The sequence below is a fragment of the Salmo salar genome, chromosome ssa15, assembly GCF_905237065.1.
Source record: "Salmo salar chromosome ssa15, Ssal_v3.1, whole genome shotgun sequence".
NCBI lineage: Eukaryota > Metazoa > Chordata > Actinopteri > Salmoniformes > Salmonidae > Salmo > Salmo salar.
In genome coordinates this window covers 6,701,179-6,845,357 of record NC_059456.1, presented here as the reverse complement: position 1 = coordinate 6,845,357, position 144,179 = coordinate 6,701,179, and the positions used below count along the sequence as shown (strand labels likewise).

At 44.8% G+C, this 144,179-nt stretch overlaps 3 protein-coding genes across 6 annotated transcripts; 1 reads left to right on the top strand and 2 right to left on the bottom strand.

Moving 5' to 3' along the window:
* Positions 1-23,057: 23,057 nt before the first annotated feature.
* LOC106570921 (chondroitin sulfate proteoglycan 4) lies at positions 23,058-28,186 on the bottom strand. The gene is made up of 3 exons (XM_014143508.2): positions 28,008-28,186; positions 27,196-27,518; positions 23,058-25,386 (listed from the first exon to the last, which is right to left on the bottom strand). The coding sequence occupies exons 1-3, from the start codon at positions 28,129-28,131 to the stop codon at positions 23,626-23,628; spliced, it is 2,208 nt and encodes a 735-aa protein (XP_013998983.1). The 5' UTR covers positions 28,132-28,186; the 3' UTR covers positions 23,058-23,625.
* Positions 28,187-49,981: 21,795 nt separating this feature from the next.
* cspg4ba (chondroitin sulfate proteoglycan 4ba) lies at positions 49,982-121,218 on the bottom strand. The gene is made up of 13 exons (XM_045695257.1): positions 120,673-121,218; positions 119,655-120,149; positions 114,895-115,633; positions 104,356-104,519; positions 80,443-83,489; positions 80,034-80,203; positions 79,177-79,568; positions 77,608-77,799; positions 60,682-60,780; positions 60,272-60,454; positions 59,651-59,827; positions 52,704-52,902; positions 49,982-50,704 (listed from the first exon to the last, which is right to left on the bottom strand). The coding sequence occupies exons 1-13, from the start codon at positions 121,216-121,218 to the stop codon at positions 50,547-50,549; spliced, it is 6,561 nt and encodes a 2,186-aa protein (XP_045551213.1). The 3' UTR covers positions 49,982-50,546.
* A 5,726-nt stretch (positions 121,219-126,944) lies between these two features.
* si:dkey-193c22.1 (alpha/beta hydrolase) lies at positions 126,945-141,275 on the top strand. Of its 4 annotated transcripts, XM_014143504.2 has the most exons (8): positions 132,809-133,081; positions 133,895-134,044; positions 134,411-134,531; positions 136,251-136,463; positions 136,674-136,757; positions 138,415-138,556; positions 139,226-139,388; positions 139,697-141,275. In XM_014143504.2, the coding sequence occupies exons 1-8, from the start codon at positions 132,939-132,941 to the stop codon at positions 139,938-139,940; spliced, it is 1,260 nt and encodes a 419-aa protein (XP_013998979.2). In that variant the 5' UTR covers positions 132,809-132,938; the 3' UTR covers positions 139,941-141,275. The 4 variants fall into 4 exon arrangements, with proteins under 4 accessions (XP_045551381.1, XP_045551380.1, XP_045551379.1 ...); XM_045695425.1 differs by lacking the exons at positions 139,226-139,388; positions 139,697-141,275 and adding an exon at positions 126,945-127,315 and having other exon boundaries at positions 133,036-133,081; positions 138,415-139,185; XM_045695424.1 differs by lacking the exons at positions 139,226-139,388; positions 139,697-141,275 and having other exon boundaries at positions 132,767-132,948; positions 133,036-133,081; positions 138,415-139,185.
* Positions 141,276-144,179: the final 2,904 nt, after the last annotated feature.

Below are 144,179 nucleotides of genomic sequence, written 5' to 3'. Positions count from 1 at the left end.
TAAAGTGCTCATCTTCTTTCTTTATTAAAGAAAACACTTAAACAAATTAAACTGTCGACGAAAACAGTCCAGTAAGGTGCACAGACTATACTGGAAACAACCACCCACAAAACACAAGTGAAAACAAACCCAACTAAATATGGCCTCCAATTAGAGACAACGACAACCAGCTGCCTCTAATTGGAGGTCATTGCCAAAAACGAAACCCCCTGCCACGCCCTGACCAAACTACAATGTCAAAGAACCCCTTTTACTGGTCAGGATGTGACAGCTCAGGGATTCGATCTGCAATCTTTTGGTTACTAGTCCAACGCTTTAACCACTAGGCTACCTGCCGCCCCATTCTCACATGATGAGAATATACGATATAATACTTTATAATATAATAATATATAATTAATGGGTCTCACATTATATGACTTATTATAATGTCTATAACAGATCTCTCAGGTTCACCTTTGTTTATAGAGGAACACAGAACACTTTCCTAAAGTACTAGCGCTTAGCATTATTATAATATTTGTGTGTATTAACAGTTCTTGACCCTGCAGGAAGTGAGACTTGACCCTGCAGGAAGTGAGACCGGGTCCAGCCCATTAGTAAAACGAGCAGGCGTTTCATCACAAATGGCAACCTATCTAGTGCACTACTGGTAGAATGAACATCGTCTCTGTACCTGGTAGAATGAACAACGTCTGCACTACTTGTAGTGTACTAGATAGGGAATAGGGTGCCATTCAGGATGCATACTGAGGGCTGAACAACGTCTGTACCTGGTAGAATGAAGGATGTCTGTACCTGGTAGAATGAACAACGTCTGCACTACTTGTAGTGTACTAGATAGGGAATAGGGTGCCATTCAGGATGCATACAGAGGGCTGAACAACATCTGTACCTGGTAGAATGAAGGACGTCTGTACCTGGTAGAATGAAGGTTCTGAAACATGGGAGCAGAGCAGTAAGCATTCTTCAGCCTGACTACTGGTTTTTATAGTCCCGGCACAGGAAGCCCACTCAGCTGTCATGAGGCCTCATTCATGTTGCCGGCTGAAAAACGCTGACTGCTTCCCTTCCCCAAACCCCTCCCTCCCACTGGCTGGCTACTCTCCAAGACACACACACACACACAGGCACAAACACACTTGTCTGATATTGTCTTTGTATTCTATAGTGCACTATATAGGGAATAGAGTGCCATTTTGGACACAGCCTAAGTATTGTTTAATGCACTTCTGTCAAAGTGGGAGAGACCCAGCTGTTACCCTCTCTGTGTTGTCTGCAGACCTGGGTTCAAATATTATTAGAAATCATTTCAAATACTTGAGTTTTCTCTAGCCTGCCTGGAGTGCCAACTGGGTGGGGTTTACAGTTTTGGGACTATTATTTTGGTCCATTAAGCCAGATAAGCTCAATCAAGCACAGAGATAGTTTTTGAAAAATTAGAAATGCCACAGAGGGGGATGTCTGCCGTTTTACGGGATCTTAACCAGTTGTGCTATTCTGTATGTTTTTTCGCGTTGTGTAACTTTTTTTTATGACCGAAATAAGCTTCTGTACATCAGAACAGCGATTACTCACCTCGGACTGGACGAAGATTTTTCTTTAATGAATCGGAGGCTAAATATATTATTTTCTACATTGTAGAATAATAGTGAAGACATCAGAACTATGAAATAACACATATGGAATCATGTAGTAACCAAAAAAGTGTTAAACAAATCAAAATATATTTAATATTTGTTAATTGCAATGCATTCCAGGTGACTACCTCATGAAGCTGGTTGAGAGAATGCCAAGAGTGTGCAAAGCTGTCATCAAGGCAAATTTAAAATATTACATATATTTTGATTGTCATGTCAATAACATGGCTGATTCCTCTCAACTCTCTGGCAATTACAATCTCATTTACTGTCTGCAACGCTCTGACGTGGCTGAGAGAGTTGGGTTGCCACTGCCAGCCCCGAACAGAAGAAAAGAGGGCCCCAGAACAGAACAGAAGAGAGATTAGCTTTTTTGAAGATGATAAATGCACTGGGCCATTATGGTGGCAGATTAGGAAGTGGCACTCTCCCCAAATTGGGGACAGTGAGAGAGTCAGTGTTTAAAATGTTTTGGTGAGGAGGCAGTGATAATTGGGGACAGTGAGAGAGTCAGTGTTTAAAATGTTTTGGTGAGGAGGCAGGGTAAATTGGAGACAGTGAGAGAGTCAGTGTTTAAAATGTGTTGGTGAGGAGGCAGGGTAAATTGAGGAGGCAGTGTTTAAAATGTTTTGGTGAGGAGGCAGGGATAATTGAGGACAGTGAGAGAGTCAGTGTTTAAAATGTTTTGGTGAGGAGGCAGGGTAAATTTGGGACAGTGAGAGAGTCAGTGTTTAAATGTGTTGGTGAGGAGGCAGGGATAATTGAGGACAGTGAGAGAGTCAGTGTTTAAATGTTTTGGTGAGGAGGCAGGGATAATTGAGGAGTCAGTGTTTAAAATGTGTTGGTGAGGAGGCAGGGATAATTGAGGACAGTGAGAGAGTCAGTGTTTAAAATGTTTTGGTGAGGAGGCAGGGTAAATTGAGGACAGTGAGAGAGTCAGTGTTTAAAATGTTTTGGTGAGGAGGCAGGGTAAATTGTATTGGATGGTGCATTATCTTTTAGATTTTTAGCCTCTTTGTGAAAGGGTGAGGCTGTAACTATGTTTACAGTTGAAGGTGAAAAACAGAGACCTTGTTTATATTAAAGTACCTTCCTCTGAAACCAGAGAGCATTCTACACTGGATTATAAACACAGTTACGTTACATTCTGTATCCCAATGAGATATTTCACAGCTCAAAACCAACACCCAACCTGAGGAAATAACATGTACATGGTTTACTGACTGATTGTTTTTGATAACACATAATGTTATCATGTTCCGTCCATAAAGCACAGTGAACAGATTGTGATAACAAGTCATTGCTGCGAATGTGAATAACATGAACATTTAATTAGCCATCTGGGTATGTCTGTGTAGAACCTCTCTAGCTAAACCAATCAGCCAGCGACTCTTTGTCTCCCTTTAACTTGTCTCACAGAGTATAATCTAATACCACAGGGCACAGGCTCTCTCCTTTTCTCCCCATCTTTCAACTCGCTCTCTTGCTCTCTCTACTCTCGCTCTACCCTTTCTCTCTCTCTCTTTCTCTCTAACTCTCTCTATACCCTCTCTGTCTCTCTACTGTACCTCTCTCTCTCTCTTCACACAGGCACACAGTCTCTCACACTATAAAAAAGTTGGACAGGATAATATCATGTTAGTCAATATGTAATCTTTGAAAGTAAAAATAATAATTGAGTAAGAAAGACTGTTGGTTGAACTATACTGCAGTGTTGAGCAGTAGGGAGGGGATATATAGCCGAGGAGGAAGGTGGGTGGGAGGAGCTATAGGAGGCTGGTGGGAGGAGTTATAGGAGGCTGGTGGGAGGAGCTATAGGAGGCTGGTGGGAGGGGCTATAGGAGGACGGGCTCATTGGAGCTATAGGATGCTGGTGGGAGGAGCTATAGGAGGACGGGCTCATTGGAGCTATAGGAGGCTGGTGGGAGGAGCTATAGGAGGCTGGTGGGAGGAGTTATAGGAGGCTGGTGGGAGGAGCTATAGGAGGCTGGTGGGAGGAGCTATAGGAGGACGGGCTCATTGGAGCTATAGGATGCTGGTGGGAGGAGCTATAGGAGGACGGCTCATTGGAGCTATAGGATGCTGGTGGGAGGAGCTATAAGAGGACGGGCTCATTGGAGCTATAGGATGCTGGTGGGAGGAGCTATAGGAGGACGGGCTCATTGGAGCTATAGGATGCTGGTGGGAGGAGCTATAGGAGGACGGGCTCATTGGAGCTATAGGATGTTGGTGGGAGGAGCTATAGGAGGACGGGCTCATTGGAGCTATAGGAGGCTGGTGGGAGGAGCTATAGGAGGACGGGCTCATTGGAGCTATAGGATGCTGGTGGGAGGAGCTATAGGAGGCTGGTGGGAGGAGCTATAGGAGGCTGGTGGGAGGAGCTATAGGAGGACGGGCTCATTGGAGCTATAGGATGCTGGTGGGAGGAGCTATAGGAGGACGGGCTCATTGGAGCTATAGGAGGCTGGTGGGAGGAGCTATAGGAGGCTGCTGGGAGGAGCTATAGGAGGACGGGCTCATTGGAGCTATAGGATGCTGGTGGGAGGGGCTATAGGAGGACGGGCTCATTGGAGTGATAGGAGGCTGGTGGGAGGAGCTATAGGAGGACGGGCTCATTGGAGCTATAGGAAGCTGGTGGGAGGAGCTATAGGAGGCTGCTGGGAGGAGCTATAGGAGGACGGGCTCATTGGAGCTATAGGATGCTGGTGGGAGGGGCTATAGGAGGACGGGCTCATTGGAGTGATAGGAGGCTGGTGGGAGGAGCTATAGGAGGACGGGCTCATTGGAATGGTATAAATGGAATACAGTCAAACGTGGTTTCCCTAACCTAACGTGGTTTCCCTAACCTAACGTGGTTTCCCTAACCTAACGTGGTTTCCATAACCTAACGTGGTTTCCATAACCTAACGTCCCTAACCTAACGTGGTTTCCCTAACCTAACGTGGTTTCCCTAACCTAACGTGGTTTCCATAACCTAACGTGGTTTCCATAACCTAACGTCCCTAATCTAACGTGGTTTCCATAACCTAACGTGGTTTCCATAACCTAACGTGGTTTCCATAACCTAACGTCCCTAATCTAACGTGGTTTCCCTAACCTAACGTGGTTTCCATAACCTAACGTGGTTTCCCTAACCTAACGTGGTTTCCCTAACCTAACGTGGTTTCCATAACCTAACGTGGTTTCCCTAACCTAACGTGGTTTCCCTAACCTAACGTGGTTTCCCTAACCTAACGTGGTTTCCATAACCTAACGTGGTTTCCATAACCTAACGTGGTTTCCATAACCTAACGTCCCTAACCTAACGTGGTTTCCATAACCTAACGTGGTTTCCATAACCTAACGTGGTTTCCCTAACCTAACGTGGTTTCCCTAACCTAACATGGTTTCCCTAACCTAACGTGGTTTCCATAACCTAACGTCCCTAACCTAACGTGGTTTCCATAACCTAACGTGGTTTCCATAACCTAACGTGGTTTCCCTAACCTAACGTGGTTTCCCTAACCTAACGTGGTTTCCCTAACCTAACGTGGTTTCCCTAACCTAACGTGGTTTCCATAACCTAACGTCCCTAACCTAACGTGGTTTCCATAACCTAACGTGGTTTCCCTAACCTAACGTGGTTTCCCTAACCTAACGTGGTTTCCCTAACCTAACGTGGTTTCCCTAACCTAACGTGGTTTCCATAACCTAACGTGGTTTCCATAACCTAACGTCCCTAACCTAACGTGGTTTCCCTAACTTAACATGGTTTCCATAACCTAACGTGGTTTCCATAACCTAACGTGGTTTCCATAACCTAACGTGGTTTCCATAACCTAACGTGGTTTCCCTAACCTAACGTGGTTTCCATAACCTAACGTGGTTTCCCTAACCTAATTTGGTTTCCATAACCTAACGTCCATAACCTAACGTGGTTTCCATAACCTAACGTGGTTTCCCTAACCTAACGTGGTTTCCATAACCTAACGTGGTTTCCCTAACCTAACGTGGTTTCCATAACCTAACGTGGTTTCCCTAACCTAACGTGGTTTCCATAACCTAACGTGGTTTCCATAACCTAACGTGGTTTCCCTAACCTAACGTGGTTTCCCTAACCTAACGTGGTTTCCATAACCTAACGTGGTTTCCCTAACCTAACGTGGTTTCCATAACCTAACGTGGTTTCCCTAACCTAACATGGTTTCCATAACCTAACGTGGTTTCCCTAACCTAACGTGGTTTCCATAACCTAACGTCCATAACCTAACGTGGTTTCCATAACCTAACGTGGTTTCCCTAATCTAACGTGGTTTCCATAACCTAACGTGGTTTCCATAACCTAACGTGGTTTCCCTAACCTAACATGGTTTCCCTAACCTAACGTGGTTTCCATAACCTAACATCCATAACCTACCGTGGTTTCCATAACCTAACATGGTTTCCATATGTTTGATGTGTTTGACACTGTTCCATTTATTCCATTCCGATGAGCCCGTCCTCCTATAGCTCCTCCTTCCACCAGCCTCCTCTGATATACAGTATAAAACATCTAAATTGAACTGCAAGCGTGGCTGGCTGGGGCCTCAGGTTGGTATTACACGTATGCTACGTTCCAGACAGATAACGTTATGATGTTAACAGCAGCTTCACTGCTCGCCATGTTTGTGTGTGTGTGTGCGTGCGTGCGTGCGTGCGTGTGTGTGTGTGCGCGCGTGCGTGCGTGTGTGTGCGATGCTTCAACCAGACAGACGCATGTGGAACTGAGAACTCTTTCGAACCAGAAGTCAGCACTTTCTTTGAGTCATACGTGGAGTGTCTGAAAGTGGACATTGCCAAATAAATGAGGGGGGGTCCACATAAGTGGGTGTATGGAAATCTAACAGCTAATTGGGCAGATTGGTTGCCACTCAAGATCGTTTTGTGTGGCTACTTGCTGCTTCCTTAGCACTTTAGCTAAGCCTAACCCTTTTCCTGACCTTAACCTCATTCTCCTAACCTGCTAGGCTAGTTCTCCTAACCTGCCATGTTAATTTGTATGCAGTTACCAATACTTGCTTTTTTCTGGCCTTCAGTTTCCTCTTTCTGTCACCCCTATTAGTTCATATTTGAATATTTCTCAAGGGAATCATCAAATGAAACAGTTACTGAAACTGCTGATGTGAACTTTGACCTGATGGTTTAGAAGACTGACTAATCTGTTGCTGTAACTGCTGATGTGAACTTTGACCTGGTGGTTTAGAAGACTGACTAATCTGTTGCTGAAACTGCTGATGTGAACTTTGACCTGGTGGTTTAGAAGACTGGCTCATCTGTTTCCTCTCTTTGATCACAACACCATGACTCTACTTATCCAGTCACAAGTTCCTGTTGTTGTTGTCTCCTCTTTGTTTTAGAGCAGGCTCCTCCCCTTTTCTCCTAGCGTGTTGTTCAATCTGACATGACACGAAGAAAACAAATCACGAGCTTCTACAGGAATCACTTTGTTAGCCGAATAAATTTGGAAGATGGGCGATTCACTCCACTCTTTGCACATGCTCTTCCCTGTGGCTCAGTTGGTAGAGCATGGTGTTTACAGGGCTGTGGGTTCGATTCCCACGGGGGACCAGTACAAAAAAATAAATTAAAAATTAAAAATTTAAATGCATGAAATGAAATGTATGCATTCACTACTGTAAGTAGCTCTGGATAAGAGTGTCTGCTAAATGACTCAAATGTAATGTAGGTTTTATTTGAGAAGACAGGCCTTTCAGTTCTGTAAAGTTTTAATAAAACAGTGATAGGAGCAAGAGCAGTATTTAGGTTTATCTTCTCTTTGAAGTTCTGTCAAGCCTAACTGAATGTGCACTGTGTACAGGTACAGTGATCGGTAAACTGTCAGAGCAGCTTACCGATCACCGTACCTGTACACAGCCCATCTGTAAATAGCACACCCAACTACCTCATCCCCATATTATTACTTACCCTCTTGCTCTTTTGCATCCCAGTATCTCTACTTGCACATCATCATCTGCACATCTATCACTCCAGTATTAATGCTAAATTGTAATTATTTTTGCCTCTATGGCCAATTTATTGCCTACCTCCCTACTCTTCTACATTTGCACACACTGTACATAGATGTTTCTATTTTTCTTTTATTTTGTGTTATTGACTGTACGTTTGTTTATGTGTAACTCTGTGTTGTTGTTTTTGTCGCACTGCTTTGCTTTATCTTGGCCAGGTCGCAGTTGTAAATGAGAACTTGTTCTCAACTGGCCTACCTTGTTAAATTAACGTGAAATAAAAATGTTCTTTAAAAAAAAATTACATTTCAAATAGAGCTCTTACAAGTTACAAACTCCTTTCAAATAGAGCTCCTACAAGTTACAAACTCCTTTCAAATAGAACTCCTACAAGTTACAAACTCTTTTCAAATAGAGCTCCTACAAGTTACAAACTCCTTTCAAATAGAGCTCCTACAAGCTACAAACTCCTTTTAAATAGAGCTCCTACAAGTTACAAACTCCTTTCAAATAGAACTCCAACAAGTTACAAACTCTTTTCAAATAGAGCTCCCACAAGTTACAAACTCCTTTCAAATAGAGCTCCTACAAGTTACAAACTCCTTTCAAATAGAGCTCCTACAAGTTACAAACTCTTTTCAAATAGAGCTCCTACAAGTTACAAACTCTTTTCAAATAGAGCTCCCACAAGTTACAAACTCTTTTCAAATAGAGCTCCTACAAGTTACAAACTCTTTTCAAATAGAGCTCCCACAAGTTACAAACTCCTTTCAAATAGAGCTCCTACAAGTTACAAACTCCTTTCAAATAGAGCTCCTACAAGTTACAAACTCTTTTCAAATAGAGCTCCTACAAGTTACAAACTCCTTTCAAATAGAGCTCCTACAAGTTACAAACTCCTTTCAAATAGAGCATTGTGAAGATGTGTTCTACAGAACAGGCACTGGGAGAAAGAATGTGTAATTATACCTCTCCTATCGTACCAGTAGATTGGGGGTAATTATGATCTAATTATATACATCATGTTGATGAACTGATGGCTCTAGCTAGCTGTTAAATCAAAGGCAAGATCAATGTTTTTTTTTTTAAGAAAATAGGAAGAGGAAAAAAAAGCTAATGCTAATCTAAGACAAATGGAATGGTCTCCAATGCAAACGGGTCTCTCCGACAAGCTTAAAGAAATTAACGTAATCTTTACAACGTCATGTGCTCACTGCTATCATCACGGGATATGTCATCATCACGTTTCTCCACAAGACTAGTGCTGACATAAGTTCAGTTGAGCAGTGCAGTAAAACCTGTACCAGTGCAGACCAAGGGCTGTGTGGTCTGACACAGATTAGAGGGCAGTGTGGAGTGCAATAGAGATTGCGTCATCTGTGGATCTGATGGGGTCGGTATGCGAATTGGAGTGGGTCTAGGGTGTCTGGGGTGAGTGTGTCGATGTGAGCCGTGACCAGCATTTCAAAGCATTTCATGGCTATAGATGTGAGTGCTACGACGCAATAGTAATTTAGACAGGTTACCTTGGCATTCTTGGGCACAGGGAATAGGGTGGTCTGCTTGAAACATGTAGGTATTTCAGACTGGGTCAGGAAGAAGTTGAAAATCACAGTGAAGCCACTTGCCAACGCATGCTCTGAGAACACATCCTGGTAATCCTTCTGGCCCCGTGGCCTTTCTATTTAACCTTAATTTAACTAGGCAAGTCAGTTAAGAACAAATTCTTTTTTACTATGACGGCCTGTCCCGGCCAAACCCGGACGACGCTAGGCCAATTGTACGCCGCCCTATGGGACTTCCAATCACAGCCGGATGTGATACAGCCTGGATTCAAACCAGGGACTGTAGTGACACCTCTTGCACTGAAATGCAGTGCCTTATCTCGCTGCGCCACTCGGGAGGACTTGTGAATGGTTTAGTGTTGCTTGCCTCGAAGCGAGCAAAGAAGGCATTTAGCTCGTCTGGTAGGCTCGCATCACTGAGCAGTTTAAGACTGGGTTTCCCTTTGTAAAAGTTTGCAAGCCCTGCCACATCCAGCAAGCATCAGAGCCGGCGTAATAGTCTAAGTCCTTGACCCTTTGCCTGTCTGATGGCTCGTCGGAGGTCGTGGTGGGATTTTTTTATAAGCTTCCCGCTTTTATTCGTGTCCCGCTCCGAGAAAGCGGCAGCTCGAGGCTTTAGCTCAGTGCGGATGTTGCCTGTAATCCATGGCTTCTGCTACTGTTGATATGGACATACGCCAAGGGTTGGTCGGAAATGGCACCCTACTCCCTAGCTACAGATTGGCACCCTATTCCCTCACTACAGATTGGCACCCTATTCCCTAGCTACAGATTGGCACCCTATTTCCTAGCTACAGATTGGCACCCTATCCCCTAGCTACAGATTGGCACCCTTTTCCCTCGCTACAGATTGGCACCCTTTTCCCTAGCTACAGATTGCACCCTATTCCCTAGCTACAGATTGGCACCCTATTCCCTAGCTACAGATTGGCACCCTATTCCCTAGCTACAGATTTGCACCCTATTCCCTAGCTACAGATTTGCACCCTATTCCCTAGCTACAGATTGGCACCCTATTTCCTAGCTACAGATTAGCACCCTATTCCCTAGCTACAGATTGGCACCCTTTTCCCTAGCTACAGATTGGCACCCTATTCCCTAGCTACAGATTAGCACCCTATTCCCTAGCTACAGATTGGCACCCTATTCCCTCGCTACAGATTGGCACCCTATTCCCTAGCTACAGATTGGCACCCTATTCCCTAGCTACAGATTGGCACCCTATTCTCTAGCTACAGATTGGCAACCTATTCCCTAGCTACAGATTGGCACCCTATTCCCTATCTACAGATTGGCACCCTATTCTCTAGCTACAGATTGCACCCTATTCCCTAGCTACAGATTGGCACCCTATTCTCTAGCTACAGATTGCCACCCTAGTAGCTTTATAGTGTATTACTTTTGATCGACACTCAAGTGTTATTTATCACTCTGTCTATCAAGCTCTGGCCAAAGAAAGTGGATAAATAAATAAATCCGTCCATCATCGGAATCTATGAACTATGAACCGAGGATATTGTTGAGGATACCGTATTGAGAGGCATCAATATTGTGCTGACTTCCATTTTACAATGGAAAAAGAGTATTCTTACCCCAAAATGTCTACCTTCCAAAACACTTCCCCAAACAGTGGGCTGTTAGGAAATATATTTGTAAATATATATTGATATATATGTTTCACCTTTTGCTTCTCTCATAGGCTACCTTTTTTTTGTCATGTGGACTGACTCATTGTGACGCCCTCTCAGCAGTAGAAGAGATCTCTGTGCGTATTACAATTAGATTACTTGTTTATCTCCTGACTCCTGACATTCACCACGATAAAGCTTTTACTGACAGCTGACTGACCTCATCTTGTTATTCTTTGATTGCATTAGGTTGTTTTGGGAACCTAACAACTAGACTGGTCCCAGATCTGTTTGTGCAGTCCTCATTATCACATCGCAATGGAGTTGGCGAGACAGTACAAACAGATCTGGGACCAGTCTACTGCACAACACCATCTGAAAACATGTTAACCAACCAACCAACCAACACACTACTACTACTACAGATAGCTTATTCCCTAGGATCTGGGACCAGACTACTGCACAACACCATCTGAAAACATGTTAACCAACCAACCAAGCAACCAACCAACATATGCAGATGACTTATTCCCTAGGTGCTGTTTCATATCCATTCAACCTCTCCAACCAAAGTAATTAAGAGACGCCAGAGAGCAGTAGTGATAATGGTAATTAATATGTTGCCTGATGGACCCTTTTAATTGAGCTACACTACAGTGTCTCTTGTTTCAGTGAACCCAGTCACAGTTACCAGATGGTCTGTATTTTATATATATAACATAATACACTGTAGTTTTCCCACTGCATGTATATCGTTAAAAGCAGTTACTGTATTTTTTAATAATTTTGCGCAACACCAACGCCATCATCAGTCACTTCCTGAGGCGGCTGTAAAAATTCAGCATGCCACCCCAGGTCCTCTACAAATACTACCGTTGCATCCTGACTGGTTGCGTTACGGCCTGGAACGGGAATTGCTCCTTCCACGGCCGCAAGGCCCTCCAGCGGGTGGTGAAGACGGACCGTGTTCCCACCCATCCAGGACATCTACCTGAAATGGTGCCTGAGGAAGTCCTGCAGCATCATCAAAGGGCAACAGGTAGACTACTGGTTAGAGCGTTGGGCCAGTAACCACAAAAGGTTGCTTGATCGAATCCCCGAGCTGACAAGGTAAAAATCTGTCGTTCTGCCCCTGAACAAGGCAGTTAACCCACTGTTCCTAGGCTGTCATTGTAAATAATAATTTGTTCTTAACTGATTTGCTTTGTTAAATAATAAAAAAAGACCCTACAAGCTGTTCTCTCCCTTACCATTGGGAAGACAGTAATGGAGCTTGAGGTCTGATACCAACAGGCTCAGAGACAGTTTCTATCTACAAGCTATAAGACTCTTGAACAGGACTGACCACCTGCTCTGATTCTAAACCTAACAGCACTGACCACCTGCACTGATTCTAACCCTAACAGGACTGACCTCCTGCTCTGATTCTAACAGGACTGACCACCTGCTCTTATTCTAACTGGACTGACCACCTGCTTTGATTCTAACTGGACTGACCACCTGCTCTGATTCTAACCCTAACAAGACTGACCACCTGCTCTGATTCTAACCCTAACAGGACTGACCACCTGTTCTGATTCTAACAGGACTGACCACCTGCTCTGATTCTAACCCTAACAGGACTGACCACCTGCTCTGATTCTAACAGGACTGACCTCCTGCTCTGATTCTAACAGGACTGACCTCCTGCTCTGATTCTAACAGGACTGACCACCTGCTCTGATTCTAACAGGCCTGACCACCTGCTTTGATTCTGTCGGCGCGATGCATGGAGAAGCCCGGTGGCTGAATGATTCCAACAACATATCCCGAGAGAGCCATGTTTCCTTGAAACAGAGGATGTTGCAATCTCTGATGTCTCTCTGGAAGGCAACCCTTACTCATATTTCGTCTACCTTGTTGTCAAGAGACATTGGCGAGTAGTATACTCGGGAGCGGTGGGCGATGTGCACGTCTACGGAGCCTGACCAGGAGGCCGCTTCGTCTCTTATATCCAATAGTTCTTCCAATAGTAATAAGACTTAAGATTTCCTGGGGTAACAATGTAAGAAATAATACATAAAAAAACTAAAAAATACTGCAGGTCTCGAAGCGAGGCGACCATCTCTGTTGGCGCCATTTATACACACATCCACACACACACACACAAATATACACACAACAACACACACCCACACAGATATACACACATCCACACAGATATACCCACATCCACACACACACTCACTCATGCATGCACACAAACACACACGCAAACACACACTGAAAACACAAAACACGTGTAAATATTGGACTATAAATTGTGGCTTCTTGTATTACACTGACGCTAAAATGTGTATTCTATTCTAATGAGACATTTACTTTATGTTCCTATTCTTATCTTGTATTAGTTCTTATTGTTGTTGTATTGTCTAGAAGGAACCTGCAAGTAAGCATTTGGTTGGACGGTGTATACCATGTGTCTCCTAATAAAACTGACTAGTTATAACTTATGTCAGTGTGACACACTTTTAAAAATAAAACAGGCTAAATTCGTCAGGACTCTACAAGGTGTCAAAAGTGTTCCACAGGGATGCTGGCCCATGTTGACTTCAATGCTTCCCACAGTTGTCATGTTGGCTGGATGTCCTTTGGATGGTGGACACACAGGAAACTGTTGAGCAGGAAAAACCCAGCAACGTTGCAGTTCTTCACACAAAACGGTCCGCCTGGCACCTACTACCATACTCCATTCAAAGGCACTTAAAATGTTATCTTGCCCATTCGCCCTCTGAATGGCACACATACACAATCCATGTCTCCGTTGTCGCAAGGCTTAAAAATCCTTCTTTAACCTCTCTCCTCTCTGGTTGGAACTTATTACTTAACTACAACTCAGATTCATGTCAGCGTGACAAACACTAAATAAATATACGGCCTGTTCACCCTATCAAGAAGGAGGTCAATACAGGTGCATCAAAGCTGTGACCGAGAGACTGAGAAAACAGCTTCCATCTCCAGGTCATCAGACTGTTTAATAGTCACCACTAGCCGGCCTCCACCCAGTACCCTGCCCTGAACCTTAGTGACTGTTACTAGCCGGCCTCCACCCAGTACCCTGCCCTGAACCTTAGTGACTGTTACTAGCCTGCCTCCACCCAGTACCCTGCCCTGAACCTTAGTGACTGTTACTAGCCGGCCTCCACCCAGTACCCTGCCCTGAACCTTAGTGACTGTTACTAGCCGGCCTCCACCCAGTACCCTGCCCTGAACCTTAGTGACTGTTACTAGCCGGCCTCCACCCAGTACCCTGCCCTGAACCTTAGTGACTGTTACTAGCCTGCCTCCACCCAGTACCCTGCCCTGAACCTTAGTGACTGTTACTAGCCTGCCTCCACCCAGTACCCTGCCCTGAACCTTAGTCACTGTTACTAGCCAGCCTCCACCCAGTACCCTGCCCTGAACCTTAGTGACTGTTACTAGCCTGCCTCCACCCAGTACCCTGCCCTGAACCTTAGTGACTGTTACTAGCCTGCCTCCACCCAGTACCCTGCCCTGAACCTTAGTCACTGTTACTAGCCAGCCTCCACCCAGTACCCTGCCCTGAACCTTAGTGACTGTTACTAGCCAGCCTCCACCCAGTACCCTGCCCTGAACCTTAGTGACTGTTACTAGCCAGCCTCCACCCAGTACCCTGCCCTGAACCTTAGTGACTGTTACTAGCCTGCCTCCACCCAGTACCCTGCCCTGAACCTTAGAGACTGTTACTAGCCAGCCTCCACCCAGTACCCTGCCCTGAACCTTAGTGACTGTTACTAGCCTCCACCCAGTACCCTGCCCTGAACCTTAGTGACTGTTACTAGCCTCCACCCAGTACCCTGCCCTGAACCTTAGTGACTGTTACTAGTGTAACAGTGTAGGTTCCGTCCCTCTCTTCGCCCCAACCTGGGCTCGAACCAGGGACCCTTGCACACATCAACAACTGACACCCCACGAAGCATCGTTACCCATCGCGCCACAAAAGCCGCGGCCCTTGCAACGCAAGGGGAAACCCTACTTCAAGTCTCAGAGCGAGTGACGTCACTGATTGAAATGCTATTAGCGCGCACCACCGCTAACTAACTAGCCATTTCACATCAGTTACACTAACCAGCCTCCACCCACTACCCTGCCCTGAACCTTAGTGACTGTTACTAGCCTGCCTCCACCCAGTACCCTGCCCTGAACCTTAGTGACTGTTACTAGCCGGCCTCCACCCAGTACCCTGCCCTGAACCTTAGTGACTGTTACTAGCCAGCCTCCACCCAGTACCCTGCCCTGAACCTTAGTGACTGTTACTAGCCTGCCTCCACCCAGTACCCTGCCCTGAACCTTAGTGACTGTTACTAGCCAGCTACCACCCAGTACCCTGCCCTGAACCTTAGTCACTGTTACTAGCCAGCCTCCAACCAGTACCCTGCCCTGAACCTTAGTGACTGTTACTAGCCTGCCTCCACTCAGTACCCTGCCCTGAACCTTAGTGACTGTTACTAGCCGGCTACCAACCAGTACCCTGCCCTGAACCTTAGTGACTGTTACTAGCCAGCCTCCACCCGGTACCCTGCCCTGAACCTTAGTGACTGTTACTAGCCGGCTACCACCCGGTACTCTACCCTGCTGCCCTATGTACATAGTCATTAACACTGGTCACTTGAATAATGTTTACATACCATTTTACCCACTTCATATGTATATACTGTATTCTAGTCAAGGCTCATCCTGTATACAGTAACTACAGCTGTACAAACCTTTTCTATTCATATACTGTCCATACACACCATTTATATATACTGAAAAAATATATAAACGCAACATATAAAGTGTTGGTCCCATGTTTCATGAGCTGAAATAAAAGATCCCAGAAATGTTCCATACGCACACAAAAAAGCTTATTTCTATCAAATTTTCTGCATAAATTTGTTTACATCCCTGTTAGTGAGCATTTGTCCTTTGCCAAGATAATCCATCCACCTGACAGGTGTGGCATATCAAGAAGCTGATTAAACAGCATGATCATTACACAGGTGCACCTTGTGCTGGAGACAATAAAAGGCCATGTCACACAACACAACATCACAGAATTGGCATGCTTTTTTTATTTCTATTTTTATTTAACTAGGTAAGTCAGTCAAGAACATATTCTTATTTACAATGACGGCCTACCAAAAGGCCTCCTGCGGGGATGGGGGCTGGGATTAAAAATAAAAATAAATTAAATAAAAATATAGGACAAAACACACATCACTACAAGAGAAACAACACTACATAAAGAGAGACCTAAGATAACAACATAGCAAGGTAGCAACACATGACAACACAGCATGGTAGCAACACAACATGACAACAACACAGCATGGTACAGACATTATTGGGCACAAACAACAACACAAAGGGTAAAAAGGTAGAGACAACAACACATCACGCGAAGCAGCCACAACTGTCAGTAAGAGTGTCCATGAATAAGTCTTTGAATGTAGAGATGGAGATAAAACTGTCCAGTTTGAGTGTTTTTTGCAGCTCGTGCAACAAACTGAAAAGAGGAGCGACCCAGGGATGTGTGTGCTTTGGGGACCTTGAACAGAATGTCACTGGCAGAACGGGTGTTGTATGTGGAGAATGAGTGCTGCAGTAGATATCTCAGATAGAGGGGAGTGAGGCCTAAGAGGGTTTTATAAATAAGCATCAACCAGTGGGTCTTGTGTTGGGTTTACAGAGATGACCAGTTTACAGAAGAGTATAGAGTGCAGTGGTGTCCTATAAGGAGCATTGGAGGCAAATCTGAATGCCGAATGGTAAAGAACATCTAGCCGCTCGAGAGCACCCTTACCTGCTGATCTATAAATTATGTCTCCATAATCTACCATGGGTAGGATGGTCATTCTGAATTAGGGTTCGTTTGGCAGCAGGGGTGAAAGAGGAGCGATTACGATAGAGGAAACCAAGACTAGATTTAACCTTAACCTGCAGCTTGAATATGTGCTGTGAGAAGGACAGTGTAGCCATACCCACAACTATTTGTATGAGGTTAGTACCTCAAGCTCTAAACCCTCAGAGGTAGTAATCACACCGGTGGGGAGAGGGGCATTCTTCTTACCAAACCACATGACCTTTGTTTTGCTGTGGTCCCGTGTGGCTCAGTTGGTAGAGCATGGTGTTTCCAATGCCAGGGTTGTGGGTTTGATTCCCACGGGGGGCCAGTATGAAAAAAAATGTATGAAATGTAAGCATTCACTACTGTAAGTTGCTCTGGATAAGAGTGTCTGCTTAAAATGTAAAAAAAAAAAATAATAATAAAAAAAATGTTTGGAGGTGTTCAGAACAAGGTTAAGGGCAGAGAAAGCTTGTTGGACACTAAGAAAGCTTTGTTGTAGAGCGTTTAACAAAAAATCCAGGGAGAGGCCAGCTGAGTATAAGAATGTATCATCTGTAAATAAATGGATGAGAGAGCTTCCTACTGCCTGAGCTATGTTGTTGATTTTTACATTTTACATCCTGTTTGGCCCTGTCCGGGGGTATCATCGGATGGGGCCACAGTGTCTTCTAATCCCTCCTGTCTCAGCCTCCAGTATTTATGCTGCAGTAGTTTATGTGTCAGGGGGCTAGGGTCAGTCTGTTACATCTGGAGTATTTCTCTTGTCTTATCCGGTGTCCTGTGTGAATTTAAATATGCTCTCTCTAATTCTCTCTTTCTCTCTTTCTGTCTTTCTCTCGGAGGACCTGAGCCCTAGGACCATGCCTCAGGACTACCTGGTATGATGACTCCTTGCTGTCCCCAGTCCACCTGGCCGTGCTGCTGCTCCAGTTTCAACTGTTCTGCCTGCGGCTATGGAACCCTGACCTGTTCACCGGACGTGCTTGTTGCACCCTCGACAACTACTATGATTATTATTATTTGACCATGCTGGTCATTTATGAACATTTTAACATTTTAACATCTTGACCATGTTCTGTTATAATATCCACCCTGCACAGCCAGAAGAGGACTGGCCACCCCTCATAGCCTGGTTCCTCTCTAGGTTTCTTCCTAGGTTTTTGGCCTTTCTAGGGAGTTTTTCCTAGGGAGTTTTTCCTAGACACCGTGCTTCTTTCACATGCTTTGCTTGCTGTTTGGGGTTTTAGGCTGGGTTTCTGTACAGCACTTTGAGATATCAGCTGATGTACGAAGGGCTATATAAAAATAAATTTGATTGATTGATTGATTTGATTTACATTTACGTCATTTAGCAGACGCTCTTATCCAGAGCGACGTAAATTGAGAAGAGCGTGGGGCCTAGGATCGAGCCTTGGGGTACTCCCTTGGTGACAGGCAGTGGCTGAGACAACAGATGTTCTGACTTTATACACTGCGCTCTTTGAGAGAGGTAGTTAGCAAACCAGGCCAAAGACCCTTCAGAGACACCAATACTCCTTAGCCGACCCACGGGAATAGAATGGTCTACCGTATCAAAAGCTTTGGCCAAGTCAATAAAAATAGCAGCACAACATTGCTTAGAATCAAGGGAAATGGTGACATCATTGAGGACCTTTAAGGTTGCTGTGACATCCATAACCTGAGCGGAAACCAGATTGCATACCAGAGAGAATACTATAGACATCAAGAAAGCCAGTCAGTTGATTATTGACTTTAGTTGATTATTAAGTTTTTCCAACACTTTTGATAAACAGGGCAAGATAGAAATTGGCCTACATTTCTATAATATATTTCTATACAATATATTCACTCATATGTCATCACATACTTGCAGACAAATACCACAGCTAGGGGCTGTATCCAGGCACTCCGTGTTGCGACGTGCATAAGAACATCCCTTAGCCGTGGGATATTGGCAAATATAGCACACCCCCTCGAGCCTTATTGCTTAAATAGGAGAGGTCAGCTTCCGTCAGTCCCTTGAAATTAACAACCACATTGGTCATTATTACAAGGACTTCCTCGGCTGTAAACCCATTGACTGCTGCAAGTATGTGATGTCATATTACACAATACCAATAAATGAAAGTCAATGCAATACTCACATCTACCTAAATATTTTACAAGAATTTATCTCTTATGAATACCTGAATAATACATATATATTTTTAAATAGCTGCTAAGGATAATACACAACACATATGAAATATATAAAATATGCACAATCATATAAATTGATGATCCATAATTTTTTTTAAATAGAAAATACATCTATTTCATTGTCAGTCAGTGTATTTAGTAATCTACTTATTTTTATACAACTATGGTTATACCCACTACTATGTTAATCATAATTACCCAATAAGAAGGACTGAATAGAACATACATCAACCAAGTAACCATGCTAGTAGCTACATCATGTAACCATGCTAGCGACATCATGTAACCATGCTAGCGACATCATGTAACCATGCTAGTAACGTCATGTAACCATGCTAGCGACGTCATGTAACCATGCTAGCGACGTCATGTAACCATGCTAGCGACATCATGTAACCATGCTAGCGACGTCATGTAACCATGCTAGCAACATGTAACCATGCTAGCGACATCATGTAACCATACTAGCGACATCATGTAACCATGCTAGCTACATCATGTAACCATGCTAGCGACATCATGTAACCATGCTAGCAATGTCATGTAACCATGCTAGCGACATCATGTAACCATGCTAGCGACATCATGTAACCATGCTAGCGACATCATGTAACCATGCTAGCGACGTCATGTAACCATGCTAGCGACGTCATGTAACCATGCTAGCAACATCATGCAACCATGATTTTTCTTTATGGATTAAAATATATATATATTTATATATTATATGTATTAATTATATGATGAATAGAAACGGAGGAGTTATGTCACATATGCAGCTATCGAAAATATATGGGAATGTCTGCTCAATCCAAACTAACAACCAACTGATTAACCATGCTAGCGACATCATGTTAGCATGGAGGAGGCAAGTGGAATAGGGAGAAGGTAGGGAACTTGTTTGTCTGCCATATATTAAAGATACAAATTGGCTGAAAGGAACTGGCATAAATAGAAAAATATACCAGTTTCATTTGAGGACAAAAGTATTGACAGGTGTGCCATACAGGTTGCAAAATAAATGGGAAGAGATTTTCGATGAACTGATTCCATGGCACATGGTTTATGAACTGATAAAAAAACACTTGATTCAACACTTAGAGATTTTAAAAGTACATTTTTATACAAAATTCTTGCCACCAACAGAACGCTATATATATAGGGCATAAAACAATCTCAGCTCTGTAGATTTTACAGGAAGAGACAGAATCACTTGATCATTTATTCTGGTATTGCCCCAATGTAGCTTGTTTCTGATCACAGGTTCAGGAATGGTAAAACATTTTTTTTTAAATCACAACATTCATTTAAAATTAACCTTACAAATAGCAGTGTTGGGCAATCTGGAAAGCCATAGCCAATCAATAAATAATATATTAATACTCGTAGGAAAGGGTTTTCATCTTCAGCTCACAATCTGTAACAAACAGCTTCAGTTAATTTCAGAGTGGGTGGCAATGTCACGTCCTGACCATAGAAAGCTTTTATTTTCTATGGTAGAGTAGGTCAGGGCGTGACAGGGGGTTTTGTCTAGTTCATTTATGTCTATGTTGGTTCTAGTTTATTTTTTCTATGTTGAGGGTTTTGTCTAGTTTCTGTATTTCTATGTTGTTGTTTTTTTGGGATGATCTCCAATTAGAGGCAGCTGGTGATCGTTGTCTCTAATTGGGGATCATATTTAAGTTGTTGTTTTTCCCACTAGGTTTTGTGGGAGATTATTTTGAGGTTGTGTATGTTTCACCTCTTCGTCACGGTTTGTTGTTTTGTTTATTAGTTTATTGTATGTCTTGCATAGTTTCACAGTTAAATAAAAATGTGGAACGATACACACGCTGCGCCTTGGTCCCATTCTTTAGACAATCGTGACAGAATCTCCCACCACCAAAGGACCAAGCAGCGTGGTAAACAGGAATGGACATGGGAGGAAATATTGGACAGGAAAGGACCGTGGAGGCAGGAAGGGGAGTATCGCCGTCCAAAGGAGGAGTTTGAAGCAGCGAGAGCAGAACGGCGATATTACGAGGCATTATATCATCAAGGCAAGCACGAGAGGCAGCCGCCCCCCAAAAAAATGTTTTGGGGGGGTACATGGGGAATTTTGTGGAGTCAGGTTTGGGACCTGCGCCAACTCCTCGTGCTAACCGTGGAGAGCTGAGGGGTGAACCAGAGCCAGTCAGGGAGACGAGTGAGGATCTCAACCCAAGATTCCGGAGAGCGGTGTTGGCATTGAGAGCGCTGCAGAGCTGGCGTGCTGAGGAGCGTGACACCAATCCGGTGTCATATGCACCAGTTTCACGCATCTGGCCTTCAGTGCGCCTCCCCAGTCTAGTACGTCCTGTGTCTCCTCCACTCGCTTGAGGGAGCGTGTGACCTGTCAGGCACAATGTTTTGCGGTGATACGCACGGTGTCTCCAGTGCGCATTCACAGCCTAGTGCGTCGTGTGCCAGTGCCCCGCACTTGCCGGGCTAAAGTGAGCATCCAGCCAGGACAGATTGTGACAGCCCTACGCTCCAGACCTCCAGTGCGCCTCCACAGCCCAGTATGCCCTGTGCCTGCTCCTCGCACTCGCCCTGAAGTGCGTGTCACGAGTCTGGGGCCACCAGTCTGGGGCCACCTTCAGTGAGTCTCTTCAGTCCGGTGTGTCCTGTTCCTGCTCACCGCACTCGCCCTGAGGTGCGTGTTACCAGTCTGGCGCCACCTGTGCCAGCCCCACGCATCAGGGCTCCAGTGCGCCTGCCCAGTCCGGGGTGTCCTGTTCCTGCTCCCCGCACTCGCCCTGAGGTGCGTGTTACCAGTCTGGTGCATTCCCAGTCCAGAGATTCCGGCGACAGTTCCCAGTCCAGAGCGTTTGTCTAGTTTCTGTATTTCTATGTTGTTGTTTTTTGGGATGATCTCCAATTAGGAGGCAGCTGGTCATCGTTGTCTCTAATTGGGGATCATATTTAAGTTGTTTTTCCCACTAGGTTTTGTGGGAGATTATTTTGAGGTTGTGTATGTTTCACCTCTTCGTCACGTTTTGTTTATTAGTTTAATGTATGTCTTGCATAGTTTCACAGTTAAATAAAAATTTGGAACGATACCCACGCTGCGCCTTGGTCCCATTCTTCAGACAATCGTGACAGGCAATAAGATAGTCCTAAATATTTCAAAAGCATTGTATTTGGGACAAATCATTCACTAAATCTTGTCATAAATAATTTGGAAATTGAGCAAGTTGAGGTGACTAAACTGCTTGGAGTAACCCTGGATCGTAAACTGTCATGGTCAAAATATATTGATACAACAGTAGCTAAGATGGGGAGAAGTCTGTCCATAATAAAGCGCTACTCTGCCTTTTTAACAACACAATCAACAAGGCAGGTCCTACGGGCCCTAGTTATGTCGCACCTGGACTACTGTTTAGTCGTGTGGACAGGTGCCACAAAGAGGGACTTAGGAAAATGACAATTGCCTCAGAACAGGGCAGCACGGCTGGCCCTTGGATGTACACAGAGAGCTAATATTAATAATATGCATGTCAATCTCTCCTGGCTGAAAGTGGAGGAGAGATTGACTTCATCGCTACTTGTATTTGTGAGAGGAATTGACATGTTGAATGCTGTCTGTTTGAACTACTGGCACACAGCTTGGACTCACATGGATACCCCACAAGACATGCCACAAGAGGTCTCTTCACAGTCCCCAAGTGCAGAACAGACTATGGGAGGCGCACAGTACTACATAGAGCCATGACTACATAGAACTCTATTTCACATCAGGTAACTGATGCAGCAGTAAAATTAGATTTAAAAAAGCAGATACAAATATCCCTTATGGAACAGCGGGGACTGTGAAGCAACACAAAGGCACAGACACATGCATGCACACACACTATACACACACAAACACATGGATTTTGTGTTGTACATATGTGGTAGTGGTGGAGTAGGGGCCTGAGGGCACACAGTCTGTTGTGAAATCTGTTGTGAATGTATTATAATGTTTAAAAAAAATGGATAACTGCCTTAATTTTGCTGGACCCCAGGAAGAGTAGCTGCTGCCTTGACAGGAACTAATGGAGATATATGTATATGTAAAATGCATGTACATGTAGCAGACAAGCTGTAAAAACAACACAAAATATATACAGTATGTGTCCTCTGAAGGGGGGGGGGGGGGTAACATCATGTAATCATGCTAGCAAACATCAAATATGAACATGTTAGTTATACAGTATTGTATAAGGCCGTGATCCGCATTGCACCCACATCACATCACACTGCACTTCACTTTCTTAAAGGTAATTTATACCCGAGCTGTGCAGTGCGACGTCAGCACATTGTGGTTTGTTTGAATACTGGCCATTCCCCACACTGGGTCACGGTTTGAGGGATAACTTCTGCAATAGTAGTACAGAACGTGAATGATGTTTCCAGCCAGCCAGAACTGTTTCAGAGGTTGTTGAGGTGAGGTGGACTAGTGGTCACTACCTGCTCAGTCATAGGCTTACAAGTAACTGATTGTGTTTTAAAGTGGCTGTCAGTTCTAATTTCCTGTAGTGATTGTGCTCTACCAGCCTAAGTAGAAAAGGTTTTGATTACGTAAGATACAACTAATAGCCTAGTGTCATGGTTTACAGTTTAACGATGAGTGGGGTTGGTGAGGGTGTTAGGAATGGATATTAGTAGGGTAGACAGTCCACTTCCCCATCCCTCCCCTAGGTGGCAGCAGCTACAGGGTCATACCCAGTACTGGTTCTGCTGTAGAGTGGGGAGTGTGGTCCTAATGAGCTGGTCTGAACTCTCTGGATTTACAGCTTTCAATGAGCAGTTCGGCGGTGATGCAGAGTTGCTAACTGAGCCCTGATTGGCGAAAGGAAGCGGCCTGTCCAAGGCAGGACTTCCAGGGCCGCTTGGGCTCAGCGGAGTCACTGTTACCATGGGAACGGCCGCGCTCCTCTGTGGCTGGTCGTGACAGGCCAGTGGGGTTGAGGGCGAGGGCAGCGGTTTCAGGTTCAGAGGTTTCTGCTTCCTCTTCCTGTTGCGTCTCAGCAGTAGAAACAGCACCACCAGAATGATGAGCAATAGGAGCAGGACCAGGAGAGGTAGGATCACCAATAGGGGGTTGGAAGTCCTCTGTGGGTATGACTCTACTCGGACCGGTGTCATCATAAAGGGGATCCCAGAAAGGTCTTCTCCTCTACCCATGGTGGGTTTGCCCAAAGTTGTACCTGTCGAGTCATTGCGGTTGGTGTTTCCCCAGTGATTACGACCTTTGAACTTCTGGTCGGTCTTGCTGGGTCTCTGTGTGGAGAAGAAGGAGGTGGACAGGGAGGGTAGTGCTGTCCCAACACCAAACACTGTCGTTTGGTTCGTTTGGTTCAGAGACTGAGAGAAAAGACTGCTGGTGGTCAGGATGGGACTCTCTGTTCTTTTGACTAGCGATGGATCGTATGGAACGACAGTGAAGCGGAACTCTCCCTTGGCAGGTGGGACGTTTTCCGCTTTCACGACAAAAACCAACGAGTCGTTCAGCTCCTGCACTTCAGTCATGTTAGCATTGAGCTCGATGGATAACCTCTCCTGCTTCACATCCTGAAAGGAGAAAGACTCCACCGGTTCCGTTTTCATACCAGCTTTGGCTTTTCCTCGGGCCAGCTTGCCGTACTTTGGCTGGGACACGACCTCGAAGATGGGGTCGCTGCCTGTTAGAGAAGCCAGCTCAGTTGCATTGAGAAAACCAGTGTTGAGTTTGACCACAATGCCATTGGGTATTCTCACCCCCTTGCCAAACCTCACCAGGGGCTTAACTGTGATGTTGACAACCTGATTCGTCAGGTTAGCTTCCGACGTAAATACAGTGAACTCAAAGCTGTCCTGACCAGATGTGACGCTCGTCATGTGATAAAACAAGTGACCAGTCCTTAAGTCCTCCTGCTCAAACTGCCTCAAATCCTGGTTGTCCAGCCAAAGGATCTTGCCGTACCGCGGCAGCTTGGTGATTCGGTAGTGAACCGTTGTGGTTTTCCCGTTAGTCTCTGCAGCCAGACTCCCCTGGGTTAACGCTACACAGGTCTGACCCTGCTTCAGAGCCAGCCCTGTGTTATTAACCAGGGAGATGGTGATCTCTGTCAACTCCAGGTTGAATAGCTTGTACACCGGCTCGTGGTGGCCGTCCGAGATACTGAAATAGAAGACCACCGACGCCCGGCTTCCATCATGGACAAAGTACACCTTCCCACTGTTGATCTGAGCCTGAGTGAAAGACACCACAGACTCATTCAGGCTTCCTCCCAGGGCCAAATAGCCGTTGTTTGGCTTGCTGACGACAGTGTACTGGATGTCCTCTGAAGGGTTGTCCAGATCTTCCACATTGAGGTTCTGCAGGCCCAGGGCCACTATGTCCCCCGGTACCACACTCAGGTTGGGGGTTTTGGTCTTCAGGACGGGTGGCTGCTCGTTGATCGGGACCACTGTGATGTTGAACCACTCTTCCAGCAGCTGGATAGAGAAGAAAAAGATGACTTCATTGTCTAATGTACACAGAAACTGCTTTAGCGTTTAGAGCAGAACTTTAATGTCTTCAATGAGGCAATGAAATTAGCAGCATACACAATTACAGTGCATTCGGAAAGTATTCAGACCCCTTGACTTTTTCAACATTTTGTTACGTTACAGCCTTATTTTGAAATGGATGAAATACATGTTTTCCCCTCATCAATCTACACACAATACTGTATAATGACAAAGCAAAAACAGGTTTTTAGACATTTTTGCAAATGTATTAAAATAAAAAAAACAGAAATACCTTATTTACATAAGTATTCAGACCCTTTACTTAGTACTTTGTTGAAGCACCTTTGGCAGTGATTACAGCCTTGAGTATGAGGCTACAAGCTTGACACACCTGTATTTGGGGAGTTTCTCCCATTCTTCTCTGCAGATCCTCTCAAGCTCTGTCAGGTTGGATGGGGAGCATCTCTTCACAGCTATTTTCTGGTCTCTCCAGAGATGTTAGATTGGGCTCAAGTCCGGGCTCTGGCTGGACCACTCAAAGACATTCAGAGACTTGTCCCGAATCCACTCCTGCGCTCTTGGCTGTGTGCTTAGGGTTGTTGTCCTGTTGGAAGTTGAACCTTCGCCCCAGTCTGAGGTCCTGAGCACTCTGGAGCAGGTTTTCATCAAGTATCTCTCTACTTTTCTCTGTTCATCTTTCCTTTGATCCTGACTAGTCTCCCAGTCCCTGCCGCTGAAAAACATCCCTACAGCATGATGCTCCCACCACCATGCTTTACCGTAGGGATGGTGCCAGGTTTCCTCCAGACGTGACGCTTGGCATGGTAGAGTCTGGCCACTCTACCATATAGGCCTGATTGTAGGAGTGCTGCAGAGATGGTTGTCCTCTGGAAGGTTCTCCCATCTCCACAAAGAAACTCAGGAGCTCTGTCAGAGTGACCATCGGGTTCTTGGTCACCTCTCTGACCAAGACCCTTCTCCACCGATTGCTCAGTTTGGCCGGGCGGCCAGCTCTAGGGAGAGTCTTGGTGGTTCCAAACTTCTTCCATTTAAGAATTATGGAGGCCACTGTGTTCTTGGAGACTTTCCATGCTGCAGAAATGTTTTTGTACCGTTCCCCAGATCTGTGCCTCGACACAATCCTGTCTCGGAGCTCTACAGAAATTCCTTCAATCCCATGGCTTGGTTTTTGCTCTGACATGCACTGTCAACTGTGGGACTTTATATAGACGAGTGTGCGCCTTTCCAAATCATGTCAAATAATTTAAATTTAGCACAGGTGGACTCCAATCAGGTTTTAGATACATCTCAAGGATAATCAATGGAAACAGGATGCACCTGAGCTCAATTTCGAGTCTCGTAACAAATGGTCTGAATACTAATGTAAATAAGGTATTTCTGTTTATTTTATACATTTGCTAAAATGTCTAAAAACCTGTTTTTGCTTTGTCATTATGGGGTATTGTGATGTCATTATGGAGTATTGTGATGTCATTATGGGGTATTGTGATGTCATTATGGAGTATTGTGATGTCATTATGGGGTATTGTGATGTCATTATGGGGTATTGTGTGTAGATTGATGAGGAAAAACATGTATTTAATCCATTTTAGAATAAGGCTGTAATGTAACAAAATGTGGGAAACAAATCAAGGGGTCTGAATACTTTCCGAATGCACTGTATGTACATACAGACAAAAACATGATTGAATATGAACAGACATGTACCAGCCCAGCCATAGACAGTAGGCTACATGTGTGGAAAATGCAAGCTAGGTTACATATCATACACACCTGGCTGACGTCTAGAGGGCGCTGGGCCGGCTTTCCCTTGGGGTTCAGCCAGGTGTCGAAGACAAAGCTGTCATGGCGCGTCTCAGAGTCGTCGTGGTGGTATGTGATGCCATACCTGTTGAGGATGTACTGGGAGAAGTTCGGTTTCTCCACACTGAGGTTCCTCTCTCCCACCACGATAACGCCATGCTGGGGTAGAGACTTGACCTGGAACCAAACCTCATGAGAGCTGCGCTGGGGCGTGGGCAGCTTGAACATTAGGTTAGACGCATCCAGCTTGGACTTGTCGATGACAACACTGTCACCCTCTGTCACCACTGCACCTAGAATGCAATGAGAGACGAGCATTCCTCTTTAACTTCACTAACATTTCACCAAACTTGATTTTATTAGCATTAACAGAACACATGAAATGTATTAGAAATGTGTTGCTAACAGTTTGGGGTGGCAGCGGCAGCGTAGCCTAGTGGTTAGAGCGTTGGACTAGTAACCGAAAGGTTGCAAGTTTGAATCCCTAAGCTGACAAGGTACAAATCTGTCGTTCTGCCCCTGAACAAGGCATTTAACCCACTGTTCCTAGGCCGTCGTTGAAAATAAGAATTTGTTCTTAACTGATATGCCTAGTTAAATAAAGGTAAAAAAAATTATACTACTAGAATAAATACCTGAGGCGATCAGAAGGAAGCCTGTTTGATTGCCCCTTAACTGCATAATATTCTTTTAAAAACAACAACAACATTATTTATAACATTGCATATTGGGTTGCACATAATCTTCACCCATTTTACCAATGATTTCCCCCGATGACACACCTGTGTTAGCGAGGAGCAATGATTTGCGGTCGGTTCCAGCATTCTCATAGGAGACGTCCATCTTGAAGGTCTGGGTCTCCAGGGCAGCTGGTGGTGAAAACACTGAGAAAATCATTGAGTCCATGGCAGACCATCCAACCGACTCCACAAAACTTTGGATGTACAAAACCTCCCCCTGGTCCACCTGAGATACACAGAAGAAGAAGAAGAAGAAGAAGAAGAAGAAGAACAAGAACAAGAACAAGGAGGAGAACAAGAAGAAGGAGGAGAAGGAGGAGAAGAAGGAGAAGAAGGAGGAGGAGAAGAAGAAGGAGAAGAAGAAGAAGAAGAAGGAGGAGAAGAAGGAGAAGAAGGAGGAGGAGAAGAAGAAGGAGAAGAAGAAGAAGAAGAAGGAGGAGGAGAAGAAGAAGGAGAAGAAGAAGAAGAAGAAGGAGGAGAAGAAGGAGAAGAAGGAGGAGAAGAAGAAGAAGAAGGAGGAGAAGAAGGAGAAGAAGGAGGAGGAGAAGAAGGAGGAGAAGGAGGAGGAGAAGGAGAAGAAGAAGGAGGAGAAGAAGAAGAAGAAGGAGGAGAAGAAGGAGGAGAAGAAGGAGAAGAAGGAGAAGAAGAAGAAGAAGGAGGAGAAGAAGAAGAAGAAGGAGTTAGATACTCAATTTAGCAAACCTTCATCCCATGGTCCACCTGAGACCACTAATCAGTGAAGGCTGGTGTTACTATAAATCGGACAGGCAAGGCCGCAATATGCTCACTTTTGTACCCCTGTTTCAACGTAGCCGAAACACTAAAGAAAGCATTGAATAAAAACACTGAACATCAACAACTTTGGTATAAAAAAAAAACATCTCTTAAAAAAACCCCCACTAATAATTCAAGACATGAACACTTCTCATGAGTCACTTCCTCCACTGGAGAAGATCTTGAAGTTGATATTCAGAATAGAAACAGATTTATAATGCATGTCTTTGTAGAGATTGGACAGTTTGACCAAAGGCTTTATTCTTGTTTTGTAAACTTTTAGTGGTTTTATTCAATGGATAGGACAGTGGAGATTAGACAGGTAAACGTGAGCCAGAAGGGTCGGTTTTCAAACCCACGCTGACTCTGCTACTGTATGTGTACCGGGATGAGTGAGGAGCGGGTTTACTCATAACCTGCGGTTATATCTGCGGGGCGGGTGGGTGTCACGTCCTGACCAGCAGAGGGAGTAATTGTATTAGTTTTGGTCAGGACGTGGCAGAGGTTTTGTGTTTTGTATGTATTTCTACGTTCTGTCTAGGTTAGTTTTTCTATGATTAGGTTTGGGTGCTGGACTCTCAATTGGAGGCAGGTGTTTTTAGTTGCCTCTGATTGGGAGTCCTATAAGTAGGTGTGTGTTTGGTTTGTCATTTGTGGGTAGTTGCATTTCGCACTGCTGTTGTAAGTATAGCCTGTGAAACGGTCGTGCTTTGTTTTCTTGTTTTTTCTGCGGGGCGGGTGGGTTCAGGGTCATTAAATATTGTTGGATGAAGGTTGGGTGGGTGGCCGGCAGGTTGAATAAAGGGAAAACAATGCAGTAAAAAAAAATCATAAATGTATAATTCTTGGGCAATTCATTTCTATAAGCTATATTGATGTTTTTGTTTCATATTTTTGTTGATCTGGCATTAGTGTGTAAGCCAAATGCACGCCGAATGAAACTTGGCACAGTTCTGTTCTGTTTCTCAACAGTGCTGCCAAAGAAATGAAGACTTATTCAATCAAAAACAATGACCGACCTAGCTTCCTGTTAATGTAACACAACATTCTTCCTGCATGTGTTGGAATTTATATCCTGTTGAGTTTCTTTGTGTTCATTTCTCGCTGTAAATATTATGTTTTCCCAAACAGTACGGGCCCGATTCAGACTTAAGAAATACACGCCTTTCCTACTCACGCCTTTCTTACACACTTCTCAGCAGCGGTTGGAACCAAAATTATTTTCTAAATCGTTTTGTTCTGAACAGAACCATTATTTTTTTCATTCCTTTCCACTGTTCCGACCTTCAAAATAAAGTTCTGAACCGGTTTGAACCCCCAAAAAGTACAGTTTTTAAAAAATCTTTCCTTTCTGTTCCTTTTTAAACCTCTGAAATTGACATTTTTTTTTTACATTTAGCTCTACATTAAATTACATCATCATTCAATTGTTTACATGCGCAATGAACAGACAAGTGGATGGGGAGAGAGCGAGAGAGGGTTGAGGAGGAGGCTTGGCTTGAAGCGCCTGGGTATCTTGTTATGACATGCTTTATCTGAATTATATCTACAGAGGAGGAGCTTCTATGGAGGAACTTTGAATGCCTTTGAACTTCCGAGAGTTGACTTAAAATTGGACCGGAGCTAGCTAACAACTTGTGTGTGCAGATGTAACCGATGTGAAATGGCTAGCTAATTAGCGGTGGTGCGCGCTAATAGCTTTTCAATCGGTGACGTCACTCGCTCTGCGACCTTGAAGTAGTTGTTTCCCTTGCACTGCAAGGGCCGTGGCTTTTGTGGCGCGATGGGTAACGATGCTTCGTGGGTGACTGTTGTTGATGTGTGCAGAGGGTCCCTGGTTCGAGCCCAGGTTGGGGCGAGGAGAGGGGCGGAAGTTATACTGTTACACAGAGCGGCACCAGAATTCAAAATATGTCTTATCTTTTTGTAATTAATAAATCCAATTTCAAACGTGGTAACTATAGTATCCTTAACTAGCATTGAAAAAGTGAATCCATTCTTTTATAATTAAAAATCTCTTCCTAATTTCTGAATCACTCTTGTAACGTCAGTAGGCTACAGCTAAGCTTCGGAGGGGGAGGGGCACGAGGAGGTGGAGGGGCAGGTAGCCTACACACTGGCAAAGATATTCAGATGGCAAGCAGACACTGGAAAAAATTTCTTAATGACAAAGTGAGGGCATTGCATATGCGCTTTGTTGTTGGTTTTGTTTTTTGTGGGCCAAAAAAACATTCCCGGAATGTAAAAGAAAATATATTAGTAACTTAGAAATACAGTGGTTTGATTCATCCAGAAAGTTGACATATTCAGTTGTTCAAATCCATGAAATATTGTAAGGTAATAAAAGTGTACAATAAGAGTTGAACAGTAGTCCTATAAAATCTACCAATCCTCACTAATCATGGAACTGTGATGACAACGGTCCAGTCGTCGTGAACCGTGCTTCAGGATCCAGGTTTAAACCGCTACATATGGTCTTCATTCCGTAATGATTCCAATAGGCTACATGTCCCAAATTATTGCACGACTTGTAATACGTTAGCCTAATATGAAGGAACAACTACACGGACGTGACAGACGAAAGAAACGTCAACTAACGATGTAACTGAATGATGCATAATGTAAGGAAACTAACACTAAAGTGACGGTTAAAATGTATGTTGGTATTTTAATTTTGTATTAGGGATTAGGGGTCCCCATTAGTTCCTGCCAAGGCAGCAGCTACTCTTCCTGGGGTTTATTATGGATCCCCATTAGTTCCTGCCGAGGCAGCAGCTACTCTTCCTGGGGTTTATTATGGATCCCCATTAGTTCCTGCCAAGGCAGCAGCTACTCTTCCTGGGGTTTATTATGGATCCCCATTAGTTCCTGCCGAGGCAGCAGCTACTCTTCCTGGGTTTTATTATGGATCCCCATTAGTCCCTGCCGAGGCAGCAGCTACTCTTCCTGGGGTTTATTATGGATCCCCATTAGTTCCTGCCGAGGCAGCAGCTACTCTTCCTGGGGTTTATTATGGATCCCCATTAGTTCCTGCCAAGGCAGCAGCTACTCTTCCTGGGGTTTATTATGGATCCCCATTAGTTCCTGCCAAGGCAGCAGCTACTCTTCGTGGGGTCCAGCAAAATGAAGGCAGTTATATATTTTAAAAAACAATACAACAAATTCACAACAGATTTCAAAACATATTATGGTATTACTGACGGTGGCTACCGAAAGTGGCTAATACAGTATTTAAAATGATACAAATTGTAAAAAATACAGTGAAGAGTCTGGGCGTATATTTAAAAACATTCTAGAAATAATAAATCATTGGCGCTGTACTGTCATTTGCGTATGGCTACAGAAGCCTATAGCATGGGTCTCCACATTTCAAATCTGCAAGTTAAGGCCAGCATTTATTTGTTATTATTATGTGTTTATTTGGATCCCCACTAGCGATTGCAGAAGCAGCAGCTAATTTTCCTGGGTACCAAAAAAAATATATATATGTGTATATATATATATATGACAAGTAACAAAACACTCATATACTGATAAACAAGGACAGTCATATAAACTTCACAGTGGAAGAGGTGATATGTTGATATGCTTCAGTTTGCTGCCATGTGACAGGTTTCACATTTTGTCTACAGCGGTCATACTGTAAAATATATATATAAAACAATTGTCATTTATATTTACTATCCTCTTATCTAAACGGCTTATTCATTTACCTAGCTTTTCATCAATAGCTCTTCATTAACACGGCTTACCTGTAGAAACACCTCCGCTACACCTTCATTAATACGGCCTACCTGTAGAAACACCTCCGCCACACCTATCATTAATACGGCCTACCTGTAGAAACACCTCCGCCACACCTTCATTAATACGGCCTACCTGTAGAAACACCTCCACCACACCTTCATTAATACGGCCTACCTGTAGAAACACCTCCGCCACACCTATCATTAATACGGCCTACCTGTAGAAACACCTCCGCCACACCTTCATTAATACGGCCTACCTGTAGAAACACCTCCGCCACACCTTCATTAATACGGCCTACCTGTAGAAATACCTCCGCCACACCTATCATTAATACGGCCTACCTGTAGAAACACCTCCGCCACACCTATCATTAATACGGCCTACCTGTAGAAACACCTCCGCCACACCTTCATTAATACGGCCTACCTGTAGAAACACCTCCGCCACACCTATCATTAATACGGCCTACCTGTAGAAACACCTCCGCCACACCTATCATTAATACGGCCTACCTGTAGAAACACCTCCGCCACACCTATCATTAATACGGCATACCTGTAGAAACACCTCCGCCACACCTATCATTAATACGGCCTACCTGTAGAAACACCTCCGCCACACCTTCATTAATACGGCCTACCTGTAGAAACACCTCCGCCACACCTATCATTAATACGGCCTACCTGTAGAAACACCTCCGCCACACCTATCATTAATACGGCCTACCTGTAGAAACACCTCCGCCACACCATTCATTAATACGGCCTACCTGTAGAAACACCTCCGCCACACCTTCATTAATACGGCCTACCTGTAGAAAACCTCCGCCACACCTATCATTAATACGGCCTACCTGTAGTAACACCTCCGCTACACCTTCATTAATACGGCCTACCTGTAGAAACACCTCCGCCACACCTATCATTAATACGGCCTACCTGTAGAAACACCTCCGCCACACCTATCATTAATACGGCCTACCTGTAGAAACACCTCCGCCACACCTATCATTAATACGGCCTACCTGTAGGAACACCTCCGCCACACCTATCATTAATACGGCCTACCTGTAGAAACACCTCCGCCACACCTATTATTAATACGGCCTACCTGTAGAAACACCTCCGCCACACCTATCATTAATACGGCCTACCTGTAGAAACACCTCCGCCACACCTTCATTAATACGGCCTACCTGTAGAAATACCTCCGCCACACCTATCATTAATACGGCCTACCTGTAGAAACACCTCCGCCACACCTATCATTAATACGGCCTACCTGTAGAAACACCTCCGCCACACCTTCATTAATACGGCCTACCTGTAGAACACCTCCGCCACACCTTCATTAATACGGCCTATCTGTAGAAACACCTCCGCCACACCTATCATTAATACGGCCTACCTGTAGAAACACCTCCGCCACACCTATCATTAATACGGCCTATCTGTAGAAACACCTCCGCCACACCTATCATTAATACGGCCTACCTGTAGAAACACCTCCGCCACACCTTCATTAATACGGCCTACCTGTAGAAACACCTCCGCCACACCTATCATTAATACGGCCTACCTGTAGAAACACCTCCGCCACACCTATCATTAATACGGCCTACCTGTAGAACACCTCCGCCACACCATTCATTAATACGGCCTACCTGTAGAACACCTCCGCCACACCTTCATTAATACGGCCTACCTGTAGAACACCTCCGCCACACCTTCATTAATACGGCCTACCTGTAGTAACACCTCCGCTACACCTTCATTAATACGGCCTACCTGTAGAAACACCTCCGCCACACCTATCATTAATACGGCCTATCTGTAGAAACACCTCCGCCACACCTATCATTAATACGGCCTACCTGTAGAAACACCTCCGCCACACCTTCATTAATACGGCCTACCTGTAGAAACACCTCCGCCACACCTATCATTAATACGGCCTACCTGTAGAAACACCTCCGCCACACCTTCATTAATACGGCCTACCTGTAGAAACACCTCCGCCACACCTTCATTAATACGGCCTACCTGTAGAAACACCTCCGCCACACCTATCATTAATACGGCCTACCTGTAGAAACACCTCCGCCACACCTATCATTAATACGGCCTACCTGTAGAAACACCTCCGCCACACCTATCATTAATACGGCCTACCTGTAGAAACACCTCCACCACACCTTCATTAATACGGCCTACCTGTAGAAACACCTCCGCCACACCTATCATTAATACGGCCTACCTGTAGGAACACCTCCGCCACACCTATCATTAATACGGCCTACCTGTAGAAACACCTCCGCCACACCTATTATTAATACGGCCTACCTGTAGAAACACCTCCGCCACACCTATCATTAATACGGCCTACCTGTAGAAACACCTCCGCTACACCTTCATTAATACGGCCTACCTGTAGAAACACCTCCGCCACACCTATCATTAATACGGCCTACCTGTAGAAACACCTCCGCCACACCTATCATTAATACGGCCTACCTGTAGAAACACCTCCGCCACACCTATCATTAATACGGCCTACCTGTAGAAACACCTCCGCCACACCTATCATTAATACGGCCTACCTGTAGAAACACCTCCGCCACACCTATCATTAATACGGCCTACCTGTAGAAACACCTCCGCCACACCTTCATTAATACGGCCTACCTGTAGAAACACCTCCGCCACACCTATCATTAATACGGCCTACCTGTAGAACACCTCCGCCACACCATTCATTAATACGGCCTACCTGTAGAAACACCTCCGCCACACCTATCATTAATACGGCCTACCTGTAGAAACACCTCCGCCACACCTATCATTAATACGGCCTACCTGTAGAAACACCTCCGCCACACCTATCATTAATACGGCCTACCTGTAGAAACACCTCCGCCACACCTATCATTAATACGGCCTACCTGTAGAAACACCTCCGCCACACCTATCATTAATACGGCCTACCTGTAGAAACACCTCCGCCACACCTATCATTAATACGGCCTACCTGTAGAAACACCTCCGCCACACCTTCATTAATACGGCCTACCTGTAGAAACACCTCCGCCACACCTATCATTAATACGGCCTACCTGTAGAACACCTCCGCCACACCTATCATTAATACGGCCTACCTGTAGAAACACCTCCGCCACACCTATCATTAATACGGCCTACCTGTAGAAACACCTCCGCCACACCTTCATTAATATGGCCTACCTGTAGAAACACCTCCGCCACACCTATCATTAATACGGCCTACCTGTAGAAACACCTCCGCTACACCTTCATTAATACGGCCTACCTGTAGAAACACCTCCGCCACACCTATCATTAATACGGCCTACCTGTAGAACACCTCCGCCACACCTATCATTAATACGGCCTACCTGTAGAAACACCTCCGCCACACCTATCATTAATACGGCCTACCTGTAGAAACACCTCCGCCACACCTATCATTAATACGGCCTACCTGTAGAAACACCTCCGCCACACCTATCATTAATACGGCCTACCTGTAGAACACCTCCGCCACACCATTCATTAATACGGCCTACCTGTAGAAACACCTCCGCCACACCTATCATTAATACGGCCTACCTGTAGAAACACCTCCGCCACACCTATCATTAATACGGCCTACCTGTAGAAACACCTCCGCCACACCTATCATTAATACGGCCTACCTGTAGAAACACCTCCGCCACACCTATCATTAATACGGCCTACCTGTAGAAACACCTCCGCCACACCTTCATTAATACGGCCTACCTGTAGAAACACCTCCGCCACACCTATCATTAATACGGCCTACCTGTAGGAACACCTCCGCCACACCTATCATTAATACGGCCTACCTGTAGATACACCTCCGCCACACCTATTATTAATACGGCCTACCTGTAGAAACACCTCCGCCACACCTATCATTAATACGGCCTACCTGTAGAAACACCTCCGCCACACCTTCATTAATACGGCCTACCTGTAGAAACACCTCCGCCACACCTATCATTAATACGGCCTACCTGTAGAAACACCTCCGCCACACCTATCATTAATACGGCCTACCTGTAGAAACACCTCCGCCACACCTTCATTAATACGGCCTACCTGTAGAACACCTCCGCCACACCTTCATTAATACGGCCTACCTGTAGAAACACCTCCGCCACACCTATCATTAATACGGCCTACCTGTAGAAACACCTCCGCCACACCTATCATTAATACGGCCTACCTGTAGAAACACCTCCGCCACACCTATCATTAATACGGCCTACCTGTAGAAACACCTCCGCCACACCTTCATTAATACGGCCTACCTGTAGAAACACCTCCGCCACACCTATCATTAATACGGCCTACCTGTAGAAACACCTCCGCCACACCTATCATTAATACGGCCTACCTGTAGAACACCTCCGCCACACCATTCATTAATACGGCCTACCTGTAGAACACCTCCGCCACACCTTCATTAATACGGCCTACCTGTAGAACACCTCCGCCACACCTTCATTAATACGGCCTACCTGTAGTAACACCTCCGCTACACCTTCATTAATACGGCCTACCTGTAGAAACACCTCCGCCACACCTATCATTAATACGGCCTATCTGTAGAAACACCTCCGCCACACCTATCATTAATACGGCCTACCTGTAGAAACACCTCCGCCACACCTTCATTAATACGGCCTACCTGTAGAAACACCTCCGCCACACCTATCATTAATACGGCCTACCTGTAGAAACACCTCCGCCACACCTTCATTAATACGGCCTACCTGTAGAAACACCTCCGCCACACCTTCATTAATACGGCCTACCTGTAGAAACACCTCCGCCACACCTATCATTAATACGGCCTACCTGTAGAAACACCTTCGCCACACCTATCATTAATACGGCCTACCTGTAGAAACACCTCCGCCACACCTATCATTAATACGGCCTACCTGTAGAAACACCTCCGCCACACCTTCATTAATACGGCCTACCTGTAGAAACACCTCCGCCACACCTATCATTAATACGGCCTACCTGTAGGAACACCTCCGCCACACCTATCATTAATACGGCCTACCTGTAGAAACACCTCCGCCACACCTATCATTAATACGGCCTACCTGTAGAAACACCTCCGCCACACCTATCATTAATACGGCCTACCTGTAGAAACACCTCCGCTACACCTTCATTAATACGGCCTACCTGTAGAAACACCTCCGCCACACCTATCATTAATACGGCCTACCTGTAGAAACACCTCCGCCACACCTATCATTAATACGGCCTACCTGTAGAAACACCTCCGCCACACCTATCATTAATACGGCCTACCTGTAGAAACACCTCCGCCACACCTATCATTAATACGGCCTACCTGTAGAAACACCTCCGCCACACCTATCATTAATACGGCCTACCTGTAGAAACACCTCCGCTACACCTATCATTAATACGGCCTACCTGTAGAAACACCTCCGCCACACCTATCATTAATACGGCCTACCTGTAGAAACACCTCCGCCACACCTATCATTAATACGGCCTACCTGTAGAAACACCTCCGCCACACCTATCATTAATACGGCCTACCTGTAGAAACACCTCCGCCACACCTTCATTAATACGGCCTACCTGTAGAAACACCTCCGCCACACCTATCATTAATACGGCCTACCTGTAGAAACACCTCCGCCACACCTATCATTAATACGGCCTACCTGTAGAAACACCTCCGCCACACCTATCATTAATACGGCCTACCTGTAGAAACACCTCCGCCACACCTATCATTAATACGGCCTACCTGTAGAAACACCTCCGCCACACCTATCATTAATACGGCCTACCTGTAGAAACACCTCCGCCACACCTATCATTAATACGGCCTACCTGTAGAAACACCTCCGCCACACCTATCATTAATACGGCCTACCTGTAGAAACACCTCCGCCACACCTATCATTAATACGGCCTACCTGTAGAAACACCTCCGCCACACCTATCATTAATACGGCCTACCTGTAGAAACACCTCCGCCACACCTATCATTAATACGGCCTACCTGTAGAAACACCTCCGCCACACCTATCATTAATACGGCCTACCTGTAGGAACACCTCCGCCACACCTATCATTAATACGGCCTACCTGTAGATACACCTCCGCCACACCTATCATTAATACGGCCTACCTGTAGAAACACCTCCGCCACACCTATCATTAATAAGGCCTACCTGTAGAAACACCTCCGCCACACCTTCATTAATACGGCCTACCTGTAGAAACACCTCCGCCACACCTATCATTAATACGGCCTACCTGTAGAAACACCTCCGCCACACCTATCATTAATACGGCCTACCTGTAGAAACACCTCCGCCACACCTTCATTAATACGGCCTACCTGTAGAACACCTCCGCCACACCTTCATTAATACGGCCTACCTGTAGAAACACCTCCGCCACACCTATCATTAATACGGCCTACCTGTAGGAACACCTCCGCCACACCTATCATTAATACGGCCTACCTGTAGAACACCTCCGCCACACCATTCATTAATACGGCCTACCTGTAGAAACACCTCCGCCACACCTATCATTAATACGGCCTACCTGTAGAAACACCTCCGCCACACCTATCATTAATACGGCCTACCTGTAGAAACACCTCCGCCACACCTATCATTAATACGGCCTACCTGTAGAAACACCTCCGCCACACCTATCATTAATACGGCCTACCTGTAGAAACACCTCCGCCACACCTTCATTAATACGGCCTACCTGTAGAAACACCTCCGCCACACCTATCATTAATACGGCCTACCTGTAGGAACACCTCCGCCACACCTATCATTAATACGGCCTACCTGTAGATACACCTCCGCCACACCTATTATTAATACGGCCTACCTGTAGAAACACCTCCGCCACACCTATCATTAATAAGGCCTACCTGTAGAAACACCTCCGCCACACCTTCATTAATACGGCCTACCTGTAGAAATACCTCCGCCACACCTATCATTAATACGGCCTACCTGTAGAAACACCTCCGCCACACCTATCATTAATACGGCCTACCTGTAGAAACACCTCCGCCACACCTTCATTAATACGGCCTACCTGTAGAACACCTCCGCCACACCTTCATTAATACGGCCTACCTGTAGAAACACCTCCGCCACACCTATCATTAATACGGCCTACCTGTAGAAACACCTCCGCCACACCTATCATTAATACGGCCTATCTGTAGAAACACCTCCGCCACACCTATCATTAATACGGCCTACCTGTAGAAACACCTCCGCCACACCTATCATTAATACGGCCTACCTGTAGAACACCTCCGCCACACCATTCATTAATACGGCCTACCTGTAGAAACACCTCCGCCACACCTATCATTAATACAGCCTACCTGTAGAAACACCTCCGCCACACCTATCATTAATACGGCCTACCTGTAGAAACACCTCCGCCACACCTATCATTAATACGGCCTACCTGTAGAACACCTCCGCCACACCTATCATTAATACGGCCTACCTGTAGAAACACCTCCGCCACACCTTCATTAATACGGCCTACCTGTAGAAACACCTCCGCCACACCTATCATTAATACGGCCTACCTGTAGAAACACCTCCGCCACACCTATCATTAATACGGCCTACCTGTAGAAACACCTCCGCCACACCTATCATTAATACGGCCTACCTGTAGAAACACCTCCGCCACACCTTCATTAATACGGCCTACCTGTAGAAACACCTCCGCCACACCTATCATTAATACGGCCTACCTGTAGAAACACCTCCGCCACACCTTCATTAATACGGCCTACCTGTAGAAACACCTCCGCCACACCTATCATTAATACGGCCTACCTGTAGAAACACCTCCGCCACACCTATCATTAATACGGCCTACCTGTAGAAACACCTCCGCCACACCTATCATTAATACGGCCTACCTGTAGAAACACCTCCGCCACACCTATCATTAATACGGCCTACCTGTAGAAACACCTCCGCCACACCTATCATTAATACGGCCTACCTGTAGAAACACCTCCGCCACACCTATCATTAATACGGCCTACCTGTAGAAACACCTCCGCCACACCTATCATTAATACGGCCTACCTGTAGAAACACCTCCGCCACACCTATCATTAATACGGCCTACCTGTAGAAACACCTCCGCCACACCTTCATTAATACGGCCTACCTGTAGAAACACCTCCGCCACACCTATCATTAATACGGCCTACCTGTAGGAACACCTCCGCCACACCTATCATTAATACGGCCTACCTGTAGATACACCTCCGCCACACCTATTATTAATACGGCCTACCTGTAGAAACACCTCCGCCACACCTATCATTAATACGGCCTACCTGTAGAAACACCTCCGCCACACCTTCATTAATACGGCCTACCTGTAGAAACACCTCCGCCACACCTATCATTAATACGGCCTACCTGTAGAAACACCTCCGCCACACCTATCATTAATACGGCCTACCTGTAGAAACACCTCCGCCACACCTTCATTAATACGGCCTACCTGTAGAACACCTCCGCCACACCTTCATTAATACGGCCTATCTGTAGAAACACCTCCGCCACACCTATCATTAATACGGCCTACCTGTAGAAACACCTCCGCCACACCTATCATTAATACGGCCTATCTGTAGAAACACCTCCGCCACACCTATCATTAATACGGCCTACCTGTAGAAACACCTCCGCCACACCTTCATTAATACGGCCTACCTGTAGAAACACCTCCGCCACACCTATCATTAATACGGCCTACCTGTAGAAACACCTCCGCCACACCTATCATTAATACGGCCTACCTGTAGAACACCTCCGCCACACCATTCATTAATACGGCCTACCTGTAGAACACCTCCGCCACACCTTCATTAATACGGCCTACCTGTAGAACACCTCCGCCACACCTTCATTAATACGGCCTACCTGTAGTAACACCTCCGCTACACCTTCATTAATACGGCCTACCTGTAGAAACACCTCCGCCACACCTTCATTAATACGGCCTACCTGTAGAAACACCTCCGCCACACCTATCATTAATACGGCCTACCTGTAGAAACACCTCCGCCACACCTTCATTAATACGGCCTACCTGTAGAAACACCTCCGCCACACCTATCATTAATACGGCCTACCTGTAGAAACACCTTCGCCACACCTATCATTAATACGGCCTACCTGTAGAAACACCTCCGCCACACCTATCATTAATACGGCCTACCTGTAGAAACACCTCCGCCACACCTTCATTAATACGGCCTACCTGTAGAAACACCTCCGCCACACCTATCATTAATACGGCCTACCTGTAGGAACACCTCCGCCACACCTATCATTAATACGGCCTACCTGTAGAAACACCTCCGCCACACCTATCATTAATACGGCCTACCTGTAGAAACACCTCCGCCACACCTATCATTAATCGGCCTACCTGTAGAAACACCTCCGCCACACCTATCATTAATACGGCCTACCTGTAGAAACACCTCCGCCACACCTATTATTAATACGGCCTACCTGTAGAAACACCTCCGCCACACCTATCATTAATACGGCCTACCTGTAGAAACACCTCCGCTACACCTTCATTAATACGGCCTACCTGTAGAAACACCTCCGCCACACCTATCATTAATACGGCCTACCTGTAGAAACACCTCCGCCACACCTATCATTAATACGGCCTACCTGTAGAAACACCTCCGCCACACCTATCATTAATACGGCCTACCTGTAGAAACACCTCCGCCACACCTATCATTAATACGGCCTACCTGTAGAAACACCTCCGCCACACCTATCATTAATACGGCCTACCTGTAGAAACACCTCCGCTACACCTTCATTAATACGGCCTACCTGTAGAAACACCTCCGCCACACCTATCATTAATACGGCCTACCTGTAGAACACCTCCGCCACACCTATCATTAATACGGCCTACCTGTAGAAACACCTCCGCCACACCTATCATTAATACGGCCTACCTGTAGAACACCTCCGCCACACCTTCATTAATATGGCCTACCTGTAGAAACACCTCCGCCACACCTATCATTAATACGGCCTACCTGTAGGAACACCTCCGCTACACCTATCATTAATACGGCCTACCTGTAGAAACACCTCCGCCACACCTATCATTAATACGGCCTACCTGTAGAACACCTCCGCCACACCTATCATTAATACGGCCTACCTGTAGAAACACCTCCGCCACACCTATCATTAATACGGCCTACCTGTAGAAACACCTCCGCCACACCTATCATTAATACGGCCTACCTGTAGAAACACCTCCGCCACACCTATCATTAATACGGCCTACCTGTAGAAACACCTCCGCCACACCATTCATTAATACGGCCTACCTGTAGAAACACCTCCGCCACACCTATCATTAATACGGCCTACCTGTAGAAACACCTCCGCCACACCTATCATTAATACGGCCTACCTGTAGAACACCTCCGCCACACCATTCATTAATACGGCCTACCTGTAGAAACACCTCCGCCACACCTATCATTAATACGGCCTACCTGTAGAAACACCTCCGCTACACCTTCATTAATACGGCCTACCTGTAGAAACACCTCCGCCACACCTATCATTAATACGGCCTACCTGTAGAAACACCTCCGCCACACCTATCATTAATACGGCCTACCTGTAGAAACACCTCCGCCACACCTTCATTAATACGGCCTATCTGTAGAAACACCTCCGCCACACCTATCATTAATACGGCCTATCTGTAGAAACACCTCCGCCACACCTATCATTAATACGGAATACCTGTAGAAACACCTCCGCTACACCTTCATTAATACGGCCTACCTGTAGAAACACCTCCGCCACACCTTCATTAATACGGCCTACCTGTAGCAACACCTCCGCTACACCTTCATTAATATGGCCTACCTGTAGAAACACCTCCGCCACACCTTCATTAACACGGCCTACCTGTAGAAACACCTCCGCCACACCTTCATTAATACGGCCTATCTGTAGAAACACCTCCGCCACACCTATCATTAATACGGCCTATCTGTAGAAACACCTCCGCCACACCTATCATTAATACGGAATACCTGTAGAAACACCTCCGCTACACCTTCATTAATACGGCCTACCTGTAGAAACACCTCCGCCACACCTTCATTAATACGGCCTACCTGTAGAAACACCTCCGCTACACCTTCATTAATATGGCCTACCTGTAGAAACACCTCCGCCACACCTTCATTAACACGGCCTACCTGTAGAAACACCGCCGCCACACCTTCATTAATACGGCCTACCTGTAGAAACACCTCCGCCACACCTTCATCTTTTTGATCTCCACCCAAAAAAAACGAATAGCGGTTGAATAGAATTCTATTCTCATGCTCAAGTTCAAGGTCAGAAGTCGTAGAGAGAAAGGTGCATGAAAAAAAGGGAATGACGTTTTATTTACGTACTCTTAAGTCAGGTCGGGAATACCTAGAAACTCCTGGGTTCATTCTCACAGAGCGTCTCTCAGAGTAGGAGTGGTGGTCTAGGATCAAGTCCCCCCCCCCTTTTTTTAATCCATGTACTCATATTCTTTATGATCTTTAAAAAGGCCAAAGTAAACCTAAAATCAGCAGCTCTGCTCTTACCATTGTCTGTGTGAAGGAGGAGACAGCAACAGTAGAGTTATTAGCAAGCACTGTCACCAGTCTTCCGAGTTCGGGTCGACGAATCACGTTGAAGGTAACGGTACGGTTGGATCTCTTGTCATTGGTCACTGCCTGCAAATTGTCCCTGGTGATTGGTGTTGAAGAGCCTGTTGGGGAAAAACTTTTGGGTAAACAAACGCTCCAACATACTGTGTACACAGTCCCAATCATGTAACATAACCTAGGACTTACAGTATAGGCATACATAAAGATAGATAAAGCCTTTTAATGAGCGACTGCCCTTTTAAAAAAAAAAAACGTATTGTTTTGAAAACTGCCTACGTGGCATCGATACGAGTCAGAAACATTTGTTCTAGTGTCAAAATGTACGACAAAGTTGTAAATAGGATAATTTTGGTCATAAAGGAGACAGTAACAGTTTTACATAGGTTGGGTTTATTTCCATCCTGCCCACAACATCAATATTTTGATTTGTTTAACACTTTTTTTGGTTACTATTCTGATTCTACATGTGTTATCTCATAGATTATGTCTTCACTATTATTCTACAATGTAGAAAATAGTACAAATAAAGAAAAAGCCTGGAATGAGTAGGTGTGTCCAAACTTGTACTGTATATCAAGTGGACACTATTGTCTGCTTTACCTCAGAAATAGAGGCAAGACGACAGGCTATTTCTGACCGTGGTTTTATACTGGAACTAAATACAGATCACCTACAATCACCTACAAGGATGGACCTTTGAAAAGCACAATAAAGTGCTTTATTAACAAGGACAAAAAAGCACACTGCACCTACATACTTTTCAATATCGAAACTCCCCAATATAAATGAAATACAATTGCAATCATAGTTATTTATAAGAATATATTACGAGGGGGGAATCAACAGTAGAGTAATCAACTTGTGTGTAAATAGTAAAATATCATAAAGCTAGAAAGACAAGAAGTTCGAAGTGGTATAGGACAAGTTAAGAGAAAGATCTCTTCTTCAGCTGTCGTCTGAAGCGCATTAGAGCAGGCACAGACAGAGGCACAGTTCCTTAACTATCTCCTCTCATCCATCCACTGCCTGGAAAGCCCAGCCCACTGTGCCAGCTGGCGATTAGCTACCACCATCAATCAAACCTGGGTTCAACCACTATTTGAAATATAAAAAATATAAAAAGACTCTTAGCTTTAGCTCTAACCTGCCTGAAGTGCCAGATGGACATGTCTGCAGCTATTATGTTGGTCCCATTGCGCAAAAGAATTTGAGATGATTTCGAATAGTATTTGAACCCAGGTCTGTCATCCATCCTCACCTAACTCACAAACCAGACTCCTCAGCCTCAGCCAGGACAGTCAGAGTTTGGCTAAGGTTGTGTAAGGTCTGTGTACGTGTGTGTGTGTGTGTGTGTGTGTGTGTGTGTGTGTGTGTGTGTGTGTGTGTGTGTGTGTGTGTGTGTGTTTGGCTAAGCTAGCTAGCAAACAAAGCACAGGGCGGGGTCAGTCTATTTATATTTAGCCATGGGTATTAAAAGTAGAGTACAACTCCCCTGTTCCTGAATAAAGTAGAGTACAACTCCCCTGTTCCTGAATAAAGTAGAGTACAACTCCAGTGTTCCTGAATAAAGTAGAGTACAACTCCACTGTTCCTGAATAAAGTAGAGTACAACTCCATTGTTCCTGAATAAAGTAGAGTACAACTCCATTGTTCCTGAATAAAGTAGAGTACAACTCCACTGTTCCTGAATAAAGTAGAGTACAACTCCATTGTTCCTGAATAAAGTAGAGTACAACTCCATTGTTCCTGAATAAAGTAGAGTACAACTCCACTGTTCCTGAATAAAGTAGAGTACAACTCCATTGTTCCTGAATAAAGTAGAGTACAACTCCATTGTTCCTGAATAAAGTAGAGTACAACTCCATTGTTCCTGAATAAAGTAGAGTACAACTCCACTGTTCCTGAATAAAGTAGAGTACAACTCCACTGTTCCTGAATAAAGTAGAGTACAACTCCATTGTTCCTGAATAAAGTAGAGTACAACTCCCCTGTTCCGGAATAAAGTAGAGTACAACTCCATTGTTCCTGAATAAAGTAGAGTACAACTCCATTGTTCCTGAATAAAGTAGAGTACAACTCCACTGTTCCTGAATAAAGTAGAGTACAACTCCATTGATCCTGAATAAAGTAGAGTACAACTCCATTGTTCCTGAATAAAGTAGAGTACAACTCCACTGTTCCTGAATAAAGTAGAGTACAACTCCATTGATCCGGAATAAAGTAGAGTACAACTCCATTGTTCCTGAATAAAGTAGAGTACAACTCCATTGATCCTGAATAAAGTAGAGTACATCTCCACTGTTCCTGAATAAAGTAGAGATGAAGTGATGACTCCATCCCAGTTAAAATCATGATGCGTCTGGTCATGGAGTTTTGGTGAATGAACCAAGACGAGCCGAGCCTGCCAGGGGCAGTTCCCTGAATTATTCAATCAAATGGATTTTGACTCTAAGATTAGTTGGTTTGAATAGGTAACTATGGTAGTCCATTGAACACACAGTAGAAGGCCAGTTCCCATGTTAGCTTTGGGTGGAGGCTCTAAATGTAAAGTATGTTGTTGTGACACAGGAAACGTGAGATTTGGTTCTGGGTGTCGAACCTCTCTCTTAGAGGTTAAGACCCCTATTATGGGGACTTTGAGCAGTTCTGGACCAGTTCTGACCAACATGTTGGTGTACAAAGTACTCTGTGAACGTCACAGGGTCCAGTACCTTATAGTGGCAGAAAGTCCCATCTGTCTCCTCTCTGCTACCACTCTGTCAGTGGAGCTAATTTCAAGTCAGGTTTCACTCTCCACATTTGCATAGTGAGTGACGTGTCACATTTTCTGGCCTATCCAGACAAAGAACTGATTTCTTCTGCCTGTGAGCGACGGAGCCTGGGAGACTGAATATTAAAGTGACTTCAGCAATCATGGTTTCATCTCACTGTGGTATTCTCAGCTAGATTTAGAGCTCTCAACATGAAAAAAAAAAAGAAATAATTTAGTAGAATTGAAACACGACCACCTTCTCTTGATCATAGAGGGACACAATCACTTTGTGCGTAAAGCTGACGTTGTAACTTGCCTGCAGACAATTCGAATGCTCTCTGCATCGCTCGCAGGAGACTTGGTGGGAAAATACTCTGTCGTCAGTTATATGAAATGGGGCCCAAATTTGTACCGATCATATTTATTTTACAGTTATAAAAAAGGTGAAATCTTATAGTAATTCATTTATAATTTCATTGTTACTATAAGTAAGCCTGTAATTTAAGCATTTCACTGTAAGGTCTACACCTGTTGTATTCAGCGCACGTGACAAATAAACTTGGATTTGATTTGATTTGTAAAGCATTTGACATTTCAAGCCCTATACCTCCCCCCCACCACTTTGTTGAATAGGAAAACATTTGATAGGTTGTCTCGCTAGATGCCAAATAAATTTAAAAAAGGCAGAACATCCACACTGTTTGCCTTGTCAGGCCACTGATTTTCATGTAGGCTACAACTTTCTGCTATGTCCATTGTTTCCTGATTTGAAATACAGACCAGACTATTATGGAAATGTCCCTTAATGTATAGCTGAATCCCTTTGTGTGGTGTCACTCTGACCACTTGTTCATCTCTGTGCGATGTAAACATGTAAATACACCTAGTTGTAGTATATATATATATATATATATATATATATATATATATATATATATACACAACCCAGTTGACCTCTGCACTTCAGCACACAAAGAGAAAAGAAAAAAAATGACATTTATGGGGTTAGATTTTTGTAAATATTACAGTCAAGTGTTATGTTCCTTAGTAATCAACCCCAAAAAAAACACTGAACATAAAAAGGGAAATAACAAATGAGTCATTGACAATCAAAACGAAACCAGATGGAGTTTAAAATGGCTTCTGAAAGGCATCCATGGGGACCTAATGACTGGGTGCTGGCCAAGAAAATTCCAGTTCGGTCTTAATCCCCACCATGGACGGCAATTAGATTTGCTTGATACCAGACAAACTAAAAGAAAAGAAAAAACCCCACCAATTTACAGAGCAAAAACAAACAAGGTGATAAAATGATTTGTTTAACAACTTGAAGCATTGGCTCTGTAGCTGTGCCAGCTTCAAGTGAAACGGACTAACGAGGGTGATTCCAATCAGGGCGTGTCCACACCTAAATAGAACCAACATCGAAAGCTAAAACCAAAACCAAAGCATGTAACAATAAAGACCTAAAATTACCATGTTTAATGTAAACAAGACATTTTAAAAATGACTGCAATGCAACCACTAACATTTAGAATGAGAGAGATAGAGAGAGATAGAGAGGGGGGAGAGAGAGAGAGAGAGAGGGGGGGAGAGAGAGAGAGAGAGAGAGGGGGGGGAGGGAGAGGGAGAGAGCGAGAGAAAGAGAGAGAGAGAGAGAGAAAGAGAAAGAGAAAGAGAGAGAGAGAGATAGAAAGAGAGAGGGAGAGAGAGAGATGATGAGTTCAGTTAATATTTTCAGAACAGTTATAGAATGCATTGACACAACTGTGCTTTTGTCACACCCTGACCATAGAGAGCCTTTTATTCTCTATGTTGGTTAGGTCAGGGTGTGACTAGGGTGGGTTATCTAGGTTGTTTTAGGTCTATGTTGGCCTGGTATGGTTCCCAATCAGAGGCAGCTGTTTATCGTTGTCTCTGATTGGGGATCATATTTAGGCAGCCATTTCCCCACTGGTTTTTGTGGGATCTTGTTTTGAGTGAGTGCATGTAGCACCTCTGTCGTCATGGTTTGTTATTTGTTTCTTTTTGTTGTTGGGAAGTTTCAGTAATAAATTATGTGGAACTCAGAACACGCTGCGCCTTGGTCCGTCTCTCCACACAACCGTGACAGAAGATCCCACCACAACAGGACCAAGCAGCGTGTCCAGGAGGAGAAGGTATCCTGGACTTGGGAGGAGATCTTGGAGGGGAAGGGATCCTGGACTTGGGAGGAAATCCTGGCAGGACAGGATCGACTTCCGTGGAAGAAGACACAAGGAGAGAAGGGAGGACAGCGACGACGCCGGGGTTCGCGGCCACACGGGGTGGTCGGCGGAGCCGAGGAATGAGCCAGAGACCGTCTGGGGGTCGAAGAAGGAACTCGATGAAAGATTCCGGAGAGAGGTGATGGCGATGAGAGTGCTGCAGCGCGGACGTGCTGAGGAGTGTGACACCAGTCCGGTGTCATCTGCACCGGTTTCACGCATCTGGCCTCCAGTGCGCCTCCCCAGTCCTGTGTCTCCTCCTCGTACTCGCCCTGAAGTACGGTCCCCAGTCCGGAGGCTCCGGCGATGGTCCCCAGTCCGGAGCCTCCGGCGACGGTCCCCAGTCCGGAGCCTTCCTCTGCGCCGATGTCGAGGCAGGGCGGCCAACTCCGTCTCTCCACACAACCGTGACAGCTTTAGCACTTGGCAGACTGGTACAGGTGCTACCTGCCATCGTTGTATGTAGCCATACATGGTGAGACTGGAAATGCAGCATGTCTATAATAATACATTATGAAACTACTAAAATGTGGTATATTAGTCAATGATAAGTTTCCTCTCTGAAACGTAGCAGGGTCACAGATCATAGAATGAGGAAGATCTATACGTTCCCATTCTAAATAAGAACTGATTCATCTTTTTAGTCCTTTCATATCGCTACTAGTGTATAGATAAAGGGTTGGAGTCAATTTGGGATTGGACAAATGAGGTATTTATCTGAAGGAGGGGTTACTCTAGGTTACCTGGGAACACCTTGAGGGCCCTGATGTTCTTCAGATTCATGATCAGGGAACTGAGGGGAGGAGTTACCTGGGGGGGATTAGCTTGGAGGGGGAGGAGTTAGTTACCTGGGAACACCTGGAGGGGCTGGTTGTTCTCCAGATTCAGGATCATTGGGTTAGGGGGTAGAGGTTACCTGGGAACACCTGGAGGGGCTGGTTGTTCTCCAGATTCAGGATCATTGGGTTAGGGGGTAGAGGTTACCTGGGAACACCTGGAGGGGCTGGTTGTTCTCCAGATTCAGGATCATTGGGTTAGGGGGTAGAGGTTACCTGGGAACACCTGGAGGGGCTGGTTGTTCTCCAGATTCAGGATCATTGGGTTAGGGGGTAGAGGTTACCTGGGAACACCTGGAGGGGCTGGTTGTTCTCCAGATTCAGGATCATTGGGTTAGGGGGTAGAGGTTACCTGGGAACACCTGGAGGGGCTGGTTGTTCTCCAGATTCAGGATCATTGGGTTAGGGGGTAGAGGTTACCTGGGAACACCTGGAGGGGCTGGTTGTTCTCCAGACTGAGGACCAGGGTGCTGGCTGTGATGCTGAAGATCTGGCGGGGGGAAAAGTTCACTCCGTCGTTCACCTGGAAGTTGAACCCTCCCAACATGGCACCTTTAGAAGGAAACAACACAATCACTTCTGGTTACCATGGCACCTTTAGAAGGAAACAACACAATCACTTCTGGTTACCATGGCACCTTTAGAGGGAAACAACACAATCACTTCTGGTTACCATGGCACCGTTAGAGGGGAACAACACAATCACCTCTGGTTACCATGGCACCGTTAGAGGGGAACAACACAATCACCTCTGGTTACCATGGCACCGTTAGAGGGAAACAACACAATCACTTCTGGTTACCATGGCACTTTTAGAAGAAAACAACACAATCACTTCTGGTTACCATGGAACCTTTAGAAGGAAACAACACAATCACTTCTGGTTACCATGGAACCTTTAGAGGGAAACAACACAATCACTTCTGGTTACCATGGCACCTTTAGAGGGAAACAACACAATCACTTCTGGTTACCATGGAACCTTTAGAGGGAAACAACACAATCACTTCTGGTTACCATGACACCTTTAGAGGGAAACAACACAATCACTTCTGGTTACCATGACACCTTTAGAGGGAAACAACACAATCACTTCTGGTTACCATGGCACCTTTAGAGGGAAACAACACAATCACTTCTGGTTACCATGACACCTTTAGAGGGAAATAACACAATCACTTCTGGTTACCATGGAACCTTTAGAGGGAAACAACACAATCACTTCTGGTTACCATGACACCTTTAGAGGGAAACAACACAATCACTTCTGGTTACCATGGCACCGTTAGAGGGGAACAACACAATCACCTCTGTTTACCTTCTGTCCCAAGACAATGTCTTTCAGGGGGTTGTAGTTATCAAGTGTCTTAGAGTAGGAGCGTTAATCTAAGATCTGTTTTGCCTTTCAGTTCATAATGAATAAGATTATATGGACAGGGGGGGGGATCTGATCCTAGATCAGAACTCCTACCCTGAGACGCTCTGTGAATACGGGCCCTGATCAGCTTCCTCCACCTTCTGTCCTCCTGTCCTGAGGGGTATCCTACGAAGCAAGCTAGATCTACTCTGGGTTTTCTAACGCTAGCTTAGCTTCAGTTAGCTTCACATTCCAGCTCAGACTTCATCTGTACTACGACGGTGGATATTGCACGTCCGACCTGCTGCTAACTCCAGCAGCCTTGTAACGGCGTGCGTATGTCGAAACACCAAACTATTCATTGAGACAACGCTGAAACATCTCGATCCATGGGCGAGTCAATGCCACATTTTCATTTTTGCCATGAATTAAGTTATCTTGCAAATTCAGCAGTCTGTGGTGTGAAATAGATGTGTAGAAGTGCTGTCTTTAGGCTATTACGTTGGTATGCTTATCAATGAACAAGCACCTCCCCCCCCCCAGTCCTATGATAAAATAATCGTTAAGTCATACAAAAGTCTTCCTGTGCATGAAGTTTCAAAAGCATTTGTTATTACTAAATGTGTAATGTGATAGATATTTTAACGTGACTCTTTTCTAACACACAAAAACACATTTGATGAATACAATATTTAATCCGTTGTTTTCCTAAAATGGATGATGATGCAATCTTTGTGAGATGGAGGGAATCTGATTGAATTGGTCCTCAACTTGCGGCTCAGACACTTAATTTAGAATAAATGTAGTTAGCCTTAATTTATCCTGTCCCGGAGCCGGTTTGTTCTGAACGATTCGTTGCCATAGAAATGTACCTGATTAAAAAAGGTTGAGCCACATTCGTGGTACCGGTTATCCCGAGTTGAACTCAGAGTTGACCAAAGTTAACTCGCTAACTCCTCAAACCACATACGTAGTATAGTGCTCCGGGAAAATCTATATGAGAAACGTGGTTTAATTCAACTCCACCTGTCACTCCATCCAACACCAGCAGGGGGAGCGAGCGTAACACAAACGGAATGCAGATAGGCCTAGCCATGCAATTATATTATATTAACATAGGTAGATCTACCCTGGCTATTAAATTATATTCAACCTAGTAAATTCTATATTCGCAGTATAGTGCTCAGGTCTTACCACTGTGGACATAAACCAGCTGTCCCAGATGGATGTGTTGTAGGGTACAGTTCAGGAGCGGCCTGGTGGGGGCACTCTTCAGCGCCAGGTGGCCATTGTTGGGCGGAGTCACGATCACCTGCAGCTTCTCAGGGGGCGTGTCCTCATCCTGGGCATCCAAATTCTCAGGGCGGATCTCTGTCACCGACCCCACCCACACCTGAGGAGGGAAAACCAATTAAATCAATCCCACACTTAAGGAGGCAACCAATCAAATCAATCACATTTCAAAGACCTTTCAATATATATATATTTTGTATTGTTTCGATTCCAATATACATCACAATGCCACATTGTTTAAAAGCATTCTTCTGTCACATAGGGCTTTTCTGTAACCAGGGCCAAATACCAAACTGTTATTGTAAGTAAAGCCTGCTTAGTGTGCCTAAGTGGTATTTCAAACAGAACTAATGGCAGTAATAAGCACTGCAGTGAACTCTGGCCTGTGGCTTGTCTTTTCATGTCCTGACTAAGCTTCTCTTTAACACATGCTTGCGTGCACACACTTTTCAATTATCACTTGACTTGAAATGAATAGGCTTTGACACCAAACATCTAGTCACCACAGGAGAGGCCAACATCTAGTCACCACAGGAGAGGCCAACATCTAGTCACCATCTAGTCACCACAGGAGAGGTTAACATCTAGTCACCACAGGAGAGATTAACATCTAGTCACCACAGGAGAGGCCAACATCTAGTCACCATCTAGTCACCACAGGAGAGGTTAACATCTAGTCACCACAGGAGAGATTAACATCTAGTCACCACAGGAGAGGTTAACATCTAGTCACCACAGGAGAGATTAACATCTAGTCACCACAGGAGAGATTAACATCTAGTCACCATCTAGTCACCACAGGAGAGGTTAACATCTAGTCACCACAGGAGAGATTAACATCTAGTCACCACAGGAGAGATTAACATCTAGTCACCATCTAGTCACCACAGGAGAGGTTAACATCTTGTCACCACAGGAGAGGTTAACATCTAGTCACCATCTATTCACCACAGGAGAGAACAACATCTAGTCACCACAGGAGAGGTTAACATCTAGTCACCACAGGAGAGGTTAACATCTAGTCACCACAGGAGAGACCAACATCTAGTCACCACAGGAGAGGTTAACATCTAGTCACCACAGGAGAGACCAACATCTAGTCACCACAGGAGAGGTTAACATCTAGTCACCACAGGAGAGGTTAACATCTAGTCACCACAGGACAGGTTAACATCTAGTCACCACAGGAGAGGGAAACATCTAGTCACCATCTAGTCACCACAGGAGAGGTCAACATCTAGTCACCACAGGAGAGGTTAACATCTAGTCACCACAGGAAAGCTTAACATCTTGTCACCACAGGAGAGGTTAACATCTAGTCACCACAGGAGAGGTTAACATCTAGTCACCATCTAGTCACCACAGGAGAGGTTAACATCTAGTCACCACAGGAAAGGTTAACATCTAGTCACCACAGGAAAGGTTAACATCTTTTCACCACAGGAGAGGTCAACATCTAGTCACCACAGGAAAGTTTAACATCTAGTCACCACAGGAAAGGTTAACATCTAGTCACCACAGGAAAGGTTAACATCTTGTCACCACAGGAGAGGTTAACATCTAGTCACCACAGGAAAGGTTAACATCTAGTCACCACAGGAAAGGTTAACATCTCGTCACCACAGGAGAGGTTAACATCTAGTCACCACAGGAGAGGTTAACATCTAGTCACCACAGGAGAGGTTAACATCTAGTCACCACAGGAGAGGTTAACATCTAGTCACCACAGGAGAGGTTAACATCTAGTCACCACAGGAGAGGCCAACATCTAGTCACCACAGGAAAGGTTAACATCTAGTCACCACAGGAAAGGTTAACATCTAGTCACCACAGGAGAGGTTGACATCTAGTCACCATCTAGTCACCACAGGAGAGGTTAACATCTAGTCACCACAGGAAAGGTTAACATCTAGTCACCACAGGAAAGGTTAACATCTTGTCACCACAGGAGAGGTCAACATCTAGTCACCACAGGAAAGGTTAACATCTAGTCACCACAGGAAAGGTTAACATCTTGTCACCACAGGAGAGGTTAACATCTAGTCACCACAGGAAAGGTTAACATCTAGTCACCACAGGAGAGGTCAACATCTAGTCACCACAGGAGAGGCCAACATCTAGTCACCACAGGAGAGGTTAACATCTAGTCACCACAGGAGAGATTAACATCTAGTCACCACAGGAGAGGTTAACATCTAGTCACCACAGGAGAGATTAACATCTAGTCACCACAGGAGAGATTAACATCTAGTCACCATCTAGTCACCACAGGAGAGGTTAACATCTAGTCACCACAGGAGAGGTCAACATCTAGTCACCACAGGAGAGTTCAGACCTTAAAGGACCTGTGTGTGAGTGTGGGTGCATTAGGTGTGTATGTGTGTTTGTGTGTATGTGTGTGTGTGTGTGTGTGTGTGTACACAGGAAGTGCACTTCCAATGTGAGGCTTCAGAGGAAGTCACAGAGGGAGAGGACAGCAAACAGACAAACAGATATTTTTTAAGCAAACTCATGCGGATGCTGCCTAGTCCTGATTTAAAAAACAGCCTCCTGGAAGTCTACGGCTGAGGACAGGAACAAGTACATAAACAGCCTCGTGGAAGGCTACGGCAGAGGACAGGAACAAGTACATAAACAGCCTCGTGGAAGGCTACGGCCAAGGACAGGAACAAGTACATAAACAACCTCCTGGAAGGCTACGGCTGAGGACAGGAACAAGTACATAAACAGCCTCGTGGAAGGCTACGGCTGAGGACAGGAACAAGTACATAAACAGCCTCCTGGAAGGCTACGGCTGAGGACAGGAACAAGTACATAAACAGCCTCCTGGAAGGCTACGGCTGAGGACAGGAACAAGTACATAAACAGCCTCCTGGAAGGCTATGGCCGAGGACAGGAACAAGTACATAAACAGCCTCGTGGAAGGCTACGGCTGAGGACAGGAACAAGTACATAAACAGCCTCCTGGAAGGCTACGGCTGAGGACAGGAACAAGTACATAAACAGCCTCCTGGAAGGCTACGGCCGAGGACAGGAACAAGTACATAAACAGCCTCGTGGAAGGCTACGGCAGAGGACAGGAACAAGTACATAAACAGCCTCCTGGAAGGCTACGGCTGAGGACAGGAACAAGTACATAAACAGCCTCCTGGAAGGCTATGGCCGAGGACAGGAACAAGTACATAAACAGCCTCGTGGAAGGCTACGGCAGAGGACAGGAACAAGTACATAAACAGCCTCCTGGAAGGCTACGGCTGAGGACAGGAACAAGTACATAAACAGCCTCGTGGAAGGCTACGGCAGAGGACAGGAACAAGTACATAAACAGCCTCCTGGAAGGCTACGGCAGAGGACAGGAACAAGTACATAAACAGCCTCCTGGAAGGCTATGGCCGAGGACAGGAACAAGTACATAAACAGCCTCGTAGAAGGCTACGGCAGAGGACAGGAACAAGTACATAAACAGCCTCCTGGAAGGCTACGGCTGAGGACAGGAACAAGTACATAAACAGCCTCCTGGAAGGCTACGGCTGAGGACAGGAACAAGTACATAAACAGCCTCGTGGAAGGCTACGGCAGAGGACAGGAACAAGTACATAAACAGCCTCCTGGAAGGCTACGGCTGAGGACAGGAACAAGTACATAAACAGCCTCCTGGAAGGCTACGGCTGAGGACAGGAACAAGTACATAAACAGCCTCGTGGAAGGCTACGGCAGAGGACAGGAACAACACAAGCACACTCATGCACACTGACACTCCAACACACACACAGACTCACTTCATTTGCTCACACACACACACATATAACATGCACACACATGTATACTGACTCTACACACACACTCACATACAATCATCATATACGCTGCTGCTACTCTGTTCATCATATATCCTGATGCCGAGTCACCTTACCCTTATACATATCTACCTCCATCACTCCAGTATCCCTCCACATTGTTAACATGGTATTGAGCTGACCCTGTATATAGTATGTTTACTACTATACATATCTACCTACATTACTCCAGTATCCCTGTACATTGTAAATATGGTTTTGAACTGACCCCCGTACTATGACTTGCGAAAGTATTCAACCCCTTTGGCATTTTTCCTATTTTGTTGCCTTACAACCTGGAATTAAAATGTATTTTTTGGGGGGGGGGTTGTATCATTTGATTTACACAACATACCTACCACTTTGAAGATGCAAAATATTTTTTATTATGAAACAAACAAGAAATAAGACAAAAAAAACTGAAAACTTGATCTATTCAATACTTCTCTATAAGCTTGGCACATCTAGCCACTGGGATGTTTGCCCATTCTTCAAGGCAAAACTGCTCCAGCTCCTTCAAGTTGGATGGGTTCTGCTGGTGTACAGCAATGTTTAAGTCATACCACGGATTCTCAATTGAATTGAGGTCTGGGCTTTGACTAGGCCATTCCAAGATATTTAAATGTTTCCCCTTAAACCACTCAAGTGTTGCTTTAGCAGTATGCTTAGGGTCATTTTCCTGCTGAAAGGTGAACATCCGTTCCAGTCTCAAATCTCAAGTTTCCCTCAAGAATTTTCCTGTATTTAGTGCCATCCATCATTCTTTCAATTCTGACCAGTTTCGATGAAAAACATCCCTACAGCATGATGCTGCCGCCACGCTTCACTGTGGGGATGTTGTTCTTTGGGTTTGCACCAGACATAGCATTTTCCTTGGTGGCCAGAAAGCTAAATTTTAGTATCATTTTATTTAACTAGGCAAGTCAGTTAAGAACATATTCTTATTTTCAATGGCAGCCTAGGAACAGTGGGTTAATTGCCTTGTTCAGGGGCAGAATGACAGATTTGTACCTTGTCAGCTCGGGGATTCGAACTTGCAACCTTTCGGTGACTAGACCAACACTCTAACCACTAGGCTACCCTGCCGCCCCTCATCTAACCAGAGTACCTACTTCCATGTGTTTGGAAAGTCTCCCACATGCCTTTTAGCAAATGTTTGCTTATTTCTGGCCACTCTTCCGTAAAGTCCACCTCTGTGGAGTGTACGGCTTAAAGTGGTCCTATGGACAGATACTCCAATCTCCGCTGTGGAGCTTTGGAGCTTTTTCAGGGTTATCTTTGGTCTCTTTGTTGCCTCTCTGATTAATGCCCTCCTTGCCTGGTCTATGAGTTTTGGTGGACGGCCCTCTCTTGGCAGGTTTGTTGTTCTAAAGCCATGATATCAAGCAAAGAGGCACGGAGTTTGAAGGTAGACCTTGAAATACATCCACAGGTACACCTCCAATGGACTCAAATTATGTCAATTAGCCTATCAGAAGCTTCTAAAGCCATGACATCATTTTCTGGAATTTTCCAAGCTGTTTAAAGGCACAGTCAACTTAGTGTATGTAAACTTCTGACTCACTGGAATTATAATACAGTGAATTATAAGTCAAATAATCTGTTTGTAAACAATTGTTGGAAAAATTACTTGTCATGCACAAAGTAGATGTCCTAACTGACTTGCCAAAACTATAGTTTGTTAACAAGAAATTTGTGGAGTGGTTGAAAAACGAGTTTTAATGACTCCAACCTAAGTGTATGTAAACTTCCGACTTTAACTGTATATGGAATAGGGTGGGATTTCAGACAGCAGCGGTGTGTGGAAGAAGGGAATTTCCCTCTTTCAATTAGAGGGTCTGAACCATGAGAAGAGCTGAAAGGAATGTGTTGCATTCAGGACAAAGCACTAACGAGAACAAAAAGCTGTACCTCCTGGAACTTCAGTCACTTTGAACAGCAGGACTTCTATCTAACGACATGTTAGACTACAGCCACTCAACAATCAACTGAGCTGCTTACTGTAACTGAGCATTTACTGTAACTAGCTAGCAGATGGACAGGTGACTATACTGTCAGACGCCATCTTGCATTCTCTTTAAAATGCACTTCTTTTGACCAGGGAGATCAGGGCCAATAGGGCTCTGGTCAAATGTAGTGCACTATATAGTTAATAGCCAGGGAGCCATGTGTGACAGGACCTGTACTGTCACCAGTCCTATATGACAGGACCTGTACTGTCACCAGTCCTATATGACAAGTCCTGTACTCTCACCAGTCCTATATGACAGGACCTGGGTTGCCAGGTGTGCGTAATGAGGGTTGTCAGGTGTGAGTAATGAGGGTTGCCAGGTGTACGTAATTAGGGTTGCCAGGTGTGTGTAATGAGGGTTGCCAGGTGTGCGTAATGAGGGTTGCCAGGTGTGCGTAATGATGGGTTCTCACCCTGAGAACCCTGTTGGTGGTGATGATTGGAGGACTCACCCTGAGAACCCTGTTTGGTGGTGATGACTGGAGGACTCACCCTGAGAACCCTGTTGGTGGTGATGACTAGAGGACTCACCCTGAGAACCCTGTTGGTGGTGATGACTGGAGGACTCACCCTGAGAACCCTGTTGGTGGTGATGACTGGAGGACTCACCCTGAGGACCCTGTTTGGTGGTGATGACTGGAGGACTCACCCTGAGAACCCTGTTGGTGGTGATGACTGGAGGACTCACCCTGAGAACCCTGTTGGTGGTGATGACTGGAGGACTCACCCTGAGGACCCTGTTTGGTGGTGATGACTGGAGGACTCACCCTGAGAACCCTGTTGGTGGTGATGACTGGAGGACTCACCCTGAGAACCCTGTTGGTGGTGATGACTGGAGGACTCACCCTGAGAACCCTGTTGGTGGTGATGACTGGGGGACTCACCCTGAGAACCCTGTTGGTGGTGATGACTGGAGGACTCACCCTGAGAACCTTGTTGGCGGTGATGACTGGAGGACTCACCCTGAGAACCCTGTTGGTGGTGATGACTGGAAGACTCACCCTGAGAACCCTGTTGGCGGTGATGATTGGATGCTGGTCGTTGACGGCTGTGACCTGGATGTACACGGTACAGGGAGAGCTCTGTTTCCTCAGGCCTGTGTCGTTGGCCACCACAGTGAAGTTGTCTTCTAACGTCTCACTGCTGTCATGGATGTAGTAGATTACCCCCTGCTCCACCTAGAGGGATCACAGGGCGAGAAAGTTAAGAGACTAAAAATAAACAATTTTATTAATTTAAGAAATGCTTATGTATGGGTTAAGTCCTTTATGTAGGTGCATAGTAGATTAATAAGGCATACAGGTATTATTCATTATGAAGCATTCATATAGCATTGTATGACGTGTTACACATGTCTATAAATTGGTTATAAAGTGTTATCATAATCAATAGTTTGATTGATTACTCCACATGAGAAACTAAACCAATGAAACACTGAGCATCCTGAGGTACTAATGTATGATGCGTTTATAGATTGTGTAGGCTATATATTCTTCTCTGATATTATTTGCAAAAACAATCCAAATATGAACAATCATCGGAGAACTTCACATATTTGTATATTTTTTGTTCAACATGAAGAAAGAGAGAACGACAGAGAGAGAGATAGAGTCTTACATTACCTGGCGTCTGGTGAAAACCCGTAGAGGAACCCCGGGGTAACGTGAATGTTCAATGTGGCCATTCTGCGGGGGTTCAGACAAGCTATACAGGAAGTTGAGGCCAGAGAAGTGTCGGTTGGTGACCCTGAGCACCTCCTGGGTCAAAGCCTTGGACCCGCCCTCTCTGAGGGTGAAGTTCAACACCTGTAGTAGTAGAAGGATTAGCATTTATTATTCGACCGCAGTCATAGACTGAAATGTAAAGCATTTCATTGCACCTTTTGCACTGAATCCTGCGCATATGATAAATAAACTTTGATCTGTACACCACTTTACAACCATAAATTGTCAACGCACAATAAAAACCTATGATAGCATAAATAATTCCACAATACAAAACCTAAAATGCAATAATTAAAAAATGACAATACCTGTAGAGGGATGAGGTGGGAGATGATGTCCACGGACATGCTGATATTGTTGACCTCCGTGACCCCGTTGGAGACATCCAATAGGAAGGTGTCATTGACCTAAACAGGAATAAGATACATTTTTACATGGACCTTTTAGTCATTTAGCAGACACTCTTATCCAGAACAACTTACTATCAGTGCAACTTAGGTAGCTAAAAACAACCACATATCACTGTCATTGCAAGTAAAATCTTTTTCCAAACAACCCACTATCTGCAAAATCAGTGCTTGTAAGAAAAGACAAATGTGCGTGTGAGAACAAGTGTGAGAAAGATGAGTATAGTGGCTTGGGGATAGTTTGGGGTGGTCTAGGGGATGGTTTAGGGGATAGTTTGGGGGTGGTTTGGGGATCGTTTAGGGGATAGTTTGGGGGTGGTCTAGGGGATAGTTTGGGGGTGGTCTAGGGGATAGTTTGGGGGTGGTCTAGGGGGACAGTTTGGGGTTGTCTAGGGGATAGTTTGGGGGTGGTCTAGGGGATAGTTTGGGGGTGGTCTAGGGGATAGTTTGGGGGATAGTTTGGGGTGGTCTAGGGGATAGTTTGTGGGTGGTCTAGGGGACAGTTTGGGGTGGTCTAAGGGATAGTTTGGGGGTGGTCTAGGGGATAGTATGGGGGATAGTTCGGGGGTGGTCTAGGGGATAGTTTGGGGTGGTCTGGGGGATAGTTTGGGGGTGGTCTAGGGTATAGTTTGGGGATGGTCTAGGGGATAGTTTGGGGATGGTCTAGGGAATAGATTGGGGATGGTCTACGGGATAGTTTGGGGGTGGTCTAGGGGATAGTTTGGGGATGGTTTAGGGGATAGTTTGAGGGTGGTCTAGGGGATAGTTTGGGGGTGGTCTAGGGGATAGTTTGGGGGTGGTCTAGGGGATAGTTTGGGGGTGGTCTAAGGGATAGTTTGGGGTGCTCAAGAGGATAGTTTGGGGGTGGTCTAGGGGATAGTTTGGGGGTGGTTTAGGGGATAGTTTGGGGGAGGTCTAGGGGATAGTTTGGGGGTGGTCTCTGGGATAGTTTGGGGATGGTTTAGGGGATAGTTTGGGGGTGGTCAAGAGGATAGTTTGGGGGGTGGTCAAAGGGATAGTTTGGGGATGGTCTAGGGGATAGTTTGGGGATGGTCTAAGGGATAGTTTGGGGATGGTCTAGGGGATAGTTCGGGGATGGTCTAGGGGATAGTTTGGGGGTGGTCTAGGGGATAGTTTGGGGGTGGTCTAGGGGATAGTTTGGGGGTGGTCTAGGGGATAGTTTGGGGTGGTCTAGGGGATAGTTTGTGGTGGTCTAGGGGATAGTTTGGGGGTGGTCTAGGGGAAAGTTTGGGGATGGCGTGGGGTTGGTTTAGGGGATAGTTTGGGGTGGTCAAGAGGATAGTTTGTGGGTGGTCAAGAGGATAGTTTGGGGGTGGTCTAGGGGATAGTTTGGGGGTGGTCTAAGGGATAGTTTGGGGGTGGTCTAAGGGATAGTTTGGGGGTGGTCTAAGGGATAGTTTGTGGGTGGTCTAGGGGATAGTTTGGGGGTGGTCTAGGGGATAGTTTCGGGGTGGTCTAGGGGATAGATTGGGGTGGTCAAGGGGATAGTTTGGGATGATTTAGGGGATAGTTTGGGGGTGGTCTAGGGGATAGTTTGGGGATGGTCTAGGGGATCGTTTGGGGATGGTTTAGGGGATAGCTTGGGGGTGGTCTAGGGGATAGTTTGGGGGTGGTCTAGAGGATATTTTGGGGCTGGTCTAGAGTATAGTTTGGGGTGGTCTAGGGGATAATTTGGGGTGGTCTAGAGGATATTTTGGGGGTGGTCTAGAGTATAGTTTGGGGGTGGTCTGGGGGATAGTTTAGGTGATAGATTGGGGGTGGTCTAGGGGATAGTTTGGGGGTGGTCTAGGGGATAGATTGGGGTGGTCTACGGGATAGTTTGGGGTGATCTAGGGGATAGTTTGGGGGTGGTCTAGGGGATAGTTTGGGGATGGTCTAGGGGAAAGTTTGGGGATGGCTTGGGGATGGTCTAGGGGATAGTTTGGGGTGGTCTAGGGGATAGTTTTGGGGTGGTCAAGAGGATAGTTTGGGGGTGGTCTAGGGGATAGTTTAGGGGTGGTCTAAGGGATAGTTTGGGGGTGGTCTAGGGGATAGTTTGTGGGTGGTCTAGGGGATAGTTTGGGGGTGGTCTAGGGGATAGTTTAGGGGATAGATTGGGGGTGGTCTAGGGGATAGTTTGGGGGTGGTCTAGAGGATAGATTGGGGTGGTCTAGGGGATAGTTTGGGGTGATTTAGGGGATAGTTTGGGGGTGGTCTAGGGGATAGTTTGGGGATGGTCTAGGGGATAGTTTGGGGATGGTCTAGGGGATAGTTTGGGGGTGGTGTAGGGGATAGCTTGGGGGTGGTGTAGGGGATAGTTTGCAGTTGGTCTAGAGGATATTTTGGGGGTAGTCTAGAGTATAGTTTGGGGGTGGTCTAGGGGATAGTTTGGGGTGGTCTAGGGTATAGTTTGGGGGTGGTCTAGAGGATAGGTTGCGGGTGGTCTAGGGGATAGTTTGGGGGTGGTCTAGGGGATAGTTTGGGGATGGTATAGGGGATAGTTTGGGGATGGTCTAGGGGATAGTTTGGGGATGGTCTAGGGGATAGTTTGGGGATGGTATAGGGGATAGTTTGGGGGTGGTCTAGGGGAGAGTTTGGGGATGGTCTAGGGGATAGTTTGGGGTGGTTTAGGGGATAGTTTGGGGATGGTTTGGGGATGGTTTAGGGGATAGTTTGGGGTGGTCTAGGGGACAGTTTGGGGGATGGTTTAGGGGATAGTTTGGGGGTGGTCTAGGGGATAGTTTGGGGGTGGGTGGTCTAGGGGATAGTTTGGGGGTGGTCTAGGGGATAGTTTGTGGGTGGTCTAGGGGACAGTTTGGGGGTGGGTGGTCTAGGGGATAGTTTGGGGGTGGTCTAGGGGATAGTTTGGGGGTGGTCTAGGGGATAGTTTGGGCATGGTCTAGGGGAAAGTTTGGGGATGGCTTGGGGATGGTCTAGGGGATAGTTTGGGGTGGTCTAGGGGATAGTTTGGGGGTGATCAAGAGGATAGTTTGGGGGTGGTCTAGGGGATAGTTTGGGGGTGGTCTAAGGGATAGTTTGGGGGTGGTCTAGGGGATAGTTTGTGGGTGGTCTAGGGGATAGTTTGGGGTGGTCTAGGGGATAGTTTAGGGGATAGATTGGGGGTGGTCTAGGGGATAGTTTGGGGGTGGTCTAGGGGATAGATTGGGGTGGTCTAGGGGATAGTTTGGGGTGATTTAGGGGATAGTTTGGGGGTGGTCTAGGGGATAGTTTGGGGATGGTCTAGGGGATAGTTTGGGGATGGTATAGGGGATAGTTTGGGGGTGGTCTAGGGGATAGTTTGGGGATGGTCTAGGGGATAGTTTGGGGGTGGTCTATGGGATAGTTTGGGGTGGTTTAGGGGATCGTTTGGGGATGGTTTGGGGATGGTTTAGGGGATAGTTTGGGGGTGGTCTACGGGATAGTTTTGGGGTGGGTGGTCTAGGGGATAGTTTGGGGGTGGGTGGTCTAGGGGATAGTTTGGGGGTGGTCTAGGGGATAGTTTGTGGGTGGTCTAGGGGATAGTTTGGGGGTGATCTAGGGGATAGTTTGGGGGTGGGTTGTCTAGGGGATAGTTTGGGGGTGGTCTAGGGGATTGTTTGGGGGTGGGTGGTCTAGGGGATAGTTTGGGGGTGGTCTAGGGGATAGTTTGGGGGTGGTCTAGGGGATAGTTTGGGGGTGGTCTAGGGGATAGTTTGTGGGTGGTCTAGGGGATAGTTTGGGGGTGGGTCGTCTAGGGGATAGTTTGGGGGTGGGTGGTCTAGGGGATAGTTTGGGGGTGGGTGGTCTAGGAGATAGTTTGGGGGTGGTCAAGTGGATAGTTTGGGGATGGTCTAGGGTTAGTTTGGGGGTGGTCTACGGGATAGTTTGGGGGTTGTCTAGGGTATAGTTTGGGGGTGGTCTAGGGGATAGTTTGGGGATGGTTTAGGGGATAGTTTGGGGGTGGTCTAGGGGATAGTTTGGGGGTAGTCTAGGGGATAGTTTGGGGATGGTCTAGGGGATAGTTTGGGGGTGGTCTAGGGGATAGTTTGGGGGTGGTCTAGGGGACAGTTTGGGGATGGTTTGGGGATGGTTTAGGGGATAGTTTGAGGTGGTCTAGGGGATAGTTTGGGGGTGGTCTAGGGGATAGTTGGGGTGGTCTAGGGGATAGTATGTGGGTGGGTGGTCTAGGGGATAGTTTGGGGGTGGTCTACGGGATAGTTTGGGGGTGGTCTAGGGGATAGTTTGTGGGTGGTCTAGGGGATAGTTTGTGGGTGGTCTAGGGGATAGTTTGGGGGTATTCTGGGGGATAGTTTAGGTGATAGATTGGGGGTGGTCTAGGGGATAGTTTGGGGGTGGTCTAGGGGATAGATTGGGGTGGTCTACGGGATAGTTTGGGGTGATCTAGGGGATAGTTTGGGGGTGGTCTAGGGGATAGTTTGGGGATGGTCTAGGGGAAAGTTTGGGGATGGCTTGGGGATGGTCTAGGGGATAGTTTGGGGTGGTCTAGGGGATAGTTTGGGGGTGGTCAAGAGGATAGTTTGGGGGTGGTCTAGGGGATAGTTTGGGGGTGGTCTAAGGGATAGTTTGGGGGTGGTCTAGGGGATAGTTTGTGGGTGGTCTAGGGGATAGTTTGGGGGTGGTCTAGGGGATAGTTTAGGGGATAGATTGGGGGTGGTCTAGGGGATAGTTTGGGGGTGGTCTAGGGGATAGATTGGGGTGGTCTAGGGGATAGTTTGGGGTGATTTAGGAGATAGTTTGGGGGTGGTCTAGGGGATAGTTTGGGGATGGTCTAGGGTATAGTTTGGGGATGGTCTAGGGGATAGTTTGGGGGTGGTGTAGGGGATAGCTTGGGGGTGGTGTAGGGGATAGTTTGCGGTTGGTCTAGAGGATATTTTGGGGGTAGTCTAGAGTATAGTTTGGGGGTGGTCTAGGGGATAGTTTGGGGTGGTCTAGGGTATAGTTTGGGGGTGGTCTAGGGGATAGGTTGCGGGTGGTCTAGGGGATAGTTTGGGGGTGGTCTAGGGGATAGTTTGGGGATGGTATAGGGGATAGTTTGGGGGTGGTCTAGGGGATAGTTTGGGGATGGTCTAGGGGATAGTTTGGGGTGGTTTAGGGGATAGTTTGGGGATGGTTTGGGGATGGTTTAGGGGATAGTTTGGGGTGGTCTAGGGGACAGTTTGGGGGATGGTTTAGGGGATAGTTTGGGGGTGGTCTAGGGGATAGTTTGGGGGTGGGTGGTCTAGGGGATAGTTTGGGGGTGGTCTAGGGGATAGTTTGTGGGTGGTCTAGGGGACAGTTTGGGGGTGGGTGGTCTAGGGGATAGTTTGGGGGTGGTCTAGGGGATAGTTTGGGGGTGGTCTAGGGGATAGTTTGGGCATGGTCTAGGGGAAAGTTTGGGGATGGCTTGGGGATGGTCTAGGGGATAGTTTGGGGTGGTCTAGGGGATAGTTTGGGGGTGATCAAGAGGATAGTTTGGGGGTGGTCTAGGGGATAGTTTGGGGGTGGTCTAAGGGATAGTTTGGGGGTGGTCTAGGGGATAGTTTGTGGGTGGTCTAGGGGATAGTTTGGGGTGGTCTAGGGGATAGTTTAGGGGATAGATTGGGGGTGGTCTAGGGGATAGTTTGGGGGTGGTCTAGGGGATAGTTTGGGGTGGTCTAGGGGATAGTTTGGGGTGATTTAGGGGATAGTTTGGGGGTGGTCTAGGGGATAGTTTGGGGATGGTCTAGGGGATAGTTTGGGGGTGGTCTATGGGATAGTTTGGGGTGGTTTAGGGGATCGTTTGGGGATGGTTTGGGGATGGTTTAGGGGATAGTTTGGGGGTGGTCTACGGGATAGTTTGGGGGTGGGTGGTCTAGGGGATAGTTTGTGGGTGGTCTAGGGGACAGTTTGGGGGTGGGTGGTCTAGGGGATAGTTTGGGGGTGGTCTAGGGGATAGTTTGGGGGTGGTCTAGGGGATAGTTTGGGGATGGTCTAGGGGATAGTTTGGGGGTGGTCTATGGGATAGTTTGGGGTGGTTTAGGGGATCGTTTGGGGATGGTTTGGGGATGGTTTAGGGGATAGTTTGGGGGTGGTCTACGGGATAGTTTGGGGGTGGGTGGTCTAGGGGATAGTTTGGGGGTGGTCTAGGGGATAGTTTGTGGGTGGTCTAGGGGATAGTTTGGGGGTGGGTGGTCTAGGGGATAGTTTGGGGGTGGTCTAGGGGATAGTTTGTGGGTGGTCTAGGGGATAGTTTGGGGGTGATCTAGGGGATAGTTTGGGGGTGGGTTGTCTAGGGGATAGTTTGGGGGTGGTCTAGGGGATTGTTTGGGGGTGGGTGGTCTAGGGGATAGTTTGGGGGTGGTCTAGGGGATAGTTTGGGGGTGGTCTAGGGGATAGTTTGGGGGTGGTCTAGGGGATAGTTTGTGGGTGGTCTAGGGGATAGTTTGGGGGTGGGTGGTCTAGGGGATAGTTTGGGGGTGGGTGGTCTAGGGGATAGTTTGGGGGTGGGTGGTCTAGGAGATAGTTTGGGGGTGGTCAAGTGGATAGTTTGGGGATGGTCTAGGGTTAGTTTGGGGGTGGTCTACGGGATAGTTTGGGGGTTGTCTAGGGGATAGTTTGGGGGTGGTCTAGGGGATAGTTTGGGGGTGGTCTACGGGATAGTTTGGGGGGTGTTCTAGGGTATAGTTTGGGGGTGGTCTAGGGGATAGTTTGGGGATGGTTTAGGGGATAGTTTGGGGGTGGTCTAGGGGATAGTTTGGGGGTAGTCTAGGGGATAGTTTGGGGATGGTCTAGGGGATAGTTTGGGGGTGGTCTAGGGGATAGTTTGGGGGTGGTCTAGGGGACAGTTTGGGGATGGTTTGGGGATGGTTTAGGGGATAGTTTGAGGTGGTCTAGGGGATAGTTTGGGGGTGGTCTAGGGGATAGTTGGGGTGGTCTAGGGGATAGTTTGTGGGTGGGTGGTCTAGGGGATAGTTTGGGGGTGGTCTACGGGATAGTTTGGGGGTGATCTAGGGGATAGTTTGGGGGTGGTCTAGGGGATAGTTTGGCGGTGGTCTAGGGGATAATTTGGGGGTGGTTTAGGGGATAGTTTGGGGGTGGTCTAGGGGATAGTTTGGGGGTGGTCTAGGGGATAGTTTGGGGTGGTCTAGGGGATAGTTTGGGCGTGGTCTAGGGCAGTGGTTCCCAAACTTTTTATTGTCCCGTACCCTTTCAAACATTCAACGTCCAGCTGTGTACCCCCTCTAGCATCAGGGTCAGCGCACTCTCAAATGTTGTTTTTTGCCCTCATTGTAAGCCTGCCACACACACACTATACGATACATGTGAGTTTTTGCCACAACCCGGCTCGTGGGAAGTGACAAGGAGCTCTTATAGGAGCAGGGCACAAATAATATAATAATAATCAATGTTTTTGCTCTTTATTTAGCCATCTTACATATAAAACCTTGAATGACATTTTGGACACTACATTGAAAATGGTTAACTTTGTTAAAGCAAGGCCCCTGAACTCTCGTGTATTTTCTGCACTATGCAATGATATTGCCAGCGACCATGTAACGCTTTTACAACATACAGAAAGAAGTGCGCTGGTTATCAAGGGGCAAAGTATTGACACTTTTTGGGGGAATTGAGAGACGAGCTTAAAGTTTTCTTTACTGACCATCATTTTCACTTGTCTGACCGCTTGCATGATGAGTTTCTCATCCGACTGGCCTATCTGGGTGATGTTTTTTCTTGCCCGAATGGTCTGAAACTAGGATTACAGGGACTCTGCGCAACTATATTCAATGTGCGGGACAAAATTGAGGCTATGATTAAGAAGTTGGACCTCTTCTCTGTCTGCATTAACAAGGACAACACACAGGTCTTTCCATCATTGTATGATTTTTCTGGTGTACAAATGAACTCAAGCTTACGGACAATGTCAAATGGGATATAGCGAAGCACCTGAGTGAGTTGGGTGCGCAATTACACAGATACTTTCCCGAAACGGATGACACACGGAAACGGAGCATTGCTCCGCCCGCCCGCCGCTCAATGTTTGATCCTCTGCTCCGCGCGCTAGAGTGCTTGCTGTTGTTATCCAGGAACTATGAATGATGAAACAGCAGCTGATGCACTGAAGACTGTACCATTGTCAAATAACACGGTGTGCCATAGGATCGATGACATGGGCGTTGATATTGTTGATCAATTGATGAAGGAAATTGAGAAGAAAAAAAATTGTCCATTATCTCTGTTGTTGGACAAATCGACTGATGTCAGTGGGGAAGCCCAGTTGATTGCGTTTGTGCGATACAGAGACATTTCGGAAATTAATGAGCACATTCTGTTCTGCAAGAAGCTAACGGGGACAGATTTTTCTCAGGGCACAATCTCGATTGGAAATCCTGTTTTCATGTGTGCACGGATCGTGCTGCATCAACGCTTGAGAGAATGAAATGATAAATTGTCCACATAAAGAAGGTAAATCCCAATCTATCATTCACAGGGAGGCATTGGCCAGCAAGAGAATGTCCTGAATTACATGATGTTTTGAATGACGCAGTGTAAAATGATTCACTTTATCATGTCCAGGCCTCTGAATCACCGGCTGTTTTGAAGGCTCTGTGGTAACAGCGGGACTGAGCATCAGCAGCTACTGCTTCACACACGACGTGACTATCCAGAGGGAAAACACTACAGAGGCTGTTTGAGCTGTGTGCCGAAGTGAGTGATTTTCTGTTTGAGCACTCGCACCCCCTTGTGCCTGTGTTCGAGGACACAGACTGGGGAGCCCGCCTTGCCTATCTTGCTGATGTGTTCAGCAAACTGACCAACATTAATCGAACTCTGCAAGGTGGACACACACACATTCTAAAGATGTATGACAAAGTGTGTGGATTCATGAAGAAGATCAAACTCTGGGAGAGAAAATGTGAAGATGGGGAAATATGTTTTTTTTTTCTCCATTAGCTTGACACCTAACGTTTTTACAAGTGATGTTGACAGAGCTCCTATGGTGCAGATAGTAAGCTCACGTTTATCCAAACTCAACATTGAGTTCAATTCCTACTTCACTGACAATGAAAACAAGTCTGCCAAACTTGACTGGCTGCGTAAACCACATTTTTGTCAAATGTACACCTAATCTAGGAATCACGCCGGTCGTACACGTATGGGGGGGGGGTCAAAGTGTTTTAGGGGTACAGTAGCCAAAAAAGGTTAAGAACCACTGGTCTAGGGGATAGTGTCTCTAGGGGATAGTCTCTCTAGGGGATAGTGTCTCTAGGGGATAGTGTCTCTCTAGGGGATAGTGTCTCTAGGGTATAGTGTCTCTCTAGGGGATAGTGTCTCTAGGGGATAGTGTCTCTAGGGGATAGTGTCTCTAGGGGATAGTGTCTCTCTAGGGGATAGTGTCTCTAGGGTATAGTGTCTCTCTAGGGGATAGTGTCTCTCTAGGGGATAGTGTCTAGGGGATAGTGTCTCTCTAGGGGATAGTGTCTAGGGGATAGTGTCTCTCTAGGGGATAGTGTCTCTAGGGGATAGTGTCTCTAGGGGATAGTGTCTCTAGGGGATAGTGTCTCTAGGGGATAGTGTCTCTCTAGGGGATAGTGTCTCTAGGGGATAGTGTCTCTAGGGGATAGTGTCTCTAGGCGATAGTGTCTCTAGGGGATAGTGTCTCTCTAGGGGATAGTGTCTAGGGGATAGTGTCTCTCTAGGGGATAGTGTCTCTAGGGGATAGTGTCTCTAGGGGATAGTGTCTCTAGGGGATAGTGTCTCTCTAGGGGATAGTGTCTCTCTAGGGGATAGTGTCTCTCTAGGGGATAGTGTCTCTCTAGAGGATAGTGTCTCTCTAGGGGATAGTGTCTCTAGGGGATAGTGTCTCTCTAAGGGATAGTGTCTAGGGGATAGTGTCTCTAGGGGATAGTGTCTCTCTAGGGGATAGTGTCTCTAGGGGATAGTGTCTCTAGGGGATAGTGTCTCTAGGGGATAGTGTCTCTCTAGGGGATAGTGTCTCTCTAGAGGATAGTGTCTCTCTAGGGGATAGTGTCTCTCTAGGGGATAGTGTCTCTCTAGGGGATAGTGTCTCTAGGGGATAGTGTCTCTCTAGGGTATAGTATCTAGGGGATAGTGTCTCTCTAGGGGATAGTGTCTCTCTAGGGGATAGTGTCTCTCTAGGGGATAGTGTCTAGGGGATAGTGTCTCTCTAGGGGACAGTGTCTCTAGGGGATAGTGTCTCTAGGGGATAGTGTCTCTAGGGGATAGTGTCTCTAGGGGATAGTGTCTCTCTAGGGGATAGTGTCTCTAGGGGATAGTGTCTCTAGGGGATAGTGTCTCTAGGCGATAGTGTCTCTAGGGGATAGTGTCTCTCTAGGGGATAGTGTCTAGGGGATAGTGTCTCTCTAGGGGATAGTGTCTCTAGGGGATAGTGTCTCTAGGGGATAGTGTCTCTCTAGGGGATAGTGTCTCTCTAGGGGATAGTGTCTCTCTAGGGGATAGTGTCTCTCTAGGGGATAGTGTCTCTCTAGGGGATAGTGTCTCTCTAGGGGATAGTGTCTCTCTAGAGGATAGTGTCTCTCTAGGGGATAGTGTCTCTAGGGGATAGTGTCTCTCTAAGGGATAGTGTCTAGGGGATAGTGTCTCTAGGGGATAGTGTCTCTCTAGGGGATAGTGTCTCTCTAGGGGATAGTGTCTCTCTAGGGGATAGTGTCTCTAGGGGATAGTGTCTCTAGGGGATAGTGTCTCTCTAGGGGATAGTGTCTCTCTAGAGGATAGTGTCTCTCTAGGGGATAGTGTCTCTCTAGGGGATAGTGTCTCTCTAGGGGATAGTGTCTCTAGGGGATAGTGTCTCTCTAGGGTATAGTATCTAGGGGATAGTGTCTCTCTAGGGGATAGTGTCTCTCTAGGGGATAGTGTCTCTCTAGGGGATAGTGTCTCTCTAGGGGATAGTGTCTCTAGGGGATAGTGTCTCTCTAGGGGATAGTGTCTCTCTAGGGGATAGTGTCTCTAGGGGATAGTGTCTCTAGGGGATAGTGTCTCTCTGGGGGATAGTGCCACCAGTCCTCCTTAGTTTGCAGGTTGACGTTAATGGGATGAGTCTTGTCCTTTAGGCAGAACTGAGCTATTTCCGCTTGATGGGCACTTGCGTACCGGACACCTCCGCAGCCCCCGCACGGCTGGGGGGCCCACGAGCTATGGGGTCCCATGCGACTATCATCTATGTTTATTTTTTTTTTAAGTTACCCTCCATAAAGTCCTTCATAAACCTTTTAATTTCCACGTGTAGGAAGCTAAATGTTTGTTTTCCAATAATGTACTTGGGTAGTAGGTGAGTCAGAGACAATAGCCCTGTCATGCACCTAATTGGCCGACTGCTCAGAGGCAGGCCGCATGCCGCCCCGGCCTCCTCACTTAGTTGGCTATCAAGTTACGGAGTGTGAGATAAACCAAAATACCTAGTGGTACACAAAAAAACATCAAAGAGTTATCTGATTTAAGCTCGTAACAAATTACAGAAGATAAGTACATTATTCAGACCAGTCAGCGAAGCCACCATGTCCTCGACTGACGAAAAACAAGCTAGCAGATGGTACTAGCAGTCTCCCAGTCCCAACAGACACCTCACTGCCAGGGACCGGCCATCCCAGTGGCCTGGCTCCTCTTCGTCCCCTCCAGAATAGTGACAGTTCATCTCTCCTTCTTACCCAGAAAACCAAGCTGATGACCAGAGACCCTTTTTGCGCCAAACATTGGTAAAAATGGCTACCCATAATTGGCTACCCCCCCCCACCATTCTATGAACACTGGTAGTCCTGCTACGAGTGATGAGAACGATAGCCTCGACAGCAAGAAGTCAAGAGTTTCCTACATTTTCCCTGTTGATATAAATGATGACAACATCAAGCATTATATCATACATACAGGTTTGTGTAAACCAAAGCGACCATTTCCTACAGACAAAAAGGGCAGGTGCTTTTCAAATGGGTTGTATTATTAAAAAAAAACATAACATGGTATTCAGATTCGCCATAGATGGTTGTGTTATTAACCAAAAACATGGACCGGGTATTCTGTGAGCCATGTTGGCTCTTTGGTACCAGAACATGTCGATCACAACAGTTGGCATGGATATTTGTGGATATTTCTGGTGGATTTTGTTGAATATAATTTCAGCTAATGCTAGCTTGCTAGTCACTGTCTGGGGGTTTCATGTATTTTTGTACAGTCACTGTCTGGGGGTTTCATGTATTTTTGTACAGTCACTGTCTGGGGGTTTCATGTATTTTTGTGCAGTCACTGTCTGGGGGTTTCATGTATTTTTGTACAGTCACTGTCTGGGGGTTTCATGTATTTTTGTGCAGTCACTGTCTGGGGGGTTTCATGTATTTTTGTAAAGCATCTGCTGACAGTAGGATGATGATCTGTGGTGCTGCATTGGTTCAGATAATCTGTGACTGGTGCTACATGCTAATGCATCTGTGACTGGTGCTACATGCTAATGCATCTGTGACTGGCGCTACATGCTAATGCATCTGTGACTGGCACTACATGCTAATACATCTGTGACTGGCGCTACATGCTAATACATCTGTGACTGGCGCTACATGCTAATACATCTGTGACTGGTGCTACATGCTAATACATCTGTGACTGGTGCTACATGCTAATACATCTGTGACTGGTGCTACATGCTAATACATCTGTGACTGGCGCTACATGCTGAAGTCCTTGTGGATGATTGTTCACAACACAAGAAGAGTACTGTTACACAAGCGTAACTTACGACACCTGAAAAAAATGACCAAACCATTGACAAAAAAGGTAGCCTCCAATCTTGATAAACAGGTGAACTTTTAGACAAGAGGCACTGACGAGAACAACAGACATAACAGCGACACTGGGATTCTCTGCCTCTAACCCTATTACGGGGTTTAGAGGCAGAGTCACTGGCTTACTACTGCTCTTCCATGGCGTCCCTAGGAGTGGTGCGTCACTTGAGTGGGTTGAGCCACTGACGTGATCTTCCTGTTTGGGTTGGCGCCCCCCACCCCCCCTTGGGTTCATGCCGTGGGGGAGATCTTTGTGGCCTTGTCTCAGGGCAGTAAGTTGGTGGTTTGAAGATATCCCTCTAGTGGTGTGGGGGCTGTGCTTTGGCAAAGTGGGTGGGGTTATATCCTGCCTGGTTGGCCCTGTCCGGGGGTATCGTCGGATGGGGCCACAGTGTCTCCCAACCCATCCTGTCCAGTATTTATGCTGCAATAGTTTGTGTGGGGGGGCTTGGGTCAGTCTGTTATATCTGGTGTAATTCTCCTTGTCCAGTACCCTGTGTGAATTTAAGAATGCTACCTCTAATTCTCGCTCTCTCCCTCCCCTCGCGGAGGATCTGAGCCCTTGGACCATGCCTCAGGACTACCTGGCCTGATGACTCCTTGCTGTCCCCAGTCCACCTGGTTGTGCTGCTGCTCCAGTTTCAACTGTTCTGCCTGCGGCTATGGAACCCTGACCTGTTCACCGGACGTGCTACCTGTCCCAGACCTGTTGTTTTTGACTCTCTCTCTCTCTCTCTCTCTCTCTCTCTCTCTCTCTCTCTCTCTCTCTCTACCACACCTGCTGTCTCTAACTCTGAATCCTCGGCTATGAAAAGCCAACTGACATTTACTCCTGAGGTGTTGACCTGTTGCACCTTCTACAACCACTGTGATTATTATTATTTTACCCTGCTGGTCATCTATGAACATTTGAACATCTTGGCCATGTTCTGTTATAATCTCCACCCAGCACCGCCAGAAGAGGACTGGCCACCCCTCAGAGCCTGGTTCCTCTCTAGGTTTCTTCCTAGGTTCCTGCCTTTCTAGGGAGGTTTTCCTGGCCACCGTGCTTCTACATCTGCATTGCTTGCTGTTTGGGGTTTTAGGCTGGGTTTCTGTATAGCACTTTGTGACACCTGCTGATGTAAAAAGTGCTTCATAAATACATTTGATGTCGCAGAAACAAAATATTATAATGGACAAAACACAAGACATCGCAAAAGTGTACCAATTAAGTAAAGTGTTTAGATATGTTACAGTGAAGACAGAATGAACAACTGAGAGTGAGGAATTAACAAGATTTTCTTGGGCTTCAAGAATGTGACTGATCAAAGCGCCTCAGGCCTTGACATTTTTTTTTTATTGAACTGATTGAAAGTAAGGGGATATGGGTGAACAAATTTCTCTGACTAATTCTCTCGTAATCTCTCTCAGAGCGATGTCCTTGCCCCTTTACCAGTTAGGTTTCAAGACGAGTAACTGCTCTTCTCTGTGTCACGGAGGCTCTCCGCACTGCCAAAGCTGACTCTCTCTCCTCTGTTCTCATCCTCCTAGATCTATCCGCTGCATTTCTTAAATCCCTCTTATGTTGTCAGCTTAAGAAATCTATTTCAAAAGACAGTTTTACATACTGTAACTACAGAATAGAACACTGTTGGCTAAACACAGTACATGACCAAAAGTATGTGGACACCTGCTTGTCAAACATCTCATTCCAAAATCATGGGTATTAATTTGGAGGTTGTCCCCCCCAAAATGGGGGGATGATAAGGCCTGGCTCGCAGTCAGTGTTCTAATTCATCCCAAAGGTGTTCGATGGGGTTATGGTCAGGGCTCTGTGCAGGCCAGTCAAGTTCTTCCACACAGATCTTGACAAACCATTTCTGTATGGACCTTGCTTTTTGCACAGGAGCCTTGTCATGCTGAAACAGGAAAGGGCCTTCTCAAACTGTTTCCACAAAGTTGGAAGCAGAGAATCGTCTAGTATGTCATTGTATGCTGTAGCGTTAAGATTTCCCTTCACTGGAACTAAGGGGCCCGAACCATGAAAAACAGCCCCAGACCATTATTCCTCCTCCACCAAACTTTACAGTTGACACTATGTATTGGGGCAGGTAGCGTCCTCCTGGCATCCGCCGAATCCCAGATTAGTCTGTCGTACCTCCAGTTGGTGAAGCGTGATTCACCACTCCAGAGAACGCGTTTCCACTGGCGGCAACATTCCGCATGGTGATCTTAGGCTTGTTTGCGGCTGCTCGGCCATGGAAACCCATTTCATGAAACTCCCAACGAACAGTTCTTATGCTGACGTTGCTTCCAGAGGCCGTTTGGAACTCAGTAGTGAGTGTTGCAAACGAGGACAGACGATTTATACACGCTACACGCTTCAGCAATCGGCGGTCCCGTTCTGTGAGCTTGTGTGGCCTACCACTTCGCGGCTGAGCCGTTGTTGCTCCTAGACTTTTCCACCTCACAATAACAGCACTTACAGTTGACCGGGGCAGCTCTAGCTGGGCAGAGATTTGACGAACCCACTTGTTGGAAAGGTTGCATCCTATGACGGTACCACGTTAAAAGTCACTGAGCTTTAGGGAACTTCCCCTCCCTACCTTCAGACTACACTCCAAACCTTACACCCCAACCTGAGTACTCTGTTCTTAAAGAGAATGCAAGAGGCTCATTTAAAGAGCTTAAAGAACTGCTGTATATGAAACTAAAACTCATAAAGAACTACCTTAGAAGCACAAAGTCTCAGAAAAGACTGTCTGGGTTGTCAATACTCAGTATAGAAAACAGTCGGACCTGCAACCTGGACCTACATGCCGTGGTGAAAACATGTGCACACAGCATAATGTAGGTATTATTGGTCTCTACATAGAAAAAAAAGAGAGATACTTTTTTTTCTAAGAGAAAGAAAGAGAGAACGAGAAACTACCAAAGAGAGGGAAGCAGCCATGAGGATTTCAGTAGACCAGGAGTATCTCAAATTGGATTTAATTTAATTTACCTTGAATATTGCAGCCCATTTGTCTAGGTTATTATTCAGACAAAACACACAGTAAAGAGTGGCTGGATGTATCCTCAAGGGCGACTACTTTGTTCCTCGTTGTTCAGCTATTTGATGTGTCATTTGAAAATACTAAATGACATGTCGACAGTAGGCTACACTGCATAATGAAACAATCCTTAGTAAGCTAGTGTCTTGAGGATGGACTGACCAAAATATTACTCATTAATGGTTTTATGCACAACAACTTTTTATCCGAGCTGGGAGAGAGCACGAGGATGGCTCATGTCATGCAGGCTCAGATAGGCTTAGGTAGGCTATACAGGACAGCTGTGTATATACAGTAAATGCTGCTGCATCTAAAATTAATTTTACAATCTGCAAATGTTTGAATTTCCAACTTTAATTACTGAACAAGTAATTACATTATTGCCACCCGCGAGCAGTCTAAATGGCAGCATTGGGACACCGTGTATAGCTTTGTGAAATGTTAGACTTCACATGAGAAAATGGTGACTATATAGCCCTACCAATAAACAGTTATCCATTTAGCTAAAGCAAAGCTATAGGCTACATGTCCTGGCACCACAGAAAGCCTATCATCGATTCGATAGGCAGCCGCAAAGACATGTCCTAATTTCAGCACCGTGGGCAGCAATCGGTAGTCTATACTTTGAGTGAGTGGCTGTCTGGCTAATGCATTTGAACTCCGACCTTGCGTAGGATCCTTAGAAACTGCGTTACGCCAGTGTAGCTGGACCAGCTGCAAAGTCAATATAGGCTATATTATAGAAATTCATGAAAATAAAAATGTGCTTTTTTGGTCTTAATTTAAAGTTAAAGTTAGGCATTAGGGTTAGCATTGTGATTAATGTTAGAGTTAAGGGTAGGGTTAGATTTAGGTTTAAAATCATATTTTATGATTTTCCAGCCACTCTGCCTCCAGAACAACATTCATGACGAAAAACGCCAACCTGTCCTTAGTTTCCTGTTTCTCTTTTGCCGTCTCTTTCCATTAAACTTAAAATACAGAAAGAAAAGTACACAACAACAAAAAAAGTCAGGTCCAACCTGGCCGGGGGCTGTCTGCATGTACTGGACGTTGCCTGCGTTTACGTCTTCCTGGGAGAAGGTTTGGACGGGGGTCTGTTCTGTTCCAACGTACTGCTCCTCAGCCTCCACGAAACGCCGGATGAACCCGTGTAGCGGGGCCGCCTTAACTGTAAATACAATCTCAGACGGCAAGTTGTCCTCGTGGATGACCTGGAACAGATAGACAGTGAGACAGACAGACAGACGTTAGAAGCTGGGGACTAGAGACAGAGGCTATTTACCGTTACGTCTGTGAGTGTCCCAAATGGAACCCTATTCACTATTTAGTACACTACTTTTGACCACCCCTGGTCAAAAGTAGTGCACTATATTGGGAATGGGGTGCCCGTTTGGGACACAGTCTCTGAGATGTTTGGTGTGTCACTTGGCATCATGTTTCACATGTCACTTGGCATCATGTTTCACGTGTCACTTGACTTGACATGGGGAAATATGCTCAGGATTTACAATACAATTTGGATCATATATTGAGAAACTTCATATAATTTAACAGTACTGACAGTTCATATAACATAACAGTACAGACACAGTACATATAAAATAACAGTACAGACACAGTACATATAAAATAACAGTAGACACAGTGCATATAACATAACAGTACAGACACAGTGCATATAACATAACAGTACAGACACAGTGCATATCACATAACAGTACTGACATAGTACATATAAAATAACAGTACTGACATAGTACATATAAAATAACAGTATTGACACAGTACATATAAAATAACAGTATTGACACAGTACATATAAAATAACAGTATTGACACAGTACATATAAAATAACAGTATTGACACAGTACATATAAAATAACAGTACTGACACAGTACATATAAAATAACAGTACTGACACAGTACATATAAAATAACAGTACTGACATAGTACATGCAAAATCACAATTTATCTATGTACAAATACTGCTTAGCAGAACACTGATATATTCTAATCTACATCAATCACTGGCATATCCATCCAATCATTCATCATTTCATCCATCCATCCATTCATCCATTCAATCATTCATAATTTCATTCATCAATCCATTCATCCATTCAATCATTCATAATTTCATCCATTAATCCATTCATCCATTCAATCATTCAGAATTTCATCCATCCAAGCATTCATAATTTCATCCATCCATCCCTCCATCCATCCCTCCATCGTTCCATCAATCCATCCCTCCATCCCTTCATCCATCCCTCCCTCCATCCCATCATCCATCCCTTCCGCCCTCCATCCATCCATCCATCCATCCTTCATCCCTCCATCATCCATCCATCCATCCTCCATCCCTCCATCATCCATCCATCCTCCATCCCTCCATCATCCATCCATCCATCCATCCATCCTCCATCCATCCCTCCATCCCTCCATCCATCCATCCCTTCATCCATTCATCCATCCTCCATCCCTCCATCCATCCATCCCTCCATCATCCATCCATCCTCCATCCTCCATCCATCCATCCATCCATCCATCCATCCATCCATCCCCAACCCAGACAACATACATACCTCCAGTCTACTCTGGTCAATCTTCACAGGCTTGCTCTCCTCCACCAGTAAAGTGTTGTTGTGCTGAAGGATAGGGGGCCTCTGATGGCTGTCCAGGTAAACCTTAACGTTGATTCTGGCGTTCAGATAAGTGCCTTTAACCTTCACTGTCACGTCGAAAGAGTCCGCCAGGTTCTTTCTGTCATCATGGCGATACGAAACAAGGCCCTTCTTCAGGTCGCGCTGGGTGAATGACTGCATGGAGATGTTGCCGTGGCGATACAGCCCGCCGTTTCTAGGCGGCTCGGACACCTTGTATGTGACCTCGCTGTCGTCTCGGATGTCGAGGTTCGTGAGCACGCTGAAGTTACCTGTGGTTAGGGTCACTTCCTGTCCCTTCTGGACTAACAGACCTAGGGAGGGAGGGAGGGAGGGAGGGAGGGAGGGATGGATGGATGGATGGATGGATGGATGGATGGATGGATGATGGAAGGATGGATGGATGGATGGATGGATGGATGGATGGAGGATGGATGGAGGATGGATGGGGGATGGATGGATGGAGGATGGATGGATGATGGATGATGGATGGAGGATGGATGGATGATGGATGGATGGATGGATGGATGGATGATGGATGGATGATGGATGGATAAATTAAGATGTGGAGTAGCCATGTGAGTACAACAACAACACACATTAAAAACCATCAAGGGGGGGAAAAAAACGATAAAATCAAAAGACTTGTTTCCATCGTGGTCCTTGTTCTCAGACAGGCAAAAACAATGGACAGCTTGACCAATACTCCAGTCCAAAGGCACTTTACATAACAATTCATTTGTAAAATTAATAATAATATATAAAATATACACACTTACCTGTGTTGTTGCCGAGTCTTAGGAAAGGGTCTTCGGCAGTGACATCTAGCAGAGTGGAGACAAAGTGTTTCCTGTCGGACACGAAGAGCACGAAGCGTCCGGAGCTCACGCCTCGATGGAGGAACAGCACTCTCTTCTCTTCCAGGTCCTTCTGGGTGAACTGGAACAGCCTGGAGGTCAGAGGTCAGTCCAGGAACGTTTATTTAAAGTGTCACTCAATTATATATGAACAATTTACAATAAATATTACAAAATATATATATTTTAAATATTAGTACTAGTATCATTATTATTATGATTAAAACAGCATTGTGGATAATTCAGGAAGAGTTTTGAGACACTATTAAGATTCATCAACAGTCCTAATACATTAGATTATTATTATGTACTAAAACAACACAGAAAGTACCTGCGAGAGGTGTCGTTCACCAGAACCAGGTCTCCCATCGGGATTCCCCGTCGCGTGTAGACCAACTGCCCATCGCTGAAGTCCGAGTCTGCATCATGGTAACATAGATCGTCCAGGGTGAGCAACCGCTGCCCATCCCTCACCACATGGAAAACTTTATCGACAATGCGCACTGGCTTCTCGTCATTAACTAGCTGGATGGAGATGTTGAACGTCCCTTCTTTAGAGCCGACTTCGTCGTCCGTGACGGAGGATTTGGACTCCTGACTAGTGGAGGCTATGAATGTGAACTGGTCCTGAGTGGTTTCTGTGTCGTCGTGAATGAACATGACGCGCTCCTCCAAGAGATCCTGATTGCTGAACGTTTGGATGATGTTGTAACTGGTTTTGGAGTTGGACAGGTTGATGCGTTGAAGATTCCCGTGTTTGGGGCTACTTGTGACAGTGTAGTACATCTCCTTGGTGTTGAGAGTCTCTGCAAACAACTCGGCCTTTGTGATGAGTTTACTCTCTCCCTCCTTAATCAAAAGTCCATAATTTCTTATAAATACGCTATTGACATCGGCTTTTATTGAGATCTGGAAATCGTAACTTTGCGTTTGAGCATGTTTGGAGAACACTTGGAATTTAAACGTGTCGCTCGTGTCTTCGCACGTTCTGTCCACCAGTTCGTATTGTACCTTTAGATCAGTGACATTCCTTTGGCTGAATGTTGAGTTTTTCTTCAGTAACTTGTTAACAAGCAGAAGTTGTCCTTTCTTTGGTGAGGATAGAACTCTGAAGTGCAGATCATCCTCTGATAGTGTCACAACGTCCACAGTGGCATAAAGATACTGCGAGTCCAACGTCACTTTCCGAACTTTATCAATGTCGGCCATTACATTCCTTACTAGGTTATAATGTACCCACTTCACAGTGATGGGGAAGACCAGTTCAGTATCGACCCTACCAGCTACAGTGACCTTGCATTTGAAGTAATCCGTAGCATTTGCTGTCTGGATTTCTTGGAAAGTGCTGAGGTACCGAAGGCGTTCTTTCTCCAGCAGCCTTTGGGAGAAGGAACCGGTGGGCTTCCATTCACCGCTGGAGTGAAGCCTCTGCAGCTCACCATACTGAGGGGGCTCGACAACATCATATCGGATGTCCACCACCTGCTTCACAGCATTGGTCTGAATGGCCAGGTGCTTGTTACTGATCACAGACACCTCACCCTGAGTTATCTCAAGCCCGGTGTTGTTGCCGATCTTATACTCCAACCCAATGGCCATGATCCTAAGCACAACCGTATTGCTCACCTTGTCTCCATCACTGACCCTCAGGACGATCCTGGAGTTCCTCGCCCCAGTGTGGACATAGTTCACCTTCCCTTCATTTAGGTCAGAATGGGAGAACGTGGTCACTGCAGCGCCGGGGTTGTCTTCCACCTCCAGGTAACCTGCATCAGTGTTCAGATTTCCCAGGACGGAGAAGATTAGGTTGGTGTGGTTGCTGTCGATGTCTGTGGCCTTCAACACCTCCGTGGTCAGGTGTTTTCTAGAGTTATCCAACAGAATGAAAAGGTTCCCCTGGGGCAGGCTGAGCTCTGGGGCGTCGTTGATGGGCATCACTGTGATGTTGTAGCGATACATCCTGGTCCCTTTCAGATAGTCAGGAACCTCCTTCCTGCTGCTGGAGAAGATAGAAAAGGTGAAGAAGTCTTCTGGGTTCTCTGATCCTCCGTGGATGTACATCACCTTGCCGTACCACAGGTCCAGCATGCTGAAGGTGTTCTCCTCTTGGTCCTGGTCTACATCCAGTCTGATCTGACCGTGCACCGGCTGCTCTTGGATCCGGAACATGATCTGGGACTGCCGTATTCGGAGCTTCTTGAAGTCCAGGAGAACCTTGATGTTTTTGGATTCCAGAGATCCACGTCCTCCCTCAGGGACCACAAGGTTCCTGAGCAGCACGAAGTTCATCCCATACCTCTTGTCCAGCCCCCTGTCCAGAGTAGACATGGGGAATTCTGGTGTGGGGGTGACGAAAGTGGGATCGAAGTGGGACTTGGGGACAGTCGGAAGAGTCATTGGACTCATCGTGGTCGAGGGCTCTGGTTCTTTCTCTGGCCCGCAGCCCACAGAGATATCCTTCGTGACAGCAGCGTTGGGCAGACCCATCTTCACCCCGTTGACTTTCATGTCCCTCAGACAGCCCTTGAACGAGCCTCCTCTGACCCTCTTCCCTGACACAGACACCAGACCCATCTTCCGGACTTCTGAGCGCGTGTTGTCGTCAATGCCCCCAACAAAGACAGAACCCCTCAGCTGTAGTCCCTTGGAGCGAGAGCTGATGCTAGTCTTTACCGTCTCCTCATCCACTGTCAGCTGGAGGGTCTTGGGGCTGAAGAACAGTTTGATTGAATGCCAGTTCCTGTCATTGACGAAGGTAAGGGAGCGGAGTTCTGTTTTGGTGTCTCCTTTACCCACGAGGGCCACAGGCAACCCCTCTTGGATCTCAACTGCCACAAACCCCCCCTGTCTGGCTGAGTTATACAGGATGATCCCCTCTTTAGCTGAGGTGTGAACCACACACTCAAACAGAGCCTCCTGATGGACGTGGGAGATATTCCAGGGTGGCAGGGAGACATACGCTCTAGAACTAAAGAAACTAACAGGGTCCTCCTCGTTAGCGAAGAACTGGGGACTACAGCCCAAATAAACCTCATAGACGCTTTTGAATCCTGCGTAAGGTCTCAACGACGATAACATATCGTGCTCGTTGAAGACAGCCTCATCCATACACCCTCGGAAACCAGTCAGGTCACTGGGGAGGTAGAGCTTGTCCAGGCCTCCAGAGCCGCCGATGTACAGCCCTTCCTGGATGCTCAGCTCCTGTTTCTGAGACCCATGCCCTGGCATTCTGAGGCTGGTGTGGGAGTGCTGGTCCACGGTCAGGGTGACATTGTGGCGGTCGTGGAGGAGCTCAGCAGTGTGCCAGGCCAGGTCATTTAGCTGGGTGCTACTCTCAGACCGTAGCAAACACTCACCGGACCCCAAGTCCAGCTTCACCTGAGGAAGAAGATAGTTGATTAAAATGATTACTTTAAACTGGAGTTTTAAACTTAAGCAATCACATCTACTGTAAAAACCCAACCTCTAAACCTAATCAGAACCTATTGGAATTACTTGCCTAAACAAAATCACCCATATTTATTGTCTAAACCCAACCAATCACATTTGTTGCCTACCCTCAAGATAGAGATTCCCTTAGAACAAGATTGAATACCTCTACAGAGTCAGAACAAGACTGAATAACTCCACAGAGCCAGAACAAGACTGAATAACTCCACGGAGTCAGAACAAGACTGAATAACTCCACAGAGCCAGAACAAGACTGAATAACTCCACGGAGTCAGAACAAGACTGAATAACTCCACGGAGCCAGAACAAGACTGAATAACTCCACGGAGTCAGAACAAGACTGAATAACTCCACAGAGCCAGAACAAGACTGAATAACTCCACGGAGCCAGAACAAGACTGAATAACTCCACGGAGTCAGAACAAGACTGAATAACTCCACGGAGCCAGAACAAGACTGAATAACTCCACGGAGTCAGAACAAGACTGAATAACACCACAGAGTCAGAACAAGACTGAATAACTCCACGGAGCCAGAACAAGACTGAATAACTCCACAGAGCCAGAACAAGACTGAATAACACCACAGAGTCAGAACAAGACTGAATAACTCCACGGAGCCAGAACAAGACTGAATAACTCCACGGAGCCAGAACAAGACTGAATAACTCCACAGAGCCAGAACAAGACTGAATAACTCCTGTCATGACGTTACCCTCTTTGAGTACAGGGAGGACAGTTGACCCCCTCCCCCCTTGCACCATCCCCCAACCTACCTCCCCCTACCCAGGCCCTGTGTGAAGGGTTGTAAAATTCTAGAGGAGAATCTCTTGCCACATGGTTCATAGAGAGACACAGGAAATTCTTCCAACTCACAGAATTGGGGAACCGAATGACATGTATGTTCTGGAGAAGGTATGGTAGATTGGTGAAGAATCCAGCTACGAACTGGTCCGCTTGGTACAATTTTGTGATACTCAGAAGAGACAATATAGCCATATTACCATAAAACTGTTTATATAATAGCCTCAGCGATGGGACTTGCATCCAAATGGTTGTATAGAATGTATTAATAAGGATAAAGCTATTTGTAATACATTGAGATGCTATGTACTGATGTTAATGTGATAGAATTGTATTTCTGTACCAAGCTTAACTCAGTCATCGGCACGCCCCTAGGGACACAGACAGGACCAGGCGTCATGTGACAAGCCTGTTCTTTGTTCACTATAAAACCCCACCCTGATTTACTTTCTAACAGACCAGGCCTCCACTCCATTGCGAGTTGGCCAATAGGTTTGACCATCCAATTCCGCTACTGAAAGTGAACTATACCACGTGGTTAACTTTTAGACTATTGATATCGACAGAATAAGAACAAGTCTTTGATATTAATTAATAGTCTGCAGCTAGAAATTATATCATTGAACGCAAAGACCGACGAAACATCCATTCTGACGACATTAATGAATGTCGCTTTGAAAGATCCATCCTAACCGAGAGAGAGAGAGAGAGAGAGAGAGAGAGAGAGAACTCTCCAACAGAACGACGCTCCAACAAGGATCCCGACGACACACTGAGCGTAAATATATATTGATTGCAATTGTTCCCGAATGAGTGAGCGTTCATGTGCAAAGGAATAGCATATCAATTGTTAATATTAATGAACTCTGTGTGCCTCCTCAGCTGACCATTTATGACCCTTTGTTAACAAGACACCAGTCATGCCTGTTTAGCCCACTAGGGCACATTACTCTACCAATTCTTTGTGACGATAATTACTGTTTGTATGCTTTCTGTGAATTACTTAGTTTACTAAATAAATTATTTTAAGACAATTGATGTATGGATGACTCTTAGTAAAGGCTGGGTTCGTGCAGATACAACAATTTACGACGTTTGGAATGAGACTGGACTCGAGATAAAATACACCATTTAAACCAGAAGATAATCGGCCTATACTATAATATAATATAATATATAATGTTATAATATAGGAAAGTTATATTAGGAAAATTATAACTTTGTAATCTGAATATTTTCCTTGGTGCCCCAATCTCCTAGTTAATTATAGTTATTAAACGATTAATCAGTTTAATCGCGTGATAATAATTACAGGGAGTTATTTTGATAAACATGTCTTCAGTTTAATGGTACCCCAAAGACACGACATATATTGCGCCCCTGTGAGGACTCTAAAACTAAAACGCACGTTGGGTCATTTTGATAATACATTTATGGAGCCCCCGTGCGAGGAATCTAAGATAGAATTGGACTTTGCTGTGAAATTCTATATATCAATTGTGCAAACAGAATTGTACAAACAGCCTGCAATCTAAACAAAGTGATTGTGTATTTTCCATTGGGAGAAGCTATTTAGAGTGGCTCCGGTCTTATGTCGATAGCAGTGAGGGATAAATTCCAGATTTAGTCCGTTAGGCCAAACGGTACTGTTTCTGTCGGTCAATATTAACTTCTAGAGTAAGGTTAGAAATTAGAAGATAACTGTCCGGTGACCGAGCCGAATAATTTGCCTACCACACTAAGACAGTGTGGGCAGACCGTATGCATATCTGTATTTAAGTACCGTGTCGCTCCGGTCAACATAAACGCTAGCAGAATATGCTGAATGGGGTTAAGGTGAGACGTCACTAGAAAACCCACCCTTTCCATAGTGAAAGGACCCTATTTTGGTGCTTGGAAGTGATACTCCTGAACAAAGTTAGGAAGAGCTTCGCATTACTGCAAGCTAACAGAGAGGGGACATTTTACCCTCCCCGTACCACGTTTAAAATTCCTCCGCTAGCGCGACGGAAGTCCGACCTTTGTACTTCCGTTTAATTTCAGCATTCTATACACTGGTGGTGAAGAATCGCCAGTACATCTCTAGGGGAAATCCAAACATGGATCACGGTAAGATATCCAGACAATCGCAATTGACTGGATATGACGTCTCATTCAATTTAACTAACAAGTGAAATTGCCAGATTTACCTTTTCAAGTGGATCTTTTAAATAATATCCAAAATTGATTGGGCTTCTACAATGAGACATGATTAACTTTTTCCAAACTTAACGTAGATGAAGCAAAGCTCTCAGGTTAATTGAAAGTTAATTCCCAGATAGCCTTTACAGGTTTGATTTATCATAAATAGATTAATCAGTAAAATCTGCTTTAGCAAAGCACACTCAGTAAAACCCATTACTGACGGGAGTGAATCCCATGTGGCTTCGGCCTTAAGGGAAAGTATAGTGGTCAATGTACCCTAAACATTTAAACTACATTACTGTTATGATAACCCCGCAATCTGAATTGCTTGGGTATCATTCTCATTCAATTTAATAAGTTAAAGTGTCGAACATACCTTTCTAGGTTCTTCCAACTAAATGAGACAACTTAAACTTTGCATATTAACCTTGATGAAGCAACCTCTCAGGTAATTCAAAGTTAATTCCCAGATAGCCTACACAGGTTTGATTTATCATAAATAGATTAATCAGTCAAATCTGCTTTAGCAAAGCACATTCAGTAAAACCCATTACTGACGGGACTGAATCCCATGTGGCTTCAGCCCCAGGGAGGAGCGTACCCTAGTGGTGAAGGGTCCCAACATTTGACCTACGGTTTACACTTATGATATCCAATCAATGGAGATTGTATGGTTTATCGTCTCATTCAATTTAATAAGTTAAATTGTCGAACATACCTTTCTAGGTTCTTCCAATTAAATGAGACAACTTCAACTTTGCATATTAACCTGGATGAAGCAACCTCTCAGGTAATTCAAGTTTAATACCCAGATTGCCTACCCAGGTAGGACTAATCATTGGCATTGATTAATTCAATTTGCTTTTGCAAATTCATTCACGTCCAACTTCCACAGTACTGTACAGTACTGATGGTTCATTAACGTCTATAAATAGATTAAAATCGTCTTTGCAGCTCCCCACATTCCAAAACCAAATTTTGGAAAATTAGGAAAAACATTTTTTCTTTCAAATGTTCTAATAATGTGCAAGCTATCAGAGGGAGTGGTCCCCACTCGCCCGCTAATTAGTGAACCTCCACCAGTAAATGGATTGATATCTGACCTCAGCAGCGATAACAACCCTAATTATGCCATTAGTGGAAAAGCAGACAACAATGCTTTCCAAAATCAACCATCGGGCGCAGGCCTTGTAAAGGTTCTCTCCGGTCTAGCCCTATTGTCTTGCCATCCGAGATTGGGATCTGTCCAATACCGCAGCGCACAGCTGAAGCACGAGCAGGTAACGGTAGACATAAAGGGACAGGTGGAGAGAACCGGGAAAACAATGACAAATGCAGAAAAGGGAAAAATTCTGCTAGCTATGGAACTGCGTTTGAAAACTGAACAATTAAATGTAATTGCAAAAACGTATGACGATGAACAAGCACAAGCTCTTCAACAAAATCGTTTTCTACAGGAACAAAATCATATGCTACAGGAACAACTCGATTTAGCCAAAACTAAATACGATGATGTCCACGCCAAACTCGATAAATCTGAAGAGTTATCTACAAACAGGAGCGCTCAACTTGACAACATGCATGCTGTTTTGTTGAATGTTACTCAAAATAACACGGTTCTCCTCAAAGCGCTGCAGACCAAAGACGATCAGTTAATGAACACAATGACAAAGTTGGATGATAAATCAGCAGAACTTATTGAAGTCGCTGACCAAATGAATGATGAGAGAACTCAGCTGATGAGGATGGAAATATTGATTTCTAAGCAAGCAGAGGAAATCTCATCACTGAATCTCTCGCTCCGTACTCAAGACCTCTATCTGCAAACCATGACAGATAAGTTTGAGACCGAAAGGAGCAGGTGTGACACTCACGTGTCCAAAATCGGTACTCTAAGCGCTCAAGTGGATTCTGCAATGCAGCAGAATTCCACCCTTAGGTACCATCTGGAGGAAATCCAGAATGGTCACGCTCTACAGCGCGACTACCCATCCAAGCAACCGGAGCCCTGTACTCACAGGAGTGAAGACAATAGGTTTCAGACCTTGCCTCCCTCATGTGTCCCTCAGTCTTCTCCTCTTGGCCCTTCGGCACTGAGTAATATGGCGCCTCTTGGCCAACAACAACAAGGCTTGGCTTCCTCTCTTGGCCTTTTGGCCCCAATCTCTCCACAGGATGAAGCCAACCCTCTCCGCCCGCTTGGCGCGGAATACCTTGACAAACTCGTCAAGAATTTCCCCACCTTTGACCCCGTTCCAGGTCAGCCAAACGATACTGAGACGTTCCTAGCTGACATAGAGGACGCGTTGGATGGCTACCCGAACGCTACGGGTTCTGACAGGGTTTACCTGTTGAAGCGAACGTCGAATAGACACGTGACGAGGTTCATTCGTCTACAACAGCAACACGTGCTAAATGACTATGCTAAACTTGCCACAGCTTTGAGATTAGAATTCAGTGGTTCGGCGACTCGCAAACACGATAGCTCACTGGCTAACACCGTCAAACAAGCTCGGAACAAACACCCACAAGCTTACTATCATAGGCTTCGTTCAGCTTACTTTGGCCTACTCACTGAAACAGGAATGGAAGAGCTGTTACCATTCAAACAAATGTTTCTGTCGAACATGTATCCCACCTTCCTTACCTACTTGGGCCCTGCCGCCCACGTTGGCTTGCCTATCTTACAACTCAGAGAGCTTGCAAGCACAGCTTTTGAGGCATCAAAAGTTCACAATGCTAAGATCCCTGACCACTCAGTTTTGAAGTTTGACCAGGAGCACTCACTCCAGTTAGAGGGTGCATTATCAGGTATTGGAGCGTCGAGAGATGACGCACAGCAACAGTTTCTACCACGAAACCATGGTTCCAATAACCTCCGCGGTCGAAAAAACTGTAAAGTACGTAGCCATCAACATGACTACCGCTACAATCGACCCGTTCGCTACGTTCCTGCACCCAACCCACAAAAGTGTCAGAGCACAAGGGTAACAAAGGGTTGAAGGACGATCAAAACGTAGACCAATGTTCTCCAGAAGTCCCACTACGGGAAGAACTTTACCTGTTAGGGCTAGGGGGCAGTATTGACACGGCTGGATAAAAAACGTACCCGATTTAATCTGGTTACTACTCCTGCCCAGTAACTAGAATATGCATATAATTATTGGCTTTGGATAGAAAACACCCTAAAGTTTCTAAAACTGTTTGAATGGTGTCTGTGAGTATAACAGAACTCATATGGCAGGCCAAAACCTGAGAAGATTCCATGCAGGAAGTGGCCTGTCTGACAATTTCTTGCCCTTCTTATTTATCTCTATCCATTACAGAGGATCTCTGCTGTTACGTGACACTTCCTACGGCTCCCATGGGCTCTCAGAAGGCGGCAAAAAGCTGAATCGTGGCTTTGCAGGCTCTGGCTGAAAAAAAGTAGCGCGTGTGGGTAGTGGCTGGTTACAGTACTGTGAGACTCAGGCGCGTGCCCGCGTCGACCCCATGCCTTGTTTTCTTTCGTCTGTTTACCTAAACGCAAATTCCCGGTCGGAATATTATCGCTTTTTTACGAGAAAAATTGCATAAAAATGGATTTTAAACAGCGGTTGACATGCTTCGAAGTACGGTAATGGAATATTTAGATTTTTTTTGTCACGAATTGCGCCATGCTCGTGACCCTTATTTACACTTCGGATAGTGTCTTGAACGCACGAACAAAACGCCGCTATTTGGATATAACGATGGATTATTTTGGACCAAACCAACATTTGTTATTGATGTAGCAGTCCTGGGAGTGCATTCTGACGAAGAACACCAAAGGTAATCAAACTTTTGTAATAGTAAATCGGAGTTTGGTCAAGGCTAAACTTGGTGGGTGTCTAAATAGCTAGCCGTGATGGCTGGGCTATGTACTCAGAATATTGCAAAATGTGCTTTCACCGAAAAGCTATTTTAAAATCGGACACCTCGATTGCACAAAGGAGTTCTGTATCTATAATTCTTAAAATAATTGTTATGTTTTTTGTGAACGTTTATCGTGAGTAATTTAGTAAATTCACCGGAGGTTTGCGGGGGGTATGCTAGTTCTGAACGTCACATGCTAATGTAAAAAGCTGTTTTTTGATATAAATATGAACTTGATTGAACAAAACATGCATGTATTGTATAACATAATGTCCTAGGTGTGTCATCTGATGAAGATCATCAAAGGTTAGTGCTGCATTTAGCTGTCTTCTGGGTTTTTGTGACATTATATGCTAGCTTGAAAAATGGGTGTCTGATTATTTCTGGCTAGGTACTCTGCTGACATAATCTAATGTTTTGCTTTCGTTGTAAAGCAATTTTTGAAATCGGACAGTGTGGTTAGATTAACGAGAGTCTTGTCTTTAAAATGGTGTGAAATAGTCATATGTTTGAGAAATTGAAGTAATAGCATTTTTAAGGTATTTGAAAATCGCGCCACGGGATTACACTGGCTGTTGCGTAGGTGGGACGATTTCGTCCCACCTAGCCCAGAGAGGTTAAGCGAGAACAATTTGAGAAAAGGGTAAAAGATAAGTCACAAGGACTAGACAGGGAATTACCGGACAACAGGTCCGCAGGAATTAACACCTATAGCAAGGACGTTAAAGTTCAAATTTCTCCCGCTCTCATTCAAGACCTATCCAGGGCCCGCTTGATCAAGAAACAAGCCCCCGGGCTCTGTCAATAGACTCTGATACAAAAGTTGCGAAGAAAAAGGTCAATTGCTTCGTTAAAGCCAAGCCCACTCAAAATTGGAAAAGTCAATCTGCTTCCATCTTGAACAGACATGGCACATCACGTCGTTGCGAACGACCACTCCACTTTGTGGGGAATATGTCCACTAACCACGAATCTAAATGGCCATACCTGGAAACAGTCCTGGAGGACTGCTTAGCTTGTCATGCGCTAATTGATTCGGGTGCGACAATATCACTCATCTCTCAAACATTGTTTGATGATCTCAAAAGGGCTTTGAAGCCAACTAAACGTTGGTTAAAAGTGGAACGATGCGACACTAAACTTCGAGGGGTCACTCAGACTACCTCGCCTCTCACATTGAGAGTCATGCTGAAACTACACTTCCAGGACGTATCGCTCGTTCACCCTGTGTATGTTACCAGCCTCGAAACTGTACCCCTGCAACTTGGAGCAGACTTGATGGATCGGTTACTCCCATTGATGGATTGGAAAACCAACCAGGTATGGTCACAGGCCACAGTGCCTTCTCCACTGACCACACTGTCTCCCCCTAACGCTAGCTGCAACGCAGTCCTTCACGAGGGGTATCTGTCGAAAGCACCCCTTGGGAAAAAGACGTTTAGAAACCTCTTGGTACAGAATCCGATCCACGGAGATAATACGATATCTCGACACATTCCATCAGCCAACCTGATTGACCATTCTTTTCATGATTTCGAGCCAGCTGTCTCTGTGAATAAGCAACTTCCCTCCTCCTTGCAGTCGTGCAATACGATAGTTGAGATGAACTCTTGCCCTTTGGACACTTCCGCAAGCACTGCGGCCGTCTCAGCAAGAAAAACATTGATGCGCAGAGTATACTCTGCTTCCGATGATACACCATCCGCTTTGTTGGGGACTGTCACCCCTTACAATGACACTAATGGCGTCAGTCCAGCAACTGACCCGATGACTCCCACTGGTGAAACACTTTGCGATATCACAGACCGATATCCTCGTCTCAGTTCGCAGGTAATGAAGAGGTTGCCACACGCGGACGCGGTGGTGACTGACATGCCTCGACAGCCACTGAGCGTTTTGAAGCACAAACACCAGGAGATTTGGTTGAAAGGTTACAGCCATTCTCATAACAATGCGGCCGCTGAAAACTCATACATAGGGTCCAACCTTTTCGTTTGCGCATTGGACACCAACACCACCCGCTGGTGGGGGGTCCCAAGGCACAAAGGGGGGGAATAGTAGCCCAGACCCATGATGAGCCTCATCGAGGCCGGTGGGGGGGTCAAGACTACGGACAACACCGTACGAGGCCGCCAGAGCATAAATCAAATCTAGTTGTAAACTCCCCTATGAGAACAGTGAGGAGCAGACAGGCCCCTAGACGGGGATTATCTTAGAAGACATCTAAGATAGTACTGAGGTGTACCACACTGGTCGTAAAGGAAGTCCAGTGGACTTGTCCACCTCAAAACAAATGGCATCAATAATTATTCTTTGCCATGTGTAGGTTCAACTACAATACAACTAGTAAAATGCTCCAATCATGTGTTCCGGTAGATAATATTTCAGAATAAAATCGGTAGGATAACTGGTCCCCTTGAGTACCAGTACCAATACTAGCAACAGTCAGTCCCGCTACAATCAGTAAGAAGGTTAGAGACCTAACCAATCAAATTACCATTGACAACAGCGACATAGGAGTCACTCAGAGTGCAACACGTGGAGGGGAATCTCCAGTGCACTCTTCCAATGGTTAACACACATGTCACTAATAAATAGGACCCTCCATTCAGGAGGAAAATTATTAGAAGTCATGAACCATGATCACACCACGTATGACTGGTCCAATACTTAAAGAGTACTTCCGTCGTGAGGTTAGCTCCTCCGTGGATAACATAGCTATGAAACAGACTACATACCTATCGCCACTACAATAGTGGAAGACAGTGACTGGTAGTAAAACCACTACAGACTCCCTTGACACCAATTCTGACTGACCTCCAGGCATTGACCTGAAAATTACCTGACTACGTCAGACTCATTCTGAACAAGTTGTAATCTGCCCAGATACTTGGTTTTCTTCCCTTGACATGCGTGCTTGTGTAAGCATGAACGTACATGCACAACGGAACATCCAATTAGGATTTATACTAGGACCACTTAAGGGCCCAAGCAAAATACCAGCCTTAGTAAAGTTGAACATTTACTTCTAGGCCTTTGACTCTACAGCACTCACCAGTTTTCTTCCCAGAAGTCCATAGGTCATCCCTGTAGACTGCCCAAAACTAGTGCATTACAGCTGTAGACTTATCATATAGTTATCAACTTAGGATAGCGCTTAAGCAACACACCAAGTAGGAAAAACCCTAGATATGGCATTAGAGACAGTGCCATGATAATCATTTTGCCAGAACATTGGACGTATATAGAATACAGTCCAATTAGATTATTGTTTTGTGTGAGAACTATATTTTGTATATTTATTTGTTTGTTTATGCTTTCATTCCTTTTCGGTTCAGTTCCTTTGACACTTAGGAAGTGACAGAGCCATAAACAAAGTCCCCATACAACCATCACTTAGTGCCACAACGCCGCTCATTGGGGAATGAATGTAATTATATATATTTCATGAGTGTGTGTGCGTTGTTAACCTGTTATGGCTAGGGGGCAGTATTTTCACGGCTGGATAAAAAACGTACCCGATTTAATCTGGTTACCACTCCTACCCAGTAACTAGAATATGCATATACTTATTACATATGGATAGAAAACACCCTAAAGTTTCTAAAACTGTTTGAATGGTGTCTGTGAGTATAACAGAACTCATATGGCAGGCCAAAATCTGAGAAGGTTTCATTCAGGAAGTGGCCTGTCTGACAAGGTGTCGTTCTTCTTGTCTCTGTTTATTGAAGAGTGAGGATCTTAGCTGTCCCGTGACACTTCCTATGGCTGCCATAGGGTCTCAGAAGGCGGTAAAAACCTGAATCGTGGCTTTGCAGGCTCTGGCTGAAACAAAGTAGCGCGTTTGGGTAGTGGCTGGTTACAGTACTGTGAGACTCAGGCTCGTGCCCGCGTCGACCGAAAGCTTTGTTTACTTTCCTATGTTTAGCTAAATGGACATTCCCGGTCGGAATATTATCGCTTTTTTACGAGAAAAATGGCATAAAAATGGATTTTAAACAGCGGTTGACATGCTTCGAAGTACGGTAATGGAATATTTAGATTTTTTTTTGTCACGAATTGCGCCATGCGCACGACCCTTATTTACCCTTTCAGATAGTGTCTGGAACGCACGAACAAAACGCCGCAATTTGGATATAACGATGGATTATTTTGGACCAAACCAACATTTGTTATTGAAGTAGCAGTCCTGGGAGTGCATTCTGACGAAGACAACAAAAGGTAATCAAACTTTTATAATAGTAAATCTGATTTTGGTGAAGGCTAAACCTGCCGGGTGTCTAAATAGCTAGCCCGTGATGCCTGGGCTATGTACTTAGAATATTGCAAAATGTGCTTTCACCAAAAAGCTATTTTAAAATCGGACATATCGAGTGCATAGAGGAGTTCTGTATCTATAATTCTTAAAATAATTGTTATGCTTTTTGTGAACGTTTATCGTGAGTAATTTAGTAAAATGTTAGCAAATTCCTCCGGAAGTTTGCGGGGGGTATGCTAGTTCTGAACGTCACATGCTAATGTAAAAAGCTGTTTTTTGATATAAATATGAACTTGATTGAACAAAACATGCATGTATTGTATAACATAATGTCCTAGGTGTGTCATCTGATGAAGATCATCAAAGGTTAGTGCTGCATTTAGCTGTCTTCTGGGTTTTTGTGACATTATATGCTAGCTTGAAAAATGGGTGTCTGATTATTTCTGGCTTGGTACTCTGCTGACATAATCTAATGTTTTGCTTTCGCTGTAAAGCCTTTTTGAAATCGGACAGTGTGGTTAGATAAAGGAGAGTCTTGTCTTTAAAATGCTGTGAAATAGTAATATGTTTGAAAAATGGAAGTTTTTGTATTTTTGAGGAATTTGTAATTCGCGCCACGCCTATCATTGGATATTGGAGCAGGTGTTCCGCTAGCGGAACGTCTAGATGTAAGAGATTAACATCTGCCTAAGTTACTGCCCAGATCTTCCAGTCTGGACGACGGGTCCGCAACGGCGACCCCAAATCCGGACACCCACAGCCTATCCTTGTGGCGACCAGCCCGCTGTCAGAGAGCCTACCAAGGTAAACCACCAGAGGGGGGGGACCGCAACGGCGATCACCAACCAGGACATCCCCTGGCCCTTCCTGGGGTACTTTGCAGCTTCCAGGGAACCTACCAAGGTACACCACTAGAGGAGACCGCAACGGCGATCACCAACCGGACATCAACTGCCCATCCTTGTGGTGGACTGCTCCGCTTCCAGAGAGCCTACCGAGTTCAACTACCAGAGGGGACTGCAACGATGATCTACCAACGGGACATCATGTGGTCATGATTTATGTTGATTTGTAACTTGCAGGATAAACAAGATCCAAACCACCAGGGGGGTATGTCATGACGTTACCCTCTTTGAGTACAGGGAGGACAGTTGACCCCCTCCCCCCTTGCACCATCCCCCAACCTACCTCCCCCCACCCAGGCCCTGTGTGAAGGGTTGTAAAATTCTAGAGGAGAATCTCTTGCCACATGGTTCATAGAGAGACACAGGAAATTCTTCCAACTCACAGAATTGGGGAACCGAATGACATGTATGTTCTGGAGAAGGTATGGAAGATTGGTGAAGAATCCAGCTACGAACTGGTCCGCTTGGTACAATTTTGTGATACTCAGAAGAGACAATATAGCCATATTACCATAAAACTGTTTATATAATAGCCTCAGCGATGGGACTTGCATCCAAATGGTTGTATAGAATGTATTAATAAGGATAAAGCTATTTGTAATACATTGAGATGCTATGTACTGATGTTAATGTGATAGAATTGTATTTCTGTACCAAGCTTAACTCAGTCATCGGCACGCCCCCAGGGACACAGACAGGACCAGGCGTCATGTGACAAGCCTGTTCTATGTTCACTATAAAACCCCACCCTGATTTACTTTCTAACAGACCAGGTCTCCACGCCATTGCGAGTTGGCCAATAGGTTTGACCATCCAATTCCGCTACTGAAAGTGAACTATACCACGTGGTTAACTTTTAGACTATTGATATCGACAGAATAAGAACAAGTCTTTGATATGAATTAATAGTCTGCAGCTAGAAATTATATCATTGAACGCGAAGACCGACGAAACATCCATTCTTTGATGACATTTATGAATGTCGCTTTGAAAGATCCATTCTAACCGAGAGAGAGAGAGAGAGAGAGAGAGAGAGAGAGAGAGAGAGAGAGAGAGAGAGAGAGAGAACTCTCTAACAGAACAACGCTCCAACAAGGATCCCGACGACACACTGAGCGTAAATATATATTGATTGCAATTGTTCCCGAATGAGTGAGCGTTCATGTGCAAAGTAATAGCATATCAATTGTTAATATTAATGAACTCTGTGTGCCTCCTCAGCTGACCATTTATGACCCTTTGTTAACAAGACACCAGCCATGCCTGTTTAGCCCACTAGGGCACATTACTCTACCAATTCTTTGTGACGATAATTACTGTTTGTATGCTTTCTGTGAATTACTTAGTTTAGTAAATAAATTATTTTAAGACAATTGATGTATGGATGACTCTTAGTAAAGGCTGGGTTCGTGCAGATACAACAATTTACGACGTTTGGAATGAGACTGGACTCGAGGTAAAATACACCATTTAAACCAGAAGATAATCGGCCTATACTATAATATAATATATAATGTTATAATTTAGGAAAGTTATATTAGGAAAATTATAACTTTGTAATCTGAATATTTTCCTTGGTGCCCCGATCTCCTAATCGCGTGATAATAATTACAGGGAGTTATTTTGATAAACATGTCTTCAGTTTAATGGTACCCCAAAGAGACGACACTCCACAGAGCCAGAACAAGACCGAATAACTCCTGTCGTGTCTTTGGGGTACCATTAAACTGAAGACATGTTTATCAATTAACTCCCTGTAATTATTATCACGCGATTAAACGGATTAATCGTTTAATTGTAATTAACTAGGAGATCGGGGCACCAAGGAGAATATTCAGATTACAAAGTTATAATTTTCCTAATATAACTTTCCTATATTATAATATAGGCCGATTATCTTCTGGTTTAAATGGTGTATTTTACCTCGAGTCCAGTCTCATTCCAAACGTCGTAAATTGTTGTATCTGCACGAACCCAGTCTTTACTAAAATCATCCATACATCAATTGTCTTAAAATCATTTATTTACTACACTAAGTAATTAACAGAAAACATACAAACAGTAATTATCGTCACAAAGGATTGGTATAGTAATGTGCCCTAATGGCTAACAGGCATGGCTGGTCTGTTAGACAATGGGTCATAAACAGTCAGCTGAGAAGGTACACAGAGTTCATTAATGTTAACAATTGACAATTGAAGGCTCGCTCATTCGGGAACAATTGCAATCAATATATATTTACGCTCATGTGTCGTCGGGATCCTTGTTCGAGCGTCGTTCTGATGGAGAGTTCTCTCTCTCTCTCTCTCTCTCTCTCGGTTAAAATGGATCTTTCAAAGCGACATTCATTAATGTCGTTATAGAATGGATGTTTCGTTGGTCTTCGCGTTCGATGATATAATTTACTTAGCTGCAGACTATTAATTAATATCAAAGACTTGTTCTTATTCTGTCGGTCTCGATAGTCTAAAAGTTAACCACGTGGTGTAGTTCACTTTCAGTAGAGGAATTGGATGGTAAAACCTATTGGCCATGGAGTGGAGGCCTGGTCTGGAGAAATGTAGCTCAGGGTATAGTTTTATAGTGACCCTTGAACAGGCTTGTCAAATGACGCCTGGTCCTGTCTGTGTCCCTTGGGGGCGTGCCGATGGCTGAGTGAAGCTTGGTACAGAAATCCAATTCTATCACATTAACATCAGTACATAGCATCTCAATGTATTACAAATAGCTTTATCCTTATTAATACATTTTATACAACCATTATGATGCAAGTCTCAAGCTGAGGCTATTATATAAACAGTTTTATGGTAATATGGCTATATTGTCTCTTCTGAGTATCACAAAATTGTACCAAGCGGACCAGTTCGTAGCTGGATTCTTCACCAATCTTCCATACCTTCTCCAGAACACAAATGTCGTTGGCTCCCCAATTCTGTGAGTTGGAAGAATTTCCTGTGTCTCTATGGGCCATGTGGCCAGAGACTCCTCTTAGAGTTTTTACAACCCTTTCACACAGGGCCTGGGTGGTTGGGAAGGTAGGTTGGGGGGTGGTACAAAGGGGAGGGGGTCAACTGTCTTTCCTGCACTCAAAGAGGCCAACGTCATGACACTCCACAGAGCCAGAACAAGACTGAATAACTCCACTCAGCCAGACACATTGCATAACCACATTACCTAACTATTTGGTAATGTTTACATTTTAGTGAGCAAAAAATATCCCATTTCATTTCAGCTCTAATTCACAGCTTTTAAAAATATATATATATATTTTTTTCACACCCTCATATAAGGAACGCACTGACACCGTCATGTTATTATGAATACATTTCCAAGCCATGATGTAACCTATAGTTAAAACAGAGAGCTTTGTTTAAGTCTCCCAGCAGGAAGATCCTATTATCTGTTTGCCTTCAGCTATGCTACTACTATCCATGTCTGTGTCCAAAATGGCACCCTATTCCCTATTTAGTGCACCACCTTTGACCAGGACCCATATAGTGCACCATATAGGGAATAGGGTCCCATTTGGGATGCAGTACCTGTCTCTGTGTAGCTCTACATCAGGACGACATGGCTTGTCAACGCTTGCTGCTGAGTCCCAGCTATACAAGCAGGGTTTCAAGACAACACAAAAGCAATGCTAATCTCTAAACTCTGATTCATTCAGAAAGAGACCCCAAGCCTGAGGACAAAAAAGTTTAAAAAAAAAAACGTTGGTGAATTCGATGACGTAAGTTGGATTAAGAAGAGGCACGAATGAGCAGTGTTCTTGCTCCTCACGGCACACTCAACAGAAACACACACAGCATCAGCACACTCCACACTCCACATTCCACACTTCACACTCCACATTTCACACTCCACATTTCACACTCCACACTCCACATTTCCCATTCCACACTCGACACTTCACACTCAACACTTCACACTCCACAATTCACACTCCACACCCCAACACAGAATGAAAAGTATAACCCAGGGAAATATTCTTCAGTCGCAGGGATGGGTGACGGTGACAGTGATAGTGACGGTGACGGTGACAGTGACAGTGATGGTGACAGTGACGGTGATGGTGACAGTGACAGTGATGGTGACAGTTTGATGCAGAGTGCAGATAAAGCTAAAAACGCATCTCAAGACTTTACGGAAACCAACGTTTCTTTCATTTTAACACGTCTGACTGTGTCACAGAAAGCCTCTATAACCTATCTGTCCTCCGCTTATGCTGATTTCTTCTGATAAAAAAGGTTTGTGAGAAGTTGTACCCATGTCTTCAAGCGACAGATGCATTTCCTTCTTTCGACTCAGCAGAACACAGCTCACGCTCTCTACTGGCCTAGATACAGTGCATTCGGAAAGTTTTCAGACCCCTTGACTTTTTCCACATTTTGTTACGTTACAGCCTTATTCTAAAATTGATTAAAAAAACAAAATCATCATCAATCTAAACACAATACCCCATAATGACATCACAATACCCCATAATGACATCACAATACCCCATGATGGCAAATTTATAAAAAATGTAAAACTGAAATATCACATTTACATAAGTATTCAAACCCTTTACTCAGTACTTTGTTGAAGCACCTTTGGCAGCGATTACAGCCTCGAGTCTTCTTGGGTACGTTTCTCACATTCTTCTCTGCAGATCCTCTCCAGCTCTGTCAGGTTGGATGGGGAGCGTCACTGCACAGCTATTTTCAGGTCTCTCCAGAGATGTTTGATCGTGTTCAAGTCCGGGCTCTGGCTGGGCCACTCAAGGACATTCAGAGACTTGTCCCAAAGCCACTCCTGCGTTATCTTGGCTGTGGGCTTAGGGTCGTTGTCCTGTTGGAAGGTGAACCTTCACCCCAGTCTGAGGTCCTGAGCGCTCTGGAGCAGATTTTCATCAAGGATCTCTCTGTACTTTACTCCGTTCATCTTTCCCACGATCCTGACTATTCTCCCAGTCCCTGCCGCTGAAAAACATCCCCACTGCATGATGCTGCCATCACCATGCTTCACCGTAGGGATGGTGCCAGGTTTCCTCAAGACCTGACGCTTGGTATTCAGGCCAAAGAGTTCAATCTTGGTTTCATCAGAACAGATAATCTTGTTTCTCATTGTCTGAGTGTCCTTTAGGTGCCTTTTGGCAAACTCCAAGCGTGCTGTCATGTGCCTTTTACTGAGGAGTGGCTTCCGTCTGGCATAAAGGCCTGATTGGTGGAGTGCTGCAGAGATGGTTGTCCTTCTGGAAGATTCTCCCATCTCCAAAGAGGAACTCTAGAGCTCTGTCAGAGTGAGTCATTGGGTTATTGATCACCTCACTGACGAAGGCCCTTTTCCCCTGATTGCTCAGTTTGGCCGAGAGGCCAGCTCTAGGAAGAGTCTTGGTGGTTTCTAACGTCTTCCATTTAATTCCACGTCTTCCATGATGGAGGCTACTGTCTTCTTGGGGATCTTCAATGCAGCAGACACTTTTTGGTACCCTTCCGCAGATCTCTGCCTCTACGAACAATTCCTTCAACCTCATGGTTTGGTTTTGCTCTGACATGAAAATAATTTGTTCTTAACTGACTTGCCTAGTTAAATAAAGGTTAAATAAAAATACAATAAATAAATAAATTGTCACACAACCTCTTTGACTGTATTTGTAGTTGTTGTTAGAGGGCCTCAACATATCCCCCCTCTCCCACAGTGAAAAGCACCGTCTGGGATGAGACTAACTCTGCCTGCTTGAGTTGTGTTGTTGAATGACTGACGGTCAGCTGGGAGCTGGGATAGAGACATAGCCAGACGTCGTGTGTGACGGGTGTGCAGGGTTACATGTCATCTGATTACACAAAAACTATAACTGTAATCACTTATGTTACCAGCAAAAATATGGTAATCAGATTACAGATTCTTTAGAAAAAGTACATGATTACTTCTTGGATTACTTTTAAATTCAGAAAGGGTGTTTTTCGAAGAAGAAAAAAACACATTATTCCATTCTTCGTGCTTTCTCAATGACATTCAATTCAGCATTGAACTCACCTGAGTGAGTCTGACCACAAGTAAGAGACCACTATGATGTCAGAGACCACTATGATGTCATAGACCACTATGATGACACACCAACGGATCATTTTTGTCTTCTTCTAATGCCTCTGAAAGGGAAGTTATCCAAAAGTAACCGAAAGTGATCGTTATGTTTCCGATAACAATTCTGGACAGCTAACTAAACTCAGCAAAAAAAGAAATGTCCTCTCACTGTCAACTGCGTTTATTTTCAGAAGACTTAACGTGTAAATATTTGTATGAACATAACAAGAGCCAACAAATGAGACAAACTGAACAAGTTCCACAGACATATGACTAACAGAAATTGAATAATGTGTCCCTGAACAAAGGGGGGGGGGTCAAAATCGAAAGTAACAGTCAGTATCTGGTGTGGCCACCAGCTGCATTAAGTACTGCAGTCATATTTGCCAGTTCATGCTGTGAGATGTTACCCCACTCTTCCACCAAGGCACCTGCAAGTTCCCAGACATTTCTGGGGGGAATGGCCCTAGACCTCACCCTCCGATCCAACAGGTCCCAGACGTGCTCAATGGAATTGAGATCCGGGCTCTTTGCTGGCCATGGCAAAACACTGACATTCCTGTCTTGCAGGAAATCACGCACAGGACGAGCAGTATGTCTGGTGGCATTTTCATGCTAGAGGGTCATGTCAGGATGAGCCTGCAGGAAGGGTACCACATGAGAGAGGAGGATGTCTTCCCTGTAATGCACAGCATTGAGATTGCCTGCAATGACAACAAGCTCAGTGCGATGATGCTGTGACACACCGCCCCAGACCATGACGGACCCTCCACCTCCAAATCGATCCCGCTCCAGAGTACAGGCCTCAGTGTAACGCTCATTCCTTCGACTATAAACACGAATCCGACCATCATCCCTGGTGAGACAAAACTGCGACTCATCAGTGAAGAGTACTTTTTGCCAGTCTTGTCTGGTCCAGCGACGGTGGGTTTGTGCCCATAGGCGACGTTGTTGCCAGCGATGTCTGGTGAGGACCTGCCTTACAACAGGCCTAAAGCCCTCAGTCCAGCCTCTCTCAGCCTATTGTGGACAGTCTGATTCTACTGCTTGCATCAGTTACCTGATGTAGTCATGGCTCTATGTAGTACTGTGCACCTCCCATAGTCTGTTCTGGACTTGGGGACTGTGAAGAGACCTCTGGTGGCATGTCTTGTGGGGTATGCATGGATGTCTGAGCTGTGTGCTAGTTCTTTGAACAGACAGCTCAGTGCTTTCAGCATGTCAATACCTCTCACAAAGACATGTTGTGATGCAGTCAATCTCTCCTCTACTTTCAGCCAGGAGAGATTGACATGCATGTTATTGATGTTAGCTCTCTGTGTACTGGGCCAGCCGTGCTGCTCTGTTCTGGGCAAACTGTAATTTGCAGTAGTCCAGGTGTGACAGAACTAGGGCCTGCAGGACCTGTTTTGTTGATAGCGATGTCAAGAAAACAGAGCAACACTTTATTATGGACAGACCTCTCCCCATCTTGGCTGCCGTTGCATCAATATGTTTTGACCATGGCAGTTTACAGAGTTACAGCAAGTAATTTAGTCTCCTTAACTTGCTCAATTTCCACATTATTCATTACTTGATTTAGTTGAGGTTTAGAGTTTATTTAATTATTTGTCCCAAATAAAATGCTTTTAGTTTTTTAGTTTTTTTTAATACTGTATTTAGGAATAACTTATTTCTTGCCACTCATTCTAAAACTAACTGCAGCTATTTGTTAAGTGTTGCAGTGATTTCCCTTGCTGTGGTAGTTGACGTGTATCGTGTTGAGTCGTCAGCATGTATAGACACACAGGCTTTATTCGGTGCCAGTCACAGGTCATTAGTAAAGATTTTTCTAAAGTAAAGGGGCCTAGACAGCTGCCCTGGGGAATTCCTGATTCTACCTGGATTATGTTAGAGAGACTTCCATTAAAGAACACCCTCTGTGTTCTGATAGACAGGTAACTCTTCATCCACATTATAGCAGGGGGATGTAAATCCGTAACACATACGTTTTTTCCAACAGCAGATTATGATCGATAATGTCAAAAGCTGCACTGAAGTCTAACACAATACAGCTCTCACAATCGCCTCCCGAGTGGCGCAGCGGTCTAAGGCACTGCATCGCAGTGTTGAGACGTCACTACAGCCTGGGGTTCGTTCCCAGGATGTGTCACAACCGACCGTGACCTGGAGTCCCATAGGGTGGTGCACAATTACACCAGTGTCGTCTGGGTTATGGGAGGGTTTGACCGTGGGCTTTCCTTGGCTCATTGTGCTCTAGCGACTCCTTGTGGCGGGTCAGGTGCCTGCAGGCTGACTTCGGTCATCAGTTGAACGCTGTTTCCTTCGACTCATTGGTGCGGCTGGCTGCCAGGTTAAGCGAGTGGGTGTTAAAGAAGCGCGGCTTGCCGGGTCATGTTTCGGAGGACGCATGACTCAACCTTTGCCTCTCCCGAGCCCGTTGGGGAGTTGCAGCGATGAGACAAGATCGTAATCACGAAAAGGGGGGTAAAAAAAATAATCCAACAATTATGCATTTCTTTCAGCCAATCGTCAGTCATTTGTGTAAGTGCTGTACATGTTGAGTACCGCTCCCTATAAGCGTGCTGTTTACTGTGAAATACCATTGTAGATGGTCAAACACCATTAGTGTACGTGCATGTGTTTGGGTGTGTGTGTGGTGTCTAGGCTATAAATGTACCAACCTGCAGGCATCCAGAGTTCAGCTCCACTAAAAGGTAGTCTGTATGGCCGGCAGCGAGGAAGAGCAGGCCGTGGGGGCTGGAGGTACGGAAGCGAACACGCAGGGAGTTACGGTTCGAAGACTCCACCGCCTTGAGCTGCACATAGCCATCACCGTAAATCGAGGCTAGAGACAGAGAGAGAGAGCGAGAGAGAGACAGAGAGAGAGAGAGAAAAAGAGAGAGAGAAAAAGAGAGAGAGAGAGAGAGAAAAAGAGAGAGAGAGAGAGAGAGAAAGAAAGAGAGAGAGAAAGAGAGAGAGAGAAAGAGAGAGAGAGAAAGAGAGAGAGAGAAAGAGAGAGAGAGAGAAAGAGAGAGAGAGAGAAAGAGAGAGACAGAAGGGGAGGAGAGAGAGAGCGAGAGAGAGTGAAATATGTCACATATGACTGAGTGAACATCGCACTGAACATTTGAAAAGGCAGTGTCTTGAGCTTTGATTGCATCATCATTCTCAGATCAAATGGGATAATAATACAGTGAGTCTATGTTTGATATAGAGCTGCAATAGGAAGGAAGAAGAAGAAGATGAAGAAGAACGAGATGAGCAGGAGACTGTGTTCTTCACATGCAGCAGGAAATATGTGACATTTACAAAAACTCATTTTTAGGTTGCCTCAGGATATCATTACTGTCATTACACAGTCATTATACAGTCAAGTTCTGATATACTAGTAGATGTGTGTAGTTCTGTCCTTGAGTTGTTCTTGTCTATTGATGTTCTGTATTGTGTCATGTTTCACGTCTTGTGTGGACCTCAGGAAGAGTTGCTGCTGTTTCATTGGGGATCCTAATAAAAAAAAAAATTAAAAAAATGCATCTGTGTTGTAACTGGTAACATGAACGACAACAATACTCACACAGTATTGTGACAGAACCTGATAGTTACAGTATTGTGACAGAACCAGATAGTTACAGTATTGTGAAGGAACCAGATAGTTACAGTATTGTGACAGAACCTGATAGTTACAGTATTGTGACAGAACCTGATAGTTACAGTATTGTGACAGAACCAGAACCAGATAGTTACAGTATTGTGACAGAACCTGATAGTTACAGTATTGTGACAGAACCAGAACCAGATAGTTACAGTATTGTGACAGAACCAGATAGTTACAGTATTGTGATAGAACCAGAACCAGATAGTTACAGTATTGTGACAGAACCAGAACCAGATAGTTACAGTATTGTGACAGAACCTGATAGTTACAGTATTGTGACAGAACCAGAACCAGATAGTTACAGTATTGTGACAGAACCAGATAGTTACAGTATTGTGACAGAACCTGATAGTTACAGTATTGTGAAGGAACCAGATAGTTACAGTATTGTGACAGAACCAGATAGTTACAGTATTGTGACAGAACCAGATAGTTACAGTATTGTGACAGAACCTGATAGTTACAGTATTGTGACAGAACCAGAACCAGATAGTTACAGTATTGTGACAGAACCTGATAGTTACAGTATTGTGATAGAACCAGAACCAGATAGTTACAGTATTGTGACAGAACCAGATAGTTACAGTATTGTGATAGAACCAGAACCAGATAGTTACAGTATTGTGATAGAACCAGAACCAGATAGTTACAGTATTGTGACAGAACCTGATAGTTACAGTATTGTGATAGAACCAGAACCAGATAGTTACAGAATTGTGACAGAACCAGATAGTTACAGTATTGTGACAGAACCTGATAGTTACAGTATTGTGACAGAACCAGAGCCAGATAGTTACAGTATTGTGACAGAACCTGATAGTTACAGTATTGTGACAGAACCTGATAGTTACAGTATTGTGACAGAACCAGAACCAGATAGTTACAGTATTGTGACAGAACCAGAACCAGATATTTACAGTATTGTGACAGAACCAGATAGTTACAGTATTGTGACAGAACCAGAACCTGATAGTTACAGTATTGTGACAGAACCAGAACCAGATAGTTACAGTATTGTGACAGAACCAGAACCTGATAGTTACAGTATTGTGAAGGAACCAGATAGTTACAGTATTGTGATAGAACCAGATAGTTACAGAATTGTGACAGAACCAGATAGTTACAGTATTGTGACAGAACCTGATAGTTACAGTATTGTGACAGAACCAGAGCCAGATAGTTACAGTATTGTGACAGAACCTGATAGTTACAGTATTGTGACAGAACCTGATAGTTACAGTATTGTGACAGAACCAGAACCAGATAGTTACAGTATTGTGACAGAACCAGAACCAGATATTTACAGTATTGTGACAGAACCAGATAGTTACAGTATTGTGACAGAACCAGAACCTGATAGTTACAGTATTGTGACAGAACCAGAACCAGATAGTTACAGTATTGTGACAGAACCAGATAGTTACAGTATTGTGACAGAACCAGAACCTGATAGTTACAGTATTGTGAAGGAACCAGATAGTTACAGTATTGTGATAGAACCAGATAGTTACAGAATTGTGACAGAACCAGATAGTTACAGTATTGTGACAGAACCTGATAGTTACAGTATTGTGACAGAACCAGAGCCAGATAGTTACAGTATTGTGACAGAACCTGATAGTTACAGTATTGTGACAGAACCAGATAGTTACAGTATTGTGACAGAACCAGATAGTTACAGTATTGTGACAGAACCAGAACCAGATAGTTACAGTATTGTGACAGAACCTGATAGTTACAGTATTGTGACAGAACCAGATAGTTACAGTATTGTGACAGAACCAGAACCAGATATTTACAGTATTGTGACAGAACCAGATAGTTACAGTATTGTGACAGAACCAGAACCTGATAGTTACAGTATTGTGACAGAACCAGAACCAGATAGTTACAGTATTGTGACAGAACCAGATAGTTACAGTATTGTGACAGAACCAGAACCTGATAGTTACAGTATTGTGAAGGAACCAGATAGTTACAGTATTGTGACAGAACCTGATAGTTACAGTATTGTGACAGAACCAGATAGTTACAGTATTGTGACAGAACAAGAACCTGATAGTTACAGTATTGTGAAGGAACCAGATAGTTACAGTATTGTGACAGAACCTGATAGTTACAGTATTGTGACAGAACCTGATAGTTACAGTATTGTGACAGAACCTGATAGTTACAGTATTGTGACAGAACCAGATAGTTACAGTATTGTGACAGAAACAGAGGTAGATAGTTACAGTATTGTGACAGAACCAGAACCTGATAGTTACAGTATTGTGACAGAACCTGATAGTTACTGTCACGTCCTGACCAGTAAAAGGGTTAATTGTTATTGTAGTTTGGTCAGGACGTGGCAGAGGGTATTTGTTTTATGTGGTTCAGGGTGGTGTGTTAGTTAGGAGGGCGTTTGATTTATTATTTCCGGGTTTTGAGTTATGGTCTATGTTTATGTATTTCTATGTGTAGTCTAGTGAGTGTGTTTCTATGTTGAGTTAATTGGGGTGGACTTCCAATTGAAGGCAGCTGTTTGGTGTTGCCTTTGATTGGAAGTCCTATATTAGTTGGGTGTGTTTGTCTTGTATTTGTGGGAGATTGTTTTTGCATTGCGTGTTTTTGTGAGCATGCAAAACTGTCATTGGTCGTGCTTATTGTTTTCTTGTTTTTTTCGTGTTCAACGTTCGTTAATAAATTAAGAAAATGAACACCAACTCTGCTGCATATTGGTCCACCTTTTCAGACGACGATTTCGCTATATCGTCCTCCGACGAAGAAAGCCGTGACAGTTACAGTATTGTGACAGAACCAGAACCTGATAGTTACAGATCTGTTAAGGCTGTCTTGCCAACTCCTCTGGCATTGGCATGAGGCAGGAGTTGGCATGAGGCAGAAGTTGGCATGATTTGCAACGAGGTCATGCAGTAGCTAATATTCCCCAAGAGCACCGTTCACACCAAGTCGTTCGTAAAGATGACACGTCTTATCATGACATGTCTTTTCTCACACTCTCAGTCCTTTCTTTACCCAGCCCTCTCTTCACCCCCTCCTCCCCCAATTCCCTCTCTTCACCCTTCCTCCCCCAAGTTCCCTCTCTTCACCCCTCCTCCCCCAAGTTCCCTCTCTTCACCCCTCCTCCCCTAGTTCCCTCTCTTCACCCTTCCTCTCCCAAGATCCCTCTCTTCACCCCTCCTCCCCAAGTTCCCTCTCTTCACCCCTCCTCCCCTAGTTCCCTCTCTTCACCCTTCCTCTCCCAAGATCCCTCTCTTCACCCCTCCTCCCCAAGTACCCTCTCTTCACCCCTCCTCCCCAAGTTCCCTCTCTTCACCCCTCCTCCCCAAGTTCCCTCTCTTCACCCCTCCTCTCCCAATTCCCTCTCTTCACCCCTCCTGCCCCAAGTTCCCTCTCTTCACCCCTCCACCCCCAGCTCCCTCTCTTCACCCCTCCTCCCCCAAGTTCCCTCTCTTCACCCCTCCTCCCCAAGTTCCCTCTCTTCACCCCTCCTCCCCAAGTTCCCTCTCTTCACCCCTCCACCCCCAGTTCCCTCTCTTCACCCCTCCTCCCCAAGTTCCCTCTCTTCACCCTCCTCCCCTAAGTTCCCTCTCTTCACCCCTCCTCCCCTAAGTTCCCTCTCTTCACCCCTCCTCCCCAAGTTCCCTCTCTTCACCCCTCCTCCCCCAATTCCCTCTCTTCACCCTCCTCCCCTAAGTTCCCTCTCTTCACCCTCCTCCCCCAAGTTCCCTCTCTTCACCCTCCTCCCCCAAGTTCCCTCTCTTCACCCTCCTCCCCTAAGTTCCCTCTCTTCACCCCTCCTCCCCCAATTCCCTCTCTTCACCCCTCCTCTCCCAGTTCCCTCTCTTCACCCCTCCTCCCCCAATTCCCTCTCTTCACCCCTCCTCCCCCAATTCCCTCTCTTCACCCCTCCTCCCCAATTCCCTCTCTTCACCCCTCCTCCCCCAAGTTCCCTCTCTTCACCCCTCCTCCCCCAATTCCCTTTCTTCACCCCTCCTCTCCCAGTTCCCTCTCTTCACCCCTCCTCCCCCAAGTTCCCTCTCTTCACCCCTCCTCCCCCAATTCCCTCTCTTCACCCCTCCTCTCCCAGTTCCCTCTCTTCACCCCTCCTCTCCCAATTCCCTCTCTTCACCCCTCCTCCCCCAATTCCCTCTCTTCACCCCTCCTCCCCCAATTCCCTCTCGTCACTACCTCCTCTCCCAGTTCCCTCTCTTCACCCCTCCTCCCCCAATTCCCTCTCTTCACCCCTCCTCTCCCAGTTCTCTCTCTTCACCCCTCCTCCCCCAATTCCCTCTCTTCACCCCTCCTCCCCCAATTCCCTCTCTTCACCCCTCCTCTCCCAGTTCCCTCTCTTCACCCCTCCTCCCCCAGTTCCCTCTCTTCACCCCTCCTCCCCCAATTCCCTCTCTTCACCCCTCCTCTCCCAATTCCCTCTCTTCACCCCTCCTCTCCCAGTTCCCTCTCTTCACCCCTCCTCCCCCAATTCCCTCTCTTCACCTCTCCTCCCCCAATTCCCTCTCTTCACCCCTCCTCCCCCAATTCCCTCTCTTCACCCCTCCTCCCCCAATTCCCTCTCTTCACCCCTCCTCCCCCAATTCCCTCTCTTCACCCCTCCTCCCCCAATTCCCTCTCTTCACCCCACCTCCCCTAGTTCCCCCTACTGTTCTGGCCCTCCCTTCTCTTTATTTTCAACTCTCCATTTTGGAGCTTTTCTCTTATTGAATAAAACCCTGGCATTGACCTTTTTGCCTCTGTGGATTGACGTTAAATTTGTCTGTCCATTCCCATAAGCTTTTGGCGATTGGCATGTCGACTATTTGGCGCACGTACAGTTATGCCATAAAGGTTAGACTTACGCACTAATGCCAGATAGCATCAAATAATTAAAGACAAACCTCAACGTAGCCTATCCCTTTTTACATTTAATATTTAAGTACTTTTTTAAAGGTATTGTTTTCTCTTTATTCAACCCGCCTGGCACCCACCCTTCATCCAGAAAATATTTAATGACCCCAAAGAGACGGGACAGAAAGAGAGAGAGAGAGAGAGAGAGAGAGAGAGGGTGGGGAGAAAGAACATAGAGAAAGATAGAGGGAAAGAGAGACAAACAGAGAGAGAATGACAGAGAGAGAGAAGTGAGAGGATGTTTTGTTCCTACCCTAATGCGTCCTGTCTATCAACCACCCTGAACTTACTGCTAGTCCAAGATCCCACACTCAGAGGGTTCAACATACACCCAGTCACCTTTACACTTAGTCACCTTTACACTTAGTCACCTTTACACTCAGTCACCTTTACACCCTTTACACTTAGTCACCTTTACACTCAGTCACCTTTACACCCTTTACACCCAGTCACCTTTACACTCAGTCACCTTTACACTCAGTCACCTTTACACCCTTTACACTCAGTCACTTTTACACCCAGTCACCTTTACACTCAGGCACCTTCACACTCAGGCACCTTTACACCCAGGCACCTTTACACTCAGGCACCTTTACACCTAGTCACCTTTACACTCAGGCACTTTTACACTCATGAATGCCTCTCAATCATCCGACCTATGTCGCTCTTCCACTTCTGCAGTATAAAGTGGTAGAGCTACAATGCTGTTCGTCAGACCAGGAGACATCCTGAAAACCGGTCTTCTCACGAAAACATCTGTGGCATCCGAATGCTTTGGCCTACTCTATAGAAAGGGGAGACTCTCACGAACACGATGGTGGTCTCCGTTTTGCTCTACGACCCCCACAAGTGTCACGGGGCTCGTCTGATGGTAACATATAAATGAATGGAAGTATGGAGGTAGCTTTGTGCCAACAAAAATAAGGTGTTAAATATGTGTCCAAAAAAACTGAAATATGTCCAGAGCTTTCTTATATTGTCTTGATATCGGACAGACACCGCAAAAACCTTATTCCTTATGATGTATTTTTTGCCATTTATAAATGTGTTATTCAATGAAACTTGTTTGACCCGAGAGGTTATCCAAGTTCGATTAGGCAACTTCTAAATGTATGTTGTCCATGCACTTTCAGTGTTCCTAAATGTGTCAACTCACAGCTTGTGTACTTAGTCAAACTCACCGCTGTCCAAATAATTGATTCATTCGTTACAAAACTACTGTGTAGCACAGTGTCCTATTGAACACAGCAATTAGCCTATTAGACTAGCAGGCCATGTAAATTAGGCTGTGACCTTGGACAACCTCTTCACAGAAGTGTTAGTTAGATAAATGGTGAAAAGTTAAACCATTAAATAATTAATAAAACCGGTCAATAACTTCTGAGTCATTTCTCAAAGGGTGGGTAGAGTATATAGTTATTATTGCAGGCTGGATTTGGGGCTTTTCTATTCTTCTCTACTAATGCACGGGATAAAACATACAGTATTTTTAGTAAAATGTTAACAGCATGGCAATACAGTATACTCAATTTGCAGTGTGGCATTCCGGACCTACTGAAGACCAAATGTGTCCTGCGGACCTCGGTAAAGGCCGAATGTGGCCTCTGGACCTAGTGAAGTCTGAATGTTGTCTCTGGACCTAGTCAAGACTGAATGTGGCCTCCGGACCTAGTCAAGACTGAATGTGGCCTCGACCTAGTCAAGAATGAATGTGGCCTCCGGACCTAGTCAAGACTGAATGTGGCCTCCGGACCTAGTCAAGACTGAATGTGGCCTCCGGATCTAGTCAAGATGATTCTGGCCTCTGGACCTAGTGAAGACTGAATGTGGCCTCTGGACCTAGTGAAGACTGAATGTTGTCTCTGGACCTAGTCAAGACTGAATGTGGCCTCTGGACCTAGTCAAGACTGAATGTGGCCTCTGGACCTAGTCAAGACTGAATGTGGCCTCTGGACCTAGTCAAGATGATTCTGGCCTCTGGACCTAGTCAAGACTGAATGTGGCCTCTGGACCTAGTCAAGACTGAATGTGGCCTCTGGACCTAGTCAAGACTGAATGTGGCCTCTGGACCTAGTCAAGACTGAATGTGGCCTCTGGACCTAGTCAAGATGATTCTGGCCTCTGGACCTAGTCAAGACTGAATGTGGCCTCTGGACCTAGTCAAGACTGAATGTGGCCTCTGGACCTAGTGAAGACTGAATGTGGCCTCTGGATCTAGTCAATAATTTTTTTATGGTTAGAGCGTTGGGCCAGTAACCGAAAAGGTTTCTGGATCGAATCCCCGAGCTGACAAGGTAAAAATCTGTCGTTGTGCCCCTGAACAAGGCTATTAACCCACTGCTCCCTGGGGCGCCGAAGACATGGATGTCGATTTAAGGCAGCCCCCCGCACCTCTCTTATTCAGAGGGGTTGGGTTAAATGCGGAAGACACATTTCAGTTGAAGGCATTCAGTTGCACAACTGACTAGGTATCCTCCCTTCCTTTTACTCTCAAAGGATTGTGTGTACTCCGGCACCATATACTGTATTTTAAAAGCCATGTGTTTCGTGTACCTGTGTGGCTATGGTGTACTTTTGAACTTCCATTATCACAGCTCCTCTTAAACCTACAGAGTCTTGTCATGGGATCAGGACTGATCCGAATGGCGTGGCTCTGCGTTTCAGGCTGCGTCTTTGCTGAGAGTAGAGAATGACAACTATTCCAATGAAAGAGATCTGTGGTTGGTTCTGAAGAATAGAAATGTCCACATGTAGCCTACAAATGCCCAAAGAGATCATCTGTTGGACCAGACAATAGCCTGGGGTCGAGGTTACCCAAGAGTTGACACGACTAGTTATTTCTTCTTCACAAAATCTTGAACCTGAAAACCATGTTTTTATCTAAAAGCTAAGCGGGATGTCACAGTGTATCTCATCAGAAACAGAAGCCAGCAGCCCAGCACCCTCTAATACAAGGGTTTATAGAGGTAATATTAGACCTAAAGAGCCTGTGTTTCTTCCATAGTTCCTATTCATGTTCATTACCTGATCTTTTATTTATTTTGACCCCTTCTTCTCCCCAATTTCGTGGTATCCAATTGGTAGTTATAGTCTTGTCTCATTGCTGCAACTCCAGTATGGACTCGGGAGAGGTGAAGGTTGAGAGCCACGCGTCCTCCGAAACACGACCCAACCAAGCCGCACAGCTTCTTGACACAATGCCCGCTTAACTCGGAAGCCATCCGCACTAATGTGTCGGAGGAAACACCGTTACACCTGGCGACCGTGTCAGCGTGCACTGAGCCCGACACCGCCACAGGAGTCGCTAGTGCGCAATGGGACAAGGACATCACTACCGGCCAAACCCTCCCCTAACCCGGACAATGCTGGGCCAATTGTGCGCAGCCACATGGGTCACCCGGTCACGGCCGGCTGAGACAGAGCCTGGACTCTAACCCAGAATCTCTAGTGGCACAGCTAGCACTGCGATGCAGAGCCTTAGACCACTGTGGCACTCGGGAGGCCCATTTTTACCTAATCTAATGACTATCATAATAATTGGTTTGTTTGTCCAGGAGTATAGAGATAGTTCACCCAAACTACAAAATTACATTTTGTTTTCCTTATCCAATAAACAAGGTATGACAGCAATCCATGCTTTGATTGTGTCTACCTGCCCACTGTTTCAAACGCTAACCTTTTAGCACCTGTGGCACAAATCCAATGCAAGTCAATGGTACCTATATTAGCATTTTTGCACTTCATGTCCAACCATCACTCTATGTCTGGGAAACTGGCCCTGACTATCTAATCTACAAAAAAACACTTGACTCCTTGAAGACAGGAGTCCATCTAAAGACGATTCATTTCTGGGGTTGTTTGTCCATTTGTTTTGTTTTGTACACATACCCTTGACATGATCTAGCTGGAACGATCCATTCTGAACATGATGAGCCAGACTGTGCAATAGGCAGCTAGATCTAAAAATAAATAAACCCCTGTCATTTTTTTTCTTCTTCTACAAAAGCCCATTATGTACTTAAATGATGCTAATGATTTTTGACCCATGATAATGTATTCATTCATCACAATTATACCCCAGATCCCATCTGTCATTAAACTGTAAATAAAGCCGTCATTATATAGACACTTTTCATTCCATTTACTAAATCAATTACACACAGCATAGTAAATGTTTGCTTTAATACATTTTACATAGTAGGATATTAGGGTATGTGTAATCATATGAAATGAATGATGTCACTAATTTATTTTCGGGTCCTCAATTCCAATTGGACCAGGGTGTGTGTAATCATAGGTCCTCAATTCCAATTGGACCAGGGTGTGTGTAATCATAGGTCCTCAATTCCAATTGGACCAGGGTGTATGTCCCTCAGGGTAGCATGTTCTATACGTACTATAGTAGGGCTACACACCTTTAGACGAGGACCCGTATAACCCTATAATCAACAGTGAGTGAGTATATACAGAATAGGGTTCCATTTAGGACCTCCCCCCACCCTATATTATAGCTAGAACAGAGTAATAGGTAACCAATATTATAGTTAGAACAGGGATGGGCACCTTTGACTACCCATATGCATGCCCACACGGAAACCCACACGCATATTCACACGCATACCCACACGCATATACACACGGAAACACACACACATACCCACACGCATACCCACACGCATATCCACACGCATACCCACACGCATACCCACACGCATATCCGAACGCATACCCACACACAAATCTGAACGCATATCCGAACGCATACCCACACGCATACCCACACGCATACCAACATGCATACCCACACGCATATCCACACGCATACCCACACGCATACCAACACGCATACCCACACGCATACCCACACGCATACCCACACGCATACCCACACGCATACCAACACGCATACCCACAGGCATACCCACACGCATACCCACACGCATATCCGAACGCATACCCACACACATATCCGAACGCATATCCGAACGCATACCCACACGCATACCCATACGCATACCCGAACACATACCCACACGCATATCCACACGCATACCAACATGCATACCCACACGCATACCCACACGCATACCCACACGCATAACCACACGCATACCCACACGCATATCCGAACACATACCCACACACATACCCACACACATATCCACACGTATACCAACACGCATACCCACACGCATATCAACACGCACACGCACAACCATACGCACACCCACACGCATACCCACACGCACACGCACACGCATACCCACACACATATCCACACGTATACCCACACGCATACCCACACGCATATCCACACGCACATGCACAACCACACGCATACCCACACGCATATCCACACGCACATCCACACACACACCCACGTGCATACCAACACGCTTACCCACACGCATACCCACACGCATATCCAAACGCATACCCACACGCACATCCACACACATACCCACACGCACACGGATACCCACACGCATACCCACACGCATACCCACACGTATATACCCACACGCATACCCACACGCATATCCGAACGCATACCCACATGCATATCCGAACACATACCCACACACATACATTTACATTTACATTTAAGTCATTTAGCAGACGCTCTTATCCAGAGCGACTTACAAATTGGTGCATTCACCTTATGATATCCAGTGGAACAACCACTTTACAATAGTGCATCTAAATCTTTTAAGGGGGGGGTTAGAAGGATTACTTTATCCTATCCTAGGTATTCCTTAAAGAGGTGGGGTTTCAGGTGTCTCCGGAAGGTGGTGATTGACTCCGCTGTCCTGGCGTCGTGAGGGAGCTTGTTCCACCATTGGGGTGTCTGAGCAGCGAACAGTTTTGACTGGGCTGAGCAGGAACTGTGCTTCCTCAGAGGTAGGGGGGCCAGCAGGCCAGAGGTGGATGAACGCAGTGCCCTTGTTTGGGTGTAGGGCCTGATCAGAGCCTGAAGGTATGGAGGTGCCGTTCCCTTCACAGCTCCGTAGGCAATCACCATGGTCTTGTAGCGGATGCGAGCTTCAACTGGAAGCCAGTGGAGAGAGCGGAGGAGCGGGGTGACGTGAGAGAACTTGGGAAGGTTGAACACCAGACGGGCTGCGGCGTTCTGGATGAGTTGTAGGGGTTTAATGGCACAGGCAGGGAGCCCAGCCAACAGCGAGTTGCAGTAATCCAGACGGGAGATGACAAGTGCCTGGATTAGGACCTGCGCCGCTTCCTGTGTGAGGCAGGGTCGTACTCTGCGAATGTTGTAGAGCATGAACCTACAGGATCGGGTCACCGCCTTGATGTTAGTGGAGAACGACAGGGTGTTGTCCAGGATCACGCCAAGGTTCTTAGCACTCTGGGAGGAGGACACAAGGGAGTTGTCAACCGTGATGGCGAGATCATGGAACGGGCAGTCCTTCCCCGGGAGGAAGAGCAGCTCCGTCTTGCCGAGGTTCAGCTTGAGCTGGTGATCCGTCATCCACACTGATATGTCTGACAGACATGCAGAGATGCGATTCGCCGCCTGGTTATCAGAAGGGGGAAAGGAGAAGATTAATTGTGTGTCGTCTGCATAGCAATGATAGGAGAGACCATGTGAGGATATGACAGAGCCAAGTGACTTGGTGTATAGCGAGAATAGGAGAGGGCCTAGAACAGAGCCCTGGGGGACACCAGTGGTGAGAGCGCATGGTGCGGAGACAGATTCTCGCCACGCCACCTGGTAGGAGCGACCTGTCAGGTAGGACGCAATCCAAGCGTGGGCCGCGCCGGGAGATGCCCAACTCGGAGAGGGTGGAGAGGAGGATCTGATGGTTCACAGTATCAAAGGCAGCAGATAGGTCTAGAAGGATGAGAGCAGAGGAGAGAGAGTTAGCTTTAGCAGTGCGGAGAGCCTCTGTGACACAGAGAAGAGCAGTCTCAGTTGAATGCCCAGTCTTGAAACCTGACTGATTAGGATCAAGAAGGTCATTCTGAGAGAGATAGCAGGAGAGCTGGCCAAGGACGGCACGTTCAAGAGTTTTGGAGAGAAAAGAAAGAAGGGATACTGGTCTGTAGTTGTTGACATCGGAGGGATCGAGTGTAGGTTTTTTCAGAAGGGGTGCAACTCTCGCTCTCTTGAAGACGGAAGGGACATAGCCAGCGGTCAAGGATGAGTTGATGAGCGAGGTGAGGAAGGGGAGAAGGTCTCCGGAAATGGTCTGGAGAAGAGAGGAGGGGATAGGGTCAAGTGGGCAGGTTGTTGGGCGGCCGGCCGTCACAAGACGCGAGATTTCATCTGGAGAGAGAGGGGAGAAAGAGGTCAAAGCACAGGGTAGGGCGGTGTGAGCAGGACCAGCGGTGTCGTTTGACTTAGCAAATGAGGATCGGATATCGTCAACCTTCTTTTCAAAATGGTTGACGAAGTCATCCACAGAGAGGGAGGAGGGGGGGGGAGGGGGAGGAGGATTTAGGAGGGAGGAGAAGGTAGCAAAGAGCTTCCTAGGGTTAGAGGCAGATGCTTGGAATTTAGAGTGGTAGAAAGTGGCTTTAGCAGCAGAGACAGAAGAGGAGAATGTAGAGAGGAGGGAGTGAAAGGATGCCAGGTCCGCAGGGAGGCGAGTTTTCCTCCATTTCCGCTCGGCTGCCCGGAGCCCTGTTCTGTGAGCTCGTAGTGAGTCGTCGAGCCACGGAGCAGGAGGGGAGGACCGAGCCGGCCTGGAGGATAGGGGACAGAGAAAATCAAAGGATGCAGAAAGGGAGGAGAGGAGGGTTGAGGAGGCAGAATCAGGAGATAGGTTGGAGAAGGTTTGAGCAGAGGGAAGAGATGATAGGATGGAAGAGGAGAGAGTAGCGGGAGAGAGAGAGCGAAGGTTTGGGACGGCGCAATACCATCCGAGTAGGGGCAGAGTGAGAAGTGTTGGATGAGAGCAAGAGGGAAAAGGATACAAGGTAGTGGTCGGAGATTTGGAGGGGAGTTGCAATGAGATTAGTGGAAGAACAGCATCTAGTAAAGATGAGGTCAAGCGTATTGCCTGCCTTGTGAGTAGGGGGGGAAGGTGAGAGGGTGAGGTCAAAAGAGGAGAGGAGTGGAAAGAAGGAGGCAGAGAGGAATGAGTCAAAGGTAGACGTGGGGAGGTTAAAGTCACCCAGAACTGTGAGAGCTGAGCCATCCTCAGGAAAGGAACTTATCAAGGCGTCAAGCTCATTGATGAACTCTCCAAGGGAACCTGGAGGGCGATAAATGATAAGGATGTTAAGCTTGAAAGGGCTGGTAACTGTGACAGCATGGAATTGAAATGAGGAGATAGAGAGATGGGTCAGGGGAGAAAGAGAGAATGTCCACTTGGGAGAGATGAGAGACATACCCACACACATATCCACACGTATACCAACACGCATACCCACACGCATATCCACACGCACATGCACAACCACACGCATACCCACACGCATATCCACACGCACATCCCACACACACCCACGCGCATACCAACACGCTTACCCACACGCATACCCACACGCATATCCAAACGCATACCCACACGCACATCCACACGCATACCCACACGCATACCCACACGCATACCCACACGCATACCCACACGCATACCCACATGCATACCCACACGTATATACCGACACGCATACCCACACGCATATCCGAACGCATATCCACACGTATATACCCACACGCATACCCACACGCATACCCACACGTATATACCGACACGCATACCCACACACATATCCGAACGCATATCCGAACGCATACACACGCATACCCACACGCATATCCACACGCACATGCACAACCACACGCATACCCACACGCATATCCACACACACATCCACACACACACCCACGCGCATACCAACACGCTTACCCACACGCATACCCACACGCATATCCAAACGCATACCCACACGCACATCCACACACATACCCACACGCACACGCATACCCACACGCATACCCACACGCATACCCACACGCATACCCACACGTATATACCGACACGCATACCCACACGCATATCCGAACGCATATCCACACGTATATACCCACACGCATACCCACACGCATACCCACACGTATATACCAACATGCATACCCACACACATATCCGAACGCATATCCGAATGTATACCCACACGCATACCCACACGCATATCCACACGCATACCCACATGCATATCCGAACACATACCCACACGCATATCCACACGCATATCCACACGCATACCCACACACATATCCACACGTATACCAACACGCATACCCACACGCATATCCACACACACACGCACAACCACACACAACCCACATGCATATCCGAACGCATACCCACACGCACATCCACACGCATGTCCACATGCATACCCACATATGTATACCCACATGCATACCCACATATGTATACCCACATGCATACCCACACGCATACCCACACGCATATCCACACGCACATCCACACACACACCCACGCGCATACCAACACGCTTACCCATACGCATACCCACACACATACCCACACGCATATCCACACGCACATCCACACCCACACGCATACCAACACGCATACCCACACGCATATCCACACGCACATCCACACCCACACGCTTACCCATACGCATACCCACACGCATACCCACACGCATATCCACACGCACATCCACACCCACACGCATACCCACACGCATACCCACACGCATATCCACACGCATACCCACATGCATATCCGAACACATACCCACACGCATATCCACACGCATATCCACACGCATACCCACACACATATCCACACGTATACCAACACGCATACCCACACGCATATCCACACACACACGCACAACCACACGCACAACCACACGCATACCCACACGCATATCCACACACACACCCACGCGCATACCAACACGCTTACCCACACGCATACCCACACGCATACCCACACGCACATCCACACACATACCCACACGCACACGCATACCCACACGCATACCCACACGCATACCCACACGTATATACCGACACGCATACCCACACGCATATCCGAACGCATATCCACACGTATATACCCACACGCATACCCACACGCATACCCACACGTATATACCGACACGCATACCCACACACATATCCGAACGCATATCCGAATGCATACCCACACGCATAACCACACGCATATCCACATGCATACCCACATGCATATCCGAACACATACCCACACGGATATCCACACGCATATCCACACGCATACCCACACACATATCCACACGTATACCAACACGCATACCCACACGCATATCCACACACACACGCACAACCACACGCATACCCACATGCATATCCGAACGCATACCCTCACGCACATCCACACGCATGTCCACATGCATACCCACATATATATACCCACATGCATACCCACATATGTATACCCACATGCATACCCACACGCATATCCACACGCACATCCACACACACACCCACGCGCATACCAACACGCATACCCACACGCATACCCACACGCATACCCACACGCATATCCACACGCACACCCACACGCATACCAACACGCATACCCACACCCATACCCACACGCACATCCACACCCACACGCATACCAACACGCATACCCACACGCATACCCACACGCATATCCACACGCACATCCACACCCACATCCACACCCACACGCCTACCAACACGCATACCAACACGCATACCCACACGCATACCCACACGCATACCCACACGCATACCCACACGCATACCCACACGCACATCCACACCCACACGCATACCAACACGCATACCCACACGCATACCCACACGCACATCCACACCCACACGCATACCAACACGCATACCCACACGCATACCCACACGCATATCCACACGCACATCCACACCCACACGCATACCCACACGCATACCAACACGCATACCCACACTACCGATAGTGGTGGTGGCGCTTGGCTTGCACATGCAAATTCAGCACACACAACATTCTATTATAGAATTGTGTCATTTGACATGTCAAATTAAAAGCTTATTTAACGAGTCAAATAGGGTTAAATGACGTGTATGTTTTTTGACACGCAAAGACCGAAAAATGCCCCTAATGCGTTCAATGTGCCTCACCCTAATGACTTGGTCTATTTTCACCTCTTAATTTCACCTACTGTTCTAACTTGGCGGTGCACATATAGCCCATAACCTGTTTTAGAGAAATTTAATCATTGAATATTGTAAGAGCTTTCATTGACTGTTATGCCCCCTTTATTTATCCTACGGTTCTGGCTTGTTGTACAGGGAGTACACTAAGAACGGCCCATGTTCTGAATTCTGTCGCTGTACATTTCAAAAGTGCTGAACAAATAGTTATTGACTACGTCCGTCGTCTCTCGCTCATTAATCTCTCGAAATTACGGATTGCCTCTTATCCGCTCGTCGTCCCCTTATGCCATAGTTTGTACATCTCAACTGTCAGTAGAAACCACAGTTGTTTAAGCAAGTCAGTCATATCAGCTATATATATTTTTTAAGGCAGTAAATGAGGCTGAATGAACAGTTTCGCTGCCAGACAAAGCTCTGCTGATAGCCAGGTGTAGCAGTGGTAAGGTGTTGGGACTCTGCTGTTGGGACAGCTTTATGTAGGCCCTAACAGTTTGTGGGCGCCGTTTGTCACTGTTATAGTGAAATTCATGTATTGTTTAGTGTTGTGTTGTGTAATGGCTTTGCTGGCATGCATCCCACTTTTTTTGTTTTGTTTGTTTGCCCCACCAAGATTTACATGCTAAAATAGCCACTGGATACAGATGTGTTAGAATACCCAGTCATGTTCATATCATCTCAGACATAAATGACAGTTTAAGACCATCCATAGAACATCCTATATGCCAGTTAAACTGAATATCATGCCCTCAGAAATGTCATTCCTCTGCTGGAGGTGTAAAACACAAAAGGGGACTTATAATTTACATATACTATAGTTTATGTGAAGGCTGGCTGAATTAGTATGTTCTTTAATCTTTAATGTCTACAGATTCTCCCTTCTTCCTGTTTTTGTTGTTGTTGTTGTTTTTGTTGTGTTTGCTTGTACTGTAAATATTGATACTGGAGACTGTTATCAAAACGAAACTGTGTAACCAAGTATCGAAGAAATGCATTTCCATTCATTGGAAGGTTGGTTATCCTACCACAATATCACAATGGATGGCAGAAATGTCAAGTTGTGTATCACTAGATTTCATTTATTACCAGATTAATTAAGGGTATACTGTGCAACTTTCATAAGGTCTAGATGTCTTATATGGAATACTGTACGACAAAAGGAGTCTGTATTAAAAACATGCCCACGTCAGGGGAGATACCCATTTAGTCAATCCCTAGCTGCTGGGCTGCTCAGTCCTGGCCCTGGGGTTCTACCGTCCTGTGGGTTGTCACTCTGGCCTTGACCTAACACACCTGAAACCAAAAAGGAATGTTTCACTAAGATCCTAAAACTGAGTGGGGTGTGTTGAGTTGGGGCGCTGCAGGGTGGTGGACTCCTAGGGGCAGGATGGGGTGACCCAGCTATATTGTGTGTAAGTAACAACAGCTCTACAGTACTATTAGGCCAATGAGATTAATTACATGGAGGATTTGCTGTTTCTGTGTGTTCATGTATATGTGTAGTTTGTATGTTTATTATTATTATTATTAATTAAACTTTAATAGATAAATAGTGGGTAAAAACGTTTTTGGGAGAGAGTTGAGGTATTGACTAGACTGGTGGGAATCGGGCTTGCAGGTGGCTTGGGGCAGGCTGGGGGGGTCTGGCTGGGGGATCTGGCTGGGGGGTCTGGCTGGGGGGTCTGGCTGAGGGGGGTTTGGCTGAGGGGGGTCTGGCTGGGGGGTCTGGCTGGGGGGTCTGGCTGGGGGGTCTGGCTGAGGGGGATCTGGTTGGGGGGGTCTGGCTGGGGGGGTCTGGCTGAGGGGGGTCTGGCTGAGGGGGGTCTGGCTGGGGGGGTCTGGCTGGGGGGTCTGGCTGATATTTGATATAGAGGATGTCTTAATAAAGACAATCAAAAGTCTTTGTACTTGATTTTTGTTGTTAGATTTGTTAGGCTATTGGTTAAAGGTGCAACACAATATTGATAATTTAATTATTTTTGATCTAGTTGAGTCTTATCAATCACTTAAACATTTTTAATATTTTGCCTAGTTAAATAAATACAAATATATATATTTTTTTTTAAATGATCTCTTACCTAGCTTGATGGCAAGGGGCATTTTTGCTTACTTTTTGTTGTTCTAAATAGAGACGGCTAGACGGGCCATATGGTATTGTGTAGATTATGCAGGAAATTAGCTTGTACTAACATTGTACTATAGGCTAAGCAGCAAAGGCAGTTATTTCCCCGATACACCGGGAGAAACGGATGTGCGTAATAACGTTTGCTAAGACCCAAATGAATGAATTACAGTATCAAAAGCATAGACACACAAAAAAAAACACAAACATACAACAGGCTACATAATAAATAGCGATCAATCTCGCCCGCGAGAAGTCCCAATTTACAGATGTCTTACCTGCCAGTGTCAGTTGGCTAACAAGTGACCACAACAGCGCGTAAAAACACAGTTTCTTGCTGTTTCTTATAGGGAATTCCATGTTTTTCATTCAATAATATTCTTCAAGGTGTAATCCGGCCCGTTTACATATTTACAGATTGGTTGGTCTTGAGATTTTGGTCACGTATTATTCGACCACTTCATTCAATCATTCAGAAGTTATTAACCTACTCTCTCCACTTGTGCGTGTGTGTGTGAGAGTGAGAGAGCGACCGCAGTCACTCTGAGCATTATATAGCTCTGCCCGCAGTCACTTCGGGCATTATGTGGCTCCGCCTTGTGTGTGAGTGCACCCTCCTTATACCACCCTCCTTATAGCACCCTCCTTATACCACCCTCCTTATAGCACCCTCCTTATAGCACCCTCCTTATACCCCCCTCCTTATACCCCCCTCCTCATACCACCCTCCTTATACCCCCCTCCTTATACCCCCCTCCTTATACCACCCTCCTTATACCCCCCTCCTTATACCACCCTCCTTATACCCCCTCCTTATACCACCCTCCTTATACCCCCCTCCTTATACCACCCTCCTTATACCACCCTCCTTATACCACCCTGCAAGATGTCTTAGCAGTGAACACAGGGCTACTTTGAAAATGTAAAAAAAATATATTTTAGATTAGCTAGCCCATGAAAGATTGTTCCGTCCTATCTGGTATCCTTGGGAAGTCTCTACCCCATTGAAATTGAAATGGTTAAGGTACGGTAAAATATTAGGTATGGGTTATGGTTATTAGGGTAAGGGTATAGGTTATGGTTATTAGGGTAAGGGTATAGGTTATGGTTATTAGGGTAAGGGTATAGGTTATGGTTATTAGGGTAAGGGTATGGGTTATGGTTATTAGGGTATAGGTTATGGTTATTAGGGTAAGGGTATGGGTTATGGTTATTAGGGTAAGGGTATGGGTTATGGTTATTAGGGTAAGGGTATGGGTTATGGTTATTAGGGTAAGGGTATGGGTTATGGTTATTAGGGTAAGAGTATAGGTTATGGTTATTCGGGTATAGGTTATGGTTATTAGGGTAAGGGTATGGGTTATGGTTATTAGGGTAAGGGTATAGGTTATGGTTATTAGGGTAATGGTATAGGTTATGGTTATTAGGGTAAGGGTATAGGTTATGGTTATTAGGGTATAGGTTATGGTTATTAGGGTATAGGTTATGGTTATTAGGGTAAGGGTAAGGGTATAGGTTATGGTTATTAGGGTATAGGTTATGGTTATTAGGGTATGGGTTATGGTTATTAGGGTATAGGTTATGGTTATTAGGGTAAGGGTATGGGTTATGGTTATTAGGGTAAGAGTATAGGTTATGGTTATTAGGGTATAGGTTATGGTTATTAGGGTAAGGGTATGGGTTATGGTTATTAGGGTAAGGGTATGGTATATGGTTATTAGGGTATAGGTTATGGTTATTAGGGTAAGGGTATGGGTTATGGTTATTAGGGTAAGGGTATAGGTTATGGTTATTAGTGTAAGGGTATGGGTTATGGTTATTAGGGTAAGGGTATAGGCTATGGTTATTAGGGTAAGGGTATAGGTTATGGTTATTACGGTAAGGGTATGGGTTAAGCGGAGGGACGTCCCAACGACGCTGGATTGCATTGACAATAAAAGATTAGGGCTAACTCATCTGAACCTATTACATTCCTATGTAGCAGATGCTCTTATCCAGAACAATTTACAAGCGCAATTAGGGTTAAGTGCCTTGCTGAAGGACACAGACAGATTTTTCACCTAATCGGCTCTGGGATTTGAACCACAGGGACTTAAAACAGCAACCTTTCGGTTACTGGCCCAAAGTTTTTAACCCCTAGGCTACCTGCCAAACTACACATCTATAACCATGACTCCATCACACTCCATCACCCTACACATCCATAACCATGACTCATCACTCTACACATCTATAACCATGACTCATCACCCTACACCTCTATAACCATGACTCCATCACCCTACACATCTATAACCATGACTCCATCACCCTACACCTCCATAACCATGACTCCATCACCCTACACATCTATAACCATGACTCCATCACCCTACACATCTATAACCATGACTCCATCACCCTCCACATCTATAACCATGACTCCATCACCCTACACATCCATAACCATGACTCCATCACCCTACACATCTATAACCATGACTCCATCACAATACATATCTATAACCATGACTCCATCACAATACACATCCATAACCATGACTCCATCACAATACACATCTATAACCATGACTCCATCACCCTACACATCTATAACCATGACTCCATCACCCTACACATCTATAACCATGACTCCATCACAATACACATCCATAACCATGACTCCATCCCAATACACATCTATAACCATGACTCCATCACCCTACACATCTATAACCATGACTCCATCACCCTACACATCTATAACATGACTCATCACCCTATACCTCTATAACCATGACTCCATCACCCTACACATCTATAACCATGACTCCATCACAATACACATCCATAACCATGACTCCATCACCCTACACATCTATAACCATGACTCCATCACCCTACACATCTATAACCATAACTCCATCACCCTACACATCTATAACCATGACTCCATCACCCTACACATCTATAACCATAACTCCATCACCCTACACATCTATAACCATGACTCCATCACCCTACATATCTATAACCATAACTCCATCACCCTACACATCTATAACCATGACTCCATCACCCTGCACATCTATAACCATGACTCCATCACCCTACACATCTATAACCATAACTCCATCACAATACACATCTATAACCATAACTCCATCACCCTACACAGCTATAACCATGACTCCATCACACTATACTACAAGTAACTGCCAAAATAATTAATCTACGTCATAATTATTCCGGTCCTAAAGCAAATTTTCATAAATCGATGATGTATTGCACACGCGAATATTGAATACCTATAAAATATATATATATATTTCAGAAATAAAACAGTGTGCAGAATGACAACTAACCCAGCCAATCAAACCTCAGAGTACGGTGACTAGTAGTCCTGCCTTCTAAGAATAATAACCAATGGGAACGAATAATGTGGCGTACAGCGGACATCGAATACCCTAACACCGGGATCCTGTTGTTATAAAATAATACCATTATGATGATGGAAAAAAACCTAGTTCCTTTCCGAAACCTGTAATGGCAAGATAATACTTCGGATAGCGAAATAATACGAAATAATACGAGTTTAATTGTGACGTATTTGTGAAGATTTTCCGCTCTGTTTTGAGATGCTTTCCTGCCTTGACAGATGATCAATGAAGTCGGTCATTTGAGGATTCAAAACGACACTATTTTCTTACCTCAGTTTGACATTTTACAAACACCACCCCCTTCTATTCCTACATTTATAGGCCTAAGAAGACACATTGTAGCCTAGTACAATACCCCGTCTAAACGGTAAGTTGTTTCTAGAAGAAAGAGAAAAAGGCTGATATATGTAACGCTACATAACACAGACTTACATGTTGTCTGGTAGGCTACTGTATTCATTAATATGTGCCACTATTCGGTCAGTTAGTTGTGTAGCAACATAATGGAAATAATATCTGATATCTTCTTGAATAAAACATTGTAGCTAGCTCCAGTATTGTGTTATACCGCATATCCATCGCGGATTAGTAAGATCATGCAGTTACGTGGACTTTACAGTAGAGGTCGCAGTAATAGCAGCTGCGAACGAAGGTAATTTACGCATGTCTGGTTGAGCGTCAGGACTGCGTGCTACAATGTGGCGTTCATCAAACACAGACACTTTGTCAACACTACCCATGTTTTTGACATGAAGGATTTAACATGTTACTATTGCAATAATAACAAGACCATTGAAATGACTGTGATTTTTTTTATTTTATTCTTGTTGCCAAATACTTTATACACAGACAAAAATTCCAGAATTCTATACCAAAATTACTAATATTTTTGATTGAATTTAATCATCTTGTTAAGACTTATCCATACTGAATAACATCTTCGTTAATCATTATAATAACATTTTTTTCTGAGTGAATACAATTGCACTTGAATTTGTATGTATTCAGTATTTTCTAAATTGACCTGTGTTTTGTTTTGTTAGACGTGTATGATGTAAGGATGTAAATTGTTGATAATTTTGTATAATAAAAAAATAAAAAAATCTAAAATAAATCAAATTAATACAATTAAACCAAAGAAAAATGATAAAATCATCAGACACAGACCATATTTACCATCTTTCGTTGTCTGTCAATCCAACAAAAAGACTCCCCAGACTACCCACTGGTCCATTTCTTTCTATTTCATGCACTATAATGCATTTAGCTGCTATGACAATCATAAGATAGCCTACAGATAGTAGGGACGTTCAGCCTACGGCACAGACACTGTGGAACAGACACTGTGGAACAGACACTGTGGAACAGACACTGTGGAACAGACACTGTGGAACAGACACTGGAGGCTCTAGCCTAAAGCGCCCGGTTAAATGATTGAGAAGTAGATGTGATTGTTGCAAAAGTTTGTGAGTGGGCAATGTACACTGAGTGGACAAAACATTAAGAACACCTGCTGTTTACATTTACATTTTAGTCATTTAGCAGACGCTCTTATCCAGAGCGACTTACAGTATTGAATACATACATTTCATACATTTCATTTCATGCATTGTAAAAAATAAAACATGCTCTACCAACTGAGCCACAGGTTCTGTGACACAGACTGACCAGGTGAATCCAGGTGAAAGTTATGATCCCTTATTGATGTTACTTGTTAAATCCACTTCAATCAGTGTAGATGAAGGGGAGGAGACAGGTTAAATGATTTTTAAGCCTTGAGACAATTGAGAATGTGTGCCATTCAGAGGGTGAATGGGCAAGACAAAATATTTAAGTGCCTTTGGTATGTGCCAGGCGCACCAACTTGTGTGAAGAACTGCAACGCTGCTGGGGTTTTTCACGCTCAACAGTTTCCCGTGTGTATCAAGAATGGTCCACCACCCAAGGGACATCAAGCTAACTTGACACAACTGTCGGAAGCATTGGAGTCAACGTGGGCCAGCATCCCTGTGGAAACGCTTTCGACACAGTGTAGAGTCCCTGCCCCCGATGAATTGAGGCTGTTCTGTTCTGGTTGCAACTCAAAATCAGGAAGGTGTTCCTAATGTTTGGTATAGTCAGTGTATACAATCGTGTTGAATTATTTTGGCTTCGTTTCATCCCACTGCGGCGTCCATTATTTCCAAGGTAAATGTACAGAACGTCGACGTTTATCCCTTTACGTAGGCCTATATTGCGTTTTTTTTTTTTTTTTTACCCTAATGTGGACAGTTTGTGTTACTGTCTTACACAAGCTTGCATTTTCACCCCATAAAATGTTGTGGAATTACACGTCCTTTTTTCCCTTCGGATTGGTGACGTTAGTATACAAGTGTATAGTCATCACTTTTGAAAATAAGAATTTGTTCTTAACTGACTTGCCTAGTTAAATAAAGGTAAAATAAAATTAAAATTAAAATCACAATGACATAATATTAATTGCTTGTAAAAGATCAATATATTTGGTTGTTTACCGTTGATTTTATCACACGCTTGGGGAGCCCAGGACTTAGAATGGGGATCTCTCTATAAAAGGCGTTTGTCACACACACGAACACATTGATTTGAAAGTCAAACTATCACTTAAATAGCAGCCAACTGTTGTTACTGTTGATATCCTATGTTACACGGTGATTCGTTTAAAGTAATAAAGTTTTTTTGTGTGTTTTTTTTTACTTTTCCGTGATGGCAGCAGGGCTGGCTCCAGGCATAAACGATCGCTTAGGGCCCCCGGTCGCTAGGGAACAGTCCGGGACACAACTTACTGTTGTGTGTTAGAATAGTAGAATAAACATGGTGCAAGTTCAAAAATGTAGTTGTGAATCAGCTGTTTTTCCACTAGTCACTCAATTAGCACATGTCAGCTAACAATTCTTAGAATGGTAGCCAGTTAGTCTAGCTTAGTTATCTAAACGTGTAGTAATCATGGCTGAATACCGACCGGACATGCAGGACATGTTCCCAGTGGCTCTGACGTCCAGGGGGCCCCCGTTGATTTTGTTAGTCACTCGCAGATATCATTAACATGACATAGGTTAATGGGAAAATGTGTAGAATTGCAGGACATTTTATCTACGCCCAATGTGCAAAATGTGTAGATGCCAAATAGTGTCCCCCTGCCAAATAGTGCCCCCCTACCAAATAGTGCCCCCCTGCCAAATAGTGCCCCCCCCCCCCGCCTCTGTGTCACAATGGGATTTCGATGAGTTCTAGCTTCCGTTGCTAAGGCTGTTGCTAGAAAGTGTTCTTGCTCTATCATACTGGGCACATAATACTGTATGTGAGATACACAGATGAACTAAAAACACTAGCACTGCAAACACTCAGAACAAAGAGATTAGCAGTGCCCCTCTTTAAGTCTCCCTTCTGAGACTGGCTGCCTGTTGAGAACAAGTAACAGGCAGAACCTCCCTGTCACGTCCTGTTATTTTCTATGGTAGAGTAGGTCAGGGCGTGACAGGGGGGGTTTTCTAGTTTAGTTTTTCTATGTTGTCTAGTTTTGTATTTCTATGTTGGGTTTTGTTTGGGATGATCTCCAATTAGAGGCAGTTGGTCCTCGTTGTCTCTAATTGGAGATCATACTTAAGTAGGGTTTTTTTCCCCCTGGGTTTGTGGGAGATTGTTTTTGAGTATGTGTATGTTAACTCTGCGTCACGGTTTGTTGTTTTTGTTATTCAGTTTATTTATATGTATTGCATAGTTTCACAGTGTAAATAAAATGTGGAACGACACACACGCTGCACTTTGGTCCGCTCCTCCTTTCGACCGTCGTGACACTCCCACCCACACAGCACCCACCTCCTCTCTATTCCACACACAAGAATTCACTATTTCAGTCTGATTACCATATGAGTGTACAAAAAACAAATCTGTGAAAATAAATGAACGACACAAGTGTACCAAGAAAAGATCAAAGTTTATATATTTAAATCTTAAATATTGCCAGGTTGGTTTTCACAGCTGTTTCACAAAGGTGTCCATTGTTGTAAATTGTAACGTATCGTTTGATGGTATTTATTAGTTCAACATTATTCATTGTTTTATCCTGGGACCTACAATAGATACATATATATTCAACTGCAAGGGGGTGCTAATGAGCTATGAGAGATAGAACAAAAATGAATTGAAATAGAGGACTACTGAAATTAAATTATTTCAGTGTAGATAAGGGAAGGGCAGGATAAAATACAAACATGACAGTCAGATAAGCCAGTTTATGACTCAAACCGATTTGCATATGAATGGAGTGGAAATTAGCTGACTTCCTGATCTGTAAGGTAAATAACTTTAATGTGTCAAGCAGATTACTCATTTCCTTTGCCATTTCCAAAAACGTAGCAACATTTAAGACATGGATTGTATGTTGAAATGTTAACATGGTACATAAAAGTAGTTTGAAGTAATTCATCTTACTAAACAAAAACAAGTTCAAACAGCTATTTTTGTCACGGAAATAAACTTTGTTTGCATAGCGAGATGAAAATATTTTTTTTTTTACATTTTTAGTCATTTAGCAGACGCTCTTATCCAGAGCGACTTACAGTAGTGAATGCATACATTTCATTTCATGCATTTTTTATTTATTTTTTGTTGTATTTATTTTTTCGTACTGGCCCCCCGTGGGAATCAGATAATCAAAATGAAACACTTCAAAATGCAGCTAGCCGCTTTCTACAAATTGTCCTCTGACCAGTGATGTACACATTATTCCCAGATTCCGTGTGTTTTTTGTTGTTGAGCTGTGTTAGTTTCAACAGGACGTGCAACCTCATCTCCACCTCTCGCGTAATTGACGTCATCGTGATATCGATATGATTTATTGACAAATAAGTGTTGCGTTTCTCTTTCCGTTTTGGCGATTTCCCCCAAATCAAAATGCATCACTATAAAAAATGTATCTCACTGTCTTCTGCTGGTTGTTCTCTAACCATGTGCTTTTTTAGTTGTGTATCAGATATTTATTGCCAAGTGTCAAAACAACAGGGGTTTTGGTATTTTTTATTTTATTTTATTTGATTTCACCTTTATTTAACCAGGTAGGCAAGTTGAGAACAAGTTCTCATTTACAATTGCGACCAGGCCAAGATAAAGCAAAGCAGTTCGACAACATACAACAACACAGAGTTACACATGGAATAAACAAACATACAGTCAATAATACAGTAGAAAAAATAAGTCTATATACAGTGTGAGCAAATGAGGTGAGATAAGGGAGGTAAAGGCAATAAAAAGGCCATGGTGGCAAAGTAAATACAATATAGCAAGTAAAACACTGGAATGGTAGATTTGCAGTGGAAGAAAGTGCAAAGTAGAAATGGAAATAATGGGGTGCAAAGGAGCAAAGTAAATAAATACAGTAGGGGAAGAGGTAGTTGTATGTGTGCAGTTCATAAGGTGCTTGTTGAAAATAAAAACTCAAAGTATTATAATTACTACTGTTCCACAGGTACTGTATGTGTAGATGGACATTGTTGTATGTTTTCAATATATCACAAACTGGTTCTACATAATGGTTATTGATTGGGTCACCTTAAAACTGTGTTTTTTTTTTTTTACATTTATCAAAATATCTTGTCAACATGAAGCAGGACAGCATCATTATGAACTTAAGTTTTAGCAATATAAATTGAACTTTCAATATTAATTTCCAATGGTATTGTACTTTAAATCAGTAAAAAAAAAAAATTATTTTGATGATATACCAGAAATCACCAAAACGGGTTTGCCCTGCCTTCAGCTAAGTTGGCTCTGGTTCAGGGCACCTTGACCCAGAGCTAGTCTACAGATAACTTATCATAGCGGAATGGAATTTGGAATTTTGCAACTTTCAACTCAATTGCATAGTTGAACCTCGAACAGTACTTTTCCAGTCTCCCTCTGCTAACTGTGGAGCTAACAGCTTTTTGTTCCACACCGGCACTAAGACACCTGCTCCAAAGAATTAACTCATCATGGTCCTAGGTCTGGACCTTGGTTATTTGAATCATCTACGGAGCAGTTGGTCGAATAGTCTAACATTGTCTGTCATGCTTTGCCTTCCTCTTACAGGAAACAGTCCCGCAGATACAGCGTCTCAACTTGGATCATTAAATATGTGAGTACTAGCACACTCAAAATAACACGTTCACTTGTATACACCATTCAATACTCATGACTATTTTCAGTAGTTTGCTAACTCTTCATTACCATGTGAGAAGCATACTCAGCATGTTTTACTTACCAGTGCCATTCAATAGCTTATCTTGATTATTGTTATTTTGTATTTTATTTAACCTTTATTTAACTAGGCAAGTCAGTTAAGAACAAATTCTTATTTTACAATGACGGTCTACCCCTGGCCAAACCCGGGCGACGCTGGGCCAATTGTGCGCCACCCTATTTGACTCCCAATCACAGCCGGATGTGATACAGCCTGGATTCGAACCAGGGACTGTAGTGACGCCTCTTGCACGGAGATGCAGTGCCTTAGACCTCTGCACCACTCGGGAGCCACTAACTGGCATATTATTATGCAACAGTGATTACTAACCCCCCCTCTGTGTCTCTCTCCTTCTCTGTCTCTCTCCTCCCTCTCTCTCTCGCTATGTGTCTCTCTTTCTATGTCTCTGTGTCTCTCTCCTTCTCTCTCTCCCTCTCTCCTTCTCTCTCTGTCTCTCCCCCTCTCGCTACGTGTCTCTCTCTCTCTCCTCTCTGTCTCTCGCTCTGTGTCTCTGTCTCTCTCCTTCTCTCCCTCTCTCTCGCTGTCTCTCGCTCTGTCTCTGTCTCTCCTTCTCTCCCCCTCTCGCTATGTGTCTCACTCTCCTTCTCTCTGTCTCTCGCTCTGTCTCTCTCTCTCTCCCTCTCTCTCTCTCCCTCTCTCTCCCTCCTCTCTCTCCCTCCTCCTCTCTCTCCGTGTGTTGTTCTCTAGGATTGGCCTCAAGTACAACATGTCTCTACCCATGGCTGCAGGGGCCTTGTTAGTGGGCATCCCCTACTCCATCTCTCTCGTAGCCCAGTGGATGTATGGCTGGCCTAACAAGCCAGGCTATAAAAAGTACATCGAGGCTCTGAAGCCAAGGTAATTTAACATTCCAGCGCTACTATTATCTTCACTGATATATTGTGTGTGTGTGTCCTGAATGGCACCCTATTCCCTACATAGAGCACCAGAACTCTATGGGCCATGGTCAAAAGTAGTGCACTATATAGGGAATAGGGTGCCATAGGGCCCTGGTCAAAAGTAGTGCACTATATAGGGAATAGGGTGCCATTTGGGACATAAACATTGTTATGAGGTTCTGATTTTTATAGTCTCTTCCTACGCCATGAGTCTGGCAAGCAGGACTCATATTTATTCATCGGTTCTGAGATGTACGTGTGTGTGTGTGTGTGTGTGTGTGTGTGTGTGTGTGTGTGTGTGTGTGTGTGTCCTTCCTCTCCCCAGGCGGATATACTGTCTGACTAGAGCTGTGCTGGAGATGCTGAAATACTTCCAGTACGGCAAACTCTACTTCCAGTGGAAGTCCTGGTACAAGAATGTAGAAAACCACAAGCATTATGAAAAGGTAATGTAGAAAACCCCAATCATTATGAAAAGGTAATGTAGAAAACCCCAATCACTATGAAAAGGTAATGTAGAAAACCCCCAAGCATTATGAAATGGTAATGTAGAAAACCACAAGCATTATGAAAAGGTAATGTAGAAAAACCCCAGGCATTATAAAAAGGTAATGGAGAAAACCACAAGCATTATGAAAAGGTAATGTAGAAAACCACAATCATTATGAAAAGGTCATGTAGAAAACCCCAAAGCATTATGAAAAGGTCATGTAGAAAACCACAAGCATTATGAAAAGGTAATGTAGAAAACCCCAATCATTATGAAAAGGTAATGTAGAAAACCCCAATCACTATGAAAAGGTAATGTAGAAAACCCCCAAGCATTATGAAATGGTAATGTAGAAAACCACAAGCATTATGAAAAGGTAATGTAGAAAACCACAATCATTATGAAAAGGTAATGTAGAAAACCACAAGCACTATGAAAAGATAATGTAGTAAACCCCAATCATTATGAAAAGGTCATGTAGAAAACCCCAATCATTATGAAAAGGTAATGTGGCAAACCCCAATCATTATGAAAAGGTAATGTAGAAAACCCCAATCATTATGAAAAGGTAATGTAGAAAACCCCAAGCATTATGAAAAGGTAATGTAGAAAACCACAATCATTATGAAAAGGTCATGTAGAAAACCACAATCATTATGAAAAGGTAATGTAGAAAACCCCAATCACTATGAAAAGGTAATGTAGAAAACCCCAATCATTATGAAAAGGTAATGTAGAAAACCCCCAAGCATTATGAAAAGGTAATGTAGAAAACCCCAATCGTTGTGAAAAGGTAATGTAGGAAAACCCCAATCATTATGAAAAGGTAATGTAGGAAAACCCCAATCATTATGAAAAGGTAATGTAGAAACCCCCCAAGCATTATGAAAAGGTAATGTAGAAAACCCCCAAGCATTATGAAAAGGTAATGTAGAAAATCCCCAAGCATTATGAAAAGGTAAGTTTGTTCCAGTTTTCCAACATTGCTGGTCTTGGGCTGCTGTCTTTTCCATGGCCGTGGGAAGTAGGGTGCTAAAGCACAAACTGATAAATGGAAATAAAATAACAAATATATATAAAGTATCAGACAAACGTTTGGACACACCTACTCATTCAAGGGTTTTTCTTACTTTTTTAAAACTATTTTCTACATTGTAGAATAATAGTGAAGACATCAAATCTATGAAATAACACACATGGAATCATGTAGTAACCAACAAAAAAAAAGTTAAACAAATCAAAATATATGTTATATTTGAGATTCTTCAAAGTAGCCACCTTTTGCCTTGATGACAGCTTTACACACTCTTGGCATTGTCTCTACATGATTCCATATGTGTTATTTCATAGTTTTGATGTCTTCACTATTATTCTACAATGTAGAAAATAGTAGAAAATAAAGAAAAACCCTGGAATGAGTAAGGTGTGTCCAAACTTTTGTCTGGTACTGTATATTACTTAAAAATATATGATATTGGTGAACTAGGCCTTTATTAGTCTTGTATGAGCGGAGAAAAATACTCATTATCACCCTGTGTATAGCTGATTATTAGTGCATTTCTTTGAAATATTTTACAAAACCATTATGTACTGTACCTCATTATAAATGAATGTGAAAGCTCACTGCACACGCTCTTCTTCTCCTCCCTCTCTCCTCCTCCTCCTCCTCCTAAAGGGCATCAGGTTTGGGCGTCGTAGCAACAAGCTGGATTTGTATTATTCTCCCACGGTGGGCCAGCCAGGCAGTGGACCGGTGCCTGTGGTAGTGTTTATATACGGGGGAGCCTGGGGTTCAGGGGAGAGGTCCATATACTGTCTACTGGCCATGCAGATGGCTAAGGAGCTCAGCGCAACGGTGATCTGCCCCGACTATTGCACCTATCCAAAGGTAAGACTCCTCCACTACCATAAAAAAAACAGCTGCAGCAAGCACACAAATATTCTTTAGAAAATGCACCTTTTCTAGTTTAAATATATATATTTTTTTTATATATATATTTTTTGATAGGGACAGATACAATAGACCAAAAATATGCAGTCCCTGTTGTATTCAGTGAGCGAGCGTACACATTGCATTTCACCTTAATCTTCTTTCCAGGGTAATGTTTTGTGTATGGTTCAAGATATTGCGGACTGTCTCATTTGGGCGAGGGACAGCGGCCATAAATTCAACTTTGACAAAGTAAGTCTCCACATCTATCACTCCAGTGTTAATTTGATAAATTGTAATTACTTCGCAACTATTGGCCTATTTATTGTTTTACCTACTCACGCCATTTGCACACACTGTATATAGAGTTTTTCTATTGTGTTATTGACTGTACGTTTGTTTATTCCATGTAACTCTGTGTTGTTTGTGTCGCACTGCTTTGCTTTATCTTGGCCAGGTCGCAGTTTTAAATGAGAACTTGTTCTCAACTGGCCTACCTGGTTAAATAAAGGTGAAATAAATACAAATAAAAAAAAGTGATGCATACAGTGGTTGAAGTCCAGGTCTACAGTTATAACACATTGGTTGATATCATAGGGGCCAATCCTCACTTCTACTTGGTTATAATCCTCACTTCTACTTAATTATAATCCTCACTTCTTCTTAATTATAATCCTCACTTCTTCTTAATTATAATCCTCACTTCTACTTAATTATAATCCTCACTTCTACTTAATTATAATCCTCACTTCTTCTTGGTTATAATCCTCACTTCTTCTTGGTTATAATCCTCACTTCTACTTAATTATAATCCTCACTTCTTCTTGGTTATAATCCTCACTTCTTCTTGGTTATAATCCTCACTTCTACTTAATTATAATCCTCACATCTTCTTGATTATAATCCTCACTTGTTCTTGATTATAATCCTCACTGCTACTTAATTATAATCCTCACTTCTTCTTGGTTATAATCCTCACTTCTTCTTGGTTATAATCCTCACTTCTTCTTAATTATAATCCTCACTTCTACTTAATTATAATCCTCACTTCTTCTTAATTATAATCCTCACTTCTTCTTAATTATAATCCTCACTTCTTCTTGATTATAATCCTCACTTCTACTTAATTATAATCCTCACTTCTTAATTATAATCCTCACTTCTTCTTGGTTATAATCCTCACTTCTACTTAATTATAATCCTCACTTCTACTTAATTATAATCCTCACTTCTTCTTAATTATAATCCTCACTTCTACTTAATTATAATCCTCACCCTTACTTAATTATAATCCTCACTTCAATTTAATTATAATCCTCACCTCTACTTAATTATAATCCTCACTTCAATTTAATTATAATCCTCACTTCTTCTTGGTTATAATCCTCACTTCTACTTAATTATAATCCTCACTTCTATTTAATTATAATCCTCACTTCTTCTTAATTATAATCCTCACTTCTACTTAATTATAATCCTCACTTCTTCTTGATTATAGTTGTCACTTAGTCTTGCATTGATATCAATTGGATAATAAATGAAAAATGTGACTTTAGTGGAAGTTTTTGTATTGGCCCTTTACTGAAGACTGTTCATAAATGCACTGTTGATAGTAACACTCCTGTGCTCGTTCTCTCTTTGTGCAGGATAACATTCTGTTAATAGTCCCTATATATGATTTATAAAGGGCTTATAGTTATAGATAAATAAATACTACATTATCAGTTCATATATATATATGAATGTGTAGTAAGCACTTATAACACATTGGTTGATATTCACCCCCCGTGCCTGCTGTCAACGTGCAGAATAACATTGTGTTAGTCGTTCATAAACTGTTAATTGTTAGTTTATAAAGTGGGTAATAAACAGTTAACAGGTATTGATGTCCACCATGTTGTCTTTTCAGGATAACATTGTGTTAATCGGCCACTCCGCTGGGGCTCACCTAGCAGCTCTAACCGTCCTGTTCATGGTCGAGGGACGAGACGAGCTCTTTATAGATGCCAAGAAGCAGACAGAGATCACCATGGCAATCAGAGGAGTTACAGGTCACTACGTGGTTTATAGAGTTACAGGTCACTACGTGGTTTATAGAGTTACAGGTCACTACGTGGTTTATAGAGTTACAGGTCACTACGTGGTTTATAGAGTTACAGGTCACTACGTGGTTTATAGAGTTACAGGTCACTACGTGGTTTATAGAGTTACAGGTCACTACGTGGTTTATAGAGTTACAGGTCACTACGTGGTTTATAGAGTTACAGGTCACTACGTGGTTTATAGAGTTACAGGTCACTACGTGGTTTATAGAGTTACAGGTCACTACGTGGTTTACAGAGTTACAGGTCACTACGTGGTTTATAGAGTTACAGGTCACTACGTGGTTTATAGAGTTACAGGTCACTACGTGGTTTATAGAGTTACAGGTCACTACGTGGTTTATAGAGTTACAGGTCAATACGTGGTTTATAGAGTTACAGGTCACTACGTGGTTTATAGATATTGTCTTAGAAAATCAGACAGCTCAACATTTGTCTCCGCATTGATGAGATTTTCTTGTTTTTAAGCTCAGGCTTTATTCAGTGATCAAATGAAAAACAGGAAGTTGTGTTGTATTACATTGAATTTAGATTTAAGAAAAATAAAAGTTCCTTCAAATATCTAATTCCCCCCCCCCCCCCCCCTCCTCTACGACATGGTGTCTGTTCTCTGTTCAGGTTTGAGTGGAGTGTACAACATCATGGACCACTACGAACATGAACAGATGAGAGCTGTGGAGTATGTCTCTACGATGCACAAAGCCATGAACGGAGTGGAGAACTTCCCTTATTACTCACCAACACACCTACTGAAGAAATTCAGCAAGGCACAACTGAAAAGGTAGGATGACGATGCTGCAATACTATACAGACATTGACGATAAAACTGATACGATAGCTAAGGTTTCCGACGATCCTAACCCCAATAAATACACAGGACAAGAACAAATAGGTGAACGCCAACCCAGGAAATATGATTTCTTATTAGAATTTTTTGGTTTTTAGTGGAAGATTGATTGATTTGAGAGAAATAACCGGTTGTCTTTCATTCCTGTTTGGTTCTACAGGGCTAGTCTGTTAGTCAGCACCTCTACTACTATTTTGTGTGTGTGTGTCAACTACCAACTCATAATATGGTCAATTCTACAGAGTGCCACCTTTCTGCTTGCTTCACGGGACCAACGACATCATAGTTCCGATGGAATCTTCCCAGAGGTTTTCTGAGCTGCTCACGTCCCTGTCAATCAAGGTGTCCCTGTACCTCATGCCTAAAATGGACCACACAGAGATAGTCACCGATCTCATGACGACAGACAGGCACTTCTACAAAACAGTGTACAGCTGCATCAAACAGGAGTACAGCAAGTTCATAGGCCAGGTCTGTGACTGCTGAACGAAACAACTAACACAATACATTATTCATTCATGATGTGCCGTAATTCCTCTTGTTTACATATTTTTTTCTTTTCTTCTTCCAGTTAATTATTATTATTATGATACCTCGAATTTACAGGATTTAGACTTTTCGACAAAAACAAAAAATAGTTTTAGCTCTCTGTTTTAATCTCTGGTGTGTGTTTCATAAAGGTTCCATGATTGTAAACAGACTGAATTATATTTTAATACAATAATTCCTGATTTTTACACATAAGATTATTTTTCAGAGCTGATATGATTGGTCAAAAGATTAGCCGGTAGAAAAATCCGAATTGGTCTCTCTCTGTCTAAACAAAGCCCATGTGTGTCAGACCTCAAATGCACATGCCAAATAATTGTGCCAGAGTTTTCACCTTTGGGACTATCCCATTGGTTACATTGTACCAGGCCAACTAAATCAAGTATTTGAAAGTATTGGATATGTATTTGACCAAGTCTGGTGCGTATAGAACACTGTATGAGATATCCCAAGGTCCAATATATTCACTGTGCTTCTGCTTCTGCCTCCGCATTGTTTGTTCATTGAGGGTTTTAGGCTGGGTATCTGTAAAGCACTTTGTGACAACTGCTGATGTAAAAAAAAAGAAAAAGGGCTTTATAAAAACACATTTGATTTATTGATCCAGGAACAACCTTTATATAGAAATGGTGTTAGTGTTAACTCCCACTCCCACAGAGTAATATGGGCTAGTATTCAGCAAAGCATTGACAACATTCCCGTGTGGATTAAGACGCCACATCCTAAATTGCACCCTATTCCCTACATAGTGCAATAGTTTTGGCCAGAGCCCTATGGCACCCTATTCCCTACATAGTGCACTACTTTTGATCAGAGCCTTATGGCACCCTATTCCCTACATAGTGCACTACTTTTGACCAGAACCCTATGGCACCCTATTCCCTACATAGTGCACTACTTTTGACCAGAGCCCTATGGCACCCTATTCCCTACATAGTGCACTACTTTTGACCAGAGCCCTATGGCACCCTATTCCCTACATAGTGCACTACTTTTGACCAGAGCCCTATGGACAGTGCACTATATAGGGAAAAGGGTACCATTTGGGACAGAACCAAACAGTGGGGCAGATCTATTGTATATGTTCTACTGATAATCTGTTGCATTAATATGGTCAACCAGGAGAACGTAACATTTTCTGTTTATTAAATGTTTGAACAACTACATACTACATCTGATGAAATGTATTCATTACATTACTCTATTTTGCATTTTGAATGTCTTCTCTTAAAAGTTATGTAATGATTTATTTAATAAAAGTCTTAAATTTTGTCTTTTTTTTTATTTTTATGAAATGCCCAGATGCACAAAACTTGTCCGACCTGGATGAGTATGAAGTTACTGAACCAAATGAACCTAAGCATGAACCACAAGACCCTTTGGTATCTTATAATCAAATCAAAGTTTATTGGTTGCGTACAGAGATTTGCAGATGATATTGCAAGTGAAGTGAAATCCTTGTGTTTCTAGCTCCAACAGTGCAGTGGCCAAACACGACTCCAACACCATCATTATTAAGTTTGCTGACTACACAACAGTGGTAGGCCTGATCACCGACAGCGATGAGACGGCCTATAGGGAGGAGGTCAGAGAACTGGCAGTGTGGTGCCAGGACAACAACCTCTCCGTCAATGTGAGCAAGACAAAGGAGCTGATCGTGGACTACAGGAAAAGGAGGGCCGAACAGGCCCCCATTCTCATCGACGGGGCTGTAGTGGAGCAGGTCGAGAGTTTCAAGTTCTTTGGTGTCCACATCACCAACGAACTATCATGGTCCAAACACACCAAGACAGTTGTGAAGTGGGCACGAAAAAACCTTTTCCCCCTGAGGAGACTGAAAAGATTTGGCATGGGTCCCCAGATCCTCAAAAGGTTCTACAGCTGCACCATTGAGAGCATCCTGACTGGTTGCATCACCGCCTGGTATGGCAACTGCTCGACCTCTGACCGTGAGGCACTATAGAGGGTGGTGCAAACGGCCCAGTACATCACTGGGGCCAAGCTCCCTGCCATCCAGGACCTATATAATAGCCGGTGTCAGAGGAAAGCCCATAAAATTGTCAGAGACTCCAGAGACTTTTGTACACTGCTGCTACTTGCTGTTTGTTTGTTACCTATGCATAGTCATTTCGCCCGCACCTACATGTACAGATTACCTCAACTAACCTGTACCCCTGCACACTGACTCGGTACCGGTGCCCCCTGTATATAGCCTCGGTATTGTTATTGTTATTGTGTTACTTTTTATTATTACTTTTTATTTTAGTCTACTTGGTAAATATTTTCTTCTTCTTGAACTGCACTGTTGGTTAAGGCCTTGTAAGTAAACATTTCACGGTAAAGTCTACACTTGTTGTATTTCGGCGCATGTGACAAATAAAGTTTGATTTGATACCTAGCTAAATGCTTGTGTTTCAAGCTCCAACAGTTCAGTAATACATAGCTAAATGCTTGTGTTTCTAGCTCCAACAGTGCAGTAATACATAGCTAAATGCTTGTGTTTCTAGCTCCAACAGTGCAGTGATACTTAATTAAATGCTTGTGTTCCTAGCTCCAACAGTAATACCTAACTAAATGCCTGTGTTCCTAGCTCCAACAGTGCAGTGATACTTAACTAAATGCTTGTGTTTCAAGCTCCAACAGTAATACCTAACTAAATGCTTGTGTTCCTAGCTCCAACAGTAATACCTAGCTAAATGCTTGTGTTTCTAGCTCCAACAGTGCAGTGATACCTAACTAAATGCTTGTGTTCCTAGCTCCAACAGTAATACCTAACTAAATGCTTGTGTTCCTAGCTCCAACAGTAATATCTAGCTACATGCTTGTGTTCCTAGCTCCAACAGTGCAGTGATACTTAACTAAATGCTTGTGTTTCAAGCTCCAACACTAATACCTAACTAAATGCTTGTGTTCCTAGATCCAACAGTAATACCTAGCTAAATGCTTGTTTCTATCTCCAACAGTGCAGCAATACCTAGCTAAATGCTTGTGTTTATAGCTCAAACAGTGCAGCAATACCTGGCTAAATGCTTGTGTTTCTAGCGCCATCAGTGCAGTAATACCTAACTAAATGCTTGTGTTTATAGCTCAAACAGTGCAGCAATACCTGGCTAAATGCTTGTGTTCCTAGCTCCAACAGTGCAGTAATACCTAACTAAATGCTTGTGTTTATAGCTCAAACAGTGCAGCAATACCTGGCTAAATGTTTGTGTTTATAGCTCCAACAGTGCAGTAATACCAAGCTAAATGCTTGTGTTTCTATCTCCAACAGTGCAGTAATACCTGGCTAAATGCTTGTGTTTCTATCTCCAACAGTGCAGTAATACCTGGCTAAATGCTTGTGTTTCTATATCCAACAGTGCAGTAATACCTGGCTAAATGCTTGTGTACCCAACTCCAACAGTACAGTGATGCCTGGCTAAATGCTTGTGTTTCTAGCTCCAACAGTGCAGTAATACCTAGCTAAATGCTTGTGTTCCTAGCTCCAACAGTAATACCTAGCTAAATGCTTGTGTTCCTAGCTCCAACAGTGCAGTAATACCTAACTAAATGCTTGTGTTCCTAGCTCCAACAGAAATACCTAACTAAATGCTTGTGTTCCTAGCTCCAACAGTAATACCTAGCTAAATGCTTGTGTTCCTAGCTCCAACAGTAATACCTAGCTAAATGCTTGTGTTTCTAGCTCCAACAGTGCAGTAATACCTAGCTAAATGCTTGTGTTTCTAGCTCCAACAGTGCAGTAATACCTGGCTAAATGCTTGTGTTTCTAGCTCCAACAGTAATACCTAGCTAAATGCTTGTGTTTCTAGCTCAAACAGTGCAGTAATACCTGGCTAAATGCTTGTGTTTCTAGCTCCAACAGTGCAGTAATACCTGGCTAAATGCTTGTGTTTCTAGCTCCAACAGTGCAGTAATACCTAACTAAATGCCTGTGTTCCTAGCTCCAACAGTGCAGTGATACTTAACTAAATGCTTGTGTTTCAAGCTCCAACAGTAATACCTAACTAAATGCTTGTGTTCCTAGCTCCAACAGTAATACCTAGCTAAATGCTTGTGTTTTTAGCTCCAACAGTGCAGTGATACCTAACTAAATGCTTGTGTTCCTAGCTCCAACAGTAATACCTAACTAAATGCTTGTGTTCCTAGCTCCAACAGTAATACCTAGCTAAATGCTCG

Excerpts from the sequence above, each read along its gene's own strand:
- LOC106570921 (XM_014143508.2), bottom strand. The coding sequence starts at position 28,131 with ATGGACTCAATGATTTTCTCAGTGTTTTCACCACCAGCTGCCCTGGAG. Across the intron at positions 27,519-28,007 it reads ATTGCTCCTCGCTAACACAG|GTGCAGTGGTGACAGAGGGT; the intron begins GTGTGTCATCGG and ends ATTGCATTCTAG. Across the intron at positions 25,387-27,195 it reads GCCCTCTAGACGTCAGCCAG|CTGCTGGAAGAGTGGTTCAA; the intron begins GTGTGTATGATA and ends TTCTCTATCCAG.
- cspg4ba (XM_045695257.1), bottom strand. The coding sequence starts at position 121,218 with ATGTGCAAGCCAAGCGCCACCACCACTATCGGTAGTGTGGGTATGCGT. Across the intron at positions 115,634-119,654 it reads GTATGCGTGTGGGTATGCAT|CGTGTTGGTATGCACGTGGG; the intron begins GTGGGTATACAT and ends CGTGTGGGTAAG. Across the intron at positions 59,828-60,271 it reads GGGTTTTCACCAGACGCCAG|GTGGAGCAGGGGGTAATCTA; the intron begins GTAATGTAAGAC and ends TGATCCCTCTAG.
- si:dkey-193c22.1 (XM_045695423.1), top strand. The coding sequence starts at position 132,939 with ATGGTCCTAGGTCTGGACCTTGGTTATTTGAATCATCTACGGAGCAGT. Across the intron at positions 133,082-133,894 it reads CAACTTGGATCATTAAATAT|GATTGGCCTCAAGTACAACA; the intron begins GTGAGTACTAGC and ends GTTGTTCTCTAG. Across the intron at positions 136,758-138,414 it reads ATAAATTCAACTTTGACAAA|GATAACATTGTGTTAATCGG; the intron begins GTAAGTCTCCAC and ends TTGTCTTTTCAG.